Source organism: Bufo bufo, chromosome 2, assembly GCF_905171765.1.
Source record: "Bufo bufo chromosome 2, aBufBuf1.1, whole genome shotgun sequence".
Lineage (NCBI taxonomy): Eukaryota > Metazoa > Chordata > Amphibia > Anura > Bufonidae > Bufo > Bufo bufo.
In genome coordinates this window covers 248,053,669-248,197,847 of record NC_053390.1, presented here as the reverse complement: position 1 = coordinate 248,197,847, position 144,179 = coordinate 248,053,669, and the positions used below count along the sequence as shown (strand labels likewise).

The 144,179-nt window shown below is 44.6% G+C and overlaps 1 protein-coding gene across 5 annotated transcripts; it reads left to right on the top strand.

Annotated features, from left to right (window-relative positions):
- The first annotated feature begins 26,444 nt into the window (after positions 1-26,444).
- LOC120988694 (septin-2A) lies at positions 26,445-139,313 on the top strand. 5 transcript variants are annotated; one of them, XM_040416340.1, is made up of 14 exons: positions 26,445-26,561; positions 48,516-48,562; positions 48,751-48,850; positions 49,870-49,956; positions 56,295-56,418; positions 61,962-62,096; positions 83,643-83,760; positions 92,318-92,419; positions 95,038-95,183; positions 101,280-101,363; positions 101,814-101,871; positions 111,249-111,334; positions 136,004-136,011; positions 138,506-139,313. In XM_040416340.1, exons 2-12 carry the CDS (start codon positions 48,536-48,538, stop codon positions 111,318-111,320), a joined length of 1,053 nt encoding a protein of 350 aa, XP_040272274.1. In that variant the 5' UTR covers positions 26,445-26,561; positions 48,516-48,535; the 3' UTR covers positions 111,321-111,334; positions 136,004-136,011; positions 138,506-139,313. The 5 variants fall into 5 exon arrangements, with proteins under 5 accessions (XP_040272274.1, XP_040272275.1, XP_040272276.1 ...); XM_040416341.1 differs by lacking the exon at positions 136,004-136,011 and adding an exon at positions 41,677-41,742 and having other exon boundaries at positions 138,520-139,313; XM_040416342.1 differs by lacking the exon at positions 136,004-136,011 and adding an exon at positions 41,677-41,756 and having other exon boundaries at positions 138,520-139,313.
- Positions 139,314-144,179: the final 4,866 nt, after the last annotated feature.

Below are 144,179 nucleotides of genomic sequence, written 5' to 3'. Positions count from 1 at the left end.
CAAAGCAAAAGGTGGCTACTTTGAAGAACCTAGAATATGACATATTTTCTGTTGTTTCACACTTGTTTGTTATGTATATAATTCCACATGTGTTAATTCATAGTTTTGAAGCCTTCAGTGTGAATCTACAATTTTCATAGTCATGAAAATAAAGAAAACTCTTTGAATGAGAAGGTGTGTCCAAACTTTTGGTCTGTACTGTATATCTGGGTATGAATATAACACATAACAAACATAACTTTGTATCAAACAGAGAGGGACACAACATCAGATATACTTATAGTATAGAAGATACAGAAATATTATACATTAGCCATTTTTTAACTATTTTTTAATACTGCAATATAAGATCATGGCATTTATTGAGACCTGATGGCTGGCAGGATCCCAATTGAAAAATCCAAAAGGCCTCTCTGTTTAGGAGTTTCCTTCTATAATCCCCCCCTCTTGGTGGCAGGAAAACCCTCTCAATACTCTGCACTTTTAAACCTGATGTGTCTCCAGCATGTAAAACCGCAAAATGGAGACTGGCGGCTGAGACATTGCGGTTCTTATAATGTGGTATATCAGAGATGTGTTTCCGTATCCTATTCTTCAGGGGATTACCGTATTTTTCGCTTTATAAGACGCACTCCCCCCCCCCAAAAGTGCGTCTTATAAAGCGGATACTTCGCTGGCCGCTATGCTGCACAGCGCGGCCAGCGAAGTATCAGTGTGGAGGGAGGAGGCGGGGACACTAATGCCAAGAGTATGCAAAGCAGTAATCAAAGCAAAAGGTGGCTACTTTGAAGAACCTAGAATATGACATATTTCAGTTGTTTCACACTTGTTTGTTATGTATATAATTCCACATGTGTTAATTCATAGTTTTGATGCCTTCATAGTCATGAAAATAAAGAAAACTCTTTGAATGAGAAGGTGTGTCCAAACTTTTGGTCTGTACTGTACATTAAATGTTTTGCCATCTGCTGTGGACCTGAAGATCTTATCACTAACCATATGGTCGCAACAGATGCATTTGCGATGCCCGCATCTGAAGCTCCCTTTTGAGCTGAGCCATGTTGGTTGTCTGCGTTTTTCTTCAGCAAAAAAACTCAGACTAGTCAGGTTGCCTATCGTGGGAGCCTTTTTAGCCACGCACCTCATTCCATCCGATACCACATTTGCCCATTATAATTGAGAACATGAAAATATTTCTTCATAATTTTACAGATTTCTGGAAATTCATGACTATATTGGGTTACAAAGTAGGTGGTGTGGTTTTTTTTATTGGGGGGGGCTGATATAGGTTGGATTCGTATGAAGCCTTGGAAATACCAGATACTAATTTGTTAGCTTGTTCTATATTGCCGGGTGTATATGCCCTGCGCAACAGCCTAGTTCGTATTTCAGAGGCTTCCTTGTTGTAGATATCATGATCTGAACAATTACGTCGTGCCCGTATCAGCTCCCCTTTTGGAATATTCCGGATGGTATGGGGTGGATGGCATGAGCGCGCAAATAATATCGTGTTACCTGCTAGTTCTTTACGGTATGTAGATGTACTAACCCTACCAGCTGTGGAGTGTCCCCTCAGGCACAAGTCCAGAAATTGAATTTCTGTAGTGTTGTACTGAAAAATAAATTGAATTGGATCCAAATATGAATTAAAATAAGCAACCAGCTCCGGTATGGACGCCACACCCCCAGACCACACCATAAGTAGGTCATCAATGTACCGTCCATACCAGAGCAGGCGATCCACAAAAGGGGAGGTGTCGATGAGGAGAAATTTTGAATTTCAAAAGAAAACAAATACGTGGAATGGGCCGTTTCTACTGGTGGATGGGTCCACAAAACATAGTGATTTAACAAAAATGCACATAGTGGGCAGCAGGGCCGACTCCAGGTTTATGTGGGCTCTTGGGTAGGGATGAGCGAACCCGAACTGTATAGTTCGGGTTCGTACCGAATTTTGGGGTGTCCGTGACACGGACCCGAACATTTTCGTAAAAGTCCGGGTTCGGGTTTGGTGTTCGGCGCTTTCTTGGTGCTTTTTGAAAGGCTGCAAAGCAGCCAATCAACAAGCGTCATACTACTTGCCCCAAGAGGCCATCACAGCCATGCCTACTATTGGCATGGCTGTGATTGGCCAGTGCAGCATGTGACCCAGCCTCTATTTAAGCTGGAGTCACGTAGCGCCGCACGTCACTCTGCTATGATCAGTGTAGGGAGAGGTTGCAGCTGCTGTTAGGGCGAGATTAGGCAGTGATTAACTCTGCAAAAACACTTAATTCAGTGATCGATCTACAGCTGTGGATCATTGAACTGCTGCTATTTAATTGCTCACTGTTTTTAGGCTGCCCAGAGCGTTTTTATGTCACTTTTTTCTTGGGTGATCGGCGGCCATTTTGTGTCTTGTGGTGCGCCAGCACAAGCTGCCACCAAGTCCATTTAACCATCAATAGTGTGGTTATTTTTTTGCTATATCCTACATCAGGGGCTTGGCTGTGCTTGCTATTTTATTGAGGGGTAAAATACAATTGGCCAAAATAGCAGTACCCTAAATCTGGTGTTTCAGCTGTGGCTAGCCAATTGTAATACTGTCTGCTGTATGCCTGCCGAAGCACAGTTTTTGTTCTGGGTTGAATCCAATTCCCAACTTAGCAATCCCCTAAATATTTTTTTTCTGCTGTATCAGGCCAAGTTTAAATTGATCCATAAAAGGGTATATTAGATTTAAGGTGCGGATAGTGTCATCCTCAATAACTTCACACGCTACCGTGCATTTCCAAGTTTAAATAATTCTGTCCGTAAACGTATACCTTTCACCCAGCGCCTAAATAATGGGCTGGTCAATTTATTTAGTGTCCGCCAAAGCACAGTTTTTGTTCTGGTTTGAATACAATTCCCAACTTAGCAATCCCCTAAATATTTTTTTTCTGCTGTATCAGGCCAAGTTTAAATTGATCCATAAAAGGGTATATTAGATTGAAGGTGCGGATAGGGTCATCCTCAATAACTTCACACGCTACCGTGCATTTCCAAGTTTAATTCTGTCCGTAAAAGGGATACCTGTCATCCAGCGCCTAAATACTAGGCCTACAATTTATATTCAGCTAAATCTGTCATTACTGTTGTGCCTGTATTAGTGTAATACGGTACCTAAATAGATAGCCAGATAGTGTTAGGTCCCTGTAAAAACAGGCCTGAATTTGAATTCAATACATTGGGCCAAATAATTTTTTTCTTATTGTGGTGAACGGTAACAATGAGGAAAACATCTAGTAAGGGACGCGGACATGGTCGTGGTGGTGTTAGTGGACCCTCTGGTGCTGGGAGAGGACGTGGCCGTTCTGCCACAGCCACACATCCTAGTGAACCAACTACCTCAGGTCCCAGTAGCCAGCAGAATTTACAGCGATATTTGGTGGGGCCCAATGCCGTTCTAAGGATGGTAAGGCCTGAGCAGGTAAAGGCATTAGTCAATTGGGTGGCCGACAGTGGATCCAGCACGTTCACATTATCTCCCACCCAATCTTCTGCAGAAAGCGCACAGATGGCGCATGAAAACCAAGCCCATCAGTCTGTCACATCACCCCCATGCATATCAGGGAAACTGTCTGAGCCTCAAGTTATGCAGCAGTCTCTTATGCTGTTTGAAGACTCTGCTGGCAGGGTTTCCCAAGGGCATCCACCTAGCCCTTCCCCAGGGGTGGAAGAGATAGAATGCACTAACGCACAACCACTTATGTTTCCTAATGATGAGGACATGGGAATACCACCTCAGCACGTCTCTGATGATGACGAAACACAGGTGCCAACTGCTGCGTCTTTCTGCAGTGTGCAGACTGAACAGGAGGTCAGGGAGGAAGACTGGGTGGAAGACGATGCAGGGGACGATGAGGTCCTAGACCCCACATGGAATGAAGGTCGTGCCACTGACTTTCAGAATTCGGAGGAAGAGGCAGTGGTGAGACCGAGCCAACAGCGTAGCAAAAGAGGGAGCAGTGGGCAAAAGCAGAACACCCGCCGCCAAGAGAGTCCGTCTGCTATTGGCCACCGCCATCTGGGACCGAGCACCCCAAAGGCAGCTTCAAGGAGTTCCCTGGCGTGGCAGTTCTTCAAACAATGTGCTGACGACAAGACCCGAGTGGTTTGCACACTGTGCCATCAGAGCCTGAAGCGAGGCATTAACGTTCTGAACCTTAGCACAACCTGCATGACCAGGCACCTGCATGCAAAGCATGAACTGCAGTGGAGTAAACACCTTAAAAACAAGGAACTCACTCAGGCTCCCCCTGCTACCCCAGCAAACAGAGGATGTACCACCAACACCACCACCACCTCCGTCACCAAGCATCTCAACCATGTCACATGGCAGCGTTCAGCTCTCCATCTCACAAACATTTGAGAGAAAGCGTAAATTCCCACCTAGCCACCCTCGATCCCTGGCCCTGAATGCCAGCATTTCTAAACTACTGGCCTATGAAATGCTGTCATTCAGGCTGGTGGACACAGACAGCTTCAAACAGCTCATGTCGCTTGCTGTCCCACAGTATGTTGTTCCCAGCCGCCACTACTTCTCCAAGAGAGCCGTGCCTTCCCTGCACAACCAAGTATACGATAAAATCAAGTGTGCACTTGTCACGGCTGTATGTGAGCAACAAGAGCATACACAGTTAATAGAGCTACTGACCAGACCCAAACTAGGGAGGATAAAGGGTGACCCCTGTCAGACCCTCAAAGCTCTCCCTATGCTGCTAAAGCACATGCCCGGATCCAAATGGTGGAACGGGGCATGCCCACGTACCTAAGACTGATGACCACTGTAACCCCTACAATAGTGGAAGGGGCACGGCCACCGGTGCCCTGCTCAGTATATGGAGGGAACCGTGGCCGCCTCAGATCCAGTCAGAAAATAAACAGGTACACAACAATGTCTGCACACTTAGCTGAAGGTGCTGTAGCCGCAGAGAAGACGGATCCAAAGACAGCTGGCAATATCCGGAGTGCTTGCTGCAGCAGAACACAGGTCCAGTGAAATGATAGCTAACAAGTGAAGATACTCAAGCAAGAGCTACAACTCAAATGAGAACTATAATCCACAGCCTAGAAAGGAGGAGGGGTGATTTAAAGGTAGGGAAATCAAACGCAGGAGGAACAGCTGGGAGGACTCCTCCAAGCTCTAGTAGTGACATCATCACAGGGGTGGAGAAACAGAGCTGTGAGAACGTCTCAAAACTCTGGTAGTGACAGTACCCCCCCCTCTACGGGTGGACTCCGGACACCCAGGACCCACCTTCTCAGGATGAGCCCTATGAAATGCCCTGATGAGGCGAGTGGCTTTAAATGTCCGACACCGGAACCCACATCCTCTCCTCAGGACCATAACCCTTCCAATGAACGAGGTACTGAAGAGAACCGCGGACAATGCGAGAGTCCACAATTCTGGAAACCTCAAACTCCAGATTGCCATCAACCAAAATCGGAGGAGGAGGCAAAGAGGAGGGTACCGTGGGCTGGACATATGATTTTAAGAGAGATCTGTGAAATACATTATGTATCTTCCAAGCCCGTGGAAGATCAAGACGGAAGGCAACAGGATTGATGACTGACAAGATTTTATAAGGCCCAATAAACTTGGGACCCAATTTCCAGGAGGGAACCTTCAGTTTAATATTTCTTGTAGACAACCACACCAGATCACCCACATTCAGGTCCGGACCAGGCACACGTCTCTTATCAGCCACACGCTTATACTTCTCACTCATCTTTCTAAGATTACTCTGAATCTTTTGCCAAATGGTAGACAAAGACGAGGAAAATCTCTCCTCCTCAGGTAAACCAGAAAGAGCCCCTCCCGAGAATGTCCCAAACTGCGGATGGAACCCATATGCACCAAAGAATGGTGACTTATCAGAAGATTCCTGACGACGGTTGTTCAGAGCAAACTCAGCAAGAGGGAGAAATGAACACCAATCCTCCTGGTTCTCTGCCACAAAACAGCGCAAATATGTCTCCAGATTCTGATTGAGGCGCTCAGTCTGACCATTCGACTGCGGGTGAAAAGCAGAAGAGAAGGACAGCCGAACCCCCAGGCGAGAACAGAACGCCCTCCAGAACCTGGACACAAACTGCGTGCCTCTATCGGAAACAATATCAGAGGGAATGCCGTGCAATTTAACAATATGGTCGACAAAAGCTTGCGCCAACGTTTTAGCATTGGGTAAACCAGGGAAAGGTACGAAATGAGCCATCTTGCTAAAACGGTCCACCACCACCAGGATCACCGACTTCCCTGAGGAACGAGGAAGATCCGTGATAAAGTCCATGGACAGGTGTGTCCAAGGACGGGAAGGTATGGGTAACGGGAGAAGGGAACCTGAAGGCCGTGAACGAGGGACCTTAGCGCGAGCGCACGTCTCACAAGCAGCCACAAAACCCTCCACCGACTTACGAAGAGCCGGCCACCAAAATCTCCGAGCAATGAGATCTACCGTGGCTCTACTCCCGGGGTGACCAGCAAGAACAGTATCATGATGCTCCTTGAAGAGTTTGTGACGTAGCTCAGGAGGCACAAACAACTTCCCAGAAGGACAACGGGCAGGTGCCTCAGTCTGGGCAGCCTGGACCTCGGCCTCCAAATCGGAATATAGAGCAGAAACTACCCCCTCCGCCAAAATGGGACCCGGGTCCTCGGAGTTTCCTCCTCCCGGAAAACAGCGAGAGAGAGCATCAGCCTTCACATTTTTGATCCCAGGGCGGAATGTAACGACAAAATTGAATCTGGAGAAGAACAGAGACCATCTGGCCTGTCTCGGATTCATACGCCTGGCCGACTCCAAGTATGCCAGATTCTTATGGTCGGTAAAAACGGTGATAGGGTGCCTGGCCCCCTCCAACCAATGGCGCCATTCCTCGAAAGCCAACTTGATGGCCAACAACTCCCTATCTCCCACATCATAGTTTCTCTCTGCCGGGGAGAGTTTTTTAGAGAAAAAGGCACAGGGTCGCCATTTGGCAGGAGAAGGGCCCTGGGACAAAACCGCACCCACACCCACCTCGGAAGCATCCACCTCAACAATAAAAGGTAAGGAAACATCGGGATGCACCAAGACGGGAGCAGACGCAAAACTCTCTTTAATCTTAGAAAAAGCTGCAAGCGCCTCCTCCGACCAAGAGGAAAAATCTGCCCCCTTTTTTGTCATGTCAGTAAGGGGTTTGACAACAGAGGAATAATTCAAAATGAACTTTCTGTAATAGTTCGCAAAACCCAGAAAGCGCATCAATGCCTTCTGATTCTCAGGAAGCTCCCACTCAAGTACAGCACGGACCTTCTCCGGATCCATGCGAAAACCAGAAGCAGAGAGGAGAAAACCCAGAAATTGAATCTCCGATACCATAAAAAGACATTTCTCCAGCTTGGCGTACAATTTATTTTCCCGCAGAATCTGCAGAACCTGAAAAAGATGATCCTGATGGGTCTGAACATCAGGGGAAAAAAATCAAAATATCATCAAGATACACCAATACAAATTTCCCCATTAAATGGTAGAAAATACTATTAACAAAATGCTGAAAGACGGCCGGAGCATTCATCAGGCCGAAAGGCATAACGAGATTCTCGAAATGCCCGTTAGGAGTATTAAAGGCCGTTTTCCATTCATCCCCCTCTCTGACCCTGACCACGTTGTACGCGCCTCTCAAATCCAATTTGGAAAAAACCTTGGCCCCAACAATTTGGTTGAAGAGGTCCTGGATCAGAGGAAGGGGATAGGGATCGCGAATCGTGATACGGTTCAGCTCCCTAAAATCTAGGCAAGGTCTAAGAGAGCCATCTTTTTTTTTTAACAAAAAAAAACCCCGCGGCAACAGGTGATTTTGAGGGACGAATATGCCCCTTATCGAGACTCTCGGAGATATAGGTTCGCATTGCGATTCTTTCCGGTTGTGAGAGATTGTAGAGGCGTGCTTTTGGCAGCTTGGCGCCGGGAATGAGGTTAATGGGACAGTCAAACTCCTGGTGAGGAGGTAGCTCCTGAACACCGCTCTCGGAAAACACGTCCGAGAAATCAGAGATAAATGATGGCACAGTTTTAGTAGACACCTCTGCAAAAGTCGCTGTGAGACAATTTTCTCTACAAAAGTCACTCCACTCATTTATTTGCCTTCCTTGCCAATCAATAGTGGGGTTATGTCTAGTGAGCCAGGGTAACCCCAAAACTAGAGGAGAAGGCAATCCGTTAAGGACAAAACAAGATATATCCTCCACATGAGTGTCACCTACAGCTAGCCGGATATTGTGAACAATGCCCTTCAGGGATCTCTGTGAGAGTGGAGCAGAGTCAATAGCAAAAACAGGTATATCCTTTTCTAATGTGCAAACCTGAAAACCATGCATGGCTACAAATTGAGTGTCAATAAGATTGACGGCCGCTCCACTATCGACAAAAATCTCACAAGAAATGACTTTGCTCTCTAGCGCCACCCTGGCAGACAGGAGAAAGCGGGAACTGCAGGTCAGAGGAAAAGCATCAATTCCTACATCAACTTTGCCCAAAGTAGCAGATGAAGCAGAATTTGATGATTTACCTTTTGAGGTATTTCTCTTATTATTGCTCTTAGTACAGTTCAAGAATCTCCTAGACGGACAAACATTTGCCAAATGAGCTATGCCCCCACAACAAAAACACACCATACTCTGAGGACTAAATCCTCTTTTATCAGGGGCAAGTCGACCTAGCTGCATGGGCTCCTCCTCAGAGGGGAGCGAGACAGGATGAGGCCCCTGCACACTGAATGAGTCCGCACCACTGCCCCTAGACTGACAATGGCTGGACAGAGAGGTCTCGTTTCTTTCTCTTAGACGCCTGTCAAGGCGTACCGCCAATGACATGGCAGACTCTAAGGACGTTGGTCTCTCATGGAAAGCCAACGCATCTTTCAATCTCTCTGAGAGACCATGACAGAACTGACTCCGGAGTGCAGCATCATTCCAACCTGAATCAGCTGCCCATCTCCGAAATTCAGAACAATAAAGCTCCGCAGACAGTTTGTTCTGGCATAAAACACGTAAGTTAGATTAGGCCAGAGCAACATGATCCGGGTCATCATATATCTGCCCCAGGGCCACAAAAAATCTTTCCACGGATCGAAGGGAGGGATCCCCTGATGGCAGCGAAAAAGCCCAAGTCTGAGCATTACCCCTGAGCAGGGAGATGACAATCCTCACCCTCTGCTCCTCCTTACCAGAGGAGTGGGGACACAAGCAAAAATGGAGTTTGCATGCCTCTCTGAAGCGAACAAAATTCTCACTGCCCCCGGAGAACGTTTCCGGAAGTGAGACCTTTGGCTCGCAACAGACTCCATGAGCCGGAGCAGAGCCCAATGCTTGAAGCTGAGACATAGATTGACGGAGATCCGCTACTTCCAAAGAAAGACCCTGCATGCGGTCAACCAGGCCAGAAAGCGGATCCATGTCAAAAAGGACGGTTTTGGTGGATTACAATGTCACGGCTGTATGTGAGCAACAAGAGCATACACAGTTAATAGAGCTACTGACCGGACCCAAACTAGGGAGGATAAAGGGTGACCCCTGTCAGACCCTCAAAGCTCTCCCTATGCTGCTAAAGCACATGCCCGGAAGGTGCTGTAGCCGCAGAGAAGACGGATCCAAAGACAGCTGGCAATATCCGGAGTGCTTGCTGCAGCAGAACACAGGTCCAGTGAAATGATAGCTAACAAGTGAAGATACTCAAGCAAGAGCTACAACTCAAATGAGAACTATAATCCACAGCCTAGAAAGGAGGAGGGGTGATTTAAAGGCAGGGAAATCAAACGCAGGAGGAACAGCTGGGAGGACTCCTCCAAGCTCTAGTAGTGACATCATCACAGGGGTGGAGAAACAGAACTGTGAGAACGTCTCAAAACTCTGGTAGTGACAGCACTACGCAACGCCATCTGTGGCAAGGTCCACCTAACCACAGATACGTGGACCAGTAAGCACGGCCAGGGACGCTATATCTCCCTAACTGCACATTAGGTAAATGTAGTGGCGGCTGGGCCCCAGGCGAAGAGCTGTTTGGCGCACGTCCTTCCGCCGCCAAGGATCGCAGGGCAACATTCTTTGCCTCCTGTTGCCTCCTCCTCCTACTCGGCTTCCTCCTCCTCTTCTCCCACCTGCTCATCCAGTCAGCCACACACCTTCACCACCAACTTCAGCACAGCCCGGGGTAAACGTCAGCAGGCCATTCTGAAACTCATATGTTTGGGGGACAGGCTCCACACCACACAGGAGTTGTGGCGGGGTATAGAACAACAGACTGACGAGTGGTTGCTGCCGGTGAGCCTCAAGCCCGGCCTGGTGGTGTGCGATAATGGGCGAAATCTCGTTGCAGCTCTGGGACTAGCCGGTTTGACGCACATCCCTTGCCTGGCGCATGTGCTGAATTTGGTGGTGCAGAAGTTCATTCACAACTACCCCGACATGTCAGAGCTGCTGCATAAAGTGCGGGCCGTCTGTGCGCACTTCCGGCGTTCTCATCCTGCCGCTGCTCGCCTGTCTGTGCTACAGCGTAACTTCGGCCTTCCAGCTCACCGCCTTATATGCGACGTGCCCACCAGGTGGAACTCCACCTTGCACATGCTGGACAGACTGTGCGAGCAGCAGCAGGCCATAGTGGAGTTTCAGCTGCAGCACGCACGGGTCAGTCGCACTGCGGAACAGTACCACTTCACCAATGACTGGGCCTCCATGCGAGACCTGTGTGCCCTGTTGTGCTGTTTCGAGTACTCCACCAACATGGCCAGTGGCGATGACGCCGTTATCAGTGTTACAATACCACTTCTATGTCTCCTTGAGAAAACACTTAGGGCGATGATGGAAGAGGAGGTGGCCCAGGAGGAGGAGGAAGAGGGGTCATTTTTAGCACTTTCAGGCCAGTCTCTTCGAAGTAACTCAGAGGGAGGTTTTTTGCAACAGCAGAATCCAGGTACAAATGTGGCCAGACAGGGCCCACTACTGGAGGACGAGGAGGATGAAGCATGTTCACAGCGGGGTGGCACCCAACGCAGCTCGGGCCCATCACTGGTGCGTGGCTGGGGGGAAACGCAGGACTATGACGATACGCCTCCCACAGAGGACAGCTTGTCCTTACCTCTGGGCAGCCTGGCACACATGAGCGACTACATGCTGCAGTGCCTGCGCAACGACAGCAGAGTTGCCCACATTTTAACGTGTGCGGACTACTGGGTTGCCACCCTGCTGGATCCCCGGTACAAAGACAATGTGCCCACCTTACTTCCTGCCATGGAGCGTGATAGGAAGATGCGCGAGTACAAGCGCACGTTGGTAGACGCGCTACTGAGAGCATTCCTAAATGTCACAGGGGAACAAGTGGAAGCCCAAGGCGAAGGCAGAGGAGGAGCAAGAGGTCGCCAACGCAGCTGTGTCACGGCCAGCTCCTCTGAGGGCAGGGTTAGCATGGTAGAGATGTGGAAAAGTTTTGTCACCACGCCACAGCTAACTGCACCACCACCTGATACGGAACGTGTTAGCAGGAGGCAACATTTCACTAACATGGTGGAACAGTACGTGTGCACACCCCTCCACGTACTGACTGATGGTTCGGCCCCATTCAACTTCTGGGTCTCCAAATTGTCCACGTGGCCAGAGCTAGCCTTTTATGCCTTGGAGGTGCTGGCCTGCCCGGCGGCCAGCGTTTTGTCTGAACGTGTATTCAGCACGGCAGGGGACGTCATTACAGACAAACGCAGCCGCCTGTCTACAGCCAATGTGGACAAGCTGACGTTCATAAAAATGAACCAGGCATGGATCCCACAGGACCTGTCCATCTCTTGTGCAGATTAGACATTAACTACCTCCACTTAACCATATATTATTGTACTCCAGGGCACTTCCTCATTCAATCCTATTTTTATTTTCATTTTACCATTATATTGCGGGGCAACCCAAAGTGGAATGAACCTCTCCTCTGTCTGGGTGCCGGGGCCTAAAAATATCTGACAGTGGCCTGTTCCAGTGTTGGGTGACGTGAAGCCTGATTCTCTTCTATGGGACCTCTCTCCTCTTTCTGGATGCCGGGGCCTAAATATCTGACAATGGACTGTTCCAGTGGTGGGTGACGTGAAGCCTGATTCTCTGCTATGACATGAAGCCTGAATCTCTGTTATAGGACCTCTCTCCTCTCACTGGGTGCCGGGGCCTAAATATATGACAATGGACTGTTCCAGTTTTGGCTGACGTGAAGCCTGATTCTCTGCTATGACATGAAGCCAGATTCTCTGCTATGGGACCTCTCTCCAATTGATATTGGTTAATTTCAATTTATTTTATTTTTATTCATTTCCCTATCCACATTTGTTTGCAGGGGATTTAACTACATTTTGCTGCCTTTTGCAGCCCTCTAGCCCTTTCCTGGGCTGTTTTACAGCCTTTTTAGTGCCAAAAAGTTTGGGTCCCCATTGACTTCAATGGGGTTCGGGACAAAGTTCGGGTCGGGTTCGGATCCCGAACATTTTCGGGAAGTTCGGCCGAACTTCTCGAACATCCAGGTGTTCACTCAACTCTACTCTTGGGCGATAAATCTCAGTGGGCTCCTTGTGGCATTTTTTACATTTACATGTCCCCCTATGGCCCCCACACCGTATAATGACCCCCAGAAAGTAGAGTGACCCCCATACAATATAATAACCCCCCAGTGCCCCACCATACAGTATAATGATCCCCCAGTGGCCCGCCACACAGTTTAATGACCCCCCAGTGGCCCTCCACACAGTATAATGACCCCCAGTGGCCCCACACACTGTATAATGAGCCCCCAGTGGCCCTTCATTCAGTATTATGACCTCCCAGTGGCCCTGCATTTAGTATAATGACCCCCAGTGGCCCTCCACACAGTATAATGGCCTCCTGTGGCCCCGTCACTTAGTATAATGACCCCTAGTGGCCCCCTCACTGGGGGTCATACTGTATGGAGGGGGCACTGGGAGTCATTATACTGTATGGGGGTCACTGGGATTCATTATACTGAATGAGGGCTCTGGTGGTCATTATACTGTATGAGGGGTCATTGGGGATCATTATATTGAATAGGGGGGCACTGGGGGTCATTATACTGTGTAAGGGGTCCTCACACAGTATAATGAACCCCCCCACTGGCCCCCTTCCACAGTATTATAACTATGGCCCCCTCACAGTGGCCCCCTCCCTGCTCTCCTACTCTCTTTCGGCTCCAGGGCCTGGAGGAGAGAAGGAGTTCAGGGAGATGAGTTGCGGTTAGTGAATGAAAGGACCAGCAGCTCCCTTGCTCTCCAACAATAAGCACTTCCATCTGTATTGATGGAAGCGCTCATAGCAGCCACCCCGGCACTCCCCTGAGAGCTGGACCGCCCTCCCTTGGCACGCCACTGTGGCTACCATCAGGGCAATACAGTATATGAGTGCTTCACTCTCTTCAAGCAGCTGATCAGTGAGGGTGCTGGGAGTTGGACCCCCATCAATCCGATATTGTTGAAAACCAGACACCCCCTTTAAATTAGTTTTCATGCATGTGACTAAGGTGTATATAAATTTATGTCTTCAACTGTGTATAGCTAGTTCTGTTTATGATTTATCATTTTCTGGCATAAAAAGCTCTCAAACCTACCATTTGCAACTTTTTTTAACACCACTTGTGACAAAAGCAGGAGAAGCAAGGGCAGGAAGGGGGCAAGGCCCAACGCATTTATCTTCATTTGTGCCAGCACATAAAGACAAAAATCTACGTAAGCTTTGAACTTCCGCCCATTTCATACGGGTGCATGGACTGTTGGTGTGTCTCCTCATAAATTTGGTGCATCCTCTGGTAGTGTAGGGAATATGATAGATCAGCGTAAAACGCTAGTCTATGATGAATTTCCCCCTATGTCCTTTAGGATCCAGAGTGCAGTAATTGATGCCGGTCTGGTCTGGATGGTTCTTTTCTAGGAACTCTGACTATAAATAGCCAGCTCCAGCCAGCTACTTAATGCACTATGATTTAAGATGTTAAGACAGACATTAAGGATTAAAGTCCTACCTAGTGGAATGAAGTACTGCACATTGGAAATAGAGGAATTCACAAACACACACATGATTTACCTTAAGGCAACATTCAGCATAATTCCTACAAAGTTAAAGGGGTTGTTTGAGGTTAAAAAAAAAAAAAATGTTAAATTGAACAGAATGAGCACTTGTAATTACACTGCACCGCCGATGCAAGCAAGAGGATGCTAAGTGTAATCTTGAAGAGGAAGCAGTGCTCGTAGTAGTGCTGCCGCCTCTTCAAACAGCTGATCGGCAGGGATGCTGGAAGTCGGACACCCCACCGGTCAGATATTGTTGACTATACTGTGGATAGGTCATCAATATTACTGGCTGCACGACCCCTTTAATGGGATTGTATTTTATGCACTGTGTGTCCCATAGGCTGTGTCTGGGAAGGGAGGGAGTTCCCCAGCAACAGTCGTTAGGCTGAGCTGGCACCACCCCTTTTACTGACAAGAAGTGGCTCTGTCTATCTGTTGAGTGTAAGCCATGACTGAGTAAGTAGCAAATGGCAGCAAGGAGCAGAGCTCACCAGGGAATATGTCAGCCCTGAGGATTAAAGACAGCAAAGTGACAGCATATGTGCCATCCCTGGAGGAAAAGAGCTACTGATTCAGCAGAACGTCCAGCAGTCACATAAAGAAAAGTGCAGAACATCTGTCAGGGAAGGCAACGCCTACATTCGAGGCTACAGACTTCCCTGTATTGCAGTATGATTGATATACCTCAGGGTACCAATCATATTAAAAGTACAGACTGGCCGTCTGTTTAAAGAGACTGTATACTGCTGAGAATACTGTGGATATATACACTCACCTAAAGAATTATTAGGAACACCTGTTCTATTTCTCATTAATGCAATTTTCTAGTCAACCAATCACATGGCAGTTGCTTCAATGCATTTAGGGGTGTGGTCCTGGTCAAGACAATCTCCTGAACTCCAAACTGAATGTCAGAATGGGAAAGAAAGGTGATTTAAGCAATTTTGAGCGTGGCATGGTTGTTGGTGCCAGACGGGCCGGTCTCAGTATTTCACAATCTGCTCAGTTACTGGGATTTTCGTGCACAACCATTTCTAGGGTTTACAAAGAATGGTGTGAAAAGGGAAAAACATCCAGTATGCGGCAGTCCTGTGGGCAAAAATGCCTTGTGGATGCTAGAGGTCAGAGGAGAATGGGCTGACTGATTCAAGCTGATAGAAGAGCAACGTTGACTGAAATAACCACTCGTTACAACCGAGGTATGCAGCAAAGCATTTGTGAAGCCACAACACGCACAACCTTGAGGCGGATGGGCTACAACAGCAGAAGACCCCACCGGGTACCACTCATCTCCACTACAAATAGGAAAAAGAGGCTACAATTTGCACGAGCTCACCAAAATTGGACTGTTGAAGACTGGAAAAATGTTGCCTGGTCTGATGAGTCTCGATTTCTGTTGAGACATTCAAATTGTAGAGTCCGAATTTGGCGTAAACAGAATGAGAACATGTATCCATCCTCTGATGGCTACATCCAGCAGGATAATGCACCATGTCATAAAGCTCAAATCATTTTAAATTGGTTTCTTGAACATGACAATGAGTTCACTGTACTAAAATGGCCCCCACAGTCACCAGATATCAACCCAATAGAGCATCTTTGGGATGTGGTGGAACAGGAGCTTCGTGCCCTGGATGTGCATCCCTCAAATCTCCATCAACTGCAAGATGCTATCCTATCAATATGGGCCAACATTTCTAAAGAATGCTATCAGCACCTTGTTGAATCAATGCCACGTAGAATTAAGGCAGTTCTGAAGGCAAAAGGGGGTCCAACACCGTATTAGTATGGTGTTCCTAATAATTCTTTAGGTGAGTGTAGATCTGAAGAGAGATTGTACAGACTGATTGGAAGGAGAGAGAGACCAAAAGGGGACTAGTAAAGTACTTGTCTCCCATACACAGCCTTGGGAAATTGCATATGCCAACTGTAAAGACTGCCCTTAATGTGATTAGGGCCTGCGTGAACCACCTATTGAAGTCATATAGTTGTTTCTTGCCCTAGAACTTGGTACCTCACAGGTTTCTTGTAGAAACCTCAAGCAAGGGCAGTGTTGTTAATGGTAAAGCTGAATCAGAAAAAGCCCAAAAATTGAATGCCTGGACAACCCATAATGCTGCAGTAATATACTCTGGACGGGTAAAACAAAAATGAATATTTACCATCACCTAAGGGTAAATGCACATTGACAATCTTTAAAAACAGGAATAAATGAATGATAACAGAGCGACAAAAGACATTTTGAATGACCAAATTAGAGTTATGACCTATCGCCTTGAAATTCTGTGCTGTTATCTGAAGCAGACCATTAAAGGAAGTGATTAAAAGGAATAAACATAACACCGCAAGTTTTGTGTAGAAGAATGTGCTGAAACACTGCTGCACGAGTCTGATAAGCAGCTACAGAACATTTGTTGAGGTTATTGGTAATGCAGAATGTTCCATTTGTTACTAAATATAAAATCTCGCATAATGTTACCATCAATGACCTTGCTAACCACAGATGAACAGATAACACGGATGATGACTGTCCAGTGTCCTGACATCCTGTACATCCATTGTAAGGAAACTATTTCCAGATATAAAAGATGCTTTCTATAAACCTAAAAGGAAACTTCATAAGAGACAAAATCATACAGTCATGTGAAAAAATTAGGACACCCTTTGAAAGCATGTGGTTTTTTGTAACATTTTTAATAAATGGTTATTTCATCTCCGTTTCAACAATACAGAGAGATTAAAGTAATCCAACTAAACAAAGAAAACTGAAGAAAAGTCTTTTCAAGATCTTCTGTAAATGTCATTCTACAAAAATGCCTATTCTAACTGAGGAAAAAGATAGGACACCCTCACATGTATTCCCTCTTAAATTGGCTCAGATCTCACACAGGTATATCACACCAGGTGCACATAATTAGTAGATCGTTACTCTGCATGTTGAATGAGGCTTGCCCTATTTAAACCTCAGACATTTAGTTTGGTGTGCTCCTGACTGTTGAAGTGAGAGTGAGCACCATGGTGAGAGCAAAAGAGCTGTCAGAGGACTTCAGAAAAAAGATTGTAGCAGCCTATGAGTCTGGGAAGGGATTTAAAAAGATCTCAAAAGATTTTGAAATCAGCCATTCCACTGTCCGGAAGATAGTCTACAAGTGGAGGGCTTTCAAAACAACTGCCAACATGACCAGGACTGGTCGCCCCAGCAAGTTCACCCCAAGAGCAGACCGCAAGATGCTAAAAGAGGTCTCCAAAAACCCTAAAGTGTCATCTCGAGAACTACAGCAGGCTCTGGCTACTGTTGATGTAGAAGTACATGCCTCTACAATCAGAAAGAGACTGTACAAGTTTAACTTGCATGGGAGGTGTGCAAGGAGGAAACCTTTGCTTTCCAAGAGAAACATCGAGGCCAGACTGACATTTGCCAGAGATAAAGTTGACAAAGACCAGGACTTCTGGAATAATGTTCTTTGGACAGATGAGTCCAAAATTGAATTATTTGGACACAACAGCAGAGGACATGTTTGGCGTAAACCAAACACAGCATTCCAAGAAAAGAACCTCATACCAACTGTGAAGCATGGAGGTGGAAGTGTCATGGTTTGGGGCTGCTTTGCTGCAGCAGGACCTGGTCAGCTCACCATCATAGAATCCACGATGAATTCTACTGTGTATCAGAAGGTGCTTGAAGAACATGTGAGACCATCAGTTAGAAAATTAAAGCTGAAGCGGAACTGGACCATGCAACATGACAATGACCCAAAACATACTAGTAAATCAACCAAAGATTGGCTGAAAAAGAAGAAATGGAGAGTCCTGGAATGGCCAAGTCAAAGTCCAGATTTGAATCCCATTGAGATGCTGTGGGGTGACTTGAAAAGGGCTGTACGTGCAAGAAACCCCTCAAACATCTCACAGCTGAAAAAGTTCTGCATTGAGGAGTGGGGTAAAATTTCCTCAGACCTATGTCGAAGACTGGTAGATGGCTACAAGAACCGTCTCACTGCAGTTATTTCAGCCAAAGGAGGTAACACTCGCTATTAGGGGCAAGGGTGTCCTATCTTTTTCCTCAGTTAGAATAGGCATTTTTGTAGAATGACATTTACAGAAGATCTTGAAAAGACTTTTCTTCAGTTTTCTTTGTTTAGTCGGATTACTTTAATCTCTCTGTATTGTTGAAACGGAGATGAAATAACCATTTATTAAAAATGTTACAAAAAACCACATGCTTTCAAAGGGTGTCCTAATTTTTTCACATGACTGTACCTACAACCCCCTAAACTAGCCCATATTGTAACACTTTTTCTATTTTCACCCAAGCAATGTGTAATGTGCTGCTTTGAAAAGAATAAGGCTACTTTCACACTAGCGGCAGGGACCTCCGGCAGGCTGTTCCGTCGGGTTAACAGCCTGCCGGATCCGTCCTGCCGCTAGTGACCGTGTGCCCCCTGACTGCCGCTCCGTCCCCATTGACTATAATAGGGGCGGAGGCACGGCAGCGCACGGCGAGAGGCTGCCGGAATAAAACTACAACATGTCCGACATTTATTCCGGCAGCCTCTCGCCGTGCGCTGCCGTATCTCCGCCCCCGCCCCCATTATAGTCAATAGGGATGGAGAGGCAGTCCGGGGCACATGGTCACTAGCGGCAGGACGGATCCGACAGGCTGTTCACCCGACGGAACAGCCTGCCGGAGGTCCGTGCCGCTAGTGTGAAAGTAGCCTAATCCAGTCACAGTCAATAATCCTGATTGCACAAATGACCGCCTGGTAGTACCTCTGGTAACTTCACATCTCATCATGCCAGGCATTACAAAAGTAGAATGGTCAGATCACATCTTACAGAAGCTACAGTTGTACAAAACAGAAGTTGGAGATTCACAGTCACAGGTCTAAGGCACAAGAGAGGCTGAATACTGTTACTGCACAGCAGCATGCATTTCACAGGCAGTGTACAAACCTGACCGGAGAAGACTGCATGAAAGGGAAGAGAGTTGGCAATAGTTTTACTGTTCCAAATAGCAGATGTGGATCAGAACAGGTTTAACTTGGGGCTACGCCTAAGGCCTCTTGCACACAAACATGTGCTGGCCATGCCAGTGCTGCAGACCACAAATTGCGGTCCGCAATGCACGGGCACCGACCGTGGGCCAGCCGCATGTGGATCGCAGACCCATTCACTTGAATGGGGTCCGCGGTCCATCCGTTCCGCAAAAAGATAAAACAAGTTCTATCTTTTTGCGGAACGGAAGCACGGAATGGAACCCCACGGAAGCACTCCGTAGTGCTTCCGTTTCGTGGTTCCGTTCCGCATCTCCGGATTTGCGGACCCATTTAAGTGATGCGGAATGCACACGGCCGGTGCCCCGTGTATTGCGGACCCGCCGTATGCAGGTCCCAATACGGCACGGGGGACACGCGGCCGTGTGAAAGAGGCCTAAGGGCGTTATCTAAGTAGCCTTCCTGGTCTTCACTCATTAACCCCTATACAGGGATCTGGACTCCACTGCAGGGAAACCACCAAAGTGCTACCTCTTGGTGTAATCTCTGTTCAGTAAACTACTGAACCATGGGATTCAAGAGACACCGGTGCAAAACTTTGAGGGGTGGGCAAACTGTAGCCATGGACAAGCCAGGGTCAGGGTAGGAAGAGTTTGTTCAGACCAAAGTTAGTCAAAGGATCATAGAAGGCAGCTCAGGGTCCGTATGGAGATCAGACAGAGGTTAGGCAGTGAAGGCTGAAATCCAGAGACAGTTGGTACATGACAGAGCGAAACAAGACAAACAGTACACCTTTGCAGGAAACTAGACCACTAGAACCTATTGCTCAGGCACCATCCCACAGGGGAAGGTGCGTCACATACCTTCAAGCAGACAATTATAGGCTGTGGAAGATCAAGGGGTGCACATGCGAAGATCCAGAGGGAGCATGCATCCTTCAGACAGAGAGGCAGTGCATGCTTCAGCCTGCGTGGAGTAGATGGAACTGTACAGGAGGAGCTCCGCAGGAATGGACCACTCGGATATCAGCACTGGAGGAAGGTGACTGTGGTGCCCATGCCAGCCAAGGGAGAGGTGGTGGTTTCATTATTTAAAGGAAACACAAACCAGATTGTAGGAGATTCAGTGACAGAAGCATGGCCCACTCTAAAATTGAATAATCTATTTGTCATTCTGTTATTCAGAAACCTACAAGAGATAGCAGTGACATCACATATCATGATTAGAGGTGAGAATCCACATGAGAAACCGGAGTTTCCTTTTAATGTACAATAAGGCAAGGTTCACATTTGCGTTGTGAACTCCGACACTGTAATCCAATCACTGTATCCGGCGTACATGCCGGCTTTCAGCCAGACAAATAAGGCCCCTTGCAGACGAGCGTGTCCGGATTAGGTCCGGATGCGTTGTGTCTGCGATCAGGGAAAATTGTGCGAGTAGGTACGCAGTTGCAGTCAGTTTTGAATGCAATTACGTTCCGATGTTCAGTTTTTATTGCGCGGGTGCAATGCGTTTTGCACGCGTGTGATAAGAAACTGATTGTGGTACCCAGACCCGAACCAGGACTTCTTTACTGAAATTCGGGTTTGGGATCGGTGTTCTGTATATTTTATCATTTTCCATTATAACATGGATATAATGGAAAATAATAGCATTCTTTAATTCAGAATGCTAAGTAAAAGGTCCATTGTGGGGTTAAAAATAAAATAAAAATGTAACTGATATCAGCCGCTCCTCTTATAATGCTTTAGCGCTGATATAACCTCCAGACACATTATATCATAAGTGACTGATATCAGCCGCTCCTCTTATAATGCTTTAGCACTGATATAACCTCCAGAGACATTACATCATATGTGACTGATAACAGCCGCTCCTCTTATAACGCTCCAGCACTGATATAACCTCCAGAGACATTACATCATATGTGATGTGACTGATATCAGCCGCTCCTCTTATAACGCTCTAGCACTGATATAACCTCCAGAGACATTACATCCTATGTGACTGATATCAGCCGCTCCTCTTATAATGCTTTAGCACTGATATAACCTCCAGATACATTACATCCTATGTGACTGATATCAGCCGCTCCTCTTATAACGCTCCAGCACTGATATAACCTCCAGAGACATTTACATCATATGTGACTGATGTTAGCTGCTCCTCCTATAACGCTCCAGCTCTGATATAACGCTCCAGAGACATTACATCATACACTGCCCATCCGAAGAAAAAGTCGCCACCAAAAATATTTCGTTGGACCGCCTTTAGCTTTGATTACGGCACACATTCGCTGTGGCATTGTTTTGATAAGCTTCTGCAATGTCACAAGATTTATTTTCATCCAGTGTTGCATTAATTTGTCACCAAGATCTTGCATTGTTGATGGTAGAGTCTGACCACTGCACAAAGCTTTCTCCAGCACATCCCAAAGATTCTCAATGGGGTTAAGATCTGGACACTGTGGTGGCTAATCCATGTGTGAAAATGATGCCTCATGCTCCCTGAACCTCTCTTTCACAATTTGAGCCCGATGAATCCTGGCATTGTCATCTTGGAATATGCCCGTGCCATCAGGGAAGAAAAAATAACCTGGTCATTCGTTATGTTCAGGTAGTCAGCTGACCTTATTCTTGGAGCACATACTGTTGCTGAACCTAGACCTGACCAACTGCAGCAACCCCAGATCACAGCACTGCCCCCACAGGCTTGTACAGTAGGCACTAGGCATGATGGGTGCATCACTTCATCTGCCTCTCTTCTTACCCTGAGGCGCCCATCACTCTGGAACAGGGTAAATCTGGTCTCATCAGACCACATGACCTTCTTCCATTGCTCCAGAGTCCAATCTTTATGCTCCCTAGCAAATTGAAGCCTTTTTTCTGGTTTGCCTCACTGATTAGTGGTTTTATTATGGCTACACAGCTGTTCAGTCCCAATCCCTTGAGTTCCCTTCGCATTGTGCGTGTGGAAATGCTCTTACTTTCACTATTAAACATAGCCCTGAGTTCTACTGTTGTTTTTCTTCGATTTGATTTCACCAAACGTTTAAGTGATCGCCGATCACGATCATTCAGGATTTTTTTCCCGCCACATTTCTTCCTTGAATACGATGGGTCCCCACTATCCTTCCAGTTTTTAATAATTCGTTGGACAGTTCTTAACCCAATTCTGCAATCTCCTTAGATGTTTTCTCTGCTTGATGCATGCCAATGATTTGACCCTTCTCAAACAGACTAACATCTTTTCCACAACCACGAGATGTGTCTCGACATGGTTGTTTAGGAAATGAGAAGCAACTTATTGCACCAGTTGGGGTTAAATCAAATACAAAGAACAAAAAGTCAGTCCTGTGTCCCAACACCGACAAGTTACTTGCGCTGCTGCTGGTCCCGGAATAGTGTGGTAGGTCGTTCACACTGATATAGACAAGTCAAAGGGTTTTGGAACCGCGCTGCTAGAGACTATGTCTCCCGGTCATCAGTGAATGGCAAAAGGGTGTCAGCCCCTCTCCTCAATGCCCGCAGGATCCAGTCCTCCCCAGACCTCTTTCTCTGCAGGGTTGAAAGGGAATAGGCAGAATAGTGAAGCACCCTTAGCACTCTTTTTATAAAAGGTTTTATTCTACTCACAAGGGTTCGTGAACAAAAGGCATAAAATACAAATCAGTCGTCACGTTCCTGCCCGACCCGGGTTTCGCTACCTCGCTTCTTCAGGGGCGATAACTGCGCATGCTTGCAGTCAAGCCTCTTAAATAGCCCAGCTGATTTCATTACACAGGCCGGTATAGTTCCGGATCATAGCATAATTCCAAAACAACATTTACAAATCATACATAGTAAAATACCATCAATGGTCCTTTAGTACCATCACATCTAAGACATATAAATAAAAATAAAATACAATTACAAATAGAATTAAAACTGCGAGAGGATTTTCTCTCTCTCTTACCAGTTCATATGTATATGTATATATATATTTCCCTTTCGGGTTACCGCTATTGCTTATGTTCAGTACATATCTCCAACCTCCTTATAGAAATTCCTATCCCATATCATAATCATACCGCCTAGTATCCCCAATGGTATAGACTTCGACCACAGTCTCGATAATACCGTATCCTAGTCTCCGCCTATTCCTAGGACGTAATACCTGTATTCTCCACCCACTTCAGGGACGTTTGTTCCAGTGTGTTCCACCTACTCCTGTAGCGTCACTCAGGTGTTCCCGACCCCTCCTCCATCCTGACGTCCACATCACGCGGCACCACCGTTCAATCGAACAGTCAAGCCAGCATGACGTCACTCGAAGGTCCTTAAGAGGCCAGGTAGGGAACAGCCGACGGCGCCACCGGTGAAATCACTGTTTATTGTACATGGTTAAGACACAAGGTTCATCCCAATATTGATAATGCTGTTCCTTCGTTCCCCTCCCACTCCTGGGGTGCCACTCTGGTGTTCCTCCCCCACTATTGTAGCGTCACTCAGGTGTTCTCGACCCCGCCTCCACCCCGACGTCCACATCACGAGGCTCCACCGTCCAATAGAGCGGTCAAGCCAGCATGACGCCGCTCAAGGTCCTTAAGAGGCCAGGTACAGAACAGCCGATCACTCCACTGTTGGGAACAATTTATATTAAACATGGTTTGAGGTCAAATTCGATGTTCAGCCCACTGGGTTGTAGGGTCCCTAGCTTAAAAATCCACTCTACCTCTTTTCTGTTAATCTGTGCCAGTGAGTCCCCTCCGCGCCAGTGCGGCTTAACTGTTTCCACACCAGCAAATTTTAAACCTTGCGGATTTTTTCCATGCAACAGTTTAAAATGTGCTGATACGCTGCGGGAAGTGATGACTGTCTCCTAGTGTGGGAAGGAGGGAGAGAGGGACTTGAGTCCTTTATTTCCCAGTTGAATAATAACGACTGGAACCTACGATTTGTGGGAGAGATCAGTAACATCAGTGTCAATTTTTTGGATCTGTGTATTCGGATGGAAAGTGGTCGCTTTCTAACAAGTTCCTATTTCAAGGAAACAGATGTAAATTCTTACATTGATATGAAGAGCTGTCATTACGGTCCATGGCTCAAGAACATACCGAAAGGTCAGTTCAAGAGAATGGCCCGTAATTGTACAGAAGTGAGTGATTACAGAATACAATGTGGGGTACTCAAAAATAGGTTTGTGGAAAGAGGGTATGATGAGGCCAACCTAGATGTGTGTATACAAAATGTGGAAATAGAAAAAGAGGGAAGAAAGGAACACATGAAAGAAAAAGTGGAAAAGATGGATAGGGACTATAGGTTTTCATTTGTGACCAAGTTTTGCTCCATGTCTGATAACATCAAGAAAATGGTAAAAAAGAATTGGGGAGTATTAAAAAACGACCCAACAATAGGAAAAATAATACCGGCGAACCCCTCCTTTATTTTCAAAAAAGCGGCCAGCATCAAGGAAAAACTCGTACATAGTGCCATTCCCCCAGTAAATATAAAGGTGAAAAAGGAAGTAGGAAAATTCACCTGGTGCGGATTTTGTGCAGGTTGTAAAAACCGGAATTCAAAAGAACTCCAGCACTGATATAACATCCAGAGACATTGCATCATATATGACTGATATCAGCCGCTCCTCTTATAATGCTCCAGAACTGATAAAAGCTTCAGAGACATTACATCATATGTGACTGATATCAGCCGCTCCTCTTATAACGCTCCAGCACTGATATAACCTCCAGAGACATTACATCATATGTGACTGATAACAGCCGCTCCTCTTATAACGCTCCAGCACTAATACAACGATCCAGAGACATTGCATCATATATGACTGATATCAGCCGCTCCTCTTATAACACTCCAGAACTGATAAAAGCTTCAGAGACATTACATCATATGTAACTGATAACAGCTGATCCTCTTATAACGCTCCAGTACTGATATAACCTCCAGAGACATTACATCATAAGTGACTGATATCAGCCGCTCCTCTTATAACGCCCCAGCACTGATATAACCTCCAGAGACATTACATCCTATGTGACTGATATCAGCCGCTCCTCTTATAACGCTCCAGCACTGATATAACCTCCAGAGACATTACATCCTATGTGACTGATATCAGTCGCTCCTCTTATTACGCTCCAGCACTGATATAACCTCCAGAGACATTATGTCATATGTGACTGATATCAGCCGCTCCTCTTATAACGCTATAGTACTGATATAACCTCCAGAGACATTACGTCATATGTGACTGATATCAGCTGCTCCGCTTAGAACACTCCGGCGCTGATATAACCTCCAGAGACATTACGTCATATGTGACTGATAACAGCCGCTCCTTTTATAACGCTCCAGTACTGATATAACCTCCAGAGACATTATAACGTTCCGTTTTTTTTACGGACCCATTGACTTGAATGGAGCCACAGAACGTGATTTACGGGCAATAATAGGACATGTTCTATCTTTGAACGGAAAAACGGAATAAATACGGAATACATTCCTTTTTTTTGCGGAACCATTGAAATGAATGGTTCTGTATACGGAACGCAAAAAAACATCTCGTAAACGGAAAATAAAGACGGTTGTGTGAAAGAGGCCTAAGAAATATCAGAGGCCCCACAAAACAGATGTGTTTTTAGGACGCACCTAAAACTGCGGGTGTCAGGGATTAACCTGATTGTCTGGAGGGGTCACATTTCAGAGAACTGATGCAGCTCAAGTCTTGGTGGGAGGGAGAGGTTTGGATTATGGCTACGGTTGAGGCTCAGGGCACTGTGAATGGAGGGCGACTGTCCTCCCTAGCTCACAGGTGATGTCAACTCTCCAGTCACATGGTTGTCCGGACATGGCGCCTACAACCTCTATCGCCCGGAGCTGTGACCCTAAACATAAAAAGTAAGACTCACTTGCCCATCATTGCGTCACAGCTGTGAGGTACTGTTCAAGTTGACCTGACCACTGCGGCCTATGATTGGCTGCAGTGGTCACAGGATTGGAAGCAGCACTGGCCGAACTGTTGTGGCAGGTGATTCTGCTTTTTTTTTTATATATATTCAGGGGCACATGTCCAGATGATAGAAGTTCTGGCTGGACAATCCCTTTAAGTAGAAGACAGTACTGAATATAAGTGAAAATCCGCAGCTTTTTACTAGCAAACGATTCCTTATAAAACTGTAGCCAGAGCCCCCCGATACGTGACATGTCCACAGCAGCCCATCACAGGGCACATTCATCGTACAGCCTTCCATCCTCCCAGCTGGTGAGACGCTCTGGAACACGCTCGCTCATCTCTACCATTGCTCTTCCTTGTGACATACCATCGAGTAGGCTGCCGCCGCGGTGCATTGTGGGACTGTGGAGGTCTGCGGTTGGGAGGGGCCCGGATTCCAAAGTAGAGCGGCACCGTGATACGAGCGCCCGGTGTGTCCAAGCGGAAGCTTGAAGTGTCTTCGGTCAGGTATAATGCATGCATAGGCTGCCCACCTGTGTGGTACATACCTGTCCTGTCACCTAGCACTGCACTACTCCCCCAGGTGATAGGCTTCCTGATGGCCTCACACTGTGTACATGGCTCCTGGTATACAGTGTCATTGCCTTGATGGGTATATACTCTGCAAATGCCAAGCTGGCAGCTGAGTATACAGTCTCAAGGCTGGAGCAGGGTTGGCAGATGATTTTTTTTTTTCCTGTGCAGTTTACCCAATGATGTTAGACAGCCAAAATGATAAATGCAGAAATGTGTGTTTCTGTGTGTATCCTCTCTCTGGCCTGCTGTTAGGGAGGAGATGAAAGGCCAGGCCATAAAATCCTTGTCCTACAAGCTTTCCTCCTGTCCGTGTTTCCGGATGGATAAAGGGGTTGTCTGAGGGAACAAAAGGGCCAGAATAGGGTAAAAATAAAAAATAATACTCCGCAATCCCCCACCGCTGCTCTTCACTGCCTGGGCCCTGCTTGACCCAAATAAATGGCTGGAAATGCCCTCCCGGCTGAACGTTGGCGACCTGAGCAGTGTGGGAAAGGCAACAGAAGGGGATCAGTGATTAATGATTTTTTTTTTAATTATATATATATAGCACATCCTGGCTGTTTTGACAAAAAAATAAAGAGGAGCTGTCATTGCTAACATGTCTGTTTAAGTAACTACTTTTATTCCCCATGTGATAACAATTCCGGGGCTTCTATTCTTATAATTCTATGTTGTGCCGTTCTTCTTCTATTCCTGCCAGAGTTTTGCAATGAAGGTCCACATGGCTCTTACCAGTTGGGAGTATGTCCCTGCAGGATTGAATAGTGGCAGACTCTGCAGGGACACACCACAACGGGTTAAACCCATCTGGACTTTTATTATTATTATTTATTATTAAAGCGCCATTCATTCCATAGCGCTGTACATATGATAAGGGGTATACATACATAATACAGACAACTGCACTAAGCATAAACGAGACGAGTTACAAACTGGTACAGAAGGAGAGAGGGCCCTGCCCGTGAGGGCTTACAATCTACATGGTATGGGAGAAGGACACAGTAGGTGTGGGTGAAGTTGGTCATGGTGGTATAGACAGCAGGGTCACTGGTTGTAGGCTTGTCTGAAGAGGTGGGTTTTCAGGTTTCTTTTGAAGGATTCCACTGTAGGTGAGAGTCTGATATGTTGGGGTAGCGAGTTCCAGAGTATGGGGGATGCACGGGAGAAATCTTGGAGGCGATTGTGGAAAGAGGTGATAAGAGGAGAGAAGGAGGTCTTGTGAGGATCGGAGAGTGCGTGTGGGGTGTATCGGGAAAGTAGCTCAGAGATGTAGGGAGGGGACAGGTTATGGACGGCCTTGTATGTATTTGTTAGTACTTTGAAGTGAATTCGCTGGGCAATGGGGAGCCAGTGAAGGGATTGGCAGAGGAGTAATAGGGTGAGAGGTGGATTAGTCGGGCAGCAGAGTTGAGGATAGATTGGAGGGGTGCGAGATGGAAGGCCACAGAGGAGAATGTTGCAGTAGTCTAGGCGAGAGATAATGAGGGCATGTACAAGAATTTTCGCAGATTCAAAGTTAAGGAAAGCGCGGATGCGGGAGATGTTTTTTGAGTTGGAGGCGGCAGGTGGTGGAAAGGGCTTGGATTTGCGGTCGGAAGGAAAGTGCAGAATCCAAGGTCACTCCAAGGCAGCGGACTTTGTTGACCGGGGAGAGTGTGCAGCCATTGATCATGATAGATAGGTCTGTTGAGGGGGTTGAACAAGATGGGGGAAAGATTATAAATTCTGTCTTATCCATGTTAAGTTTTAGAAAGCGAGAGGCGAAGAAGGATGATATAGAAGATAGACATTGTGGGATTCGTGATAGTAAGGTGGTGATGTCTGGACCAGAGAGGTAGATTTGTGTGTCGTCAGCGTAGGAGTGATACTGAAAGCCATGGGACTCTATGAGCTGTCCCAGGCCAAAAGTGTAGATCGAGAAGAGCTGGGGTCCTAGGACAGAGCCTTGCGGGACACCAACAGAGAGGGAATGAGACGAGGAGGTGGTGCGAGAGTCGGAGACGCCAAACGTCCGGTCTGTGAGGTATGATGTGATCCAGAAGAGGGCCAGGTCGGTGATGCCAAGAGATGAGAGAGTTTTATTGCAGACTTCTGGCAATTTACTAATTGTCTTCTAGGAGGAATAATAAAGGAATGGCACACCATAGAGTGATAAGAATAGATGCCCCAGAATTGTTGTTACATGGGGAACGCAAGGAGTTAGTAAAACAGACATGTCAGGAGAGGTGATGGGTCCTCTTTAAAAGGGTTGGCCACTTTCTGGTTACTGTGTAAGATAACTAGATGACACTTAAAGGAAATGTGTCACCAAAAATGTATCTGCCAGTTAAAACCAGATAGAATAAATTGTGTGTGCGCTAATATGCTTTTATTTTCTGATTGCAGTTTTTTTTAATTCAATTTCTGAACATGGGGGCGGTCATCTTTCTGGAACTGTTCTTAAAGGGGTATTCCCATCACAGACAATGGGGGCATATGGCTAGGATATGCCCCCAATGTCTGATAGGACAAGAATGGAGCTGGGGAGAGATGTGGCTGGAGGACCCCGGGTTTCCCCGAATCGGGCCACCACCAAGCGCTGCTTTCTGCTGCTCCCATACAAGCGAATGGGAGCGCACCGCGCATGTGCGGCCCCCACTCCTATTCATTTCTATGGAGCTGACGGAAATAGCTGAGCTAGTGCTCTTTTCCCCACTCTGTTCTCCGTATAGGTGCGGGTCCCAGAGGTCGGACCTGCACTTATCAAACAATGGGGGCATAATCTAGCGATATGCCCCCATTGTATGTGATGGGAAAACCCCTTTAACATCATTTACTAAGCATTAAAAAAATTGCTTTAAGGCAGCCCCATGGGCCATAGACACAATGGTCAGGAGGGGACCTCATTGACTTCTATGGGAGAGTTTCCTAGGCATGCTCTGTGACCTGAGAGGTCATTGTCTTATCTATACACAGAGGTGATATCATTACAGCCAGGATTAGAATGGCATATAAGGAGATAACTGCTGTAAAGTGATCTGTACAGACCAAGACGTGGCGTTTATTACTATTATAGTGGTCAGTGTGAAAACTGCAGAATTTTATGGTTTTTGTTTAACTATAGATATTGACATGGAAAATTTAAAAATGGCATACCGTATTTTTCACCCCATAAGACAAACCTAGGTTTTAGAGGAGGACAATAAGAAAAATATATTTTTCATTAGATCTCAGATCAGACCCCCAATGTTAATAAGACTCCAATAAGACCTTAGCTCAGACCCCATGCCTCTTATCATCTTCTAGGGCACGTACACAGGAGCAGGCATGTGTGGCAGGAAAGCCTGCGCCGCCCCTCCATCTGCCTGCTCCTGCGCTCCCATCAACGTCTCCCCGCAAACCGGCCGGCCGGTCCCTGTCAACCAACACCAGACGGGTGTCGGCCGTTCTCTATCACCCCGCACCAGCCACACCACCTGACCCTACCAACCAGCGGTCGTCCCTATCAACAAGCAAGTGCTGCGGCCGCCAGGTAACACTGATGTCTGGTACATCGCAGGCTGCTGTTTCTATGCAGCGCAGCCTGCTATCTACCGTGCACAAGCAATGCGCCGCACATTTTATATTTTTTTGCCCGGTAGTCACCCCCTTAAGACGCACTAGCGGTTTCCCCCATTTTAGGGGAGGGGGGGGGGAGTGCGCCTTGTGGGGCGAAAAATACGGTAATCAAAAATTCTTTAAAAATGTTAAAATATCTTCAAACCGTGATTTAAACAATAGGTCTTCTTCTGACGACACATTCCCTTTAATAAAATGTGCTACCCTGCATAGGTATCTTGCCCTGGCTTTATTTTGCCATGCTGGCAGCTGAATTTCTCTATGCATTCCTGTAATATTAAAGGGGTTATAGATATGCGCTTGAATGGAAGCGGAGGTGCAGTAACCCGGGTCTGCCACTAGTGCAGTGCGAGTCGTAGAAAATCCAACACTGGTGGATATTTTGCGACTTGCGCTGCAATCCCATTCATCACCACTACTCTGCGAACCTAGTCGTGACCAGCCCTAGCCTTAGTTCTGGCCGCTGCTGTGAACAGCAGGTTCGGTGCGGTTGTCGGACCCATAAGAATTGGATCGGTCACAGGATGCTAGTGTGAACAGACCCTTATTCAGTCGTTTGTGCATGTGATGGGAGTGATTACTAGTAATGTGGTATAGACATCGCATTCACTCTGATGAGAAGAGCCTTCATCTCCTGCCGGAAATCTAATCAGAGCTTCTTCGTCAGCAGGGCTGTTTCCTCTTGCACCCGGTTTAATCAGCAGCACATCATAGATATTCCTGAGATGCCCAGTTCCCATAATTGTGCACAATCTGGCCCACAGGCGGCCTGTGAAGGGATAACATGCAGAAATGGCACTTTACCCCTTGTTTAGTTTTTGGAGGGAAGTAAAATGTGTTCCCAGGAAGTGGGGTCCCTCTCTCTGAGACATTCCATGAATGCTTGTAAAGAGCGCTCCTCTTGTGAGAACCATTGAACGGGGAGGGGCAGTGACACTTTTAGGGTCTCTTAAAAACAACCTAAAAATTCTTAAGGAACAATAGCATCCAAGTGCTGAAATGCAATATATATGTTCTTTCTCCACTGCTCAGTATGCGGAGACTTTAGGCACCCACACATGGGTGCAGGTTTCTGAACAGAAACTCTGTGTGGATTTCTCTGCTTTTCCACACCATATAGGCACCAAAATCTACATTTTTAACTTGCAGGTTTTGGTGCGGATTTCACCCTTTGTATAGCAAGTCTACCGCACAAATAGTTGACACACTGCCGGTTTAAAAATTCGCACCGCAGGTCAAATTCTGCATGGTAAATATATGGCAGGTGGACATGAAGTTTGTCAAATCTGATATTGTATTACTCGTGATCCGAAACGTGCGCAGGTAGCCTTTAGCTGTCGGCTGAACGAGCGTGTGTATCCGTATGGCTTGTGGCAATGTGGCGGCTCAGATAGGAGTGTTTCTCAAGCTTGAGAGGTTCATGATTGAAACCTCATTTAGTGTTTTTTTCCTCCCGCAATAACAAAGGTTTGATGATATGATGATGTCCTGCTACTGTAATGGGTGGATGTGGACTGATCACCAGAATGTGAGTGCCGAGGGGTTTGAACGAGGGGGTCCCCCGCCATTCACGAGAACAGGAGCCCTTCTTCCCCTGTTTGAATGGAGCGGTGGGCACACTGCGGCTGATGGAGATAGCCGAGCGCTACCTCCAACCGGAATGAAGTTACAGACATGCGTGCATATCTGCTACTCCATCCCAAACGTGGGAACACAGCCCCTGTGGTCGCACCCCGGGAGATCAGATGCTTAGCCCCTCTCTTGGATATAGGGCATTCATCTGATCTAACGGGGTCCGTAGCCTTTAGAACAGCACAAACTCGCATGGTGTTGATAGTAGTGAATACTTTCTGTTCATTCATAGCTAACATTTGGCTGGTGAATAAAACACTGCAAAACCTGACATCCCTGTGTGACTGCGCGGTAGTGTTGTGTGTGTACAGCTCAATTCCTGTGACATCCTGTGCAGGCGCGCTGGTCTGAACAGGATGAGGGGCTTGGCATTTTAACACAGAGTTGGGTAAATAGTTTTTCTTGGAATGTGATTAAATGATTTCTGTATCCTGTATTGGCGAGGGGGGAGCGGGTAAACGGCTTGGGCATCTGAAGAGACTACATGGCCCCTCAGCTTCTTATTTCTTGGCAGAACTTTCTGTTCACTTTCCTTTTTTCACGGTCAGGTGGGGAGTGGGTTGCCTGCCCTTCTATATTCTTTATTTTTATTGTCGGTGGACATTTTATTATTAGTGTTGCTTTTCTCAGGAATAAGTGATACTGAAATGCAGATAGAATATTTTACAGTCTCTTAGCATGATATCAATATGGTCACGTGGGTAGGAGCAGCGGGAGCATGAATACAGCTATTATCCAGACAGCAATCTATTATTAATAATATTATTATTATTTTTTGGTATAGTATCTCATTGGACCCCAGCAAAGGGAATCAGCGGCGCACGGCTCTGGAGGGTGGAGTTGTCCTCTCAGTGGCTTCATCCAGGTTCAAAATCCCACAAAGCGAACGATAGAAAAAAACGCAGCTCTGTGTCTAATATGCAGTTTAAAGAATATAGTAGCTTTATTCACTAAATAAGGATGGGTTCACATCACATTTTGCCATCTGTTTAATGTATGCAAAAAATGTATACATTATCGGATGCCTCTGCTGGATGCCATACAGTCTCATTGAGTTCCATTGTAAAAAAAAGTATACGTTTTATTAGGCAGATTAGACTCTATTGGATGGAAAAGCGTGGTGTGCTACACTTTTGTATCCCCTCTTCCTTCCTTTATAAAAAACTCATCAGTCCCCCTGCCATCAGTCCCAAACACCCTTCGCCCCCCCCCCCCCCCCCAGTGCCATCAGCTCCCCCTAACCCCAGTGCCATCAGCTCAGCAGGGATGGTGTGCCCGGTGATGTCACAGTGCAGGGATGGTGTGCCCGGTGATGTCACAGTGCAGGGATGGTGTGCCCGGTGATGTCACAGTGCAGGGATGGTGTGCCCGGTGATGTCACAGTGCAGGGATGGTGTGCCCGGTGATGTCACAGTGCAGGGATGGTGTGCCCGGTGATGTCACAGTGCAGGGATGGTGTGCCCGGTGATGTCACAGTGCAGGGATGGTGTGCCCGGTGATGTCACAGTGCAGGGAGGGTGTGCCCGGTGATGTCACAGTGCAGGGATGGTGTGCCCGGTGATGTCACAGTGCAGGGATGGTGTGCCCGGTGATGTCACAGTGCAGGGATGGTGTGCCCGGTGATGTCACAGTGCAGGGATGGTGTGCCCGGTGATGTCACAGTGCAGGGATGGACCCGCATCAGAGATGGGGTCAGGACTGTTGACACTTCCCTTCCCCCACAGGCTTCAGTAGGTTGACATGTAAGGTCACCAGCAACCAGGCAGCAGAGGAGACCCATGATGGAAACAAGAGAATAATATAACAGTTATAAGGACTAAAAGGAAACAAAACCCAAACCGCCCTGAACCAGCCACTAACGACAGGGGGCGCTCTAACACACTGTTCTGCCAGTCATTAGCCCCTCTGAACAAGGCCAGTGAGCACTACTACCCCTATCGTCCTCTGGCCATACCGGCACAGGTGACACAGCTCTAACTAGAAGTCCATCACAGGGGTTTTCCGTGCCGGGACACACGTAACGAGCACTAATCACCCAGTGCCCCTCCACACATGCAGCCACTTACCAGCCTTCCGCCGATAACCAGCAGCTGTACTGCCATTCACGCCCCGCCTCCTCTGCCAGCCGCTTTGCGCACAGCGTCAGGTCATAGTGCATGCTTATGTGCACTAGGACCTGACGATTTGTCAGGATCCAGTACAGTGCGTTGCGGGCCGGCAGGTGACCACGGAGCGGTGAGTAATAGCAAGAGCTTCACTCCCGCTCCATGGTCACATGACACAAACGAATCCTCGATGCAAAAAATTTGCATTGAGGATTTTTTTTGTGGCGAATTACTTGATTCAATTGAGTAATTGTTTCAGCCCTACCTCCAAGCAACATTTCAACCTCTGGGTGGGTCCTTCTCAAGCTTTGGACCTGACTGATGTGCTGCCTTTCCAAAGTACAGCACATTATCACCCCAGATCTGCTTTTAAAGGGCATCTGTCAGCAGATTTGTACCTATGAAACTGGCTGACCTGTTCCATGTGCTCTTGGCAGCTGAAGGCATCTGTGTTGGTCCCAGGTTCATATATGCCCGAATTGCTGGAAAAATGATGTTTTACTATATGCAAATGAGCCTCTAGGAGCAACGGGGGCGTTGCCATTACACCTAGAGGCTCAGCTCTCTCTGCAAAGGCTAGTTGATGTCTATGATACATAGTATGTTATTCGCTTGCTGCTGAGGCTGGCTATTAGATGGCCCTCTCCCATAAGCATGCTTTTTGGGGTACATGTCTATTTCAATGGGTAGAGGACGGTGTTTTTTGCTGCCTAACATTAACCATTAACACGAGAGAAATGACAACCAGAATTGTATCCTTTGTGTACCCCCCCTCAACAATGATATTTCCATCTGTCGTGTGGCCATATCTTGATGTTAGAGTTGGCTGGTCAGACTAGTAAATGTTTGTGTACTTCTGGACTACTTTAGTCCATGTTTGGTCCCCATTCACTTCCTGTTTGTGGCAGGGTGACATTTAGGTGAGTCTGTATGAAGCATTAGTCATGGTGTGACTCAGTCTCGCGGTTAGAACAGCGTCCATCTCCGAGGCCGTCTCATCACCATTCTCCAGCAAGCTCTGTCCTTTCCATCAAATAGTATCAGGATGGGGGGGGGAATAAACTTTGGGGGACATTTACACGCCGTTCTTCATCCTTCCTTCTCTGGAGGTTCGCCTAAGTTATCTAGAGGTGCCGGCCTGTACAAAACTTCGGCTGACTTTAGACCATTTTCTCCGCCTAAAACAGGTGTAGAAAATGATAAATGAGAGGGGCCTGCCCTTTCCCCCTCCCCCCTCCTTTTTTTTTTTTTTTTTTTTTTTTTTTTTTAGACCTAGCGTGAGCGGCGGAAAAGGGAAAAAAGTCGCAGATTGCGGCTCAAATAAGCCGGAAAGTTCCTTATATCTGTTCGTAAATAACCACCGTTGTCTTTGCTTCTCTGCAACAGACTGTGAAGCAGCCACAAAAGCTATCCCTTAAAGGGGTTTTGATATTGATAGCCTGTCCCCAGGAAAATCAGCAGTTTGAAGAGGCTGTGGCAAGTAAGCCTCTTTCCAGGCCAGTGATGTCATGTTCATCGGTCACGTGGCCTAGGTGCAGCTCAGTCCCATTCAGATGAATAGGGCTGAACTGCTATACAGTAGGGTTGTTTCGGGTATCGAATTTCCGATACCCAATCGATACTTTTGTCCGGTATCGACCTCGATACCGGGATTTGCCTTTTTTTCAATACTAGGCTTCACTATTGTGGATACATGGTCTTATCATCGCTGCTTAGGGCCTCATCAGGGCTTTCAGCGTAGGATCAGAGTTCCAGTCTGGGCCACCCCTTGCAGGGCTTTTTGGACCCTGTCCGTTGGATACATTAATAGGGTGGACTAGGACAAGTAGGGATTTATTAGGGGCAGTGTACACACTACAACAATACCCTATTCTATCCTTCACGTTTTTACTCTGGCCTAGCCCACCACTAGCACCAACGTTGATATCCCAGCCTTATATGGTGTCGGCTCTGATACCAGGCTGAGGGTGTATATGTATTACATGTTTGTCTGTCTGTAGGGGCTTTTTTATCTCCTGTGAAATTAAAAGTGATGTTTTATTCTAGTTCAGGGGTCTCCAAACCCCGGCCCGCGGGCCAGAACCGGCCCGCTTGTGCGTTCGATCCGGCCCGCCCGCAGCTGGCAGGTTGCAGGAACGAAAGCCGCACAACCGCCCATGCTGTCACGCTGTGCTTTTTGATTGGCTGCTGGGACCGCCGATGTCCCGGCAACCAGTGACGTCACAGGTGCGGCACCTCCCCTCTTCCCGCCCGCTGTTTGAAATAACAAATCCACGTGTGTAGCAGCGGGCGGGAGTCGGGACTCAGGAGTCCAAGAAGAAAAAAAAAAGAAGAGGAGCAGAAGCCGGCTACAGCGGAGGCAAGTGTTGCACAACGCTGATGGGGACACAATGGGGAACGCTGACATTGCTGTGCTGCGCTGATGGGGACACAAGCTGCTGAGGACACATACTGATGGGGATATTGCTGTGCTGCTGGGGACACTGCTGATGGGGACTTTGCTGTGCTGATGGGGACATTGCTGTTCTGATGGGGACACCGTTGATGAGGACACGGGTGTCCCCATCAATGGTGTCCCCATCAGCACAGCAATGTCCCCATCAGAGGTGTCCCCATCAGCGATGATGGGCACACTGCTGATGGGGACAATTCTGTTCTGATGGGGACATTGCTGGGGACACCGCTGTTTGGCACACTGCTGATGGGGACATGGGTGTCCACATCAATGGTGTCCCCATCAGGATAGCAATGTCCCCATCAGCGGTAACCCCATAATCGATGTCCCCATCAGCACAGCAATGTCCCCATCAGAGGTGTCCCCATCAGTGGTGATGGGGACACATGCTGCTGGGGACACCGCTGACAGGGACATTGCTGTGCTGATGGGGATGTTGCGGTGGACACTGCTGATGGGGACATTGCTGTTCTGATGGGACATTGCTGGGGACACCGCTGATGGGGACATGGGTATCCCCATCAGCGGTGACCCATCATCGGTTTCCACATCAGCACAGCGGCGTCCCCATCAGCAATGATGGGGACGCTGCTAATGTGGAAACTGCTGATGTGAACATTGCTGTGCTGATGGGGACATTGCTGAGGACACCGCTGATTGGCACACTGCTGATGGGGACAAAGGTGTCCCCATCAATGGTGTCCCCATCAGTACAGCAATGTCCCCATCAGCGTCCCCATTCTGATGGGGACATTGCTGTTCTGATGGGGACACCACTGATAGGGACACGGGTGTCCCCATCAACCGCGTCCCCAAAGGCAGTGTCCCCATCAGTGGTGTCCCCATCAGCTGCTAATGGGGACTCCGCTGATGGGGACATTGCTGTTCTGATGGGGACATCATTAATGGGGACATTGCTGTGCTGATGCTGACATTGCTGTTCTGATGGGGACATTGCTGTGCTGATGGGGACACCGCTGATGGGGACATTGCTGTGCTGATGGGGACATTGCTGTGCTGATGGGGACATTGCTGTGCTGATGGGGACATTGCTGTGCTGATGGGGACATTGCTGTGCTGATGGGGACATTGCTGTGCTGATGGGGACATTGCTGTGCTGATGGGGACATTGCTGTGCTGATGGGGACATTGCTGTGCTGATGGGGACATTGCTGTGCTGATGGGGACATTGCTGTGCTGATGGGGACATTGCTGTGCTGATGGGGACATTGCTGTGCTGATGGGGACATTGCTGTGCTGATGCTGACATTGCTGTTCTGATGGGGACATTGCTGTGCTGATGGGGACACCGCTGATGGGGACATTGCTGTGCTGATGGGGACATTGCTGTGCTGATGGGGACATTGCTGTGCTGATGGGGACATTGCTGTGCTGATGGGGACATTGCTGTGCTGATGGGGACATTGCTGTGCTGATGGGGACATTGCTGTGCTGATGGGGACATTGCTGTGCTGATGGGGACATTGCTGTGCTGATGGGGACACCGCTGATGGGGACATTGCTGTGCTGATGGGGACAACGCTGATAGGGACACGGGTGTCCCCATCAATGGTGTCCCCATCAGTGGTGTCCCCATCAGCACAGCAATGTCCCCAACAGCAGCGTCCCCAACAGCAGTGTCCCCATCAGTGGTGGCCCCTATCAGCTGCTAATGGGGACTCCGCTGATGGGGACATTGCTGTTCTGATGGGGACATCGTTGATGGGGACATTGCTGTGCTTAAGGGTGACACGGCTGATGGGGACATTGCTGTGCTGATGCTGACATTGCTGTGCTGATGCTGACATTGCTGTGCTGATGGGGACATTGCTGTGCTGATGGGGACATTGCTGTGCTGATGGGGACATTGCTGTGCTGATGGGGACATTGCTGTGCTGATGGGGACATTGCTGTGCTGATGGGGACATTGCTGTGCTGATGGGGACATTGCTGTGCTGATGGGGACATTGCTGTGCTGATGGGGACATTGCTGTGCTGATGGGGACATTGCTGTGCTGATGGGGACATTGCTGTGCTGATGGGGACATTGCTGTGCTGATGGGGACATTGCTGTGCTGATGGGGACACCGCTGATAGGGACACGGGTGTCTTTGCGTTGTTTTGCTAAAGTTTTTTCTCTTTTGTTCTCAGTCATATCATGCTGATTACAAAAACGATCCATGTAAAATATATACATTTAATTTAATACATAACTGATTTTTTTTTCCGGCCCCCGAATACTTGTAAAATCTTCAATGTGGCCCACCTGTTGAAAAGTTTGGAGACCCCTGTTCTAGTTTACTGCCCCCTCACAATTATTTTTTTTTTTTTTTTGCATCCCTTGGAGCAGTATTCAGGTGGGCTCGACTGCCTATCCTGTTGACCCTCTTCTTTTGTTTTTCACTATTGTGCAGTCTAGTATCACAGAGCATGGAGCACACTGCTGTCAGCGTGCTCCATGTTCTCCTCAGCAGCACAGGGGAGGGGGAGTCACACTCTCCCTCCCCCTGTGCGGCCGCTGCCATCAATGAGGAGAGAGAGGGGCGGGGCGCACTGCGCCACCAATGAAAGTTAACGTTTAATACAAATACAGGAGGCTGGGTGCAGAATCACATAGCCATCGCCCAGCCACTATGAAAGGAAGCTGCGATCATTGGTGGCGCAATGTGCCCTCCTCCCCAGTATTAAGATCATTAGTGGCGCAGTGCGCCCCCTCCCCTCCTCCTCCCCAGTATTAAATCATTGGTGGTGCAGTGCGCCCTCCCCCCAGTATTAAAATCATTTGGTGGCAGGGGCCACAGGGTCCCCTCTCCACTCCTCCTCATTGGTGGCAGTGGCAGCTTCTGATCGGAGCACCAGCAGTGTAATCCTGGGGCTCTGATCGGTTACCATGGCAGCCAGGATGCTACTGAAGCCCTGGCTGCCATAGTCAGCTCCCTGCTGCTGTGTGTACTATGCACAGGGCAGCAGGGAGAGTGTGAAGTCCTGTTCACCCTAAGGCTGGGTTCACACCTGAGCGTATTCGATAAGCGCTTTTTACAGGCGTTTTTATCGGGCATTTTTGAGGCGTATTTTGGGGCGGTTTCGTATTTTGGAAACGCGCGTTTGTGTTTAATAATCCAATGAAAAACTGCCACAATACTCGCGACCATATGCCCCAAAGAAGCTCCTGTACTTCTTGGGGCGTAGGGCGTTTTACAGTGAGTTTGTACGCACTGTAAAACGCTCAGGTGAGAACCATGCCCATAGGGAAACATTGGTTTTTGCCTGTTGAGCGTTTTACAGCTCATAGGAACGCGCTGTAAAACGCTAAGGTGTGAACCCAGCCTACTGCCTCTTTCACACGGGCGAGTTTTCCGTGCGGGTGCAATGCGTGAGGCGAACACATTGCACCCGCACTGAATCCGGACCCTTTCATTTCTATGGGGCTGTGCACATGAAGCGGTGATTTTCACGCATCACTGGTGATGGACCATGTGATGTGCGCAGTGACGTCACCAAAGGTCCTTTTCTCCCAGGTCATCAAAGAAGAAGAAAGAAGAGAAGCCGGGCAGCGCAACAAGTGGATAAGGTAAGTTTAATATTTATTTATTTTTTTAACCCCTTCATCCCAAAATTTTCTTTATTAAGAATGTTATTATTTTCCCTTGTAACCATGTTATAAGGGAAAATAATAAAATTTACACAACACCAATCCCAAACCCGAACTTCTGTGAAGAAGTAAATATATATTTTAGATGTAAAATTGGAAAAGGGGGTGATTTATACTTACCGTAATATTTTGGTGTTTTTTTTTACTTTTTCTTTTTTCTCTTTTTTACACTATTTTACACTATTTAATAACTATGTAAAAACACCAAAATATTACGGTAAGTATAAATCACCCCCTTTTCCAATTTTACATCTAAAATATATATTTAAAAAAATCTCCTATGCGCGGAATGCTGTAACATAAAAAAAAGCGGCATGATTGTGGTGAGTGCTGCAGCCTCCTATTGGCAGGAGTCAGACCCCCGCTGATCTCGTATTGATCACCTTTCCTAAGGATAGGCTATCCATATGAAAATCCCAGAGAACCCCTTTAATCTTATTTACCCTCAAGTTTCTACAGCAAGAACTGTTGTTCCTTAAAGGGGTTGTGTGCATGACCATTTTCTTTAAAGGCTATGTGGGCATTTTTTAATTTTTTTTTTTTTTTTTAATTATTGCATTCTGCTCATTTTGGGCTAAAAATAATTAGTCATGTTCCACTGCTGTTTCTTGGTTTGGGATGCAGCTGGATTGGTAGACAACCCATGTATTAGGTCATTTGTTGCATGAAATTCTGCGACTGCTCATCTGAACATGCACAACCCTATCGTGTGTATAAAATGGATTTTCAGCAAAAAAAAAATACCTGCCGGATAAGGTTATAGTCACACATGGCAGATATTTTTCATTAAGAAAAAAAGACAATGCAACAGCACTCTGCAAACCAAATAAAGTACAATAATGCCATAGTCATAGAAAATGTTCTGGTGCTAATGCTACGCTTATTTTGTACATTTGAGATTCTTGGCAAATACTTTTGGGCCCGTCTGCCAAACGTCAAGGCGATCTCTGTAAGACGGGAACCTAACACTAAATGCTACCTGTTATGTGCCTTAATGGCCACCATAAAGTTCAGGGAGTGCAGGTTCCACATGCATGCTGGGTCCACTCTGCTTTTTAAGATTTTTGGAGCCATAATGGCCTCCAATAAATCCAGAGAATGCAGGTACCAAGAAGCATGCTGAGCCCACTCTATACCTCTCCTGGTGCCAGACGGCTTCCAATGAATGCAATGAGAGCAGGCCACAGCTTTATACTTACACTAACTAAAATGCCCCTATGGGGCAGACGGGCTGGTCAGGAGTGCACGACTCCACCTCCAGCTCAGTACAACTGTAAGAAGAAGGGGCTCAGTCAGCACATCCCAGTTGTATATTTTTCATTGGCTTGGTGCTATTTGGGAGCACCTCTCTGTGCACTGCCCTTCTATCAGCAGCCCTTGATTTACGCCTTATACCTTATTTTCTGTAGGAGCAGGTCTGCTCTAATCTAACATTAACGAATCCTGAAATTTTCCACGTTGTTAACAGCTACCCAAACCAGGAAAATCGTCCTCGGGCATTGATGAGAAAGTTTATTTCTAGCTTCCTGGAACAAGTGCAGGAAATGAGACTAATTCCTTTCCTTTTTTTCCCCTCTGTCCTCGTGCTTTCCTGCATGTGCGTAGATGCATCTTGTGAAATGAGATCATTGTGGCTGATCCGTCACCGCTGCGGAGGAGCTGATTAGTACAGTATGTATCAGACAGTAAGTGTCCACGTAAGAAGGTGACACCCATCGTATGGCCATTATTGACTTCAATCTGGAACTTTTCCATCGTTATTCATTTTCATTAACCCTGCTTCTACCAGTAAACCAAAAACCCACAGATTTTAAAGAAGAAAAATTAGCATTCAGCTCAGTGTGCATATAGAAAATGCTGCTGTTGCAAACGCACAACAGCAAAAAAAGAACTGCAAAAAACTTTGGTCCCCGCTAATCTGTTCCGTCAAAACGCCAATCTCTAGGTTTTTCTTCCATCAGATGTGGTGGAATCTGTAAGGCTACTTTCACACTGGCGTTTTGGCTTTCCGTTTGTGAGATCCGTTCAGGGCTCTCACAAGCGGTCTAACACGGATCAGTTTTTCCCTAATGGATTCTGAATGGAATGGATAATGATCTGCTCAGAATGCATCAGTTTGCCTCCATTCAGTCACCATTCTGGAGGTGGGCACCAAAACGCTGCTTGCAGCGTTTTGGTGTCCGCCTAACGATGCGGAGGCAAACGGATCCGTCCTGACACACAAGGTAAGTCAATGGGGATCGATCCATTTTCTCTGACACAATCTGGCACAATAGAAAACTGATCCGTCCCCCATTGACTTTCAATGGTGTTCAAGACGGATCCGTTTGGGCAATGTTAAAGATAATACAAACTGATCCGTTCTAAACAGATGCATGCGGTTGTATTATCGGTGCGGATCCATCTGTGCAGATCCATGACGGATCCACACCAAACGCGAGTGTGAAAGTAGCCTAACACAGAGGTAAGAGCCTCCGATGAGGATGTGATCTAAGGGTACTTTCACACTTGCATTTTTCTTTTCCGGCATAGATTTCCATCCTAGGTGCTCAATACCGGAAAAGAACTGATCAGGCATATCCCCATGCATTCTGAATGGAGAGCAATCCGTTTAGGATGCATCAGGATGTCTTCAGTTCAGTCTTTTTGACTGATCAGTTAGAGTCTACAATAACCCAAAAACAGTACCTCACTCCCCAACCTACTTACAAGGTAAAAAATCTCATTTTATTCAATATAAATCACATGATCATTACAGGTAATGCTCAAAAGGGACAGGACATGGAGACTGAGCCACAAAGGGCTATACAATGTAGAGAATCACAATGGGGGATAATGTGACCACAAACAGCAGAGAACAACAATTTACCAGAGGCCGTGAACAAAAGTGTAGTTGGGGTGCAATTGCTAATCCCTAGTGTAAAACAACTACCTGACTATTGTTCACAACATCTGTCCAAGGATGCTGTGAGGTGTCAATGGACGGTGCAATACTACTAATGAAGATGGCATATAACAATGAACTGCAAGCCTCTCATCCCACCCTGATCCAGCTGCCAAGTTACCTACCCATGTTGCTGCTGTAGAATGGTAACACGATTCCCCCACTGCTTCAACCTCGACACGTGTTTCGCCACGTAGGCTTCGCCAGGAGGTATATACCTGCAGCATGCTACGGTTTTATCACTGGCCAAAAAAACTGAACACTTGCCTGAATGCCGGCATTTTTTTTCTATAGGAATGTTTTAGTGCCGACTCCCGCATTCAAAATACCAGAATGCCGGATCCGTCCGATCCGAAAAAAAGGTGAAAAAAATATGACTGTTTAGGCATTTTTCAGACTGATCAGGATCCTGATCAGTCTTAGAAATGCCATCAGTTGGCATACGTTTTGCCGGATCTGGCATGCAGTTCTGGCGACTGAACTTCTTTCTGGTTCACTCTGCTGCAAGTGTGAAAGTAGCCTTAGGCTACTTTCACACTAGCGTTATTTATTCCAGTATTGATATCTGACAGAGGATCTCTATACCGGAATTAAACTGATCTATTTTGATTTTGCACATGAGGATGCATCCGTTCTGTTAGGATGCGGTTGTGTGAAATCAAAACGGTTCCATCAATAAATACGCTGAAAGTCAATGGGTGGATGATGGATGCGTGTTTTTTTTTTTTTCTCTTTTCTTTTTTTAGGCTCTTAAATAAACGGAACCGTCACCATTGACTTACATTGTTTTCAGTGCTCGATCGTTTTTTCCGCCCCCCCCATTTTTACGACCGGACACAAAACCGAATGCTGCTGGAACGGAAGACATCCTGATGCATCTTGAACGTATCTCTTTTCATTCAGAATGCATAAGGGCTAAACGGAAATGTTTTTTTTTCCGGTATTGAGATCCTCTTCCGGCTCTCAATACCGGAAAACAACAACGCAAGTGTGAAAGTAGCCTGAGCCCTACATGTATGAGGGCAGCTTGGGTTCCTACCTAACTGTCTGCTTGTGGAGCACATTCCAGGGTGGTCTTACAGTTCTTTCCCTCATGTAGAGCGCCGCTCAGCAACGTGAAATCTTCCCCATTGTACCATTTCCTCGCAGAATTCTCCTCTGTGACAGGAAATGTTATCCCACAGAAAGGCTCCCGTGGAGATTGGAATGCATTTTGAGATCGTGTATGCAAAGCAGTGACCGGACACCAGTTATGTACTTAAAAATGCTGCAGCCCTTTCTACATGTTTTCATGTCACTTACGTCATTTGTTGTAAGTTTTTAAAGCGCCACTCTACCCAGCAGAATTCTTTGCACCCAGTGGCAGCCATTTACTAAAGAACCAGTGTTTTACTCGTAGGTCTTAGTAAAAATGGCGGCAGAAGATCAAGCCAATTAATTAAGAGGAGCGTGTCTCTTACTAAATTTTCTGCATCATCTACTGTCTGTGTGCCAAGGGCTGGAGTAGCTTTCTGGTGTAATGTACTCCAGTTTTCGGGTGTATGTGTTGCCGTTTCAAACCGCGGACCTGTTAATTTCAGTGGGGCCTCAAAAAACATAGTTCCATTCCGTGGCCCCGCAAGAAAGTTAGAGCAAGTCCTATTCTTGCACCGTGTGCAGGCATCCTAAGGGTACAGTCACGTGTGCGGTTTGTATAATTTCGGCTCGCAGATATCCATGTGCTTGGCACAGTAAAAATCCCATACAGATATGTGGAACTACTTTGATACAAATGCATGCAACAAATCTGCTGTATGTGAATATATCTTTACCGATCCCGCTGTTTTAGTGGGCTCAAGCAACGTTCTGGGGCCTCTCATGCCTGTTGTGCATGGAAGAAGATTTAGTGCATTACATGGACTGTAAAGCCATCTGTGTTGTAGCCCATATGCCACCGTGTGGTGCCTGAGCGCCACTCCTTTAGGCACTGTGTTCTCCGCCCAGGTCTGTAAAACATCAGGCAGTGGAGCATGCCTAAATCCATGAGAGATGACCTTCACACGCAGGTACAGTGGAGGCCATACAGTTCTCTTGTGCCTCATTCTGGGACTTGATTATAATTTGACCCTCACTTTACAAAGAACCATTTCTAGATGGTGGGGCCATTCAGTAGACTAACGGTGGCTTTATGTGGCCCAGTGTGGGGCGGTAATGAGCCTTGATCAATGATAAAATAAGTCAGTCGGTGCTTGTTTAAAGAACCTTAACATTAGCCGATGAAAACTGCATTGGGGGCGAACAATCGTTACTGTTCATCCGCCATGTAGTATACATCATGTTGTAGCACATCCTGTTTACACAGGGAGATGTGCTGCAGACAATAGGGCATTTTTACAGTTGCATAAAGGGTCAGCCGATAAGAGCTGATTAATGCCCTGTTTACACTGGTCAGTGATCAGGAACAATCGTCTGCCTGATCACTGGTCCATGTAGTACAAAACATATTGTTCAAGGCAATGTGACCTCTGATTCCTGTGATTGGCCGCAGTGATTATGGGACTAGGCCTCTTCCTGGTCCTGTGGGGACTGAAAGCAGACGGGAGTGGAGCAGCGGTGGAATCGCGGACAGGGGAGTGGTGTTTTTCATGTTAAAGGACACGGGTTAAGAACCCCAGGGCCAGACAACCCCTTTAAAATAAGCAAAAATAGATTCATATACTCATGTCTAAGTGAACTTGCCCACTGTCAGCCATATCCCGTGTAATTTACAGTGAATTGGGTTCTTGGTGTCTGAGAAACATCACCGAAGCGGGATTTTATTATAATTCAACGCTGAACTAGTATATCTTCACATTTCTTGGGGGGGAACGTATTGAGGCTCTAGAGCTCATTAGAGATTTATATGTCCAGACCTTAAGGCTAAATGCACACGATCAGGATTGCGTGCGGAAAATCCGCACCGTAGGTCATGTATATTGTATTCTGTTAGAATTAGAAGTTCTAATGCACACAATGCTGATTTTATTTTTTTCAGTGCGGAATTTAAAATCCGCGGCATGTCAATTTATTTTATTTTTCCTGACCGGATTTTCTCCATTCACTTCAATGGGGAGAGTAAAATCCGCACTAAATCCTCACCAATTGATGCAGATTCACCGCATAGATTTCCCATCGAATGCCTGCGGATTTCAGTGCGGGTTGTCCGCACATAAATCCTGAACGTGTCCTTTTACCCTAAAAGGAATAAATTATAAAAATGTCATGTTTATTTGGAAATGATGAAAAGTTTTACTGCTGTAGAGGTCGTGCCTACTTAATGGTTGTTTTTAAGATCCAGTTCACTATCATGTTACACGTTTTTTCACTGTTTTGGTCTAATAGTGGGAACAAAAAGTCATATGCGATACAAGATAGTGATTCAGTACAGGGTCAGACAGAGGCCAACAGGCAAACAGTAGGTCAGACGGACGTAGATGGGGCTAAGGTCAGAGCATGTACTGTATATATAGTAGTAGTCCATCTATTCTAGTAGCATAGGGCAGAAGACAAGACATGGAAGGACGGAATAAACAGCTGGACCTGGAGCAGGAGGTCAGATTGAAGAGATCCAGGCAATGAACTGGATTAAAAGCATTCTTACGAGGCCCATGAGATTATATGCTAAATGAGGTTCTTTCACGTTACTTTTCAGGTTCTTTTCTGCATATGGCTGTCTAGCTTTCCTTGAAGAGTTCCTACCCTTTTAATGATAATATTGTGACTTGAAGAACATCTTATCTTGAATTTATCACCATGAAAATTCAGTGTAAGCTACATGCAGCATTTTATAGAGCAGAAGGAGTTGAGCAGACTGATATATAGTTTTATGGGAAAATATTCAGTAAAACTTGTATTTTATACATTTATATCTCTGCCCATTCTGGGTTTTGAACCTTTCCTGTATTGCTGCGTATACAGAGAAAACTGTCAATCACTGGATTGCCTCCTTCAAAGCTCAGAATGAGCAGAGATATAAATTAATAAAATATAACTTGGGGTACTTTCACACTAGCGTTATTCTTTTCTGGCACTGAGTTCTGTCATAGGGGCTCAATACCGGAAAAGAACTGATCAGTTTTATCCCTATGCATTCTGAATGGAGAGAAATCCGTTCAGGATGTCTTCAGTTCAATCACTGAACGGCGTTTTGGACGGAGGAAATACTGCAGCATGCTGCCGTATTATCTCCGTCCAAAATTCCGGATCAGTTGCCGCAATGCCATATCCGGCATTAATTTACATTGAAATGTATTAGTGCCGTAAAAAATAGTGGAATGCCGGATCCGTCCTTCCTGTCTGCGCATGCGCATACCGTTAAAAATGTGAAAAAGATATATAATGGTTCCGTTTCTCCGGATGAAATCCGGAGAGATGGATCTGTTCTTGCAATGCATTTGTAAGACGGATCCGCATCCGGATCCATCTACAAATGCTGTCTGTTTGCATGCAGATTGCCAGATCTGACGGAACTGCTTGCCGGATCACTCTGCGTAAGTATGAAAGTAGCCTTAGGCTAGTTTCACATCTGCGACTCTTCTCTCTAGCAGGCTGTTCTGGCGTAGAACAGCCTACCAAAATTCTTCGGATACTGCCGCCTGCCTGCCGGACCCTATTTACTATAATGGGCAGAATTCTGCACGCGACAGGTTTCATCCTGCTGATTCCCAGTATTCTATGCCAGAACCGCCTGCTGCAGAGGACATACTAGTCTTATAATGAATCTTCTCGTATAAAACAGCTTGGACTCCATGATCAATGTGAAGATCCTGTGGAGAAAAGATAGTTTCAGCAGTACTTACTCGTCCGTCATGCCGCCATCTCCACTGCGCTCAGACTGGCTGCCGTCTCTACATTTCAGGTCCCGACCGGATATGTTCCTATAAGGCCCCATTCACACGTTCGCAATTTCATTCCACATTTTGCGGAACGGAATTGCGGACCCTTTCATTTCTATGGGGCAGCACAATGGGCTGCCCGGATACGGAATTGCGGACACGCACTTCCGGGTCCGCAATTACATTCCCGAAAAAAAAATAGAACATGTCCTATTCTTGTCCGCAATTGCGTATAAGAATAGGCTTATTCTATTAGTGCCGGCGATGTGCGGTCCGCAAAATGCGGAGCGCACATTGCCGCTGTCCGTATTTTGCAGATCCGCAAAACATGCTACGGACATGTGAATGGAGCCTAACTCTCTGTACAGTTGCATATATGCAGTTTAGGAAGACTCGGGAACACACCCGATTGGGACCTGAATGCAAGAGTGCGCAGCGTTGGTGGCAGCGTCGATGGCGAAATGGATTGGTCAGTACTGAGAAAACAATCTTTCTTCCATAGGTGAGAAGACTCCAGGATTTTCTTTAAAAAAATATGGAGAACCCTTTTAATGTTTTTCTGTCACTTTCTTAGACCTCCTACACTGTATATAGTAAAATGTCTTGCTCATACTCTGAAAACCTACATTGTGTTAATGTCTTTCTAGGTCCTTCAAAGTAACACAGTATGTCTCAGACTGGAGAGAAGGTCAAGGTAAGTGCTATATTATTAGACCAAGTTCTTCTCATTGCCAGTGTCTTCTTAAGACTAGTGGCTTGTATGTTCTCGTTTATCTTCTACCTACAGTTGAGCAAACTGTATAGGGAAGTGCTATATTGGTGGCAAGTGTGCACATACAGACCATCCACCTAACTGATGTTGTTATTGTATGTTTTTCCTAGTTTTCAGACTCTGCTGGCTATGTGGGATTTGCTAATTTGCCCAATCAGGTTCATAGGAAATCTGTAAAGAAAGGATTTGAATTCACGCTTATGGTGGTTGGTAAGTTGTGTGACCTTTTTCTTCATTACATTGTGAGTTTCTTCCCATGAGGAGGAGACGGATTTATGACTCCAGTAGCATAATGGTGTGTTTACACTGGCTGAGGAGCAGCTGATTATTGGGAATGAAGCCTTCCTTCCCGACAGTTGGCTGCTGGTTCAGTGGGGGTGAAGCGCTCACTTACATGCAGCGATCACCTCCACTGTATGAGAACAAGCAATGGCTATTGCGATTGCTCGTCCCCATACAGCCGCATTGTTTCTGGGCAGCAGATTGATAATTTGTGTCTGCACAAACGATAGTTTCGCCCGATGAACCAGCGTTTTGCTTTTTCATTGTGCGATCAGCTGCACCTTTACATGGGCAGATTGTCGGGAACGAGTGTCGCTGAAAAGTTCGTCCCTGACTATTGGGATATGTAAAACCTCCACCAGGCACCTCTGGTCGGAGGCTTATCTTCCCCCAGAACAAAAGAATAGGGCATGTTAAAATCCCTGAATGCCAAAAATGCCAAGCCTCGTCTCCCCCGACATCTGCCTTCAGGGGAGCTTTGGGATCCCCCATATACATTGGATGATCTACTGATCTCATCAAAATAAACTGGTTCTACTGACGTAGACCTATTCTATGGTCAACTTAAAGTGGGCATTGGAAGTAGGTCTAAGTTGGCCTAGCAGCCAAGATAAGCTTTACCCAGTGGCAACCATACTCTTAAATGGGGATTCTTATCTTGTAAAGTAATGCTATGCCACCACTTCATGACCAGTGGGGGTCCAGCTTCTGAGAATTAAGATGCTGCTGTGGAGTGCAAATCCGTGAAGCAGACGCGGTGCTACACCGGCACTGCAGCCCCTTTATTCTCAGGATTGATGGAGTCCCTTCAGTCATAAAGTGATAGCTTACCCTAGTGGTATTTCACTTTACAAGATGGGAATACCCCTTTAAGCATTTAGATTTCATGTTGTAGGATATATACTGTATTTGATAGCACCTGTTTCTAAAGATGCTTTTACTTGCAGGAGAGTCAGGACTGGGGAAATCTACCTTGATCAACAGTTTGTTCCTTACTGACCTGTATCCTGAACGGTACATACCTGGAGCTGCAGGTACTTGCTGACACTTGTCTGACTCATGACCCTTTCCTTCTCTGACCTGGCATCATTTACACATTCAGAGTTGTGTCATTTGCTAGTTTTACCCCTTTCTTTCTGTTCCAATGTTGTCCACACATAAAGAATGAACAGTGATACTCTCCGTACAGCGCTGCAGAGTATGTTTATGCTATATAAGCAACCGGATGTAAATCTATAAAGATTTTGCCCTAACGTTGCCTGTTTTAGTCGTGTAAAAACTTTATCATGTTTCTTCTGGTCAGTTGCAGAATATTGTTCACTACCTTTCCATATTTATGTTGGCATATGTTCTGACCAGCCCCAGATATATCACAGGGGCTCCGGCTGGATGATAAACCTGGTGCACGGATGGACTATTTTTCTGACTCTGTACAGACTATTGTTTGGCTTAGTTTCATATTTTTTACACCAGAATTGTGGCGCAATTATGGTGCATCTTAGACCTGCCCCTTCTGTAAGGCGCCTTCATCTTAAGCTCTGCCCCTTGTTGAGCATGTTGTAAAAAAGTGTAGAAATCCTAGATTGCCCAGATTTCAGCAATTTGCACCAGTTATTTACACAGATTTTTGCCACAGCCACATTAGTAAATCTGGGCCTATGTTGGATGAAATTCAGTTTGATACTGCAAGGTACCTAATTGCCGTTCTGGACTCTGCAGGCCCAAATGTGTTTCCTTAGAAGAGAGAATATTTGTAGCGTACTTTTTGGTCGAGGCATGCTGCTCGAGACCAATGAATGGCTGCAGCAGTCACGTGACAACGGGACGTCACTAGTCCACTGGAGACCAAAAACACGAGCCAAAATAATTTTGTGTTGCCACATCTCAAGAGTCATAATTATTTTTTTTTTTTACTTCAATGTACCTGTATATGAGGGCTTATTTTTGTGGGATAAGTTATAGTTTTATTGATACAATTTGGGGCTACAAGTATTTGGCTAATTTAGGCTACTTTCACATCTGCGATTGGATGGGATCTCAAAACCACAGCAACATGCTTCTGTTGTAATAATACAACCAGCTGCATCTGTTTAGAACGCATCCGGTTGTATTATATTAAAAATAAATAAAACCATTGTAAGTCAAGGGGGGTCAGATCCGTTTTTTCTTGTCTGAAAAAAAAACGGCTCTGGCACCATTGACTTACATGGTTTTTGGTGCCGGATCTGGCTTGTTCAATTTCCCATGCCGCACACAAAAATGCTGCTTGCAGCGATTTTGTGTTCAGCATGGGAATGCAGCAAACCGGAATGGTATGCATTCTGCTGTACTTTTTTCCGGTTTGTTCAGCTTTGTCCCTATTGACAACGAATGGGGACAATACTGAAGCGTTGTGCTGCGGTTTTGAGAGCCTGTGCCGGATCTCAGAATCGGACATCACAACGCAGATATAAGTAGCCTTAAAAAAAAAAAAAAGAAAAAAAAGTTACTATGCTATTTTTTTATTTTTTTTCCAAGCCATATTTCTATCTTTATATTTATGGGTTATTAGGCTTTTTTGTTTTTAGAGAAAGTGGTTTGTTCTAATTTTATTTTTATTTTTTCTTGTGAGACTTTATTAAATATCAGTTGACTGACAGCAGATGTGGGGGCCTTTGTCAGTCCTTCGGTTGCTGTGGTAACGCATCAGCACCCTGCTATCATTTCCCTGAGTCAGACACCTTACATGCTGCAGTTGCTATTGATCTTTGCATCTAGTTGGTTAAACAACCAGGATTAGAGTTATCTCTGATCTTGGCAGTTGTTGCAAGAGCAGGGCTGGGTAATAAAGCCCTGCCTCCACAACAATTTTATAAGTGCATCATGATGGATATATCTGTCTAGATGTGGAAACAAGTGTCGCCATGAAGGGATTAACAGAAGGGGCACAATGGTCCATTTGGAAAACCTAACCACAAAGCCTGTCAATATGTGACCTCAAAGAAAAGCATGACATTTAAATGGGTTGTGCACGTTTGCCCACCTCAACCCCTGCTTCCCAACTCCTGGGCGCTCCAGCCTACGATTGGGTTCTGAGATGAAAACTTCTGGTTTGATGCTGCTGCAGCCAGTTACTGGCCGCGGAGCGCAGAGGTGACCTTGAATCATGTCAAGTGATCACATGACACAAAGGGAGCAGGCGATTGGCTGCAGCAGCTTCAAACCGAGAGTTTATATCTAGGGACCCAAGCAGAGTAGTGGAGGCTGGAGAATGCAGGAGCCAGCGTCAGGAAACAAGTAAGTATCCTTTCCTTTGCACGTCGACCCAGGAAGGTAGGTTCCCCCCTAAACGTTCACAGCCACTTTAATGCATCCTATTCTTTTTATCGTAGTCTTTGGCTATGTCTTTTAGAAGCAGCTCTTGTACACATTTCAGGATCTATATAGTTGACTTTAGATGCTGTTGTTCAACCTAGAAATATATGAATAAATGGACAAGCTAATGTTATCAGTGGAGGGCATGTCTCGACACCGTCCAAGTCTGTGCGTGGACAAGGGGGTGACAAAAGTTTCATATGTGGAATGAAGGAGTGGTGCAGTGTGGAATTGTGTTATGGAACCGCGCTGCTGGAAACTATGTATTCCGGTCACAGGTGGATGGTACAAGGGTGTCAGCCCCTCTCCTCGACAACCAAAGGATACGGTCCTCCCAGACCTCCTCCTCTACAAGATTTAAGGAGATAGGCAAGATAGTGAAGCACCCTTGAGAATATTATTCTAAAAGGTTTTATTCTACTTACAACAGGTCAGTAGACAAAAGGCATAAAAATACAAAGTGATCGTCACGTTCCTGCCCGACCCGGGTTTCGCTACCTCGCTTCTTCAAGGGCGATGACTGAGCATGCTCACAATCGAGCCCTATAAATAGCCCAGCTGTCTCATTATTCAAGCGGGTGTGGTTCCGATCCGTATAGTATGTTTTCAAAATAACAGTTTTACAGCATATAACATAAAATTACATTCATTAGTTTTTTTAGTGCAATCACCTTTAAAATATAGACATAAAAATACACACGGGAGCAGATTGTTCCTCCCTATTGCCAGTTCATATAAAAGCCCTTTCGGGTTACCGCCAATATCCATACTCAATATATAAATTCAGCCTCTTTATAGGAATCTATCCCCCACATAGTCTTCTCGTGTCCTAAACATATTCCAACTCAATCTATTATAGTAGTCCTATCATCCTATACATTCCATCCACTCCTAGAATGTTATACCGATATTCTCCACCTACTCCCAGAGCGTCATTCAGCTGATCTCCGCCCCCTCCTGGAGCGTCACTCCACAAGACGCCGTCCCATCCTGGGGCGTCACTCAGGTGGTCTTCGCCCACTCCTGGAGCGTCACTCAGAAGGACGCCACCCACTTCGGTAGCGTCATTCAGGTATTCTCGACCCTGCCTCCACCTCTGACATTCCTATCACGAGGCGTCATGGTCCAATGGAGCAGCCAGGAAACCTGACGTCACCCAAAGGTCCTTAGGAGGCCAGGTAGAGAACAGCCGAACGGCGTCACCGGTAAGATCGTTTTACAATAAGCATGGTTTTAGGTCAAATTCGATGTTGAGCCCTCTGGGTTGTAGGGTTCCTAGCTGGTAAATCCACTCCACCTCTTTTCTATTGATTTGTGCCAGCGAGTCCCCTCCACGCCAGTGTGGCTTAACAATTTCAACTCCAGCAAATTTTAACCCTTGCGGATTTTTTCCATGCAATAATTTAAAGTGTGCTGATACACTATGGGTCATTAAACCTTTTTTGATGTTCCGTAGGTGTTCTTGTATCCTAACCTTCAGCTTCCTAATTGTCCGTCCCACGTACTGGAGCCCACAAGGGCATTCCAGTACGTAGATTATGCCCTCATTTTCGCACGATATTAGGCTGATAAGTGCGCTCTTGGTTTCTAGGTTCATAACCATGATTGCGCTGCGGTATATACTCATTGGCTTGTTGGTTATAATTATTCTTAAAAGCCTTTTGTTTCCCAACTCCATTTTCTGGTTTCCTAAAACCTCCAGTGTAGTTTCCTGGATTAGGATTACTATCACTGTATTCACCCACAGGTGCCGAATTTAACATAGTTTCCTCTACATTATTTTGTTTATTTTTCCATTTATATACCATATTCATTTTATAATCATTGCAGATTTTGGCATATTTCTTTTGTTTCTTACTCCTTATTTCTTTTTCAGATTTTAAAACTGATTCTTGACATTGTTTGCTACATTTTTCATATAACTCCTTATTTGCCCGTAACTGTACAGAATTGAGTGAATATAGAACACAATGTGGTGTGTTAAAAAATAGATTTATGGAGAGAGGATATGATGAGGCTAATCTAGATGTATGTATACAGAACGTAGAGATGGAAACAAGGGGAAGAAAGGAACATACAAAAGGAATAGTGGAAAAGGAAAATAGGGACTACAGATTTTCATTTGTGACCAAATTCTGCTCCATGTCAGATAACATCAAGAAAATGGTGAAAAAGAACTGGGGAGTTTTAAAAAATGATCCAACAATAGGAAAAATAATGCCCTCTTTTATTTTTAAAAAAGCGACTAACATTAGAGAGAAACTCGTACGTAGTGCCATACCCCCAGTTAATGTAAAGGTGAAAAAAGAAGGAAAATTTACCTGGTGTGGATTTTGTGCATGTTGTAGAAATCGGAACTCCAAAGATCGTCAAATAAATATTAAACATATAGTGTCTAAAATGAATGGGGTCGAATTTCGTGTAAAGAACAACTGTTCGTGCGAAAATGAGGGCATAATCTACGTACTGGAATGACCTTGTGGGCTCCAGTACGTGGGACGGACAATTAGGAAGCTGAAGGTTAGGATACAAGAACACCTACGGAACATCAAAAAAGGTTTAATGACCCATAGTGTATCAGCACACTTTAAATTATTGCATGGAAAAAATCCGCAAGGGTTAAAATTTGCTGGAGTTGAAATTGTTAAGCCACACTGGCGTGGAGGGGACTCGCTGGCACAAATCAATAGAAAAGAGGTGGAGTGGATTTACCAGCTAGGAACCCTACAACCCAGAGGGCTCAACATCGAATTTGACCTAAAACCATGCTTATTGTAAAACGATCTTACCGGTGACGCCGTTCGGCTGTTCTCTACCTGGCCTCCTAAGGACCTTTGGGTGACGTCAGGTTTCCTGGCTGCTCCATTGGACCATGACGCCCCGTGATAGGAATGTCAGAGGTGGAGACGGGGTCGAGAATACCTGAATGACGCTACCGAAGTGGGTGGCGTCCTTCTGAGTGACGCTCCAGGAGTGGGCGGAGACCACCTGAGTGACGCCCCAGGATGGGACGGCGTCTTGTGGAGTGACGCTCCAGGAGGGGGCGGAGATCAGCTGAATGACGCTCTGGGAGTAGGTGGAGAATATCTGTATAACATTCTAGGAGTGGATGGAATGTATAGGATGATAGGACTACTATAATAGATTGAGTTGGAATATGTTTAGGACACCAGAAGACTATGTGGGGGATAGATTCCTATAAAGAGGCTGAATTTATATATTGAGTATGGATATTGGCGGTAACCCGAAAGGGCTTTTATATGAACTGGCAATAGGGAGGAACAATCTGCTCCCGTGTGTATTTTTATGTCTATATTTTAAAGGTGATTGCACTAAAAAAACTAATGAATGTAATTTTATGTTATATGCTGTAAAACTGTTATTTTGAAAACATACTATACGGATCGGAACCACACCCGCTTGAATAATGAGACAGCTGGGCTATTTATAGGGCTCGATTGTGAGCATGCTCAGTCATCGCCCTTGAAGAAGCGAGGTAGCGAAACCCGGGTCGGGCAGGAACGTGACGATCACTTTGTATTTTTATGCCTTTTGTCTACTGACCTGTTGTAAGTAGAATAAAACCTTTTAGAATAATATTCTCAAGGGTGCTTCACTATCTTGCCTATCTCCTTAAATCTTGTAGAGGAGGAGGTCTGGGAGGACCGTATCCTTTGGTTGTCGAGGAGAGGGGCTGACACCCTTGTACCATCCACCTGTGACCGGAATACATAGTTTCCAGCAGCGCGGTTCCAAAACCTATTTACTTGACTTTGCCAGTGTGAAACCTACCACACTAACCCGGGACCAGCAGCAGCGCAAGTAACTGTCCGTGTTGGGACACAGGACTGACTTTCTGTTTTATCTGTATTTTACCTGGAATTGTGTTATGATGGGAAGACAAGCATTTCCTAAAACAGACATGTCAGGGGTGTTACCAGGGTCAACTTTAATGTAAAGCACTATATTTAGTTGCATGTATTCCAGAATATAATTTGACTCCCTATTTATTTTCTAGAGAAAATTGAACGAACGGTTCAAATTGAAGCATCAACCGTGGAGATTGAAGAACGCGGAGTAAAACTTCGCCTAACCGTTGTAGATACTCCAGGCTATGGGGATGCCATCAACAGCCAAGATTGGTAGGTTGAGAAGAACATTTCTGGGAAGAGTGAACAGTTCTTTTCTCTTAGGCGAATGCACACGGCCGTGTCCTGCGGCCGAGAGCGGTCCGTGGTACTCATGGCCGGGATTCCTGCTGACAGCAGGAGCACACGGCGTCATTGGTTGCTATGACGCCGTGTCCTTCATGCCGCCGCTGCTGTACAGTGATACACTCGTATGATCTATACCAGTGTATCACTGTACAGCAGCGGCGGCATGAAGCGCACAGCGTCATAGCAACCAATGACGCCGTGCGCTCCTGCTGTCAGCAGGAATCCCGGCCGGGTTACCACGGACCGCTCTCGGCCGCAGAACATGGCCGTGTGCATTCGGCCTTAGGGTGGGTTCACATCACGTTTTATGCCTCAGTTTGACATATATGTTGCAAAAAACAAAAAAGGTTACAAAAATGCAATACACCACGTTCTTGTGACCTGCACAGTCTGGTAAAAAAAAAATAAAAAAATTATTTTTAATTATTTTTTTTTACAATAGAACTCTATGTTGAACGGCTCCCATTGTATGGCATCAGTCTCTTAGGCATCCGTTTAATGCAGTGGTGCACAACCTGCGGCCCTTGATACCATTCTGTGCGGCCCCCAACCTTCTGGTCACAGACATGTATGTCTGTCTTGTGGCTGCTCACATGTATTTGTCATGTATTCTCCCATTAGATGGGAATTGTAACTAGACACTAGTGGTATATACTGTATGTACGATCTGCCATAAATACAGTATTTCAGTTGTTAATACCCCTGTAAATTTTATTTTCAGCCCTTAAAGAGGACCTTTCACCGATTATTACACTATGAACTAACTATACAGACATGTAGAGCGGTGCCCAGGTATCTCACTGCACTTACTATTATCCCCGGGCGCCGCTCCGTTCTCCTGCTATGCCCTTCGGTATCTCCGCTCACTAAGTTATAGTAGGCGAGATTCCAGTCACTAAGTTATGGTAGGCGCAGTCTGCCCTTGTTCTGCTTTAGTGCTGGCCAATTGCAGCGCAGAGCTCACAGCCTGGGAGGTTATTTTCTCCCCGGCTGTGAGCTCTGCAATGCGATTGGCCAGCGCTACAGAAGAACAAGGGCAGACTCCGCCTACCATAACTTAGGGAACGGAGATACCGGGGGTCATAGCGGGAGAACGGAGCGGCGCCCGGGGATAATAGTAAGTGCAGTGAGATCCCCGGGTGCCGCTCTACATGTCTGTATAGTTAGTTCATAGTGTAATAATCGGTGAAAGGTCCTCTTTAACGTTGCTTCAGTCTGACAATGTGGCCCCCACCCAGAAAATGTTGTGCACCCCTGGATTAAAGTATAAGTTTTTTTTATATACGTTAAGCGGATGGGAAAAACATGATGTGAACCCAGCCATAAATGTTATGCTTAAAGTGTAACTGTTTTGGTTTATTTTCAATCTAGTGTAGGGGCAGGGACATGAAACATTTTTTGATAGTTTTGTACTAGAAAACATGGTGTAAAGAGTTTTCCTATCAAAGTCCTAACTGAGCTTTGCTAAGAAGAATCAGTCTTCGACGTTCTGCCGATCGCTGCATGACCTTGTGGGGATAGTCCTGCCCACCTGCCAGTGATATATAGCTTACTCCCTATGCACAGTAGTTTTTTTTTACAAGTACGTAAATCACAGACGTGATCTTTAGTGTTTATTCGTACATTCTTGTTGTTTTACCTGACAGTGGGTCAGTGAAGAAACAATGGAGTATTCACTACTTTGGTCCATATTGCTTACCAAACACACCCATTGAAGTCTGTGGAGCCTTGAAAACCACTGATTGAACATGGATAGCATCTGTGTTCTGTCAGTAGTTTATACGGACCACTGGTAGGGGATTCTCTAGAAATGCCTTTTTCAGAGTAGCAGTGCACTTGGAATATGGACGGACCCTTTACAGACACCTTCACGGATGAAACGCTGCCAAATTATATATATATTTTTTTTTATGGGCGTAAAATGGACACGGATGTGTGAATAAGACCTAAGGGCCAACGGATCAGTCACAGTGGAAAAGCATGGAAACATGTCTACACGGTCCGAGTATTTGCTTTTGCAAAGCGGACACAGATACGTGAATGAGGCCTTACGGGGAGAAAGCTATCAGTCATCATTGATGTAGTCAGCACCTATAAAATCTTCAGTCTTTATTTCCTGTTTTGATATTTTAGCTTATTTCTTGGTACATTTTCACTTCAGTATTAAGAAAAAAATCTATTGCTACCTGGAAGTCATTGACAAGCTGACAAATCAGTGTTTTACCTTTCTGCATAGAATGAGACTGTTTGATTTTATTTTATTTATTTTTTCCCCTACATTTTCCACTGGAAATGGAAGAAACTAAAAAGTTAAAAATGCAAAAAAGTTAATTAATATATATTACAAAGATGATAAATATGACATTTGCCCACTCTATAACCTATGCTCAAAGGTGGGACCTGTACCTGAAGATGATGAGATGTGTGTTTGTAAAAGAATACTCCGTGGCATCTCTGGGGCCTTGCAGTTTGGTGGTCGTGAATTTCCTGTTGGTTCACCTTTCCCTCAATATGGCACTGGAAAAAAGCATGAGGCTGTGTGTGTCTCCATTGGTGTAAGGGTTAAATGTGATAGCTGTGGCTCGCAGTGGGTAGCTAGAGAGCGATGTGCAGGAGTCCCCCGTTTCCTTCCGTTGCCGTCTTGCCCCTGCGAGAGCTCCCAGCCAGATTATTGTGTTTTAAGCAGTTCTTCCTGTTGATTGTGTGCGAATTCTACTTGTTTATTCCATTGAAATCTTTCTGGCTGCCTTACTTGGATCCTCGTAACAATGCGCAGGTCACGGGCACCAGCTGTAATGTGAAATCTGGAGCCACTACGGTACATGGATTTCTTATCACTGGTTTTCTTCTGGAACACTTTTACACAAAGTTACATTTCATTAAATGTAATCTGATTTAAGGGCGTGGGATTTGGGCTTAGGTCTGCTGGTATTTATTGTAAAGTAGGAATACCAGTCGACCTGCAGCCAAAATGATAGATTATTTAGCCTAATTTATGGCCCTAGCGGCGACAGACGGCATAATATTAAAAGCACTTTCACTATGAGTGCGAGAAGAACTGGAGTTTGTTCTGTTTGGAGCTTGTTTTGTTTTCTTTTTATATTTCTTTTGATATGCTTTTCTGGCATAAATACATAAAAAAATACGGCTTTCAGGCTGACCTGGCGTTTTTTTTTTTTTGTTGTTTTTTTTAGCAGACCCCATATTCATCAACAGGTACGGCGTTCTCTGCCCGTGAAGAAAGAGTTTATCAGTTTAAGACCAAGCAATTTCGCCTCCTTCCTGATCAGACACATTTTTTGTCTTTTTAATACATGGAGCTTCAAAAGCCATAACCTTTTTTTTCTGTATGGTTAGGGTATTTAAATAATTTTTGCATCTTTTTCAGTGATACACAGGACTTTTACTTTGAAGCCTTTTTTATGTTACTATTTAATTACTTTAATTTTTTTATACCTGTAAAAAAAGAAAAAAAGTCTTTTTCATGTTTTTATTTTGTAAAAGCACAAAATGTAACAAAAATACTTTATGTCCCATTTCCTTTCCTGTTGTTTTGATATAGGTGGTATATAGTTTACAGCCACTGGGGCCCAGAGCTTTATTTAATTTTTTGCCTAAAGTCAAACAAGAGCTTTGGGAGGGATTATAACATCACTGCTTTCTGGGGTAGCTTTGGCTGACATATTAGCCCCAGTTACAGGAGGAATACAGCCTCCTGACATGAACTGCAGAGGTGATCTGGTAAGATCCAGCAGCTCCTGCAGTTACCTGGCCCCAGCGATTACATGATCACAGCAGGAAGTGGCATTGCTGCTTCCTGTTCTGTAGACACAGCACTCATTGTTCTGAGAAATGTATGACTACATTTAGTTAGGTGCTACCAGTTGGAGGTGTGTCCCTGCACAGTCTACTACAGTCCAACCAGTGCTGACTGTGTAGGGGCACACTTGTTTCACAAGGGAAATGGTAACACCCAGTTTATTCATACATTTCCAGTAGGAATAGCACAGGGGCATGAGAAAGGTTGCTCGAGAAATTATTTCATGGGGAATGCAAAAGGCTAATAAAACAGGCAAGTCAGGTGAGCTGATAGGTCCCATTTTATTATTCTTCCAGTCTGCCAAACACTTAAAATAATGACTAAAAAAGTACTTTCCAAGCCCCATCTGATCTGATCCAGTGTTCCTGCTCAGTCCTCCCTGGAACAGTGACATGTTGTTTTGGCTGCAGCAGTGATGTCCCTGATACCACTGCAGGCAGTCTACGGCATTAGAACACTGAGACCAGTGATTGGCTGCGGTGGTACAGTGGACGGCATCGCTGCCCCCTGGTGGAGATGACAAAATTTGTAAATGGTTAGTATTTGGCATCAGTATTAAAGCTGGAATGGCTCCAAAACACAGAAGAAGGGCAATTGTTTCCATCATGCTTTCTCGTAAGGTTCCACTCCTTGTTTTTGGCAGAATTGGGGGTAGCTTACATGCCAGAGAACTGCAGGGCGGCCACTTGGAAACAGACACCCATTTCCTTCAATGGCAAGTCCCGCTGCTGTGCACGCAGTCGTGGTTTATCGCTGCGCCAATAAAGGACATGTCCCTTCTTGCTGCGACAATAAACCGCGGCATCCCATTGAATACAGTGGAAGGCGGTTTCTGCGTGTGCTATCCGTGCCAACTTCTGCCTGTTAAAGACACTGTGTGAACGGCCCCTAAATAAGAGATTGATGTAAAGAAGCAATTATGAAAGAACAGCATTGGTGAAATGAAATTTCTAGTTCTCCTGTGATTTTACAGCCATATTGGTGCATGAAATAACAAGAAATTAGTGAAGTCATTTCTGGCCATATGAGGTCACTTCCTGCTGTGTGTTTTTTCGGTTTTATTTTTCACGAACACTGGCCATTGTATCATGCGATGGGAAGCACCTGGTCTCTGAGGGCATATCCTGTGATAACAGCTGAATGGCTTCCAAAGATGAAGGCGGCCGAACTACTACCAGTATTCAAGAAGGTCTACAAGTAACTGGACTGGAAATCGAGCCCCGGTTATTGACGTTATATTGTTTAGCACAGACTATTGGAATCCCAGCATTAGGACTGACGTACTTTCTGAGCTTCTCGTTTGCTCTATGTTTAGCTGGTGTGGTCCCTTTTCCTCCCTAGGGTCGCATAGTAATGTCACCTGTCTTAATTGCTCCAGAGCCCGGTCTCTGTGCTGACACAGTGCATGCGTATTCTGCAGGAAGCCCTGGTCATTTCGGGCGCTCTCATTTCCTAGGATTTGATGTTTGTGATCTTGGTGCAGGAGGAGGATGAGCCTCTGTTATAACAGCTGGCTCTACTCCTTCAGCTCGCAGTTTGATCGCTTACTGACCTTCACAGAAAATAATGAAAAGTTGTGAAATGTAAGAAGTTATCATGTAGTGTAGCCTTGCATCTAATGAACATATATTTTTCCTCCTCCTTTCAGTTTTAAAACCATCATTCAATACATAGATAACCAGTTTGAGCGCTACCTTCATGACGAGAGTGGTCTGAACAGACGCCATATAATTGATAACCGTGTGCACTGCTGCTTCTACTTTATTTCACCGTTTGGACACGGGTAATGTACAAGTCACCAACTTGTGATGGAGAAACTTATTTATTAGTAATAAATATGTATTGTGAGAGTAATCAACTTAGGTTACACAGATATATCTATACGTTTGTTGAATTCATTTACACTTCAATATGCTAGAAGAATGTTACCTTTATCATATATTCCACTATCTGAAAGTAAGTGAAGGGGGAGGGGGGAGTATAGTATCCAAATCCAAGGGAGTTTTAGGGAGTTTTTATGTTATAGTTTAAACTATTTAATGACAATTGTGAAATGTGTCTTGTGATCCTGGGTTCTTGAAATTCCAAGGAAGGTGGATATTGATGAGCCAGATGGTTGAGATGTGTCCAAGCCAATTGTGGGAATCTGACCTTTTAATTTTAGAGTCTTGTCAGTTTCATCTATTACCCAGTTATATAAGTGTTCTTATTGCCAATATGTATCACGTGGAATTATGTAACTTGTATTGTCCCTGTAAACATCCTGAATTATCTTGTAACTCCTATAATGAGAAGTGTATAAAATAAAGACCTTAGGGGCGGTCTAACCAGATCTCCTCAGACATATCAATTGCATCTGTCTGTGGTTTCTCGGCCGACTTAATTAATCAATCTCTGCCTAAAAGAACCACTCTGACAATTTAAACAATAACATAAAAACTCCCTTTTTCCTGTAGCCAATTTGGATACTATACTCCCCCTCCTCCTAACAGACTGATGTCTTCACTTATTTTCAGATGACCTTAAAGGGATTCTGTCATTACATTTTAGGCCTATAACCTAAACATATGGCCAGGTCCGTACTAATAACCTGAATCCGAAACTGTCCTTATTAAATGTGCCTGTGTCTCTATTAGCACATAAAACAGGTTTTTATAACCTGTCATTCACCTACCTAACTAAGGTGCTGTCCGGATCCGCACTTTCGTTCCGCAAAAAAAATAGAACATGTCCTATTCTTGTTCGCGGACAAGAAAGGGCATTTTCTATGAGATTGGCAGCAATGTGCGGTCCGCAAAATGTGGAACGCACATTGCCGATGTCCGTGTTTTGCAGATCCGCAAAACACATACGGACGTGTGAATGTTACCTGTAACAAAGACTAGGATTAAATGGATTCTGTCATGACATTTTAGGCCTATAACCTAAACATATGGCCAGGTCCGTACTAATACCCTGAATCCGAAACTGTACTTATTAAATGTGCCTGTGTCTCTATTAGCACATAAAACAGGTTTTTATAACAGGTTTTTATAAATCGTCCAGTCCCTCAGGTTATGCCTAGTGCGCACGTGCGGGATCTGGCAGAGGGACCGGACGATTGCGGAGGCAGGGCTGAGGTGAGGAAGGCGGCGATTTCAACTGGGAAGGCGGCGCTGGGCACCAGACGGAGATGGCTGCAGCCGGGCACCCTGTATGAAGCGACGTCCCCTTGGGCACCTTAGGTAGGTGAATGACAGGTTATAAAAACCTGTTTTATGTGCTAATAGAGACACAGGCACATTTAATAAGGACAGTTTCGGATTCAGGTTATTAGTACGGACCTGGCCATATGTTTAGGTTATAGGCCTAAAATGTCATGACAGAATCCATTTAATCCTAGTCTTTGTTACAGGTAACACATTCTTCTAGACTACTGAAGCTTGCATATTGAAGTGTAAATTAATTCAACAAACTTATACATATATCTGTGTAACCTAAGTTGATTACTCTCACAGTAAAAAAAAAAATATATATATATATAACTCGAAAAATTAGAATATCGTGCAAAAGTCCATTTATTTCAGTAATGCAAATTAAAAGGAATTGCATTAATGCAGCTTAAAATTAGAATATTGTGAAAAGGTTCAATATTCTAGGCTCAAAGTGTCCCACTCTAGTCAGGTAATTAGTCCATATCCCCTGAGCAAAGGGGACCTCAGAATTGTGACTTTGGGGTTTCATAAGCTGTAAGCCATAATCATCCAAATTATAACAAATAAAGGCTTGAAATATCTCACTTTGCATGTAATGAGTCTCTCATATGTTAGTTTCACCTTTTAAGTTGCATTACTGAAATAAATGAACTTTGCACGATATTCTAATTTTTCGAGTTTCACCTGTATATAGACAAAAGTATTGGGACACACCTCTTAATCACTGAATTCAGGTGTTTCATTCAATCCCATTGCCACAGGTGTATAAAAACCAGCACACATGAAGTTGCCTTTACAAACCTTTCTGAAGGAACGGCTCGTTCTAAAGAGCTCACTGAATTCCAGCATGGTCCTGGAATAGGATGTCACCACTATAACAAGTCAGTTCATGAAATTACCTTCCCTCCTCCTATATATTCCACAATCAACTGTGAGCGGTATTACAATAAAGTGGAAGTGTTTGGGAACCATGAAGTGGAGACCATATAAAGTTACAGAGCGGGGTCATGAGAGCTGGGGCACAGTGCAGAAAAATCACCAATGCTGTGTTAACTCAATAACTGCAGAGCTTAAAGCCTCCTCTGGTATTAACATCAGCACAAAACCTGTGAGCCAGGAGATTCATGGCATGAGTTTCCATGGCTGAGCAGCAAGCCTTACATCACCAAGCACAATGCCAAGTGTCAGATGGAGTGGTGGAAAGCACATCATCACTGGACTGGAGCAGTGGGAAAATGTTCTGTGTGGCTGTCTGATGGATGAGTGTGGATTTGTAGAAGGCCAGGAGAATGTTAGGCTAGTTTCACACTAGCACTAGGGTTCTGGCAGGGAACAATCTGCAGGATCTGCGTTCTGGCATTGTTGGAATGTCTCAATCTGACAAATATGCAGAGAATAGGCCGGAAGAAAGCCGCTGCCGGGATGCAGCTGGATCTACTTCTGTCCCAATTATAGTTGGTAGGGCTGGATGGAGATGTTCAAACTTCCGGCAATGATGGAATGCAGAGATCTGGCTGGCTGTTCCCTGCTAAAACAACCTTCTGGATCCCTAGGACTAGTGTGAAACTAGCCTAACCTGCCTTACTGCATTGTGCCAACTGTAAAGTTTGGTGGAAACGGAATAATGCTATGGGGTTGTTTTTCAGGAGTTGGCCTAGGCCAGTGGTGGCGAACCTATGGCACGGGTGCCAGAGGCAGCACTCAGAACCATCTCAGTGGGCACCCGCGTCCTGGAAAAGATCTATGGTATACCAATATGCCTTAGGGTCCATTCACACGTCCGCAAAATGGGTCCGCATCAGTTTCGCAATTTTGCGGAACAGGTGTAGACCCATTCATTTTCAATAGGGCCGGAATGTGCTGTCCGGATCCGCACTTTCGTTCCGCAAAAAAAATAGAACATGTCCTATTCTTGTCCGCGGACAAGAAAGGGCATTTTCTATGAGATTGCCAGCAATGTGCGGTCTGCAAAATGTGGAACGCACATTGCCGGTGTCCGTGTTTTGCAGATCCGCAAAACACATACGGACGTGTGAATGGACCCTTAGACTTTTCCTGCCAGTCATCAGCGCGGGGTGCACTATGAACAGCGCAGACAGCGCATTCAATGTAGGCAGGCTATTATAGCTAAATGATAAAATACATGGAAGATATACTGTATTAGACTGTAGTATTCAGGTTAAATTGCCGCGTTGGCACTTTGCGATAAATAAGTGCGTTGTAGGGTTGCAGTTTGGGCACTCGGTCTCTAAAAGGTTCATCATCATTGGCCTAGGCCCTTCAGTGAAGGGAAATCTTAATGCCTTAGCATATCAAGACATTTTGGACTGTTGTATGCCTCCAAGTTTGTGGGAACAGTTTGGGTAAGGCCCTTTTCTGTTCCAGCATGGTTGTGTTCCAGTACTCGAAGCAAAGGTCCATAAAGACAATGTTGGGTAAGTTTTGTGTGGAAGAAATTGGCTTGCCGGCACAGAATCCTGACCTCAACCACATGAATGTATTAGAGCAGAGATTGTAAGCCAGGCCCTCTCGTCCAACATCAGTGTCTCACCTCACAAATGTTCGTCTGGATGAGTAGGCAAAAATTTCCCTAGACATGCTCTAAAACTTGTAGAAAGCCTTCCCAAATGAGTGGAAGCTGATTTAGCTGCAAAGCGCCATAATAATGTCTATGGGTTTAGAACAGGATGTCATAAAAGCGCCTGAGGTGTAATGTGTAGGTGTCCCGATACTTTTGTCCATATAGTGTAAGTTATTAAGGGAGTTTTCTCCTAAACTTTCTTTTTATGAATTTCTATCCTATTTATTTATTTATTTTTGTATGAATAGATGTTTGTGCTATTAAGGCTGTGTTCACCCCTAATGTTCCTAGATCCATAAAAGTCCTGATACATCCCCTATGGTGCGTTTTGTTGGTTTCTTTTTACTGGATTGAGTAGTGTGAGCAAAGCCAGAATGGCTGACTCACTAAAATGTCGCAACAATAGAAATAATTCTCCATATTAAGGTCCCTTTACACATGACCATTTAGCAGGTGATTGTCGGGAAGTTGCTAATGTGAAAACTGCAGGATTTTATGTTTTTTGTTTGTTACTATAGAGAACATCATCAAAAATTATTTTAAAATATGGTTAAACGTAAAAATGTGATTTAAATAATAGGTAATTTTCTGATTACACATTCCCTTTAACCAGTACAGTACCAGTGCCGTAGAGCTATGGCGTGCTGATCAGGCGGGCGCAGGAGCTGCAACTGCAGGGGTCCGGCAGTCACTGTATGCGCCGGCATCGGTGAAACCGTTGCTGGCACATTAACCCTAGATGTGATGTCTGTGGAGGGAGGGAGTTCCCGTCGGGTCCCCGCGCTGCTGTGACGGGGACCTGATGGCTTGGACGGCCGCCCAATGCCTTCCTTAGGCATCGTGGCTGCCTTCCATGTGAGCCTGTGAGATCCAGCCCCCTGGATATTACAGTGTGTAATACTCTTACATCCAATGCATTACAATACAAATGTATTGTACAGGGGATCAGACCCCCAAAAGTTCAAGTCCCAGAGTGGGACAAAAAAAAAAGTTTTACACAATAAAAAATTAAAAAGTTTCAAGTAAAAAAAAAAGCGTCCTTTTCACAAAATTAATTAAAAAAAATGGGGAAAAAAAGAAAAGTAGACATATTAGGTATCGCTGCATTAGTATCAACCGGCTCTATAAAAATATCACATGATACACCCCGTCAGGTGAACGCCGTAAAAAAACGAACAGTGCCAAAACAGCCATTTTCTGATCACCTTGCCTCACAAAAAGTGTAATACCAAGCGATCAAAAAGACGTATGTACCTCAAAATGGTAGCAATCAAACCGTCAACTCATCCCGCAGTAAATGAGCACCTACCTAAGACATTAGCCCCAAAAAAATATGGCTCTCGGAAAATGGCAACACAAGATTTTATTGTGTTCAAAAATGCTTTTTCTGTGTAAAACTTACCCAATGTGTCCATCATTTTTATTTTTGTTAAGTTTTACACAGAAAAAGCATTTTTGAACACAATAAAATCTTGTGTTGCCATTTTCCAAGAGCCATATTTTTTTGGGGCTATTGTCTTAGGTAGGTGCTCATTTACTGCGAGATGAGTTGACGGTTTGATTGCTACCATTTTGAGGTACATACATCTTTTTGATCGCTTGGTATTACACTTTTTGTTAGGCGAGGTGACAAAAAAATGGCAGTTTCGGCATATTTTTTATTTACAGTACCCACCTGAGGGGGCATCTCATGTGATATTTTTATAGAGCAGGTTGTTATGGATGTGGCGATACCCAATGTGTCCATCATTTTTATTTTTGTTATCGCCACATCCGTAACAACCTGCTCTATAAAAATATCACATGAGATGCCCTCTCAGGTGGATACTGTAAATAAAAAATATGCCGGAACGGCCATTTTTTTTGTCACCTCGCCTAACAAAAAGTGTATTACCAATCGATCAAATAGTCTTATTATCCCCGAAATGGAACCAATGGAAACATCACCTCATCCCGCAAAAAATGAGCCCCCATATAAGATGATAGTTCAAAAAATAAAAACCAGTGGCGCCCATTAACCAATCCATCAAAATCTGTTCTGCAAAAGCTTCTTCTGTTCTGAATCCTGCCATGTGCCCCCACAGCAGTTTACCACCACATTATGGGGTGTTGCCTTATTCAGGAGAAAATGGGTAACAAATTATGGGGTGCTTTTTCTCCTGTTACCCCTTGTGAAAATGAAAAATTTGGGCCTAAAGCAACATTTTATTGGAAGAAATGAAACTTTTCATTTTCACAGCAAAGTGTTTCCAAATTCCGTAAAACGCTTAGGGGGTCAAAGTGCTCAGTACCCCCTTAGTATATTCTTTGAGGGGTGTAGTTTCCAAACTGGGGTCACTTTTTGAGGGTTTCCACTGTAGGGGTACGTCGGGGTCTCTTCAAATACAAAATGGTGCCTAAAAACCATTCCAGCAAAATCTGCCTCCAAAATCCATATGGCGATCCTTTACTTCTGACCACTGCCACATGCCCATAGGGCAGTTTAGAAAATTGTAAGGCAGCTCTCACCTGCAGTGTTGAATCACCTGTGGTGCACGGATGCCGCACCTGGGTGCGGTGAAAATCCAAAGAACAAAGAAGAGAAATCCGGCTCACTTCAGGTGAAGTATAATATCGCTGGAATAAAAAGCTATTATACTTCACCTGAAGTGAGCCGGATTTCTCTTCTTTGTTCATAGGGCAGTTTACCGCCACATATGGGGTATTTCTGTAAACTGTAGAATCAGAATAATGTATATTGAGGTTTATTTTGCTGTTAACCCTTGCTGTGTTGCAAGAATTGATTACCATAAAAAATCGACAAAAAATAAAAATGTTAAATTTCACCTCTATTTTCCTTTACTTTTTGTGGAACACCTTTCTAAAATAGGGCCATTTATGGGTGGTTTCTATTACGTAAGCCCCTCAAAATCACTTTATAACGGAATTGGTGCTTAAAAAAATGGTTTTGGAAATTTTGTTGAAAATTTGAAAAAATAGCTTCTGAAATTCTAAGCCTTCTAACGTCCTAAAAAAATAAAATGACATTTACAAAATGATGCTAACATAAAGCAGACATATGGGGAATGTTGATTGATAACTATTTTATGAGGTATTACTATCTGTCTTAGGCTACATGCACACGAACGTGGTTTGTTTCAGTGTCCGTTCCGTTGTTTTTTTGTGTTTTTTTGCGAATAGGATGCGGCCCTATTAATTTCAATGGGTCCGCAAAAAATGCGGACAGCACACGTGTGCTGTCCGCATCAGTATGTCCGTTCCGTAGCCCTGCAAAAAAAATAGAAAATGTCCTATTCTTGTCCGTTTTAGGCATTGTTACAATGGATCTGCAAAAAAACAAAAACGGATGGCATATAAATGTTATTTCCATAGCATCATCACGACGGCATACAAGGAGATTGACCCCTGACCTCTGTATGGGCAGGAACAGAGAAAGGTTAAATACCCTCCTCCCACCACCAACACCAGTGTTTCCTGTCCCTACAGAGGACAGGGCAGAGAAAGGTCTCCCTGTATGCAGGGAGATGAAGCTAAGGAAATGGAATCTGTTTATTTTTTCTTCTTTCCGTTACCTTTGGAAAAACGCCGGCATCCAGCATGGCGTCCCCCTGCCCTCCCGCGGTCCAAGTACTAACGCTGGGCAGGGCTCTATCTCGTCCTGGTTATTCCGGGGCCTGTTCCCTGGCGCAGACTCCCTCCTAGTCTACTCAGGCGACAGCTGGGTGCGCGCCAGCGCATGGAGCGCATGTTTATGACGTCACGGCCGGCGACCCGGAAGTGACGTCGCGGCGGCAGCGTGGAGCCCAGCTTAAAACCGGGGCATGAACGCTGATTGCCGCCCGTGTCTGAACGCTCCCAGGATCGGTCCCCACTGGTGCAGAACCCTTGCCTGCAGAAAGGACGATGTCGGCATCTGAGCGATCCCCTAGAGCTGAGCCACCGGCGCTGCTACCAACTGTGAGTTTCCTTCGGGGGTATTATATGTGCAGGTCAGGGAGTCTGTTGATCCCCCTCTCCTGCTGTAATAGGGGAAAGGGGAGAAAGAGAGAGAGGAAGTTATTTCCAGCTGGCAGCTAGCTCGCTTCTGCTGACCCCCTCTTGCTCTCTCTCTCTCCCTCTAGTGGTCATACCCTGATGCCTTGCCTTCTCCTCTCTTTTAGGCTAAAGAAGCCCCGAAAAAAATCAAAAAAACACTCAAATGTATCTCCTGCAATAGTAGACTTCCTGACTACTACCCCAAAAAGTTGTGCAAGCTTTGTATTTCCAATATTGTACGGGATGAAGCACCCTCTTTAAAAGAGGAATTAAAAACCATGATTCAGGAAGAGATCCGTTCATCCCTGGCCCACCTGTCCACTAATCCCCCCCGACTTGCCGCAACCTAAGAGGAAGCGGGCTAGGTCTCCATCCCCTTCGGACCTAGAAGTTATGGCGGATGAAAGTGCCCACTCCGTTAGGTCATGGGAAGAGGGGGAGAGAGTCTCTGATACAGACTCAGTGGATGACGGTCGTAGATATTACTTTTCTACAGAAGAAATGTCCGACCTATTAAAGGCAGTAAGGTCGACCATGGGCGTGGAGGAAGTGCAACATACCCATTCAGTACAAGAAGAAATGTTCGGGGGCCTAAGAGTCAAGAAAACTCGTGTGTTCCCCATTAACGAGAGTATTAGGGATATGGTCCTTGATGAGTGGGCAGATCCAGAAAGACGACTGGGAGTCCCGGCTGCGTTCAAAAGTAGGTTGCTATTTGATCCAGAGGAATCTAAAATTTTCAATGAAATTCCCAAGATCGATGTACAGGTGGCCAAAGTGAACAAGAAAACATCTCTCCCATTTGAAGATACCTCCCAACTTAAAGATTCAATGGATCGTAAAGCGGACAGTCTTCTCAGGAAATCCTGGGAGGCGTCCATGTTCAATATTAAGACCAATATTGCGGATACCTCAGTCGCCCGATCCATGTATCTTTGGTTGGGAGAATTAGAAACTCATATTAAAGATAGAACATCTAGGGAACAAATTCTTAGTTCTCTCCCTCTTTTAAAATCCGCCACGGCCTTCCTGGCGGATGCCTCTGCTGAATCAGTCCGATTCTCTGCCAGAGACACGGCACTTTCCAATGCAGCCAGGAGAGCCCTCTGGATGAAGTGCTGGTCAGGGGACAAGACGTCTAAATTAAAGCTTTGTTCCATACCCTTTTCTGGAGAATATGTGTTTGGCCCGGTGCTAGATAAAATTCTAGAGAAGGCCGCGGACAGAAAGAAGGGGTTTCCGGAAGATCGCCCCTCCAGACGCCGGTATCCTTTTCGCCCCTCCTCGGGTCAAGAAAAAAGCTACAGGGGGAAAGGGAAATCAGGACGTTGGAGCTATCCAAAAGGGGGAAGAGGAAGAGGCCAATCCTTCTCCCACCCAAAATCCTCCGATAAGCAATGACGTCGGGGTGGGGGGAAGACTCTCAAGATTCCTGGGGTCATGGGAATCCATCTCCCAGAACCCCTGGATTTCCAAGGTAGTCGGGGCAGGCTACCAAATAGAGTGGTCTTCAAGACCCCCAAACAAATTTTCACTGACACGGTTCCAAATGAACCTTTGGCAAGGAGTCCAGAAACTTCACCTAATGAATGTAATCTCACCGGTCCCGCCTCCAGAAAGAGGCAGGGGTTTCTATTCAACTCTATTTCTAATCAGGAAGAAAGAAGGCACTTTTCGGACTATCATAAACCTGAAACCACTAAACAGGTTCATCCGTTATCAGAAATTCAGGATGGAGACCCTAGCATCTACAATCCCTCTGCTAAGCAAAGACGTCTTCATGTGCACAATAGACCTACAAGACGCTTATTACCACATTCCCATTCACACCGACTCAGAGTTTTCTCCGGTTTGCAATCCAGGATATATCAGGGAACGTCCATCACTACCAGTTCAGGGCCCTTCCCTTCGGGATTTCATCTGCGCCAAGAATATTTACCAAAGTAGTGGTAGAGATGGTCGCCTTTGCCCGAAGACAGGGACTTATGATAATCCATTATTTGGACGATTTCCTTCTAGTCAGCGAAAGTCTCAAATCAATTCGAACCTGAGGTTTTTCTCGTGCTTTTTTCCATTGGGGGACACAGACCATGGGTATAGCTTGAGGTATTAGTAGGAGGGACACTATGCAAATGAAAGAGCTCCTCCTCCTCGGGCTATACCCCCCGACTCCACCAGGAGGAACTCAGTCTTTGCTTAGTGTCCGGTGAAGGAGGTTGACACGATCACTATCTCTACTCCTTTTTGTTATTTTCTTTCTAGATGGGGACACAGGTCGGCATGGCGCCTTCCTGGTCCCCCGTGGAGTGCCTGCCGCCGTCCTTGGACGCTGCCTGGCTGCCTCCATTGCCCCCAAAGAAGACAAGTGGATCCGGGCTCGACCTGCAGCTCCGGTTTCCCACCAGCCACTGGGTCACCTGCTGCCACCCTCCACCAGAGCACTGCACTCCTGGGCAAGGAGTCAGAAGCCTGAAGAGGTGCATCCCTGCTGGTTCTGGAGTCGAGGGAGAAGATCTGTAGGAGCAGATAAGTATTACCTGCATCCCTGCCTTACCCCTTCCCCCTCCACCATTCTCATTCCCCTGAAGCTGCCTGGGTGAAGCAGAGATAGGAATCCTTCTGGGGGCACGTTGGGCTCTTTATTAGGGGCACATATTGCCTGCCTTTAAGGCAGGCTCAAAGGCATCTGGCAGGCTATGCGCGGCACTTGCCGGCATCGCTCTTTTTTTCTCCTGAGCAGGGACGCACCACAGAGTTCGGCAGTGGTACTCACCGCGGCTGCGCTGGCTCTTCCCTTCTTAACCCAGGGACATTAGCCCCCGATACATGTAAAGGGGCCCTGGTAACGATGGGTCAATTTTTTCATACGGCGCGTGCGCGCGTTCTTTTCGCACCATTATGACGCGACCGGGGGGGCGGAGCCTCTGTTCTGCTCTGGCACTTCCTCTTGCTGTGTTCGGCCGTGCAGTTCCGAACTCTCGCGCGACTTCCCTGCTCTTCTCAAATCAGGAGAATGGCGTAAAAAGCCGCCGGTGGTCCTCTTCTGCTGCCCATTAATACAGCTTTCTGCTGTATGAGTAAATGCCATGCCTTTGATGTGACAGATACAAATGGGCGTTATCAGACCTGGCTGCTAAGCTAAAGCAGGTGTGGGGATAAGTCTTCCCCTTAGTTTGCCATAACTTTTTTCTCAGGCCCCACTGGGGTCCTGTCAGATGAGCCATTCAACCTTTTTTTCGTCGCCTGTCTCTTGTGCTCTTCCCCTGGACAGGATATCCTCCATCTCTTGCTCAGCCCAGTCCTCCCTCCGCATGACGCTATCCTGCCTCTCTGCGGAGACGGCGGTACTACAGCTCATAGCTGTGTGAGTTAAGGTCTTGACCTCTGATGTTTAAAAAGGCATGAGGGACAGACCTCATGCCTTAGACGCCTTCGCCATTCGTTGGCATTGGAATCTGTGCTAATCCTTCCCTCCACTTCCTCTAATTCTGAAGGTGGTACAAAAAATTCTCCATGACAAGGCCACGGTGATCGTGATCGCTCCCCTATGGCCAAAGAGAAGCTGGTTCTCATCTCTCCAAAAATTTTCCCTACAAGATCCATGGCTCCTTCCTGTGCGGGGGATCTACTCCAGCAGGGTCCAGTTCTACACCCAAACCCGCAGTTTCTGAAATTGGCGGCTTGGATCCCGAGTCCCAAACCCTGAAGCTTCAGGGCCTGTCAGACGAAGTTATTGCTACTTTGAAAGCCTCCAGAAAGAAGGTAACGTCAGCAATTTACCTTAAGATCTGGAAACGTTTTTGTTCCTGGAGTGGGGACGAATCGCCACATTTGCGTAAACCCAACATCCAAAGAATACTGGATTTCCTACAGCAAGGTCTGGACCTGGGACTTAGACTCTCTACCTTGAAGGTCCAAATCTCAGCCCTAGGTTGTTTCTTTGACCAAGATATAGCCGGCCATCGTTGGATCAAAAGATTCATTAAGGCAGCGACGAGGCTCCACCCAACGATCACCGCCCGTGTCCCTTCCTGGGATCTGAACATCGTTCTTACAGGCCTTACTTTACCACCCTTTGAACCCATGTCTGACTGTCCAATGAAATTTATGGTCCTTGAAAACGGCCTTCTTAATTGCGATAACTTCGGCCCGCAAAGTAGGGGAATTACAAGCCCTATCAATCAGGGAACCCTACCTCCGTATTCTAGATGATAGAATTATTCTCCGTCTGGATCCTGGTTTTCTCCCCAAAGTCGTATCCAATTTTCTAATGACAAAGAATCGGCGTTTCACTCTCTGGACGTTAGACGGGCAGTCCTAAACTATATCGCGGTGACGGGAAAGTTTAGGAAATCTGACAATCTACTAGTCCTTTTTGGAGGAAGATTTAAGGGCCAAAAAGCCTCCCGGTCCTCTATAGCTAGATGGCTGAAAGAAGCCATTAGTCTTTGTTACCAAATACAAAATCTTACATGTCCAGTCAACATTAGGGCCCATTCCACTCGGGCCATGTCTTCCTCTCAGGCAGAGAGAGCTGGGGCTTCTCTGGAGGAAATCTGTCGTGCTGCCACTTGGTCCAGCATTCATACATTTATAAAGCACTATCGCCTGGATCTTTCCAGATCTTCTGATCTGTCCTTCGGGCGGAAAGTCCTCCAGGCTGTAGCCCCCCCTTAACTGATATATTTTTTATATCTCCTTGTATGCCGTCGTGATGATGCTATGGAAAAACCGGAATTAGTCTTACCGGTAATTCTGTTTCCATGAGATCATCACGACGGCACGTTATTCCCTCCCTATGATTTAAATCGTTTTTGACCTAGTAGGTCTCTAGAAGGTAATACCTTTTTTTCACTGTTTTCCACCACCGGGTTGCTCTGTATGATTTTGGAAACACTGGTGTTGGTGGTGGGAGGAGGGTATTTAACCTTTCTCTGTTCCTGCCCCTACAGAGGTCAGGGGTCAATCTCCTTGTATGCCGTCGTGATGATCTCATGGAAACAGAATTACCGGTAAGACTAATTCAGTTTTTTTTTGCGGATCTGCAATATGCAGACCGCAAAACACATACGGTCGTGTGCATGTAGCCTTAAAAGTAGAGAAATTCAAATTTAGAAAATTAAGAATTTTTAATTTTTTTTTGTAAATTTTGGAATATTTTATAAATAAAGGTGAAATATATCGATCCAAATTTACCACTGTCATGAAGTACAATGTGTCACGAGTAAACAATCTCAGAATGGTTTGGATAAGTAAAAGCGTTCCAAAGTTATTAGCACATAAAGTGACATATGTCAGATTTGCAAAAATCGGCCTGGGATTTAGGCTTCTTGCACACAAACATATTTTCTTTCCGTGTCCGTTCCGTTTTTTGGCGGACCCATTCATAATAGTTCCGCATACGGTCCGCAAAAAAAATGGAAGTTACTCCGTGTGCATTCCGTTTCCGTATGTCCGTATTTCCATTCCGCAAAAAAAATAGGACATGTCCTATTATTGTCCGCATTACGGACAAGGAAAGTACTGTTCTATGAAGGACCAGCTGTTCCGTTCCGCAAAATACGGAATGCACACGGATGTCATCCGTATTTTTTGCGGATCCGTTTTTTTTTCGGACTGCAAAATACATATGGTCGTGTGCAAGAAACCTTAAGGTGAAAAGTGGCTTGGTGGTGAAGGGGTTAAGTAGCCCATCTACAGTTCCTCGTTGTTGCTGTGGATCTAAAGAACATATCTATCAGGGTGAAACTTGCCCAAGGAAACTCATTATTCCTTGAAAGAGCCATGTACTAGGTAGCCATGCATTCAGTGAAATGTTGGTACAAGTGAACATTACCAGTCTTACCATCAATAATGAGCATTTTTACAACAGCATGCTACAATTATAAGTTAATAGTTCTATTTGCCATTGTAACCGTGGCCTTAACCCCTCTACGACCTCTGTCGTATATGTACGGCGAAAGTCGCGTCTTTAAACATGGCACCTGCTCGCGGGTGCCATAGCCACTGGGTTTCTGTTGTTTCAAACAAGGCCATAAGGCTGATCGCATGCATTTCACCTCTCAACTGCCATGGTCAAATGTGACCACGCCATCGGAGCAGTCCAGAACAGTTCAAATCATCTCCCTTTCCCCAAAATTAAAATACTTAACCAATAAAAAAAAATCAACATCATGGGCATTGCCGCGTGCAAAAACGCCCCTACTATTTAAATATAACAATTAATCCCATACAGCAAATGGCGTAGCGGAAAAAAATTAAAACAGTCACTTCACCTCCTAAAAATTTATCAAAAAGTCACACACACTTCAATATGGTATCACTGAAAAGTATCTCTCTGCAAATAATGAGCCCTCACACAGCTCCGTACGCATAACTGCAAAACGTTATTGGGGTCAGAATATGTTTTTTTTTTTTTTTTTTTCAAGGATATATATATATATATATATTACAGACCAAAAGTTTGGACACACCTTCTCATTCAAAGAGTTTTCTTTATTTTCATGACTATGAAAATTGTAGATTCACACTGAAGGCATCAAAACTATGAATTAACACATGTGGAATTATACAGTGGGATGCGAAAGTTTGGGCAACCTTGTTAATCGTCATGATTTTCCTGTATAAATCGTTGGTTGTTACGATAAAAAATGTCAGTTAAATATATCATATAGGAGACACACACAGTGATATTTGAGAAGTGAAATGAAGTTTATTGGATTTACAGAAAGTGTGCTATAATTGTTTAAACAAAATTAGGCAGGTGCATAAATTTGGGCACTGTTGTCATTTTATTGATTCCAAAACCTTTAGAAGTAATTATTGGAACTCAAATTGGCTTGGTAAGCTCAGTGACCCCTGACCTACATACACAGGTGAATCCAATTATGAGAAAGAGTATTTAAGGGGGTCAATTGTAAGTTTCCCTCCTCTTAATTTTCTCTGAAGAGTAGCAACATGGGGGTCTTAAAACAACTCTCAAATGACCTGAAGACAAAGATTGTTCACCATCATGGTTTAGGGGAAGGATACAGAAAGCTGTCTCAGAGATTTCAGCTGTCTGTTTCCACAGATAGGAACATATTGAGGAAATGGAAGACCACAGGCTCAGTTCAAGTTAAGGCTCGAAGTGGCAGACCAAGAAAAATCTCGGATAGACAGAAGCGACAAATGGTGAGAACAGTCAGAGTCAACCCACAGACCAGCACCAAAGACCTACAACATCATCTTGCTGCAGATGGAGTCACTGTGCATCGTTCAACCATTCTGAGCACTTTACACAATGAGATACTATATGCGAGAGTGATGCAGAGGAAGCCTTTTCTCCGCCCACAGCACAAAAAGTGCCGCTTGAGGTGGGCTAAGGCACATTTGGACAAGCCAGCTTCATTTTGGAATAAGGTGCTGTGGACTGATAAAACTAAAATTGAGTTATTTGGCCATAACAAGGGGCGTTATGCATGGAGGAAAAAGAACACAGCATTCCAAGAAAAACACCTGCTACCTACAGTAAAATATGGTGGTGGTTCCATCATGCTGGGGACTGTGTGGCCAGTGCAGGGACTGGGAATCTTGTCAAAGTTGAGGGACGCATGGATTCCACTCAGTATCAGCAGATTCTGGAGACCAATGTCCAGGAATCAGTGACAAAGCTGAAGCTGCGCCGGGGCTGGATCTTTCAACAAGACAACGATCCTAAACACTGCTCAAAATCCACTAAGGCATTTATGCAGAGGAACAAGTACAACGTTCTGGAATGGCCATCTCAGTCCCTAGACCTGAATATAATTGAAAATCTGTGGTGTGACTTAAAGAGAGCTGTCCATGCTCGGAAGCCATCAAACCTGAATGAACTAAAGATGTTTTGTAAAGAGGAATGGTCCAAAATACCTTCAACCAGAATCCAGACTCTCATTGGAACCTACAGGAAGCGTTTAGAGGCTGTAATTTCTGCAAAAGGAGGATCTACTAAATATTGATTTAAATATTGATTTCATTTCTTTTTTGTGGTGCCCAAATTTATGCACCTGCCTAATTTTGTTTAAACAATTATAGCACACTTTCTGTAAATCCAATAAACTTCATTTCACTTCTCAAATATCACTGTGTGTGACTCCTATATGATATATTTAACTGACATTTTTTATCGTAACAACCAACGATTTATACAGGAAAATCATGACGATTAACAAGGTTGCCCAAACTTTTGCATCCCACTGTATATATATATAACAAACAAGTGTGAAACAACTGAAAATATGTCATATTCTAGGTTCTTCAAAGTAGCCACCTTTTGCTTTGTTTACTGCTTTGCACACTCTTGGCATTCTCTTGATGAGCTTCAAGAGGTAGTCCCCTGAAATGGTTTTCACTTCACAGGTGTGCCCTGTCAGGTTTAATAAGTGGGATTTCTTGCCTTATAAATGGGGTTAGGACCATCAGTTGTGTTGAGGAGAAGTCAGGTGGATACACAGCTGATAGTCCTACTGAATAGACTGTTAGCTGCTTTTTTCTTGCCATAATACAAATTCAAAGTAAAGAAAAACGAGTGGCCATCATTACTTTAAGAAATGAAGGTCAGTCAGTCAGCCGAAAAATTGGGAAAACTTTGAAAGTAAGGGCTATTTGACCATGAAGGAGAGTGATTGGGTTCTGCGCCAGATGACCTGACCTCCACAGTCACCGGACCTGAACCCAATCGAGATGGTTTGGGGTGAGCTGGACCGCAGAGTGAAGGCAAAAGGGCCAACAAGTGCTAAGCATCTCTGGGAACTCCTTCAAGACTGTTGGAAGACCATTTCAGGGGACTACCTCTTGAAGCTCATCAAGAGAATGCCAAGAGTGTGCAAAGCAGTAATCAAAGCAAAAGGTGGCTACTTTGAAGAACTAGAATATGACATATTTTCAGTTGTTTCACACTTGTTTGTTATGTATATAATTCCACATGTGTTAATTCATAGTTTTGATGCCTTCATAGTCATGAAAATAAAGAAAACTCTTTGAATGAGAAGGTGTGTCCAAACTTTTGGTCTGTATATATATATATATATATATATATATACTGCTCAAAAAAAATAAAGGGAACACTTAAACAACACAATGTAACTCCAAGTCAATCACACTTCTGTGAAATCAAACTGTCCACATAGGAAGCAACACTGAGTGACAATCAATTTCACATGCTGTTGTGCAAATGGGATAGACAACAGGTGGAAATTATAGGCAATTAGCAAGACAACCCCAATAAAGGAGTGGTTCTGCAGGTGGTGACCACAGACCACTTCTCAGTTCCTATGCTTCCTGGCTGATGTTTTGGTCACTTTTGAATGCTGGCAGTGCTTTCACTCTAGTGGTAGCATGAGACGGAGTCTCCAACCCACACAAGTGGCTCAGGTAGTGCAGCTTATCCAGGGTGGCACATCAATGCGAGCTGTGGCAAGAAGGTTTGCTGTGTCTGTCAGCGTAGTGTCCAGAGCATGGACGCGCTACCAGGAGACAGGCCAGTACATCAGGAGACGTGGAGGAGGCCAACAACCCAGCAGCAGGACTGCTACCTCCGCCTTTGTGCAAGGAGGAACAGGAGGAGCACTGCCAGAGCCCTGCAAAATGATCTCCAGCAGGCCACAAATGTGCATGTGTCTGCTCAAACGGTCAGAAACAGACTCCATGAGGGTGATAAGAGGGCCCGACGTCCACAGGTGGGGGTTGTGCTTACAGCCCAACACCGTGCAGGACGTTTGTCATTTGCCAGAGAACACCAAGATTGGCAAATTCGCCACTGGCGCCCTGTGCTCTTCACAGATGAAAGCAGGTTCACACTGAGCACATGTGACAGACGTGACAGAGTGTGGAGAACGTTCTGCTGCCTGCAACATCCTCCAGCATGACCGGTTTGGCATTGGGTCAGTAATGGTGTGGGGTGGCATTTCTTTGGAGGGCCGCACAGCCCTCCATGTGCTCGCCAGAGGTAGCCTGACTGCCATTAGGTACCGAGATGAGATCCTCGGACCCCTTGTGAGACCATATGCTGGTGTGGTTGGCCCTGGGTTCCTCCTAATGCAAGACAATGCTAGACCTCATGTGGCTGGAGTGTGTCAGCAGTTCCTGCAAGACGAAGGCATTGATGCTATGGACTGGCCCGCCCGTTCCCCAGAATCCAATTGAGCACATCTGGGACATCATGTCTCGCTCTATCCACCAACGTCACGTTGCACCACAGACTGTCCAGGAGTTGGCAGATGCTTTAGTCCAGGTCTGGGAGGATATCCCTCAGGAGACCGTCCGCCACCTCATCAGGAGCATGCACAGGCGTTGTAGGGAGGTCATACAGGCACGTGGAGGCCACACACACACTACTGAGCCTCATTTTGACTTGTTTTAAGGACATTACATAAAAGTTGGATCAGCCTGTAGTGTGTTTTTCCACTTTAATTTTGAGTGTGACTCCAAATCCAGACCTCCATGGGTTAAAAAATTTGATTTCCATTTTTTTATTTTTGTGTGATTTTGTTGTCAGCACATTCAACTATGTAAAGAACAAAGTATTTCAGAGGAATATTTAATTAACTCAGATCTAGGATGTTATTTTTGTGTTCCCTTTTATTTTTTTGAGCAGTGTATATTATTATTTATTTTATTTTATTTTTTTGTATTAAAACACAAGAAAAACTATACAAGTGTGGTATCATTGTCGTCATACTGACCTGGAGAATAAAGGTTAACAGGTCAATTTTACCACATAGTGAATGCCGTATAAAAAAGGGTGAATTGCTTTATTTTTTATTTTATTTTTTATTTTTTGTAATTCCACCCCATTTGGATTTATTTTTTTCTTGCTTCCCACTACATTGTATGCAACCGTAAAAGGGTGCCATTAGAAAGTACAACTTGTCCCGCAAAAAATAAGCCTTCATAAGACTATGTGAACGGAAAAATAAAAAAGTTATGACTCTGGGGCTGCAGGGAGTGAAACACAAACGCAAAAATTGAAAATCCCCTGGTCCTCTAAGGGTTAAGTGTAGTCATCTAGAGCCTAGAACCAAACCCGTGATGCATTTCTCCTTTCTCTGACACAGCTCCAGCAGTGCCCCTAACAATACATAGCTCCTCCCACCCAGCAAGTTACATACACACTCCCCTATCACTGCCCCTGTTTCTGCTTTGACACGCCCATGGACATGACATCACAGGATGCAAGTACACGGTCATGTGATCACAGCCCAGAACAGACGATAGGAGCAATATAATAGGTAAAAGAAATACATTACAACATTACAAGTTACCTTCATAAATGAGTATTGTGAAGGATGTTGATGCAGACGCAAGAACCCCTTTAATTCTGGAAAATCTATCTACAGTATCTCACAAAAGTGAGTACACCCCTCACATTTTTGTAAATATTTGATATCTTTCCCTGGGACAACACTGAAGATATGACACTTTGACACAATGTGAAGTAGTCAGTGTACAGCTTGTATAACAGTGTAAATTTGTTGTGACCTCAAAATAACTCCACACAGCCATTAATGGCCATTAATAAACCACTGACAACAAAAGTGAGTACACCCCTAAGTGAAAATGGCCAAATTGTGCCCAATTAGCCATTTTCCCTCCCCGATGTCATGTGACTCGTCAGTGTTACAAGGGAGCAGATGTGTTAAATTTGGTGTTATTGCTCTCACGCTCTCTCATACTGGTCACTGGAAGTTCAACATGGCACCTCATGACAATGAACTCTCTGAGGATCTGAAAAAAAGATGGCCGAGGCCATAAGAAGATTGTCAACACCCTGAACCTTAGCTGCAGCACGGTGGCCAAGACCATACAGCGGTTTAACAAGACAGATTTCACTGAGAACAGGCCTCGCTATGGCCGCACAAAGAAGTTGAGTGCACGTGCTCCGCGTCATATCCAGATGTTCTTTTCAAAATAGACGTATAAGTGCTGTCAGCATGGCTGCAGAGGTTTAATGGGTGGGTCAGTGCTCAGACCATACGCTGCACACTGCATCAAACTGGTCTGCATAGCTGCCGTCCCAGAATGAAGCCTCTTCTAAAGATAAAAGCCCACAGTTTGCTGAAGACAAGCAGACTAAAGACATGGATTATTGGAACCAGGTCTGTGGTCTGATGAGACCAAGATAAGCTTATTTGGTTCAGATGGTGTCAAACGTGTTTGGGGCAACCAGGTGAGGACTACAAAGACAAGTATGTCTTGCCTACAGTCAAGCGTGGTGGGAGTGTCATGGTTTGGGGATGCATTAGAGCTGCCAGTTGTGGGGAGCTACAGTTCATTGAGGGAACCATGAATGCCAACATGTACTGTGACATACTGAAGCAGAGCATGATCCCACCCTTCCCTTCGGAAACTGGGCTGCAGGGCAGTATTCCAACATGATGACCCCAAATCACACCACTCAGACCACCACTGCCTTGCTAAAGAAACTGAGGGTAAAGATGCTGGACTGGCCAGGCATGTCTCCAGACCTAAACCCTTTTGAGCATCTGTGGGGCCTCCTCAAATGGAAGGTGGAGGAGTGCAAGGTCTCTAATATGCACCAGCTCCGTGATGTCATCATGGAGGAGTGGAAGAGGATTCCAATGGCAACCTGTGAAGCTCTCGTGAACTCCATGCCCAAGAGAGTTAAGGCAGTGCTGGAAAGTAATGGTGGCCACATAAAATATTCACATTAGGCACAATTTGGTCATTTTCAATTAGGGGTGTACTCACTTTTGATGCCAGAGGTATAGACATGAATTGCCGTGTGTGGAGTTATTTTGAGTGCACACCAAATATACACTGTTATACAAGCTGTACAATCTTCAGTGTTGTCCCATGAAAAGATATACGGTAATAAAATATTTACAAAAATGTGAGGGGTGTACTGTCAAGGCCAGTGATATTAAATCTGGTAGTTTTTTTTAAATGTGGGTTGGCCGTTGTGATATGGCCGTCTGCTGTATCTTCTTTCTAACAAGCAGCTTAGCAGCAAGGTAATCTTTCTATACTGTGTATTAGAGGGTATGTAGATAATGCTTGGAGCCGCCACTGACCTGTCTGCAGGTTAACCCCTTATTATAGAAAGTGGATTTAATCTAAATTGTGTTAAACAAAGACCATTGATACGTTGCCTACACCAGTTTACGCTTCCGAAATGACTTGAACAAGCTGGGAAATTATTTTAATGTACACAGAGCAGCCATAACATCAAAATCACTAAATGGTGGGGTGAATAACACTAGAGGTATGATGTGTTGGAAGCAGGGGCAATGGACAGGCATAGAGATCTGAGCGACTATGACTAGGGACAATTTGTAATGGTAATACGACTGGGCTAAAGCATTTCCAGGACAGCAGGGCTAATACCTACTAAAAATGGTCAGAGGTAGGACAACCAGTGAAGTGGTGATGGGATCAGGCTTGCTAGGGCAAAAAAGCTAATATTCTGGTGAAACCCCGTACATTTCCAGTTATATTTGACAGAACATGTTACTCACACCTGCCCTGTTCTCTTTTTCAGATTGAAGCCATTGGATGTGGAATTCATGAAAGCACTTCATGGGAAGGTCAACATAGTCCCAGTCATCGCTAAAGCAGACACCTTGACTTTGAAGGAAAGAGAGAGGCTGAAGAGAAGAGTGAGTACTCGTCCATTCGTAAAATGGAAGAGTTAAAGGGGTTATCCAATCCCTATAATGACCCCCAGAATGCACGGGTCCCTCCTCTAGAGCATAATTACATGCTCCCCGGCACCCGCGTCCCTCCAGATCCCTGCACAGCCACAGCTGCATCTCCCCGTCTCGCGACCGGGGAAGCAGGCATTAGCAGGCTGTGACGATGACCAGCCTGACTAGCGTCACCTGCGATGCTAGGGAGGCTGGTCACCGTAGCAGCCTGCTGCTCCCCCTGTCGCTGGATGTTTTCATCCGCGCGACGGGGAGAGGCAGTGGCAGCCGTTCAGGGACCCGGAGGGACGCGGGTGCCAGGGAGCATGTAAGTATGCTCTAGAGGAGGGCTATTCTGGGGGTCATTATAGGGATTGGATAACAGGTTTTATCAAAATTTATCAATATCCTTAAGTGCACCTTGACGTAACTAGATACCAAGGTAGTTTGCTTGTCTTGATATGCGGTCACACCACTGGGATTGCGCAGGTTCAGAAGCGGTGTCTGCAAAATCACCTGTCATAGATGGGATTAGCGCTAAAATTGAACCCAGCCGCTTAACCCCTTAGGTGCCATGGTAAATAGTGATTGCAGCATTTTAGGGGTTTGTCTGACAAACCCACTGGTCCCTCTGTGAAGTGATTGTGGTGTTCTTATGGCAGTGGGAGGCCTAGTAATGGCCTCCCTGCCTACGGAAGCCTATTTTTTCTCTGCCAGAGGCATGCTCTAACATGCTGGGTATTAGTGTAACAACAGCACATAGCAGTCCAAAGGTTGGTATATGCTGGATGCATGGGGGCCTATGGATATATTCAGTGTGTGCATTGGGAGTGTTGATGATGCATATGCTGAATATGAAGAAGAGACTGTGTGAACACAGCCTTAGGGCTCATGCACAGGACCGTATGGCTTTTTCAGTGTTTTGTGGTCCGTTTTTTACGGATCCGTTGTTCCGTTTTTTGTTTCCTTTCCGTTATGCCGTATACAGTAATTACATAGAAAAAATTGGGTTGGGCATAACATTTTCAATAGATAATTCGGCAAAAACGAAACGGATATGGAAGACATACGGATGCATTTCCGTAGGTGTTCCGTTTTTTTTGCGGACCCATTGAGTTGAATGGAGCCAAGCACCGTGATTTGCGGACAAGAATAGGACATGTTCTATCTTTTCACGGTACGGAAATACTGAAACGGAATGCACACGGAGACACTTCAGTATTTTTTGCTGAACCATTGAAATGAATGGTTCAGTATATGTACCGCATACTGAACTAAAAAAAATGGCCAGTATACTGAACGCAAAATACTGTCGTGTGCATGAGCCCTTAGAAGAGTTGTCAACTTCAAAGAATCCCTGATTGTTAAAAAGGTTCTCTAACCATAAGATGGTCACAACTGCTGGGACTCCAGTGATTTACTGTAATGTGTTATAGATAGCGGCCCCATTGGGCAAATTCTACATTACACATTCCGCATTTAAATGAATGAAATGATGGAATCTATGTAACCTACCTCCAACAAGACAATGTTTGTATTTCGGCTGACAGCTGGAATTTGTGCCGGATGAGGCAACTACATTCTATTAATTCAGAACTTCCTTGTTAGGGTACATGAAAATGGGTTCCTTAAGCTGGACAATCCCTTTAAGACAGAATGTTTTCTTCCAGAATTGGAACACCCATCCAGCAGGTCAGAACTGATGGAAAGCTTTGTGCCAGTGTGAAAAGCATTGATTATTTTACAGACATTTGTTTTTACTGCTCCAGCATTTTTAAGCACATACCTCATGCTGCACCCACAGCCAGAACCCATCCCATCGGCACTGTTGAAAAATCCCCTCCTTTTTCCCAATTTGTACTCCTTTCTCATAATATGACACTTTAGTAGTTCATGTATTGGGATTTTCTGATCCCACTTTCCACAAGAACAACCTGTTGCTATACACTACCTAGGTGTACCTGGTGTTTTGGGTTTTCCTTCTTTCTCCATTCAGGAACTCCCTTAAACCTTGCTTCCGTTACCCTTTTCTTTCCAGATCTGAAAGGAAACCATAAAATCTTTCTCACAATGCTGTGTATGCCAGACACCGGGCTGCATGTGATTTGTGCTTGGCAGGCGCACTCTGAGCACAAAACAAAGGCAATTCTTTCTCCCAACTCCTTGGGAATTCAGAGAGGTGGACCTGGTCATTGCTCCATCATGTACAGTAAAAGTCCTTTAATCCAGCCTTGCATGTGACTTGGCAAGCATGCTGGTGTACGGAGCAGTCCGTATTCTCAAATCAACATATAGGCTCATGCACAAGACTGTAGCCTGTTTTGCGATCTGCAAAACCCAGATACCGGCCATGTCTGTTCCGCATTTTGCTGAATGGAACATCCTGCCCTCTACAGAACATCTTTGTCCATAAAACGGACAAGCATAGGACATGTGCTCTTCTTCTTTTTTTTTTTTTCTTTTTTTTGTGGGTGTAAGGGAACGGACATACAGATGCAGACAGCACACGTTGTGCTCTCTGCATCCTTTGTTGCTCCATTGAAGAGAATGGGTCTGCACCGGACCCGCACAAAATGCGGATCTGACGGAGAAAAAAAAAAATATGTTCGTGTGCATAAGCCCTAAGCGTAAAGATGCATTCACACAAGCGTATGTATTTTGCGGTGGGAAAAGCACATATCTGCAAAAAATACGGATGACCTCCATGTGCATCCGTTTATTTTTGCGGCCCCATTGTAACAAATCCTATTCTTGTCCACAAAATGGACAAGAATAGGAAATGTTCAATCTTCAATGCGGGACTGCAGAATGGACATACAGATGCACACGGTGTGCTGTTAAATGGGTCCACATCCAAAACGCAAAGAATGCGGATTCGACGTGGACCAAAAATGCAGATGTGTGTAGAATGGAGAATAGGTGTGTAGTCCTGGCGTGGAGGTGGATAGGTAACAGTCTTGATGCGGTTGGATATGAAGCCCATACTTAGTGTGTCAACAAGAGTTTGTCTGTTGGTGTTCCAATACAATATACCTTTATTGGGGGTGGGTGGAATGGTTTAAAGCAGGCATGCTCAACCTGCGGCCCTCCAGCTGTTGCAAAACTACAACTCCCAGCATGCCTGAACAGCCTACAGCAGGGCATTGTGGGAGTTGTAGTTTTACAACAGCTGGAGGGCCGCAGGTTGAGCATGCCTGGTTTAAAGGGACACTGACAGACCGTTAGAGCATATAAAGTGACATATATTATTCTCAGGGCTGTGGAGTCGGAGTCGAGGAGTCGGAGGCAATTTTGGGTACCTGGAGTCGGCAAATGAACCAACTCCGACTCCTACTAGATTTCAATTGGAAAAATCCAGTGCATGCCCAGTACTATCTTCCTGGCATCAGCTTCATCTGGTCTGGTCCCCGACACCCTCCAGCTCCAGTAGAAGATAGTACTGGGCATGTGCGGGATTTCGCCGCGTCGGGAGAAAAAAAAGCCGCCCAGTGCAGTGAATACTAATAAGCTGGGCGGCACTTGGAGACGGCAGTTGGGGCGCGGCTGGGCACAGAACTGAATGAGGGACAGCCCCTTGGGCACAAAGTAAGGTAATTTGTATATTGATAAAAACACTTTTTATAAGTAAAGGCAGCGAGGGGTGATAATGGTATAGTTTAATTAAGCATATTAAGACCAATAGAAGAATATATGTCACTTTATATGCTCTAACGGCCTGTCAGTGTCCCTTTAAGGGTGGGGTAGTTACTGTTACTATTAAAATATGGATGAATGGGCCCTGACATGTAACGTGTACTATTACTTCTAGAAAATGTCGAGATAAATTTCAACAGGTCCAAATAGATTACTTGTACCCATTATTGTATCCGCTGCTGATATTCCATGTTTATTTTTGTATAAATGGAAAATCGTTAATAAAAATGATCTGATTAAAAAAAAAACACAGATGTGTGAATGGGGCCTAAGTCTCGCATTATTTTTCATGGACTTCTATACCAGAAGTTAAAGGGATTTTTCAACAGTTTTTTTTTCTGATGACCTATCCTCTTGATAGGTCATCAGTATATGATCTGTGCATTGCACCGTACATTGAATAGTGGCTGCGCTTCGTATCGTAGCTCTGCCCCATTCACTTCAGTGGGGCTGAGCTGCGCCTAGGCCGTGTGAACAATGAACGTGACATCACATGGCCTAAGGTAAGGCTACTTTCACACCGGTGTTTTTGCTGAATCACTCATAGATTAGCAAAGACGTTTCCGTACTGATAATACAACCGCCTGCATCCGTTATGGACAGATCCGGTTGTATTATCTTTAAAATAGCCATGACTGATCCGTCATGAACTCCACTGAAAGTCGTTTTCTATCGTGTCTGAGAAAACTGATCCGTCCCCATTGACTTGCACGTGCATCAGGATCCGTCTTGCTCAGCACTACATCGCGGACAGAAAAATGTTGCTTGCAGCGTTATTCTGTCCGCTATTGGGATGCAACCAAACGGAACGGAATGCATTCTGGAATCCAAAGAATAGCTCATCAGTAAAAACTTTCGGAAAACCTCTTTTTATATTTTTTTCTAAAAGTAAAACTCGCAGTATACAGATCTATATGCAAGTAGATATTTTTCTAAGCGACTTGTTAGTTATACTACTGAACACAAGAGAATGGGGAGAACTCTGGACCCATGCACGGTACAGGGCTGGTTCTAGATTTGTTAGCTGGGCAGCTTGGGGGGAGTGTCCTTTCTGCTGCAGCTCTCTCCCTGTACCTGCCCCAGCTTCTAACAGAATGTATGGCTGGTGGCAATTGATTTAAACTGAGCGCATTCGACCAGCTCAATGAGATGGACAAAAAAATAAGGAAAAGAGCAAACAGCAGGTGGCGCTATACAGATACATTTCAACGGGTGATTGAACACTCATTCGGCCAACATCTCTCTCTTGTCTCTCCCCCATACATATGCCCACTTGGCTCATTCTGAAGCTGCTGACACCTCTGGTAATGGCTTATCTTCCAGAGAACACGTACAAATCAGATGTCCAGCGGGCAGTGTGGCAGACATTTATCTAATATGTATGAAGCATGTCCGTCTTTTGGTGGGATTTACCAACAATGTAATATCCGTGGAGGCCTCTCCCGCATTAATTTCAGCTGAGCATGTCTGTGTATGGGGGGGATCGGGCAGATAGCCGTCAACCAGACACTGGTCCTGCTGTCAGTTATCTCAGGTGTATGGCTGGCTTGTCATGTATACCTGCCATTCATTTCCAAGTGGCTTTTATCTTCTTTTTATGTTTCTGAAAGACTTTTTTAATCTCGGAATCGCCTTTTTACCATATGAAAGAGCAGTATGGGTTTGCACCCATCCGCCTACTCTTCCGATGTTCCTTAGGATGTTGTTTTTGGGTGCTGTGTTCCCTGGCAGCTGTTTATTCACGTGCAGCTGGTCCTTGCTGTAAAGTCATTTTTCCCGCCATTGTTTGAGCACAGGCATCTTATCTAGGAAATCTCCCAGCTGACAGATTCCTCTTGTTCCCGTTTCTTGTTTTGGCTTCTGTACCGGCCGCTTGACGTTGTAGTAAGTACATACACACTTGGGTATATAGGCGCAGCTAGGGTCGACCAAGCAGAGTTCTCTCATGAATGGGTTAAGCTGCAGCTTTTTCATTGTCCATGGCATTGCTATCTGGAAATGAAGCCGTTATCATAGGGTCTTTCTCCTCCGGCCGCCCATTAAACGTTCCCAGATACGCTTTGTAGGAATATGTTAGTCAAGGCTGACGTTTTGATATTTTTACAGTAAGCGGGGGAGTCTGGAAAATAAGACATTTGCCACTTAATGAAAGGGCATTCTCCCAGGATGATTTTGGTACATTGCGTTCAACTGTGAAAATTTGCGACTGTTCCCATGCTAGCCGTCTTTCAAGTGATGTGTTATAGCAATTTACCCTCAAAGTACCTGGGACAGAATGTACTCTGCAAGGAGTCCATGGCGTAGTTCTGACAAGTACAAGTACTTACCCGTTCTTCATTGCAGCTTGATCTGGAGGGGGTCTGGGTTCATCATTCACCCTTTAAATATCCTTTAGCAGTATAATCACTGTAAGCAATTTCTACCTTTCCTAACGTAGCATCTTGTACAGGTGAAACTCGAAAAATTAGAATATCGTGCAAAGTTCATTTATTTCAGTAATGCAACTTAAAAGGTGAAACTAACATATGAGAGACTCGTTACATGCAAAGTGAGATATTTCAAGCCTTTATTGGTTATAATTTGGATGATTATGGCTTATTATTATGATTATTGCTCAGGGGATATGGATTAATTAGCTGACTAGAGTGTGACACTTTGAGCCGAGAATATTGAACCTTTTCACAAAATTCTAATTTTGAGCTGCATCAATGCAATTCCTTTTAAGTTGCATTACTGAAATAAATGGACTTTTGCACGATATTCTCATTTTTCGAGTTTCGCCTGTACATTCTTCAATCCAAAGGACATACTGAACAAGAAAAGAAACCCTTTTTCATGTTTTTTTTTTTTAATAATGTTTTTGGATTGGATCTAGTGCAGTATTTCTTCAGGGCAAAGAAAAGCCAGATATTGCTTTGCAGGCGATAACAGGTGATTAACTGTGGTTAACAGAAGCCTGTGGCGATCAGCTGATTATTAGCTGGGCGTTTAGTCTCTGTTCAGGAGACAACCTCTTTAAGGGTTGCCCTGCTTTTATCCTCGTTTTAGGCCATCACTAGCTGATCGGTAGGGGTCTGACACTGCTGTTCGCATTATAGCTCTGGCATCAGAAGTTGGCAGTGGGCACCGTAACTATACAGCTCCATCAACTGGATAGTGGACAGAGTTCACCAATGCTGCACTGTTCCTATTGACTTCAGTAAGCTCCCTCCGCTGCAGCTGATCAGACCCCTGCATATCTTATACTGAGGACAGGCCATCACCTAGTGTCGGACAGTCCCTTTTAGTAAACAAGAATTATAATGCAGGACTTCCAGTCTCATGTCCTCATCTGATCTATACTGGCACTCAGCAAGTCTGATCCTCACGTTGCGACACATTTTATTACAGTTTTGGATAAAGTTACAGTAACTACAACACTGTGTGTGTAACTGTGTGTGATACAGTCTAAACAGCAGGAGAAACAATAGTAAGCCAGCAGGACGTCCAGCTGGCCCTCAGGCCTGGCCACGGCCTCACCTCTGATCATGCCAAGAATGCCGGGACCATACAGCATGCTGCTCAGCCAGAACCTGCAGGTGCCATTTCCCAGCTTCCAACATTATATAGCGTAAGATGGTTACAAATATAATGTTAATAAAATAATTAATATTTCTTAATTCAGAATACCCTAAAGCATGCTGCAAATATTTTGGCTCTGTCACTGTTAATTTGGTACGATCCTTTTTGATTTGTGCACAGATTTGACACTATATGAATAGCCAAGTCCTTTTTAGCATCTAAACTGGGGACACTTGTTTAGAGACTTCATTGCATAACTGCAGAGCATTCCTGAATAATCCCCTTTGAGATTTTTCCATTGCATGCCAATGTCCTAAAACCTGACCTTGAAAAATAAGAATACATGAGTCGACGCTTGATGTACAGCAGCCATTTGGCATGATCCTGTAGAAATAACCCGAGGCAGGATTAACTCTGCTCTCCACTTCCAGAGATTCTTCTGGTCTTTAGTTCCTTGGTTCAGCTTTGGCCCACTCTAGGGAAATGAGCGTGCTTCTAATACAATACTTGGAGAGATGACATCGTTTCAGATCTTTAATATACTTGCCAAATCATTTCATACTTTTCAGAGCAGACATTTGCTTGGTAGAGGGACTCGGCCTTCATCTGTTACATTTATACATTGGTGTCATTTGTGGGCCAGTCCCCATTGTAAGAACATTCAAAGTGCAGATCTTAGAAAAATAATCACAAGGCATTCCTCCCCAGAGAGGAAAAGACATCATTTCTGGAGACGGAGTTCATTATAACACACACTTACGCCCAACTTGCTTTGATGTTTTGGCAAAATTTTAAACTCTTGGTTCACGCTATGGCTTATTATTTTTGCAGAACTCTGGGGAAAGTTAGTGGTGGAACATCCGTTCACACTGAGAGCCCCATTAAACATTTGTTCCCAGTCTAAAGTCTCCCTCCTATGAGAAACTTTCCATTTTGTGAGCCTTGGTAGAACTGGCGCCAGCACTGCTATGCCCTCCAAAGATGACTCACATTGGCGTTAAAGTTGGAATCATGACAGCAGCGGCAAATTAGTCACATGACGTGCATCACCGGATCCTGACAGACCCCATTTACTTATAATGAGCTCAGTCGTGGTGTCCGTTAGTTTACCCTGCTTCAATGTTCTTCCCGATCAGCAGAGGCTGTGAACTTCTTGATGGCTGTGTAAATAAAATGCCCATTATTCTGCTTTCGCTGATTGGTTATCTTCTTAGGTGACATTTTCTGTTGCTTGGTGGAATAAACACAGTCATGTAATGTTTCCTGTCATTTACAGGTCCTAGATGAGATTGCCGAACACGGTATTCGTATCTACCAGCTCCCCGATGCTGACTCCGATGAAGATGAGGAGTTTAAAGAGCAGACTCGAGTATTAAAGGTGAGGTGTTAGTAAACCCATGCTCGCTATTGTTATGGAAATTACGACTTGCTAGTGATATTTGTTTTCTATAAAAGGAAAGTCTATAAGCTCCAACAGCCTAATCTTCGATTCTGTTTTCTAAAAATGAAACGTCTGTGCATTCCATGAAGTAGAAGAATTTATATCCATAGGGTAGGCTGTAATACTCTAGCCACAGGTCGTGGACTATACAAAGCAGAAAGAAATTCCTAATAACGCCACTTAATAAGCCCTAACCAGCAGGATCACCTCTTGAGTGATGGGGGTAGGGGGGGATTATGCTGCCTTTGCTTTCACTGGTGTGTGGCATTTGATGGTCTCAAGGCTAAGCTGTACATCCAGCGTAAACATGGAATAAATCTCTCAGCAGAGATTTGGGAGCAATCGCTCGTATAAAGCATTATTGTGCCTTGACGCCATGTGCAGCGTTACGTGTACTTACTCCTGACCCATGCAGTGAACTCTACAGGAGTAAGAGGTCATTATATTCATAGATGTTTTTTAGTGTGTTGCACAAGGTTGTTACTGCTTTGTAGGTTTTCTTGTACAGCTCCCTGTATTCAGGATGCTTCATTCATCATTTTACTTGAGTGCTCCTATAGCTGTGTTGAAAATGGTGGCAAAGTGAAAATAAGTTGACTGTAAGGCTAGTGTTATAGTCCCGGCAGAGAGAAGCCTGCCAAAGCTCTTTACATCCAGCATTGCCGGATGTTACTGCAATGCCCGCCGGCGGCATTATAATGGGATCCATCAGAGATCTGGCCGATACCCGGAAAATATGCCAGGATTTGGCTAGACAAAAAAAGCTGCATGCAATGGTTTTTGTCTGCCTGAATACCAGCGTATTTGCCAGGTAGCAACCGGATCTCCACCGGACCTCATTGTTGTCAGTGGGGCCGGCAGGCATTGCGGTAACATCTGGTAATGCCGGATCCAGAAAGCTCCCGACGGCTATTCTCTGCCGGAACTATACCACGAGTGTGAAAGAAGCCTAATAATATAACTGTAATCAGGGGCGGATTGGGAACTTAAAGTGGCCCTGGAAAAAAAAAATCTAAAAGTGGCCCCATTTTGTAGTTGGGTCTAAATTGATGGAAGGCAGGGCCATCAATACCATATTCTGGCACATTAAACCAAACCAACTGAGCCAAATACCACAGTCAATCACAAAATACTGCCAGCAGCACAAAATACATCCCCAAAAACTTCCACTCAGGCGGACCTCGGCATCAGCACACCGGGAAATTTCCCTGTAAGGTCTACGGCCAATCCACCCCTGACTGTAATACTGACTCACAGGATTAGGCTACCTTCACACTCGCGTTTTGTGCGGATCCGTCATGGACCGATCCGTTCAGATAATACAACAGTCTGCATCCGTTCAGAACGTATACATTTGTATTATCTTTAACATAGCCAAGACGGATCCGTCTTGAACCCCATTGATCGTCAATGGAGGACGGATCTGTTTTCGATTGTGTCAGTGAAAACGGATCCGTCCCCATTGATTTACAATGTGTGTGCCAGGATGGATCTGTTTGGCTCAGTTTCGTCAAGTGGACAGCAAAACGCTGCAATCAGCGTTTTGGTGTCCGCCTTCAGAGCGGAATGGAGACTGAACGGAGGCAAACTGCTGCATTCTGAGCGGATCCTTTTCCATTCAGAATGCATTAGAATGCAAACTCATCCGTTTTGGACCGCTTGTGAGAGCCCTGAATGGATCTCACAAATGGAAAGCCATAACATGAGTGTGAAAGTAGACTAACATAATTTCAAGTTTTTTCATAAATCAATAGTACAAGCAAAGATAAACCTTGTTATCTATCTTGTTAGAGATAAACTGCCTCCTTGTCCACTTATAAGGATGTCTCTGCCTCCTGCATTGGTCATTCACTCGCGATTTTACTGATAAAAGCCATCTTTAGTGAAGAGGGATTAACCGCTTTCAAACTACACCAGTCCAATGCTTCTAGCTGCTACCATTCATGAGATATCCGCAGCTAAAGCAGCCCTCCCCCCTCCACTTCTGCCCGAGCTCAGCTAGGGCAGAACAGTTAAGTACTTTTCCCACAGCAAAAGCTTGTTTTTAAGGAACTATTAGTGTCTGGATTGAGCTTTTATCTTCCGTTTTGTTTACATGGTACGGTACTACATAGATTTGCTTTATAACATTTTCCTTGTACAGATAACGTTCTAAAATGATTCCCCTGCCATTTTTTGTTTCCCGGCCTCCATTGGGGACGTGTCTACTCATATAACCACTGCAGCCTGTGCTTGGCTGTAGCAGTCACTTGTTGACACAGCTTGCATCAGTATAGGCCAGAGAACAGAAACTGGCCGGGGACCCACGGTATCGCAAGGCAATTTGTAAGTGGGTGTATTGCAGATCCACAGATAATCTGCATTAAAATCAAACATACTCTTTCCACATTTTTCCATCCTGAAAAATTCCTCTGCATGTATATGATGTTTATTGAAATCTCATCCATATGGCTGGTACTGTAATCTGCTGCAAATCCACAGTATATTGGTGTCTACGGACGTACCTTTAAAGTAGTCAGTGATGTAATCAGAGTCATGTTATTGTTTCTCCTTAGGCCAGCATCCCGTTTGCTGTCATTGGCTCTAATCAACTAATTGAGGTAAAGGGGAAAAAAATTCGTGGACGGCTGTACCCATGGGGTGTTGTGGAGGTGGAGAACCCTGAACACAATGACTTCTTGAAGCTCCGTACAATGTTGGTGTAAGTATGAAATGGCCAGTGGATGTTCTACAAAAACAGCTATTCTGTCTGGCTCACTTTCTGCAATTTGTAAGATTTCAGATTTTTTTTGGATAAAGGTTTTCATATGCCCGTGTGTTTGTTCTTCACATAAGATAAAAAGAGCAATAGAACACAAGCCACCATTTGTTTTTTTACTTGAGTTTTAGAAAGGACCTGTCAAAACAAAATGCAGTGCAATCTGCAAATTAATATTTAGTTTTGTGGGAAAAGATTCAGTAAAACTTGTAATTTATATCTCTGCTTTTTCTGACTTCAGTTGCACATAGGGAGGTGTTATCAGTGATTGATCACATTCTCTGTGTAAGTGTGTATACACAGATAGCTGTCAGTCACTGATGGCTGTACATGGGGGAGGTATTATCAGTGATAGCATTCTCTGTGTAAGTGTGTATACACAGATAGCTGTCAGTCACTGATAGCTGTACATGGGGGAAGCGTTATCAGTGATAGCATTCTCTGTGTAAGTGTGTATACATATAGCTGTCAGTCACTGATAGCTGTACATATGGGAGGTACTATCAGTGATTGATCACATTCTCTGTGTAAGTGTGTATACACAGATAGCTGTCAGTCACTGATGGCTGTACATGGGGAGGTATTATCAGTGATAGCATTCTCTGTGTAAGTGTGTATACACAGATAGCTGTCAGTCACTGATAGCTGTACATGGGGGAAGCGTTATCAGTGATAGCATTCTCTGTGTAAGTGTGTATACATATAGCTGTCAGTCACTGATAGCTGTACATATGGGAGGTACTATCAGTGATTGATCACATTCTCTGTGTAAGTGTGTATACACAGATAGCTGTCAGTCACTGATGGCTGTACATGGGGAGGTATTATCAGTGATAGCATTCTCTGTGTAAGTGTGTATACACAGATAGCTGTCAGTCACTGATAGCTGTACATGGGGGAAGCGTTATCAGTGATAGCATTCTCTGTGTAAGTGTGTATACATATAGCTATCAGTCACTGATAGCTGTACATATGGGAGGTGTTATCAGTGATAGCATTCTCTGTGTAAGTGTGTATACACAGATAGCTATCAGTGACTGACAGCTGTACATGGGTGAAGTGTTATCAGTGATTAATAGTATTCTCTGTGTAATTGTGTATACATAGCTGTCAGTCACTAATAACACCTCTCCTGTGAACACTGAAATAGCAGAGATTTCAATGCAAAAATCACAACTTTTACTGAATCTTTTCCAACAAAAATATATCATAGCTACCTTTCCATCTCATCTTTTTCACACCAAAAAATCCACAAAAATCATATTTGACTGGCGGGTGCATAACTTAGCTAATCCTGGGTATGGTCCCAAATAGAAATGCCTATAAAGAATAACAATAGTTAGTTCTGGGAATTGCACATTGGGGGCTGAATGCTAACACTGGAATTCTGCTGAAGAGCATTTATTTGTTCTCTTGTTGTATCTCTTGCTATGTATAATGTTAGTGGTAATAATGTTAGTCAAAGCAAGGAAATGGACCATATAAAGATGAATACATTTGAGAAATATACTGTATACATTTTATTAACCCCTTATGAATCATAAGTTTTTACATTTGTATCTGCCGTCCTCATGGCCATTACTGTATCAAATCATTTTTATTGATCACGTATACTAAGCATTTTCTGCAAGAACATTGTCATTTCCACCATAGTGCAGAACACAAGAAAGTATAGTAACATAGGACATCATCAGATGACACATGCATTTCAGCATGAGACAATGTACACAATCAAGAGTAAATGTAATAGTATACAATGTACACCTTCAAATTTAAATATGGCAAATTTTAAGGCACAAAACGTAACATAAGCCTAGCCCCCCCCCCAATGGATAGGAGCAAGAAAATCTCTGTCGTATTTTATAACACAATATGGGTATGAGACAACCACTCATTCCACAATCTCTCAAACTTCTGAGGACAGTCTCTCTTAACAAACACACTTTTTTCCATAATCAACATGTCATTCACCCTCCGCACGAATTCATCCATCGTTGGCGGACTCCCCTGGATCCACAGCTGCGCCACCAGTTTCCTGGCCACATATAACAGCCTTCCCCCGCCACCTTGACCGACTCACTTCCTCCAATCTCCGACATATATCCCAACACACAAACCTTAGGATCCTTTTGCAATCTCAGCGCCAATTTATTATTAATCATGGTCAGCACCTCATCCCAGTATCGACCTCATGGCCATTACTAACCGGTGAAAAAAGTAAGTACAGACTTATGCAGCCCATTGGAACAAAAATAATTAGTAAAATATTTAATTTTTAAATTTTACAACCAGTTTGCCAACATACTATTTAAATGTTAATAAAAATGCCCATCCTTAAAAAAGAAATATGACACGCCTGTAAAGCACAGAAGCTATGAGTTATCTCAAACGTTCTCAGAACAGCAAAATATGTTCTGGTAATAAAATAATTAAAAGGGTTTTCCAAGGCTTTAGAGCTAATGACCTATTCTCTGGATAGGTAATCGGTATTTGATCATGGGGTCCAACACCCAGGACCCCTGCCAATCAGTTGTCTGAGAAGGCACCAGTGGCCCTATAAGCACTGCAGTCTTCTCCTTGCTCACCAAGCACATTGTATATTGGCCGTGCTTGGTATCGTGCTCTGCCCTATGCACTTCTATTGGGGTGAACTGCTCCTGGGCCACGTGACGTCACTGTTTTAGGGAAAGCTGAGAGAAGGTCACGGCACTCACAGGAGAGCTGGTGCCTTCTCCAACAGCTGATTGGCGGTGGTCCCAGGTGTCGGACCCCCACCTGTCAGATGCTGATGACCAATGCTGAGGATAGGTCATCAGTAACAAGATACCAGAAAAAAAAAAAACTTTAATGGGTTAAACTTGTCAAAATAATAGTGGCTGCATCCAAAGATACAGTATGTCATTATTTTCTGATTGATTGTGGGTCCGAAAGCTTCCAGATGTTGTACAGCTTGGCCATTTCACGTGAATGAAGCTGACTTCAAGTACCTGTACTGAATGAGAGTGGCACTGTGCATGGAAAATTTTAATTCATTCTTTTGTTCTAAGAATCATTTGGCTTCCCAGCAGTTGGCCCCCCTACAATAGGCAAGTGATGAGATGGCAATAGGGTCTCTCTTGCTTGGGTAGGAAGCTCCTTTAATAAGTTGCGTCTCTAATTCTATAGATAATTCTAGATGACTTTTTATGAACTACTTGAACCACAGCGACCCCTGCTGGTGACAGTAAATACTCTCCTAAATAACCAGTGAACCGTTTATAGAGCGTGTTTATTTGATATGATTTTTTTTTTTTTGCTGTTCTCCTTTGAAACAGTATTTATTGATTTGGGTACATAAATGTGTTACTATGTGCTTCTCATACTTTAATTACCTTTTTTTGTACTTGGATTATTTAATCTTAGATTAATGAAATTTAAGCTAAAGTGTAATTGAAGTTTAATTGTTCATTGCATAAATTCAGCCGTGTAGTGAAGTTCTCCTAATGGCTCCGCTTTCACAGTTGGGGGACTGATCTATATACAGCTGAAAGTAACAGATTAGAAAACGAGTCATATTCCCATTACTGATGTGTCTATGCCGGGGATAATGAAACAGTCGGAACAATTTAATGTGAGTGTGTAAATGAAAGTAATCACTCACACTGTTACAGTGCAGGACTATATTGTCCTATATTCATAAAACCTCGAATGAGAGACTGTTAATTAGGTTGTTGGCTTCTTGGTTGGTTTCCTGATGATAAGATCAAAGTAGTCGCCTGCTGGGAACTCCCGTGATCAGCTATTATGTATGGGGAAACCTGACAGTAAGTATTTAATTTCCCTGCAGCACCACCACAGGAGAAATGAAGTATTACAGAGTGCCTATTCAAATCAATGGGCTATCTATGGACAGAGGGAGATACTCTTTGTAAGCACTCTCCACTCTGGCCACCATCTGAGGATCAGCTATTAAAGAGGACCCATCACCTCTCCTGACGTGTCTGTTTTAGAAACTACTTTTATTCCTCATGTATTAACAATTACCATTAACAAGTACCATTCCTTTATTACTCCTGCTAGAAGTTATGAATGAATTACTGTCAGTTTGCAATGAATGTCCAGATGGGTGTTACTGTTTGGGGCTGTGTCCCTGCACAGTCTGACCCTGGCAGCACGTATTGAGGAATAGCGGACTGTGCATGGACACACAACCAACTGGTTCTTCACAAACTGTTAAGGCTCCATTCACCAGTCCGCAAATGGGTCCGCATCCGTTCCGCAATTTTGCGGAATGGGTGCGGACCCATTCATTCTCTATGGGGACGGAATGGATGCGGACAGCACACAGTGTGCTGTCAGCATCCGCATTTGCGGAGCGCGGCCACGATCTTCAGGTCTGCAACTCCGCAAAAGATAGAACATGTCCTATTCTTGTCCGCAGCTTGCGGACAAGAATAGGCATTTCTATAGGGGTGCCGGGCGGGTGTGTTGCGGATCCGCAATACACCACGGACGTGTGAATGGAGCCTAACAGGAATAATAAAATAATGACACAGCATAGTCGGTAAGTAAAGAAGCTTCAGGATTGGGATTACATGGGGAATGCAAGCAGTTACTAAGACAGACATGTCGGGAGAGGTGATGGGTCCTATTCAACTCAGAATTCCCTAAACGGGGTGTATGAAAATAGGGTTTTTCTTAATTGGCCAGCTGTACTAATCCAAAGTCATGGGTGAAGTAGTTGACCTATATGAGGGCAGACTGGATAGGGATTCAGGTATCTCTGCAAAGGCATTGGTGAAGATTAATAAGCCACGTAGAGGAATGATGCCCAAGGTGGCAGCAGCTTCATCTGTATAGAAATGAGCGTGTACATTCAGTAGATTCAGATCTATATTATAGTTGCAGATATTTGGGGTGACCGCTTGGAGCCATATAACCTTTGGATGGTTATTATCTTATATCTGTCCAAATTTTACAGTGGACTCCACCTTTTTACAAAATGTACTGTCTGAGCTGCTAATGACACATTATACAGTTGAAAAGTGGTACCAGTGATGTAAAGCAAACTGTTTAAAAGTGCAAGCACGTTTTATCCAAGGCCAGGAAAGTGTTTAACATAGAAAAATATGCAGTCACCTTTTCAACGCCGTTCTGACCCAGTGAGTGAGGATGCTATGGACAGGGAGTGTCAAGCCCTGTCTGGTCACATGCACTGCCGCAGCTATTCACTGGCCTCAGCTGTGATATGTCCCCAAGAGGCAGTGACAGCTGAAGGCTATGTTACCACTGACGGGACTCACTCTGGCAGTCCACAGGAGTCCTCAGCGCTGGATCAGAGCAGTATGGAATAGGTGAGTATTTTCTTTATGTGAAACACTAACCCCACTTGCATAAATTAGTTTTCAGGTTGGTTAACCTCCAGCAAGCCTTACTAAGTATAGTGATACATATATAGAATGTCTGCGCCGAGTCCAGATCAGTTATGTGTCCATACACAAAATCACTACCCGCTGTGTGCCCACAACCCAGCCCTGGAATGAGAGGTCTCCTGAGCATGTGCACATAATGGAGAGGAATCCAGGAGATCTCCTCTCCAGGGTGGTGGGGTTGAGTATTGACATGCACATCACTGATCTGGAGTCAGCGGCAGATGATCTGTACACGTATTACTGCACCTAACAGGGCTTGTCAGAGGTGAGTTACCTTTAAATTTTGGCATACTGTAATTCATAAGCAGAGTTTTCCTTGACATATTTTTTATTTTATTTTACAAAGGTTTGTCTTTCTTACATTTTTAACAGTTGAACTGACCAAATGTCAGTTATATTACTTATATAGGGAATATGTCCACACAATATAAAGCGTATTGTTCTGAAAAAGGAACTCTTAAGGCCTGAGATCTCCAGCCCAACTCCTATTGTCTAATTGTTCTCCTCAGTGGGAAGAGGTTTTTTCATTTTATGTGGAGTGTGGTCAAGCACGTTACAATGATGATCTATGAATGTTTTCATAGGCTGGCTTTCATGGTTTGAAGGCTTTGGTGTTTTATCTTCACAGGACGCACATGCAGGACCTACAAGAGGTCACTCAGGATCTGCACTATGAAAACTTCCGCTCTGAGAGATTAAAACGCACTGGAAAGTGAGTGATCATTGATTTTGTTCAACATATCAGTCTATGAAGCTATTGGCAACGTCAAACTAAAGGGCTCTTTACACGGGGCAAGAATGGCCCAGATAATCATTAACGAGCGTTCATAGTAACGCTTGTTAGCGATGATCGGGAAGTGTAAATGTACCAATGATTACCCGATGAACTAGCGAAATGCTCGTTCATCGGGTAATCCGATCGTTTGTGTTCACGCAAAAGTAATCGTTTACTGACAGCAGATCTTGCCATGTAAACATGATCTCTTGCCAGCAAACAACGAGTACTTATGGGGAAGAGCGATGGCATTAGCGATCGTTCCTTCCCATACTCTACCACTAGCGAACAGCAGAATGTCGGGAAGGAACGCTGTCCTCCCAACAATCTGCTGTGATATTGTCCTGTAAAGGGACCTTTAAACTCAACATTGTTGTCTTGTTGTAGGCCAGTGGAGGAGGAAGTGATGGACAAGGACATGATCCTGCAGCAGAAGGAGGCTGAGGTGAGTGAGCCCTGGTCATTGCTGGCTTCAGGTTCTCTAACGTGCACTCTATGCACCATACATACATACATCCTCTTGTGCTCATATTGCTTGACCGTTGCTTTAAAGATTATCTTTCACTTTTTAGGGTACCTCTGGGATTCCTGGCACAGGGCACATGAATCCTCTCTAAGCTTCAGCTTAGAGAGGATTGTGAAGCCCGATAGATGTGAAGCCCGATAGCTCAGCTGAATGTAATGATACCTTTCACTTAGAGATCTGTTGCTTCCTCCTGGAGAAAAATAATTTTATTTTTTTAAATAAAGAGCAGTAAAGTGCACTGAGGGCTGGCCTAAACCACCCAGTGCACCCTAGCTCCTCCTGCTTCCTCCTTGCTCCTCCGCCTTCTTGAATGATAGGGCCAGGCTCCTGCTTAGTCATCTCATCTTGCTTGGCCTTGTCAATCAGGAAGTAGAGGGTGGGACTGGCAGAGGAATCAAGGTTGCACAGAGTGGCTTGGGCCTGCCTTCATTGCACTTAACTGCGTATTTGCATATGGATTAGAAGTACTCTTTCTCCAGAATGAAGCAACGGATCACTACTTGAAAGGTATCATTAGATTCGGCTGAGCTAGCCCTACAAGGCATTGTGCCTTGTATGAAGTTCCTGCTGACTGACTCCCAGACTCCACCCAGATGCTTCCTTTAAAGTGTTCCAGGCATCCCAAAACCTTTTCCCTCTTTACACACAGCAAGTACCTGATAACTTTCTGTGTTGAGTAGAATGTGGTTTGTTACTGTTCTGTTCTTGACATATCGGAAACCTGTCCCACTTTCTGCTGAGCTCGTATTGGGCTTGAGCTCGTATACACAGCTGCCAGTCTCAATAGGAAGTGTTGCTTTGTGTTGGGCATATCAGCAGCATGAGTCTGTAATAGGACGGGAGGTGGACTGTAGACTACCTAAGACTTTTCTTTGACTGTGCAGCCACGCTGCTGCAATAGATGGTAGCTCTGCCCTAAATTTGCTCTCAAAATCCCCATTTAATTTATAGGGACACCTACATCACAAAATACCATATATTAACTTAGGCAAAGTTTCGCACTGGCGTTTATCTTTTCCGGCAGGTTAGTCCATACTACAGTGTGCACACGTGAGCTGCCAGAAGTCCGCCCGGCCCAATTCACTATAATGGGGAGCGGAGTAGATCCGGCCGCAGTACGGCAAATATGCAGAGAGACTGCCGGACAAATACCGCTGCACGATCTCTGCCACTCCCCATTATAGGGAATGGGGTCGGACGGACTTCCTGCACACTGTAGTACGGATCCGGCAGGCTGTTCCTTTGCCGGAAAAGATAAATGCCAGTGTGAAACAGGCCTTATGTGAAATATATATATATTTTTTTTAACAAACATAATGGGTGAATACTTTTCTGGATGTGATATTTTGAAGTCACCCCATGTATTCTACTTCCTGTCCTGGCTCTTTAACTTCCTCTATGTTTGGACTTTCAGGGTACATGCACACGGTCATGATTCATGTGCGGAGAATCCGCACTGAAATCCGCAGGTGTTCGCAGGCAAATCTGTGTGGTCAATAAGCATCAATTGGTGCGGATTTGCGTGCGGATTCGGTGCAGATTTTCCGCTTGACAACCAGATTGAAAATGTGTGCCATGCAGGGCGCATAGCGCAGCCTTCCTTGACGCAGCGCTGACAGCATGTTCATCCCGTTGTCGGTCAGCATGGTTCAGATTTTCAGTTGTCGTGGAGAAAGCCAGGATTTGATTTCTTGATGCATCACACGGAGCAGTTCCTCCCCTGTGTGACTCCGTTCGCCAAGGCAAACCAGGTGCAGAACAGCATGACACCGCCGTGCCCTGCATATGTGGTATGCTGGAGGGGCACTGTGACTTCTCCCTGCAGTGGAGGATGAGGATGCAGAGGCGGACATTGTCGCAGGACCAACGGCGTGAAAATGTAGAGGCGGAAGCGGCGTGACCTGGCCAAGTTGCTGGTGTGGAACCACATTCACTCAGTGAGACGTAAAGGACATATATTGTCCCTGATCGTAGTTACAACTCCACTCGTCGGCACTGCCATGCACTTTGGCAGACACCGACTGGCTCAAGAACTGGCCCACCTTCTATTCTACATATGTGTGCAGGCTGGTACTGCCTTTTTCGCAAATAAATGACGGCTTGTGACTCTCCACCTCGGCTCGGCACAAGCCATCAGTTCTCTGAAAGGTGCAAAGTCCACCACTTGGAAAGGGAGGGACTGCAGCACCAGCAACTTGGACAGGAGCACGTTCAGCTTCTGTGCCGTTGGATGCGTGCATGCATGCTGCTGTCTCTTGGCAATCGCTTCGGTGATTGATTGCTGACTGAATGACTGACGAGGAGTTGGAGCAGGAGCATCTGGATCAGCAGAAGATGGGATTGACAGACAGCTCCCTTCGGCTGAGATGGTGGAGCCTTGACTGGCTTAAACTGGGTGCGTGCCAGTGGGTGATGTAGCGGTAGCTGCGACAGGCTGGACCACCACATCAGAGCCACGGTTCTCCCAGGCCACTTTTATGGTGACGCTGCATTTGTTGACGCAGGGCTGTGGTGCCAACATTGGCACCCTGCCCATGCTTTACCTTCTGCCCACATATTTTACATATGGCCATGTTGACCTCCTCTGGCGGCTTCACAAAAAACTGCCACACCACCGAGTACCTGATTTTCCCCCCAACACTACTCACTGGCTGACTGCTCCCGTCGCTGCTTCCGTGAACCCGTGCACCACTCCTTTCCGGGCAGGTAGGCTTCTGCAAAGCTGGTGGTCTACCCTGTGCCCGTTTGGCTCCCGACCTCCCACTGCTGCCACCCTGCTGACTCCCGGCCACGCTAGCGACTCGCTGGCTCATGGGCTAGCTGCCACCCTCTTCTCCTGATGATGACGAAGCCCCTTCTTCACCTGGCTCCCAAGTGCGATCGGCTTCATCATCATCGAGTAGTGTCTGCACGTCACTGATGTCCTCCTCAACAGTCTCTGGGTCAGGAGCCTGACCGCTACCAACACAAGCTCCCGCGCCACTCTCCTTATCACTACTTGCCCGCCTAGCGGAGGAAGCGGCGGATGTCTCCTCCTCCAGATCTTGGCTGGGCAGTAGCTGCTGACTGTCCTCTAGTAGCTCTTCCTCGGTGGAGCTGAGCCCACAGCGTGTAGTACTTCTCGCGGTAAAGGAACAGAAAAGGCCAGAGGCAGGTTGAGGACAGGTGAGGGTACAGGGCCTGCTCCCGGGCCATGCCAACTAAGGGTTGTGTCTGACGAACCCACCGACTGTTGGCTGGGGGTGTCTGATGTCACTTGGGATGACGTGGATGACTGAGTTAACCAATCGAGAACCGCTGGGTTGCTGGTCAAGCCACGACCGCTAGATCACACCGGGAGCTCAGGCCTCTCGCTGCGACCTTTGCTTGCGCCAAAAACATTCAGACCTCTGCTACTCCTCTGTGCATGGCCTTGCACTTCTCTGCCTGACATACTTGTAGCTGAACTAAACAAATTAAACGGAAATTAAAACACCCCTAAAATATATTTTTATTTTTGTACTGAAATAGTCCACTAAACGCTTTCACCACAATTAACTGCGGAACTGCACTGAGAATATATTTTTCTTGTTGTACTGAAATACGACCCTATACGCTTTGACGAGAAAAAACTGCAGCAGTGAACTAAGAAAATATTTCTTGTTGGATTGAAATAGGCCACTATACGCTTTGACCAGAAAAAAATTTATGAATCTGATTGAAGTGTGTATATATATTTCTTGAAGTACTGAAATACACAACTATACGCTTTCAGCAGAAATCACTGCAGCAGTGCACTGAGAATATATATTTCTTGTTGCCCTGAAATTGGCCACTATACGCTTTGATCAGAAAAAAAATTAAGAATCTAATTGAAGTGCGTATATATATTTCTTGAAGTACTGAAATACGCAACTATACGCTTTCACCAGAAATAACTGCAACAGTGCAGTGCGTATATATTTTTCTTTTTTTACTGTAATACGCCCCTATACGCTGTCAACAGAAATAACTGCAACAGTGCAGTGCGTATATATTTTTCTTTTTTTACTGTAATACGCCCCTATACGCTTTCACCAGAAATAACTGCAACAGTGCAGTGCATATATATTTATCTTTTTTTACTGTAATACGCCCCTATACGCTGTCAACAGAAATAACTGCAACAGTGCAGTGCGTATATATTTTTCTTTGTTACTGAAATACGCCCCTATATGCTTTCACAACAAATAACTGCAGAAGTGAAATGCGTATATATTTTTCTTGTAGTACTGAATAAGATACTAAGATATAAGCCACTAAAGGCTTTTCAGCATAACACTTGCACCCCAATAACAAAAAGCTGGAATGACATGCTGTCTAATGACTATTTGGATCCTCAAATAATCGTTCCCTGCACTTGTAAATTACTTTCCTATCAATGTCACTTGCACCTTCTGACGTCTCTCCCTGCACTAAGATACTGTGAAATGATTCCTCCTTATCCTTTCCCTCCACTTATAAATAGTTTTTTCTGTCTATTTTTTTTCTTTCCACAATGAGGTTTTTCCAATTGCTGTCCCTAGCGCCTTCACACGTCTGTCCCTGCACTCAGAACACTGGAAAATTGCAGAATCTAAAATTGCTGCCGTATTTAAAGGGCTCTGACATCACAGGACTGGCTGGCTGCTAATTGGCTGCATGCAGGCACGTCAATCTGGGTGATCCTGCCTTCCCAGAATTCCTTGCCCCATGTCCTCAGTCCTCACACATGTAGTCCCCATTTTAGGAAAAAAAGGGGATTTGTTACCACGAAGCACGAGCAAATTCGCATTCGTTGCCAATTGAATTTTTCCTGAAGTTCTAAACGAATTCCACTTCGTCAGCTTTGATTCGCTCATCTCTAATTATAATTATTCTATACCTGCTGTAATGTAACATCGGTACTCCGTGCATTGACTTTCTGATGTAGTTGTGTTCATTGTCAGCAGTCAGTCAGCATAAGCTTCAAAATAAGTATCCGAAACTTCATAAGCTTCATTGAAGTGGAGGGGGCAGAGTGATACTTTGGCATTGATAGAAACCACAGACTCTTAGAATAACTGTTCTCTTGTTTTTGTTATACTGTGATCAAATGTTATTCTGGTTCTTGTCCACAAGGTGGAGCTGTGGTACCTTCGGTAATGGAGAATGCTGTCCGTATTCATTTAGCAGCATTGCCATAAACTAATTATTGGCTGAGCCCCACCTTGCTGTTTGGAACATAAAATACACAGAAGGGTACATGTAATGCAGAGTCCATATTTAAATAGCCCACAGTGTTTCACAAATATATAAAAGCAGCTCATATAAAGCATCTTGTGTATGGTCATTTACTAGATCAGTTATAGGAGATCTTTCTTACCAGAGATTACCTCTTGAAAATTCAGACAAGCACATCACCCCTGGACCTGCTCCCAGAACAGGGACAGCCAGGTATTTCCTCAGAAGCAGCCAACACGGGATGGCCCAAATCCACCGGAATGAGAGCCACTCTCCTAGTACAGCCCTCTGTTTTGGGTTTTAGTAGGGACCCCTCTGTGATGCCCATATGCCGTAATAGAATATACGGACATGGGTTGTCTTTGTGAGAAAACCACTTTGTGTCCATGAGCCAAGGAATCTGAGCACTGTTGAATACGTATGCTTAAAGGAAACCTGTCACCTCCTAAATGCATGTAAACCCGCCAGCAGTACCTCAGGGTACCCTGCAGTGTGATACTAATCATACTTTTCATCCTGCAGTCCGATGCTGTATAAGGTCAGAAAACGATCTTTTATCCTCCGTCCGCGCAATTCGACTTCGCTTTCCCAAGTCTCGCGCATGTGCGGTGCCCTCTGTTTTACTGCGCGATGCCATGTCAGGGCATGGGATCGCGCAATAAAATAGAGGGCACCGCACATGCGCGAGACTTCAGGAAGCAAAGCCGAATTGCGGGCTGTCACTCAAAGGCAAGAGGGGGTGTGGTTACCTTGACTTGAAGCAAGGAGGCCGCTGCCCCCTTGACTTCAAGCTGACATGCAAATTAGCGCGGACGGAGGATAAAAGATCGTTTTCTGACCTTATACAGCATCGGACTGCAGGATGAAAAGTATGATTAGTATCACACTGCAGGCTACCCTGAGGTACTGCTGGCGGGTTTACATGCATTTAGGAGGTGACAGGTTTCCTTTAAGAACTAGTCTGGTCAATACAAAATCCTCAGTTTGTGCTATTTTGGTCTTTATGAAGCAAAGTAACAAATCGCCAAAATGATGATTTAGTTGGACTTAAACTTTTAGATGCAGTCATCCCATGCGCTGTGTGCAGCAGGAGGTGGTGGGAAAGACAGAGGTACGATCATGTGGACGCCTTTATCTGCCACCATTCTGCAGCTTGCTCTGTTGTGTTCACTTGGCCATATATACTTTTTATATACTAACAAACTCCCTATGCACATGCACTCTCTCAGTATGGCCAAGTGTGCATGTTTCTCCTCCACCTCTAGTCTTATCTCCTTTGACAGCGGAAGATTGGGCATTTTGAAATTCGATATGTCCCATCCTTTTGTCTCTTGACATAAGCTGAACGAACATCTGCCAAACACTTACTACATACTAGATGGGTATGACCACTACAGTGTGTACGACCACGGGACTGCTGTAACTAAGAATCTGTTTGTCCCCTTACTTGCTGTTACAGAAAACACCTTTAGGTGCCATGACCTTATTTGTGCCATCTATAATGAGCTTTGTGCTGCCGATAGATGGCAGTAATCCTTCGTCCCTTGCTAGCAGATTCTTTCTGTACTGAGCTGGGATTTAAATGCAAACAGTGGGCGCAGTTACTTTGCACTGGCATGCTCGGGAGTTGTTGTTGAGCTCACAAGCAGTCACGTCAGTCCCTGGTTCACGCTCTGATCTCAGACTGGAATCCACTACATGTTATTCTTGGCCAAGGGATTTGCCCCATCCTTCTCCCCATGTCTTTGTCCAGGCGTAAGGTATTTTTATACCAGCGCAGCAGCAAACATCGTGGGAACATCCTGTCAGACGGGGCTCCTCCTTATTCCTCAGATTCATCCTTTACACTCCTTTCTATCCTGGTCCAGACAGACATATGGGAGTGACTGCAGTGGGTTTAACGTCCAGCATGGATTCTGTGTGCACATAATCGGATAGGGAAATGTTCCTGCTTATAAATACAGGTAAAGGAGAGTAGATCTGCAGTGAATATTAATACTGTATGTGAGCAGAATGTGGTCTTAGTGCTGGGAAATGCCTTTTTAGACATGGCCCTTTGGAGGTAGAATGTCGTGCCCCCATGTGCTGCTCTCCTGTAGTCCTCTGGACGGTGCTGGATAGTCACAGTTGTAAGCGCGTCTTCTCTTGATTGATTTCACACTCCGCTCCTAGCAGTGACGTCATATCATGTTAGTCAGGGAAGAGTGGGCATGCTCACAGGTGAGATGACTGTTATGACTAGTCACCAATACAGACTGCTCTCCAGTAGTCATCTGGACGGTGCTGGATAGTCACAGCTGTAAGCACGTCTTCTCTTCCTTCCTTTCCACAGGGGCATGTCTATAAGAGTATGTACAAGCAGTGTAACATCACAAAAACACTGCTGACGGGTTCCATTTAATATCCTTTGCAAGTCATACCTAAAAGTTACTTTTAGTCCTGCACGCACCCGCTCCCACTTAGGCATCTTTCACACGGGCGAGATTTCCGCGCTGGTGCAATGCGTAAGGTGGACGCATTGCACCCGCACTGAATCCGGACCCATTCATTTCTATGGGGCTGTGCACATGAGCGGTGATTTTCACTCATCACTTGTGCGTTCCGTGAAAATCGCAGCAAGCTCTATTTTGTGCGTTTTACACCCAATGCAGGCCCCATAGAAGTGAATGGGGCTGCATGAAAATCGCGAGCATCCGCAAGCAAGTGCGGATGCGGTGCGATTTTCACACATGGTTGCTAGGAGATGATCGGGATGGGGACCCAATCATTATTTTCCTTTATAACATGGTTATAAGGGAAAATAATAGCATTCTTAATACAGAATGCTTAGTAAAATAGGGATGGAGGGGTTAAAAAAATAATAATAATAATTTAACTCACCTCATCCACTTGTTCGCGCAGCCCGGCTTCTCTTCTGTCTTCTTTGATGATCTGTGAGGAAAAGGACCTGTGGTGACGTCACTGCGCTCATCACATGGTCCATCACATGATCCATTACGCAGGACATCACCACAGGTCCTTTTCCTCAAAGAAGAAGAAAGAAGAGAAGCCAAGCTGCGCGAACAAGTGGATGAGGGGAGTTAAATTATTATATTTTTATTTTTTTAACCCCTCCATCACTATTTTACTTAGCATTCTGTATTAAGAATGCTATTATTTTCCCTTATAACCATGTTATAAGGGAAAATAATAAAATCTACTCAACACCTAACACAAACCCGAACTTCTGTGAAGAAGTTTGGGTTTGGGTACCAAACATGCCGATTTTTCTCACGCGCGTGCAAAACGCATTAAAATGTTTTGCACTCGCGTGGAAAAATTGCACATTTTCCCGCGACGTACCCGCATCTTATCCAGCCCAAATCCGTGACGCCCGTTTGAAAGAGGCCTTAGACTTCTGATACTGGGAAAGTTCTGCTGCTGTTTATTGTTGCATTGGCTCTCTTGAGACTATTTTTAGAAATTCTGGATGTTGAAATGATCTTTGGGTAAAGTCTTATGAGTGTTTTTCTCAGCTATGGGATGTTCAGGACTGGTAGACTGCCAGGTGCTGGGTTTTATTGTGGTGCACTGTTAGATCTTTGCACTCTTCTGCCAAGCAGTGACTTGTACACGGCAGGCCTCCTCCCTCCGTTATAACTTTACATCTTAGCACACTGGTCCTAGCTTTGCTGGCGTTTGTCCATTGCAAGCAGAAGTCCAAGGAGGAGGGTGGGCACATTTCCTGAGTGTACCCAGCTAATGGAAATTCACTTATTAACTAGGACAAGGGAACTGGCAGCCAGACTGTGATAAAAATAAATGTCAAGTGCAGGAATATTTAGACTGTTCATGTTTTCTTTAAAAGTGTGGCCCCTTAGTAGCTAAACCACTTTGAATATATCTTTTTTTTTGCACAATGTCCCATTGTAAAGCTTATTTTATTATGTCTAATAATTCCATTACCCATAACAGTGAATACATTCATTGCTACTGTTGGATTAATGAATGCACATTTCATGAATACATGAGTCCTCAAGGTTTTTTTTTTTCAATATTGCTCACTAGCTCCCCCTTCTGTTTTGATTATTTTCCAGTTACGGAGAATGCAACAGATGATTGCACAGATGCAGGCTCAGATGAGGATGAAACCTCCCGGAGATGAGTGAGCTGCTCCTTTAAGGTAAGACGCTCTTCATGTTCTTGTTAAGGTCTGGGAAAACAGACGGTTGTGTATGCACAGTATTCGGCCAGCTCATTGGATCTGGGGCAGCCTTAACATTCCCAGCCTCTCCTCTCGGGACAGACCTCCTAGTCCGGTTGAGATGTCTGGTTTTCATTCCCCAGTCATATCAGGTCTGGTCAGCCCATTGGTGGTAAAGCTTTTCTAGGAGAGAGAGAGTAAAACTCCCTGTTTCACAGACTGGATTTTACATTTTCATTGTTTAGATTATATTCTCCTCAGTAACCTTGTTTCTAGAGCCCACATTCCTTGACCAAAATAACCAGCTACCCCCCTTCCATATGTAGCTCACAAGACAACATCTGTCGCTCCACCCCTTGTAATTCTAGTCCAGTCAGCCCTCATATTGATGAATCATACCTTCAGATTAAAAGATCCGCTGTATCTTTGCACATCACCACTGGTCTTTGCTAGTCTTTAATGCATATTTATATTGTATTTTTAGTATTGAGTAATTTAACTGTCCCTCCAAAACTAGTATATTGAGAATTCATTCATAGGACTGACTCCCACTGAGCTTAGGGAGCTGTCACTACCGAATGCAGTGCTCCCTGCAGACAGCAAGTGAGCAGGTGATGCTGAGCAGATTGATATATAGTTATATGGAAAAAAAATTAGTAAAACTCTCTTAATTTATACATTTATATCTCTGCTTTATCCGAACTTAAAGGGAACCTGTCACCGGGATTTTAGGTATTGAGCTGAAGACATGGGCTGCTAGATGGCCGCTAGGACACCCGCAATACCCAGTCCCCATAGCTCTGTGTGCTTTTATTGTGTAAAAAAACCGATTTGATACATATGCAAATGAACCTTAGATGAGTCCAGCGTTCTCTGACTCTGAGCCTAGCACTGCCCCGCAACCTCCGAATCTCCTCCTTGCTCCCCGACGTCACGAAGCTAGAGCGCCTTAATCTCACGATGCGCGAGCTAGTGCATGCGCAGTTCGTTCCCTGAGGCTGATGCCAGCACAGGAAAGGAACACTATGCCGACACTGCGCATGTAGTAGCTCTCGCATTGCGAGATTACGGGGAGCAAGGAGGAGATTCGGAGTATGTGGGGCGGTGCTGGGCTCCTTCACAGTAGGCATGGCTGGGCTCCGGAGACGTTAGTAGCCTCATTTACATATATATATATATATGTATATATGGGTTTTTTTACACAATAAAAGCACAGAGAGCTATGGGGAATGGATATTGCAGATGTGCTAGCGGCAATCTAGCAGCCCATGTCCTCAGCTCTATACCCAAAATCCAGGTGACAGGTTCCCTTTAAGACCAACCTGTATACAGTTATCAGTGACTGACAGCTATCTCTGTATAAACTCTTAAGGACCCTTTACACTAGCCAATTTTGCAGGCGATTGTCGGGAAGGAAGCATTCCTTTTCAGCAAACGAACCGCTCATCCGTGAAGGAGACCACTGCATTTAGATGAAGCGATCTCTAACACAGTATAGAGAGGAGCGGTCGCTAATGCAATCACTTGTCCCCATACAGACATTTTTGCTGGCAGCAGAGCGTGTTTACACAGCACGATCTGCTGGCGGCAAACACAGATTTCAGTAACCTAGTATATATCATAGTAACATAGTATATAAGGCTGAAAAAATACATTTGTCCATCCAGTTCAGCCTGATATCCTGCAAGTTGATCCAGAGGAAGGCAAAAAAAAATAAAAAATGTGCGGTAGTAGCCAATTTTCCTTACTTTAGGGGGAAAATAATTCCTTTCCGACTCCAATCAGGCAATCAGAATAACTCCCCGGATCAACGACCCCTCTCTAGCCGCTATAGCTTGTAATATTATTATACTCCAGAAATACATCCAAGCCTGTCTTGAATTCTTTTAGTGAATTCACCATCACCACCTCCTCAGGCAGAGAGTTTCATAGTCTCACTGCTCTTACCGTAAAGAATCCTCTTCTATGTTTGTGTACAAACCTTCTTTCCTCCAGACGCAGAGGATGTCCCCTCGTCATAGTCACAGTCCTGGGGATAAATAGATGATGGGATAGATCTCTGTACTGACCCCTGATATATTTATACATACAGGGAGTGCAGAATTATTAGGCAAGTTGTATTTTTGAGGATTAATTTTATTATTGAACAATAACCATGTTCTCAATGAACCCAAAAAACTCATTAATATCAAAGCTGAATATTTTTGGAAGTAGTTTTTAGTTTGTTTTTAGTTTTAGCTATTTTAGGGGGATATCTGTGTGTGCAGGTGACTATTACTGTGCATAATTATTAGGCAACTTAACAAAAAACATATTTATACCCATTTCAATTATTTATTTTTACCAGTGAAACCAATATAACATCTCAACATTCACAAATATACATTTCTGACATTCAAAAACAAAACAAAAACAAATCAGTGACCAATATAGCCACCTTTCTTTGCAAGGACACTCAAAAGCCTGCCATCCATGGATTCTGTCAGTGTTTTGATCTGTTCACCATCAACATTGCGTGCAGCAGCAACCACAGCCTCCCAGACACTGTTCAGAGAGGTGTACTGTTTTCCCTCCTTGTAAATCTCACATTTGATGATGGACCACAGGTTCTCAATGGGGTTCAGATCAGGTGAACAAGGAGGCCATGTCATTAGATTTTCTTCTTTTATACCCTTTCTTGCCAGCCACGCTGTGGAGTACTTGGACGAGGGTGATGGAGCATTGTCCTGCATGAAAATCATGTTTTTCTTGAAGGATGCAGACTTCTTCCTGTACCACTGCTTGAAGAAGGTGTCTTCCAGAAACTGGCAGTAGGACTGGGAGTTGAGCTTGACTCCATCCTCAACCCGAAAAAGGCCCCACAAGCTCATCTTTGATGATACCAGCCCAAACCAGTACTCCACCTCCACCTTGCTGGCGTCTGAGTCGGACTGGAGCTCTCTGCCCTTTACCAATCCAGCCACGGGCCCATCCATCTGGCCCATCAAGACTCACTCTCATTTCATCAGTCCATAAAACCTTAGAAAAATCAGTCTTGAGATATTTCTTGGCCCAGTCTTGACGTTTCAGCTTGTGTGTCTTGTTCAGTGGTGGTCGTCTTTCAGCCCTTCTTACCTTGGCCATGTCTCTGAGTATTGCACACCTTGTGCTTTTGGGCACTCCAGTGATGTTGCAGCTCTGAAATATGGCCAAACTGGTGGCAAGTGGCATCTTGGCAGCTGCACGCTTGACTTTTCTCAGTTCATGGGCAGTTATTTTGCGCCTTGGTTTTTCCACACGCTTCTTGCGACCCTGTTGACTATTTTGAATGAAACGCTTGATTGTTCGATGATCACGCTTCAGAAGCTTTGCAATTTTAAGAGTGCTGCATCCCTCTGACATATATCTCACTATTTTTGACTTTTCTGAGCCTGTCAAGTCCTTCTTTTGACCCATTTTGCCAAAGGAAAGGAAGTTGCCTAATAATTATGCACACCTGATATAGGGTGTTGATGTCATTAGACCACACCCGTTCTCATTACAGAGATGCACATCACCTAATATGCTTAATTGGTAGTAGGCTTTCGAGCCTATACAGCTTGGAGTAAGACAACATGCATAAAGAGGATGATGCGGTCAAAATACTATTTGCCTAATAATTCTGCACGCAGTGTACACTGAGCAAAAATATAAACGCAACACTTTCGGTTTTGTTCCCATTTTGCATGAGCTGAACTCAAAGATCTGAAACATTTTCTACATACACAAAAGACCCATTACTCTCAAATATTGTTCACAAATCTGTCTAAATCTGTGTTAGTGAGCACTTCTCCTTTGCTGAGATAATCCATCCCACCTCACAGTTGTGGCATATCAAGGTGCTGATTAGACAGCATGAATATTGCACAGGTGTGCCTTAGACTGCCCACAATAAAAGGCCACTCTGAAATGTGCACAGTTTTGCCTTACTGGTGGGACTCAGTATCTGGTGTGGCCACCATTTGCCTCACGCAGTGCAACACATCTCCGTCGCATAGAGTTGATCAGGTTGTTGATTTTGGCCTGTGGAATGTTGGTCCACTCCTCTTCAATAGCCGTGCGAAGTTGCAGAATATTGTCAGGAACTGAAACACGCTGTCGTATACGCCGATCCAGAGCATCCCAAACATGCTCAATGGGTGACATGTCCGGTGAGTATGCTGGCCATGCAAGAACTGGGATGTTTTCAGCTTCCAGGAATTGTGTACAGATCCTTGCAATATGGGGCCGTGCATTATCATGCTGCAACATGAGGTGATGGTCGTGGATCTCGTCACGGTATGTCTGTGCATTCAAAATGCCATCAATAAAATGCACCTGTGTTCGTTGTCCATAACATACGCCTGGCCATACCGTAACCCCACCGCCACCATGGGCCACTCCATCCGCAACATTGACGTCGGCAAACCGCTCACCCACATGACGCCACACACGCGGTCTGCCATCTACCCTGAACAGTGAAAATCGGTACTCATCCGTGAACAGAACGCCTCTCCAACGTGCCAGACGCCATCAAATGTGAGCATTTACCCACTCAAGTCTGTTACGACGATGAACTGCAGTCAGGTCCAGACTCCGATGAGGACGACTAGCATGCAGATGAGCTTCCCTGAGACGGTTTCTGACTGTGTGTGCAGAAATTCTTTGGTTATGCAAGCCGATTGTTGCTGCAGCTGTTCGCGTGGCTGGTATTAGACGATCATGGAGGTGAACATGCTGGATGTGGAGGTCCTGGGCTGGTGTGGTTACACGTGGTCTGCGGTTGTGAGGCCGGTTGGATGTACTGCCAAATTCTCTGAAACGCCTTTGGACACGGCTTATGGTAGAGAAATGAACATTCATTGCATGGGCAACAGCTCTGGTAGACATTCCTGCAGTCAGCATGCCAATTGCACGCTCTCTCAAACGTTGCGACATCTGTGGCATTGGGCTGTGTGATCAAACTGCACATTTCTGAGTGGACTTTTATTGTGGGCAGTCTAAAGCACACCTGTGCAATATTCTCGGCAAAGAAGTGCTCACTAACACAGATTTAGACAGATTTGTGAACAATATTTGAGAGTAATGGGTCTTTTGTGTATGTAGAAAATGTTTCAGATCTTTGAGTTCAGCTCATGCAAAATGGGAGCAACACCGAAAGTGTTGCGTTTATATTTTTGCTCAGTGTAGTTATTAGATCTCCCCTCAGTCATCTTTTTTCTAAAGTGAATAACCCTAATTTTGATAATCTTTCAGGTACAGTAGTCCCCCCCCCCCCATTCCAGTTATTACTTTAGTTGCCCTCTCCAGCTCCGCTATGTCTGCCTTGTTCACAGGAGGCCAGAACTCTGCACAGTACTCCATGTGTGGTCTGACTAGTGATTTGTAAAGTGGTAGGACTATCTTCTCATCACAGGCATCTACAGTTGCAAGAAAAAGTATGTGAACCCTTTGGAATGATATGGATTTCTGCACAAATTGGTCATAAAATGTGATCTGATCTTCATCACAACAATAGACAATCACAGTCTGCTTAAACTAATAACAGACAAATAATTAAATGTTACCATGTTTTAATTGAACACACCATGTAAACATTCACAGTGCAGGTGGAAAAAGTAAGTGAACCCCCTGGATTTAATAACTGGTTGAACCTCCTTTGGCAGGAATAACTTCAACCGAACGTTTCCTGTAGTTGCAGGTCAGACGTGCACAACGGTCAGGAGTAATTCTTGACCGAACTCTTTACAGAACTGTTTCAGTTCAGCAATATTTTTGGGATGTCTGGTGTGAATCGCTTTCTTGAGGTCATGCCACAGCATCTTAATCGGGTTGAGGTCAGGACTCAGACTAGGCCACTCCAAAAGGCGTATTTTCTTCTGTGTAAGCCATTCTGTTGTTGATTTATTTCTATGCTTTGGGTTGTTATCCTGTTGCAACACCCATCTTCTGTTGAGCTTCAGCTGGTGGACAGATGGCCTTAAGTTCTCCTGCAAAATGTCTTGATAAACTTGGGAATTCATTTTTCCTTCGATGATAGCAATCCGCAGCAAAGCAGCCCCAAACCATGATGCCCCCACCACCATACTTCACAGTTGGGATGAGGTTTTGATGTTGGTGTGCTGTGCCTCTTTTTCTCCACACAGTGTTGTGTGTTTCTTCCAAACAACTCAACTTTGGTTTCATCTGTCCACAGAATATTTTGCCAGTACTGCTGTGGAACATCCAGGTGCTCTTGTGCAAACTGTAAACGTGCAGCAGTTCTTTTTTTGGACAACAGTGGCTTCCTCTGTGGTATCCTCCCATGAAATCCATTCTTGTTTAGTGTTTTACGTATTGTAGATTCGCTAACAGGGATGTTAGCATATGCCAGAGACTTTTGTAAGTCTTTAGCTGACACTCTAGGGTTCTTCTTCACCTCATTCAGCAGTCTGCGCTGTGCTCTTGCAGTCATCTTTACAGGACGGCCATTCCTAGGGAGAGTAGCAGCAGTGCTGAACTTTCTCCATTTATAGACAATTTGTCTTACCGTGGACTGATGAACAGCAAGGCTTTTAGAGATACTTTTATAACCCTTTCCAGCTTTATGCAAGTCGACAATTCTTAATCGTAGGTCTTCTGAGAGCTCTTTTGTGTGGGGCATCATTCACATCAGGCAATGCTTCTTGTGAAAAGCAAACCCAGAACTGGTGTGTGTTTTTTTTTTTTTTTATAGGGCAGGGCAGATGTAACCAACCATTGATTGGACTCCAGTTGGCTGACACCTCACTCCAATTAGCTCTTGGAGATGTTATTAGGGGTTCACATACTTTTTCCACCTGCACTGTGAATGTTTACATGGTGTGTTCAATAAAAACATTGTAACATTTAATTCTTTGTGTGTTATTAGTTTAAGCAGACTGTGATTGTCTTTTGTTGTGACTTAGATGAAGATCAGATCACATTTTATGACCAATTTGTGCAGAAATCCATATCATTCCAAAGGGTTCACATACTTTTTCTTGCAACTGTATGCCCCCTTTGATGCAACCCCTTATCTTATTGGCCTTGGCAGCAGCTGCCTGACATTGTTTTTTTACTGCTTAGTTTGCTGTTCACTAAAATCCTAGGTCCTTTTCCATGTCAATGTTACCCATTGTTTTACTATTTAGTATGTACGGGTGATTTGCATTATTCCTTCCTATGTGCATAACCTTACATTTGTCAGTGTTAAACCTCATCTGCCACTTCTCTGCCCAAGCCTCTAATCTATCCATATCCATCTGTAGCAGTATATTGTCGTCTTCCGTGTCAATTACTTTACACAGTTTAGTGTCATCTGCAAAAATGTATATTTTACTGTGCAAGCCTTCTACAAGATCATTAATAAATATATTGGAGAATAGGGTCCAATACTGACCCCTGTGGTGCCCCACTAGTGACAGTGACCCAATCTGAGTGTGTACCATTAACCCCTTCAAGACCAAGCTAGTTTTTACTTTCAGGACCAGGCCATTTTTAGCAAATCTGACATGTCAGTTTATGTGGTAATAACTTTAAAACGCTTTTACTTATCCAGGCCATTCTGAGATTGTTTTCTCGTCACATATTGTACTTCATGACAGTGGTAAAATTGAGTAAAAAAATGTCATTTTTATTTATTAAAAAAAATACCAAATTTACCAAAAATTTAGAAACATTTGCATATTTCAATTTCTCTACTTTTATAATAGACCGTAATACCTCAAAAATAGTTATTACTTTACATTTCCCATATGTCTACTTCATGTTTGGATCATTTTGTAATTTACATTTTCTTTTTGGGGGACGTTAGAAGGCTAAGAAGTTTAGAAGCAAATCTTGAAATTTTTCGGAAAATTTCCAAAACCCACTTTTTCAGGACCAGTTCAGGTCTGAAGTCACTTTGTGAGGCTTACATTATAGAAAACACCCTAAAATGACCCCATTTTTGAAACTACACCCCTCAAGGTATTCAAAACTGATTTTACAAACCTTGTTAACCCTTTAGGTGTTCTACAAGAATTAAAGGAAAATGGAGATGAAATTTCAGAATTTCACTTTTTTGGCAGATTTTCTATTTTAATCCATTTTTTCCAGTAACAAAGCAAGGGTTAACAGCCAAACAAAACTCAATATTTATTTCCCTGATTCTGTAGTTTACAGAAACACACCATTTGTGATCGTAAACTGCTGTACGGGCACATGGCAGGGCGCAGAAGGAAAGAAATGCCATACGGTTTTTGGAGTAGAAACTCCAAAAAATTACCCCATTTTGGACACTACGGGATAAGGTGGCAATTTTGTTGGTACTATTTTAGGGTACATATGATTTTTGGTTACTCTATATTACACTTTTTGTGAGGTAAGGTAACAAAAAATAGTTGCCTTGGCACCATTTATATTTTTTGTTATTTACAATGTTCATCTACATAGTAACATAGTATATAAGGCCGAAAAAATACATTTGTCCATCCAGTTCGGTCTGTTATCCTGCAAGTTGATATCTGACAGGTTAGATCATGTGGTATTTTTATAGAGCAGGTTGTTACGGACACGACAATACCAAATATGCCAACTTTTTTGGGTTGTTTCAGTTTAAGGGTACATTCACACTAGCGGCAGGACGGATCTGACAGGCTGTTCACCCTGTCGGATCCATCCTGCCACTTTCACCATGCCGCCGGACTGCCGCTCCGTCCCCATTGACTATAATGGGGATTGGGGGGGGGGGGGCTCCGGCGCAGCACGGCAGTGCGCGGTGAGAGGTCACCGGACTAAAAAGTCGGACATGCAGTACTTTTAGTCTGGTGGCCTCTCTCCGTGCTGCGCCGGAGCTCCGCCCCCGTCCCCATTATAGTCAATAGGGACGGAGCGGTGAAATAGCGGCAGGACGGATCCGACAGGGTGAACAGCCTGTCGAATCTGTCCTGCCGCTAGTGTGAAAGTAGCCTTACATAATAATGCATTTTTGAAAATTATTTTTAGTGTCTCCATATTCTGAAAGCCGTATTTTCTTTTTCTTTTTTTAGGCGACAGGATGAGATGACTGTTTGATTGGTACAATTTTGGAGTGTGTATGACGTTTTAATTGCTTGGTATTACACTTTTTGTGATGTAAGGTGACAAAAAAAGGCTTTTGACACCGTTTTTATTATTATGACTTTTTTTTTACACAGTTTGTATTTTTTATTTTTTTACGGTGTTTACCTGAGGGTTTAAATCATGTGATATTTTTATAGAGGAGGTCGTTTCGGACGTGGTAATGCCTAATATGTCTACTTTTTATTTATTAAAGTTTTATACACTAATATTTTTGAAACAAAAAAAAAATCATGTTTTAGTGTCTCCATAGTCTGAGAGTCATAGCTTTTTTTTGTTTTTTGGGCGATTGTTTTAGGTAGGGGCTCATTTTTTGCGGGATGAGGTGACTGTTCGATTGGTACTATTTTGGGGGGTATACGCCTTTTTGATCGCTTGGTGTTGCACTTTTAATGATGTAAGGTGACATAAAATGTTTTTTTAGCACAGTTTTTATTTTACTTTTTTGACAGTGTTCACCTGAGGGGTTAGGTCATGTGATATTTTTATAGAGCCGTTCTATACGGACGCGGCGATGTGTAATATGTCTACTTTTCTTTTTTTCCCTATTTTAAAAAAATAATAATTTTTACTTTATTTTGGAAAAGGATGCTTTTTTTTTTCTTGAAACTTTTATTTATTTATTTTTTATTTTCACTTTATTTTACTTTTTATATTTATCCCACTGTGGGACTTCATCTTTTCAGGGTTTGATCCCTGTTTCAATTCAGTACAATACATTCTGTATTGTACTTAATTGAACGGTCAGTGTCTCACACAGTTGCCTAGAAGACCCAGCGCTCAGGCTGAATCTCCTGGGCTTCCATAGGCTGGCAGCTCCGATGCCTGTGTAAGGCATCGGGGATGCCATGGCAACCATCGACCCCCTGCCAGCACAGCGCGGGGGGGAGGGGGGGCGATGGAGTCAGAGGGAGCCCCCTCCCTCTGTATACCCTGCACGTGCCGCGGTCAGCGCTGACATCCGCACGTAAAAGGATTATTCTGCCTGCATCACCGCAAACACCGATGCCGGCGAACGCAGCAGGGGCCCGGCTATCAATAACAGCCGGGCCCGTGCTGGTACATGCACGTGAGGATGTGGCAAGGGGTTAATTACCACCCTCTGTTTTCTATCACTGAGCCAGTTACTTACCCACATACAGACATTTTCTCACAGTCCAAGCATTCTCATTTTATATACTAACCTTTTATGCGGTACAGTGTCAAATGTTTTTGAGAAGTCCAGAAATACGACATCCATTGATTCGCCGCTGTCAAGTCTAGAACTTACCTCCTCATAGAAACTGATTAAATTAGTTTGACATGACCGATCCCTCATAAAGCCATGCTGATATGATGTTATTTGCTTGTTTTCATTGAGATCCTCCAAGATAGCATCTCTTAGAAAACCTTCAAACAGTTTACCCACGACAGATGTTAAACTTACCAGCCTATAGTTTCCGGGTTCTGTTTTTGGACCCTTTTTGAATATTGGCACCACATTTGCTATGCGCCAATCCTGTGGAACACTCCCTATCAGTATAGAGAAAAAGTAGAGGGCCACAGCAGCATATCCAAAATCCTTCTTTATTTCAGTCGATCACCGCATAACACAGCATAAAAATAGCAGCAACGTTTCGGCTAGAAATAGCCTTTGTCAAGCATATTTTACAATTAAAACACCAAGTATATATCCAGCATGTCAATGCCGCCCACAATGATAACAATCCAATCAACAGTTGTTTCTCTATGCTACACCCAACTAGTTAATATTCACCAGGCTGTTGTATAACATTCATTAGCTGTTTCTAACAAACATGGGCAGAATTCACACATTCACATATTCACCTGCGTGGGATGATGGTATGTACGTATCCTCATGGTGGCTGGCGTCTCAGGATGGAAGGTGCGCATGTCCACGGGCGTCATCAGAGGGCGACACACACAGAGCAGCGCCGCAACTACTAGTGACGAACATCACAACGTGGTGGTTAGCGTCCCAATGTTCACACTGCGCATGTCCGCAAACGTCATCAGAGGGCGGCCGGCTAGCGTCACGATGCCGCATCTTTTACTGACGTGGCAGGCAGTGTGACAGGGGAGGCAACATTATTGTGTGACAGGAGAGGCAACAAAGCTGCAAAATAGAGAATGTCCGCGTTGCCTAGGCACAAAACAACGCACCACAATATTGAATAGTGACACATGGTAAAAATACAATGTGTCACGTATCACAATTAGAGCGGAGATCGCCTTGTGAATGGATAGATACATTACCCACACAGGTGTGTACATATAATAATATGTACCAATACAGAAGTATAAAGCATGTATACCCAACATATAATATTATAATGAAAAAAGATCATCCTACTTGGTGACCTATCTGTTGAAACCGGTGATCAGATAGTTATCAATCGATAATCATAGGGCTTAGCAATGTCATGTATTAAATTGGTTTTCAAATACATAAAATATAAAGTAAAAAATACATATAACAGAGAAGAGTCTAGCTGATTCCAGCCACATTGAACTCAAGATTGAGTCCAAATGGCTGCAGGGACTTCAGCGTATAGATCCATTTGAGTTCCTTTTTTCTCAATATCGCATCCTTGTCACCACCTCTCCGTAGAAAACCCACACTGTCTATAACTCTGAAGCGAAGTTGGTTGACTGAGTGCCCCGCCTCAACAAAATATTTAGCAACGGGTTTATCCATGTTCTTATTGCGTATAGTGCTTTTGTGCTTATTAATGCGTTCCCTAACTTCCATGGTAGTCTCTCCCACATAAGTGAGGCTACACGGACATTGGATCGCATATACCACGTCCCGTGACCTGCAGGTGTAATAGCCATTGATTTTATATTTTTTGCCACTATATGGATGGAAGAAGTGATCACCTTTAAGCACATTACCACAATTACAGCAAGATAAACACAGGTAAGTACCATTTTTGCGCGGAGCAAGTAGTTTTTGTGTAGTCATTGTCTGGTCGCTAACATCAGTTTTAACCAGCCTATCACGTAGGCTAGGGTTCCTCCTGTATGCCATCATCGGCGGGGACTTGAATTCTTCTATCTCTGGCAATCCCCTTTGGAGTATATGCCATTCCTTCCTGAGGACATGCGCAATGTCACCACTGTCCCGGCCGAAGATGGAGACAAAGGGAACCCTAGCCTTAGGTCTGGTCTTTGTAGATTGCTGAAGTGTGGAACCTCTGTCAACCAACTTCACCTTATGTCTGGTCCTGTCAAGAAGATGTTTGGGGTAGCCACGTTCAACAAATCGTGTGCACATGGCATCCACCCTTTGTGTGCAAACATCTTCCTCGGAAACTATGCGTCTAACCCTTAAAAGTTGACTCCAGGGTATGGAATCAAGCATTTTACGCGGGTGATAGCTATCGTGCATAAGGAGGGTATTTCTATCAGTGGGCTTCTGATAGAGGTCCGTAGCTAAAAGACCCTCCATCACATACACCCGTACATCAAGGAACTGCAATTCACTAGCTGATGAAGTGGCTGTGAATTGCAGTCCTGGGACACCCGCATTCAAATGTGAGTGGAAACTGTCCAACTCATCAGTCGTCCCTGTCCACATCATGAAGATGTCGTCGATGTAGCGCCACCAACATAGGACCCTCCCAAAAAAGGGGGAACGGTAAACCAGTTTGTCCTCAACCTCGGCCATAAAGATGTTAGCATAAGTTGGGGCCATGTTAGACCCCATGGCCACACCCCGTTGTTGCTGGTAAAAGGTGTCCCTGAAGAGGAAATAACTCCTCCTCAGGACCACCTCCAAGAGGTGGAGGACAAACTGGCGCACCCCCGGGGAGAGTCCCATGTCGGTCAGGGCCACATCGACGACACCTAAACCATAAGTATGGTCAATAGATGTGTACAAAGACACTACATCAAAGCTTACCAATAAAAATTGGGTGGGTAACTGTAACCCGTGTAGCTTGGATAGAAAGTGTCCTGTGTCCTTGATATAGGATGGGGCGGAGGTCGCCCGGACCTGCAGCAACCTGTCAAGAAAGACAGACAATGGGTTAAATACAGAACCCCTACCGGAGACAATCGGTCGACCCGGAGGGTTGTTCAGTCGCTTATGTATTTTGGGGAGTATGTATAACATCGGGGTGATAGGGTGAGGCACCGTGAGATATTGATACAAACCATCATCGATGATTGAGTTAAGTCGTGCCTCACCTAATATCACCCCGATGTCCCGCATAATATAACACTTGGGATCCCCAGGCAACCGTTTATATACTTCAAAGTCACCCAATTGTCTGTCAATCTCACAGATGTACATTGCAGTGTCCATGACGACCACCGCCCCACCCTTATCGGCAGGTTTGATAGTAATGCGGGTGTCACGTTCTAGTGACATGATAGCCTCTCGCTCTGGTTTAGAGAGGTTGTTCCTATCCGGAAAAGTGGTTTTAAGAGCATTGATCTGTCTATGCACTATGTGTATATAGGATATAGTGCATAGACAGATCAATGCTCTTAAAACCACTTTTCCGGATAGGAACAACCTCTCTAAACCAGAGCGAGAGGCTATCATGTCACTAGAACGTGACACCCGCATTACTATCAAACCTGCCGATAAGGGTGGGGCGGTGGTCATCATGGACACTGCAATGTACATCTGTGAGATTGACAGACAATTGGGTGACTTTGAAGTATATAAACGGTTGCCTGGGGATCCCAAGTGGGATATTATGCGGGACATCGGGGTGATATTAGGTGAGGCACGACTTAACTCAATCATCGATGATGGTTTGTATCAATATCTCACGGTGCCTCACCCTATCACCCCGATGTTATACATACTCCCCAAAATACATAAGCGACTGAACAACCCTCCGGGTCGACCGATTGTCTCCGGTAGGGGTTCTGTATTTAACCCATTGTCTGTCTTTCTTGACAGGTTGCTGCAGGTCCGGGCGACCTCCGCCCCATCCTATATCAAGGACACAGGACACTTTCTATCCAAGCTACACGGGTTACAGTTACCCACCCAATTTTTATTGGTAAGCTTTGATGTAGTGTCTTTGTACACATCTATTGACCATACTTATGGTTTAGGTGTCGTCGATGTGGTCCTGACCGACATGGGACTCTCCCCGGGGGTGCGCCAGTTTGTCCTCCACCTCTTGGAGGTGGTCCTGAGGAGGAGTTATTTCCTCTTCAGGGACACCTTTTACCAGCAACAACGGGGTGTGGCCATGGGGTCTAACATGGCCCCAACTTATGCTAACATCTTTATGGCCGAGGTTGAGGACAAACTGGTTTACCGTTCCCCCTTTTTTGGGAGGGTCCTATGTTGGTGGCGCTACATCGACGACATCTTCATGATCTGGACAGGGACGACTGATGAGTTGGACAGTTTCCACTCACATTTGAATGCGGGTGTCCCAGGACTGCAATTCACAGCCACTTCATCAGCTAGTGAATTGCAGTTCCTTGATGTACGGGTGTATGTGATGGAGGGTCTTTTAGCTACCGACCTCTATCAGAAGCCCACTGATAGAAATACCCTCCTTATGCATGATAGCTATCACCCACGTAAAATGCTTGATTCCATACCCTGGAGTCAACTTTTAAGGGTTAGACGCATAGTTTCCGAGGAAGATGTTTGCACACAAAGGGTGGATGCCATGTGCACACGATTTGTTGAACGTGGCTACCCCAAACATCATCTTGACAGGACCAGACATAAGGTGAAGTTGGTTGACAGAGGTTCCACACTTCAGCAATCTACAAAGACCAGACCTAAGGCTAGGGTTCCCTTTGTCTCCATCTTCGGCCGGGACAGTGGTGACATTGCGCATGTCCTCAGGAAGGAATGGCATATACTCCAAAGGGGATTGCCAGAGATAGAAGAATTCAAGTCCCCGCCGATGATGGCATACAGGAGGAACCCTAGCCTACGTGATAGGCTGGTTAAAACTGATGTTAGCGACCAGACAATGACTACACAAAAACTACTTGCTCCGCGCAAAAATGGTACTTACCCGTGTTTATCTTGCTGTAATTGTGGTAATGTGCTTAAAGGTGATCACTTCTTCCATCCATATAGTGGCAAAAAATATAAAATCAATGGCTATTACACCTGCAGGTCACGGGACGTGGTATATGCGATCCAATGTCCGTGTAGCCTCACTTATGTGGGAGAGACTACCATGGAAGTTAGGGAACGCATTAATAAGCACAAAAGCACTATACGCAATAAGAACATGGATAAACCCGTTGCTAAACATTTTGTTGAGGCGGGGCACTCAGTCAACCAACTTCGCTTCAGAGTTATAGACAGTGTGGGTTTTCTACGGAGAGGTGGTGACAAGGATGCGATATTGAGAAAAAAGGAACTCAAATGGATCTATACGCTGAAGTCCCTGCAGCCATTTGGACTCAATCTTGAGTTCAATGTGGCTGGAATCAGCTAGACTCTTCTCTGTTATATGTATTTTTTACTTTATATTTTATGTATTTGAAAACCAATTTAATACATGACATTGCTAAGCCCTATGATTATCGATTGATAACTATCTGATCACCGGTTTCAACAGATAGGTCACCAAGTAGGATGATCTTTTTTCATTATAATATTATATGTTGGGTATACATGCTTTATACTTCTGTATTGGTACATATTATTATATGTACACACCTGTGTGGGTAATGTATCTATCCATTCACAAGGCGATCTCCGCTCTAATTGTGATACGTGACACATTGTATTTTTACCATGTGTCACTATTCAATATTGTGGTGCGTTGTTTTGTGCCTAGGCAACGCGGACATTCTCTATTTTGCAGCTTTGTTGCCTCTCCTGTCACACAATAATGTTGCCTCCCCTGTCACACTGCCTGCCACGTCAGTAAAAGATGCGGCATCGTGACGCTAGCCGGCCGCCCTCTGATGACGTTTGCGGACATGCGCAGTGTGAACATTGGGACGCTAACCACCACGTTGTGATGTTCGTCACTAGTAGTTGCGGCGCTGCTCTGTGTGTGTCGCCCTCTGATGACGCCCGTGGACATGCGCACCTTCCATCCTGAGACGCCAGCCACCATGAGGATACGTACATACCATCATCCCACGCAGGTGAATATGTGAATGTGTGAATTCTGCCCATGTTTGTTAGAAACAGCTAATGAATGTTATACAACAGCCTGGTGAATATTAACTAGTTGGGTGTAGCATAGAGAAACAACTGTTGATTGGATTGTTATCATTGTGGGCGGCATTGACATGCTGGATATATACTTGGTGTTTTAATTGTAAAATATGCTTGACAAAGGCTATTTCTAGCCGAAACGTTGCTGCTATTTTTATGCTGTGTTATGCGGTGATCGACTGAAATAAAGAAGGATTTTGGATATGCTGCTGTGGCCCTCTACTTTTTCTACATGCCTTTGGATCGCTTTGGATCTGTAATCCCCTGCCCAGCTGCTGCATGATCTCCATTATCGCTCTACGCTAGCCGTTTGCTGTGCTGCTCCTGAACACCTTTTTTTTCCCCCTATCAGTATAGAGTCCTTAAATATCAGAAATAAGGGTCTGGCTATGACATTACTTAATTATTTTAGGATACGGGGGTGTATGCCATCTGGTCCTGGCGATTTTGTCTATTTTAATCTTTTTAAGACACTGCTGTACTTCTTCCTGAGTCAGACAGGGCACTTTTAATGGGGAATTTACTTTTACATTGTGCATTTCATCTGTCAGTTTATTTTCTTCAGTAAATACAGTGGAGAAAAATATATTTAATAGCTTTGCTTTCTCCTCATTGCTCTCTGCAACTCCTCTCTCTTTACTCTGTAGAGGGCCGACAGCTTCAGATTTATACTTTTTACCATTTATATAATTGAAGAACATTTTAGGGTTAGTTTTGCTCTCTTTGGCAATTAATCTCTTGGTCTCTAGTTTGGCTGCTTTTATTTGTTTTTTACATATTCTATTTGTTTCCTTATAGTTTTTCAGTGCTTCCTCGATACCCTCCTGTTTTAGTGATTTTAAATGCTTTCTTTTTGTCATTTATTGCTTTCTTTACAGTTCTATTTATCCACATAGTTTTTTTTCTTGTTCCTTAACCTTTTATTCCCATAAGGTATGTACCTCTCGCAATTAGATTTTAGGATGCTTTTAAAAATATCCCATTTTGTGGCTGTATTTTAATTTTTGAGGACTTTGGATCTTTTGTGTAAGCACTAGGCCTAACTAACTGGGACAATTACCCAATAATTGAGCGTTTCACTTGTTCTTCGGTTAATTGGCGACACCTTTACACCTCCAGATAATCGCCAACGATTTTTACTATGAACGCACATTTGCAATTATCTGGCGGATTCTTGGTCCATGTAAAGGGCCGTTAACACAGAATACTATCAATCACTGATAACACTTCCCCTGTGTACAGCTGTCAGTGACTGACAGCTATCTATGTATACACAGTTACAAAGAGAATGTTATCAATCACTGATGTCACCTCCCCCATGTACAGCTATCAGTGACTGACAGCTATATATGTATGCACGCTTACTCAGAGAATGCCATCAATCACTGAAAGCACCTCCCCGTGTACAACAATTAGTGACTGACAGCTATATATGTATACACACTTAGGCCTCATGCACACGACTGTTGCGTGTTTTGCGGTCCACAAATTGCGGATCTGCAAAACTCGGATGGCGTCCGTGTGCGTTCCGCAATTTGCGTAATGGCATGGACAGCCATTGATATAACTGCCTATTCTTGTCTGCAAAACGGACAACAATAGGACAGGTTATATTTTTTTTTGCGGACTACGGAACGGAGCAACGGATGCAGACAGCACACGGAGTGCTGTACGCATCTTTTGCAGCCCCATTGAAGTGAATGGGTCCGCATCCAAGCCGCTCGGATGCGGACCAAAACAACGGTCGTGTGCATGAGACCTTACACAGAGAATGCTATCAATCACCGATAACACCTCCCCTGTGTACAGCCATCAGTGACTGACAGCTATCTATGTATAAACACTTACACAGAGAATGTGATCAGTCACTGATAACACCTCCTCCGAGTAGAGTTATCAGTGACTGACAGCTATCTATGTATAAACACTTACACAGAGAATGTGATCAGTCACTGATAACACCTCCTCCGAGTAGAGTTATCAGTGACTGACAGCTATCTATGCATACACAACTACATGGAGAATGCTATCACTGGTAACACCTTTCTCGTGTACAACTGCAGTCAGAAAAAGCAGATATTTAAAGGGAGTCTGTTAATGACTTTTCACTTATAAAACGACCAGCTGTGGCCATCAGTACATGGTAAAAGAATTCCAAACATACCCGTATGTCATTTGGGTGTTCATTGATTGTCCAGGAAAATAACTTTTATTCAAGGCTTTGCTTTTCGAATTGCTCAAGCCCGCCTCTCTTCCCCAATGTCTGCTCCTCACCTAATCTCCCAAGGCTTCCTCCCCTCACGTCAGAGTGATGCATCTCAAAATCTCACGTAGGCGCCTGCGCAGAACATATCTCTGAGGCAATAGCCCACAAAAAGGAATGTGGTGTGCAGACACCGGAAGTGCAGCATAGGGCGCCTCCACGATATTTGGAGATGCATCACAGTGATGGTTTACAGGTTTTCCTATGCACAAGGAGAGCAGGGGAAGCCCACATATCTCTGGATTCCTTGCTGGCTGTGTACTGCAAAGCTTAACATGTAAATCAGGGATCTGCAACGTTCGGCACTTTATCTGTGAAACTACAGCTCCCAGTATGCACACTTGTTCAGCTGTTCTTGTAACTCCTATAGAAGTGAAAGGAGGATTGTGGGAGTTGTAGTTTCAGAACTGCTGCGGATTGCTGAACCCTGATGTAAGTACCCAAAAACAACTTCATATTTATTTAGAACTGACACACCACTGAAATAATTTTGCCTTTCACTACAGAGAGGACAACATAAGGAACATAACAGGTTCCGCTAAAATGAAGCTTAGCAGAAGGAGCCGGAGGTTCAAAGTTCAGCATCAAAGAGCTCTGATCCCTAGAACAGCGTATGAAGGAAACTGTTGAGCAGCATTTTACGAATTTCAACAGTACCATACCCTTGTATGGTTTAGCATGTGAATGGCATCTGTGTGACATCGGATGTTTCGTTCTATGATTTGGCACCACGGTTTTCATTTTCAACGTGTGTGATGCTTGGGTCAGACACCACTCACAAACACACAAGACACTGACAAATCACCTACAGATTGTCTGGAGGATTGGCCATTAAACAGTCATATTTTCTATGTGCATTGTGATGTGTGTAATGAGAATTAGTTGGATGTTTTGAAGAGCAACTCGGTTCTTTGTACAAATGCCATTACATTAACGCATTCCAAAAAACATGAACATCTGGACACCTTTTGTGGATGAACAGCCAATAATACGTCTTTGAGTTCTGGAAAGATCTTGTATGGAAGGGTCCACTCCTTGAGGCTTACAGCATGTAAGTTCCTATGACCTAGATTTGTGAACGTGAACATTACGTACAAATAACTGATGCCATCCCACTCTACATCTCCAGAATTGTACCACCCCTAATTATGCATTGATCTCCAAGATCTGTGGCAGCGAAGAATGCTACTCATTGAGAAGGCAAGCATCTGCTAACAGTGACTCTGACCTGGGGTCGTGTGAGGTTTATCTCATCTGAAGATTGCACATATGGTAGACATCTGTCTATCCAAAGGACTTCAGTAGTTACCAAAGCACACAGCCCTTTCAGCTCCCAAGTGTGCATGATGTCACCTATGATTCTCCAAATTAGCAATTGGCCGCATTGTTCACTACCCTTTAGATTCTGTGTACATTCCGATCAAGCCCTACACTTGGTTTATACGCTGGCTATACACAGTTGAGTCCCATTATTATGACCTCTTCCTACTTTCAATGTCAGCAGCACGTGGCTCATGAAGGAAGTCATGTGTTGTGAGCTGGCATGATGGGTATATAATGTGTGTAATAGGCTGTCTGCACACATATCCATCATTGCGGTCATGGGTAAAAAGGGTTACAAAAATGGATGATTATTAGCTTTCGAGCCAAGGGTGGCGGTATTTCTGAAAGTGCATTTTCTGAACAATTTGCGTGCTGCTGTGGTGAAAGTGTATAGTGAGTGGACTAATGGTACCATTGTGACTAAGCAACGTGGAAACTGCAAAGTTGCATCTGCAGAAAAGACTTCAATTTTTTGATGCAGTATTGGAATTGGACCTCTGCAAATGATTGCCTTCTCCAATGAGTCACATTTTCTGATTTATTTAACGAATGGACGTTGGTGTGTCAGACGAGAAACAGAGAACAAACACACTGCCACCCTTACTGGTAAAACACAAGCTTGTGGTGGCAACGTTATGATCGGGGGAATGTTTTGCCTGCATTCTCTTCTGGGCTCGCTCATCTATTTGGAAGGCACTCTCAACCAATTTGGGTATGAATCCATCATTGCAGATTATGTACACCCATACATGCTGATTGTCTTCCCTGGGGTGGATTGGATCTTCTAGCAAGACAATGTGACATATCACACCGCTAGAAATGTCCGATATTACTTGCGAGTGCATGACCAAAACTTCCAAGTACTACCCTTGCCCCTAAATCTCCAGATTGAAACCCAATTAAGCATCTGTGGGACCACCTCGATCTTAGTCTTCTCTCTATGAATCCTCTCGCACGCACCCTCCAGCAGCTGTGAGAAGCAATGCAGGCAGCATGGCTCCAGATACCTGTGACCACCTACCTTAATGAGTCACTCCCAGCAAAAATGTGTGGTGTTTTTTGTTTTCTTTTAACCTTTTGTGGACAATCTTCCAAACATATATCTCTGACAAAATGCTCAGATCCAGTCTGCACAGAGACCTAGTTGATCTGGCTTTTGTCTCCAAATTGTACAGCACAAAACCATGCAGGTGCAAGTTTTTCCTGGTTTAGCAGTTTATGGTTTTCCTGATTTTATTATATTTTTTCCTTCTTCTCCAGTGTGAAAATAACATTACCCAGATGTCAGGGATCGAGCATGATGTGGTTATTGTGCTGCAACATATGATCAGAATTGTCAAAAAATCAGGCTACTGCTGTAAAATATTCTGAAAAACTGAACGTTGCCTTGGAAATAATGTGATTGGGAAATTTGACCTTTTTTTTACCGTTTCACTAGATTTGAACGGATAAAATGCATGCTAGATATTGCTTTATCCTTGCAGATTTCTCCATGTTTTTATGCGCTGTAGATTTTTTCCTTCTGTACTTGGAAAATCCTGTAGTTTTTCTAGTTTTGTAAATCCTGTCTGCAGCCCATCACTTGACAGTTCCCGTGGCCCTAAATTTAGTATATGAAAACAGAGTTATAAATAGGATTTATATGGAAGTAGAACCTTGGCTTGGAAAAATGGACGTACAAGTCCCGGATTGTCCTCCAGCAGCCTTCACTTTCCCTCCCTGTTTTTTTCCCCCCGCCATTAAGAGATCTCTTCCTGTAGACATCTGCAGCCAAATACAAGCCCTTCTGAGTCCTTTGCCATTAAAGAGCTATTACCATCATATAAAGTGATGCTACAGTTCCCTGCCTAGTGATTGCCAGGGGCTGCTGTACGGGTAAAAACAGTGCAGCGCTACAGCAGCACTGCGCCCTATTCATTCTTAGGATTCTGGGGGTCTGATCATAAAGTGGTAGCATCACTTTTTAAGATGGGAATACCCATTTAAGCAGTAATAGGGGCCAGATCCTCCTGTTACTAGCCTTCAGCACTATTATTAGTCACACGGATATGTTATGTGACGGTTCAGCTGGTGGTTTTTTTATTTGTTTCCGTGGAATAACGACATATTTTGATATGATGGAGATCACCATGGGTCTCATGTATGAAAGCTAAGAGAAAAATTAGTCTTGTTGCCTAGCCCCCAAGTCAAAGTTGAGCGTTTATGTTGTATTAAGTACTGGGAAAATGAAACATGATCCCTTCGGCACCTGAGCTAAACCACATGATTTTTTTTTACCACATGAATTTGCATTTAGTTTTGCCGTGTTGCAGCAATTGTGCGGCTGTCTGCTGCACTGTGCTATGGTCCTATGAGGGTGGAGCACCACAATGCCACCAGGGGGAGCTCTATGCTGACTACTGGGAGGGCAGAACCTCAAGAGACATGCATACCAGATTCCTACATCCTTGACTGTAATTAAAAGATGTCTCTTTGTTTCAGTGGAGGCTGAGATCTCATTGAATGTGGGATGACACGGGCAATTTACATTAGTCTTGTAAAACAGACTACACACAACTGTAAAACAGCAAAGCTAATATAACTGCTAAGCCGTGATATTTATGGTGCTGAGGATATGACCGTACACACCCACCGCAGTTGTGTTTCATGTAATATGCAGTCATTTCTTCTGGTAGTTTTTACCATTTTCTCACTAAAAGTAAAAGCTTTGCATTCAGTGGAAGATTTCTATAATGGTTCTGCATCAGCTAAGCAGAATTGCAGGATCAATGACCCAGGTAGATTTCCACCTATGTTTCCAAAGCGTATGTGTGGATTAGTCTCACTTAAAGGGGGTTGTCCACCTTTTATTATGTGAATGCCCATCCTCCGGAATTGCTCCAGTACCGGAAGCAGACAGCTTAGTTTACATTGCAGTGGACTTAGCTTGCTGCCCACTACAAAGTAGACAGAGTTGTGCAATACCGGCACTTGTGCTACTGCTGACCGGCGGGATGTCCGACTCCAGATGATCAGCTAATGATGGCCTATCCGTGATTAAGGGGGCGTGACCAGGCTCGGACTGGCCCACAGGGGTACAGGGGAATCCCCCGGTGGGCCCCTGAGCAAGGTGGGCCCCTAGTGTCCCACCCCCTGCACAAGTGGCACATAACACATTAGATTTAGTACACTACATACATATATTCAATGTACAGCACATCAACCAGCTTATGTTCATATAAAAAAAATGTTAGATTATTTATTATATTTGAATGTATCCGTACGGTGGGCCCCCAAAATAAATTTTACTGGTGGTCCCTAGGTACCCCCGTCCGACACTGGGCGTGACCCCCGAGATGTCGCGCAGCATGGGGTAGCAATCAGTTCAGCGCTCTCAGGATTACTATGCACTATAGTGATTTTATTTATATGAAAAATACAAGCAAAGCTTCAAAAGAGTGAGTATTATTTATACCTCACGAATAACCTTTTAAACCAGACTAATACGACTGAGTGGATTATGTGGATATCCTGAGGATAGGCCATCACTTAGTAAAAGTAGTAAAAAGTTGGACAATCCCTTTAATGTCCCATAATATCTGGCAGAAAAGAGCACAGCATGCAGCCCTGTTTTCGCAGGTAAAATTACAGAGACTATGATGGAAGGCCGGTGCTTAGCACTGATTCCTTTCAACGCTGTGGTCCTAGGTTAAAATGCAACCAAGTAGAACATCTGCATGGAGTTTGTATGTTCTTCCCGTGTTTGCGTGGGTTTCCTGCATGTACTCCGGTTTCCTCCCACACTCCACAGATTGTGAGCTCCATTGGGGACATTGAGCGATGATCATGTCTACAAAGTGCTGTGGAATATGTTGGTACATACAGAACTCCAGTATTAGTCAGTGGGGTCCATCTTCTGTTGCCCATTATAAGACAGATCCAGCACTTTTAGTTTTGTTTCTCTGCTTCTAGAACAGAACACAAAAACTGAAATGTTGATGAAATTACAGCGCATCAGAATAGAGGAATAGGACCCCTGTTTTTGTGATTGGTGGGAGTCCCAGCGGTTGCCCTCCCCCTCTAGCCATCAGGGGATAATTTGTAAACTTGGCACAACCCCTTTAAGCTGATGAAGATTGGTTGTCTTATAAAGGACAGGCTCCCCCAGCCATGCACACACTGATTTTCTGTTACAAATTTAACCCAAATCTTGACTTAACCATTCTAAAGACCTGGATCAGTCTTCTCATGTAGTCTCAGAGGCTTGCAAGGATTAAGCAGAGTATCTGAAGTATGTGCATTCCTTGAGCCGTGGTGTAATGATTAGTAATCCACACAGACCTGAAGCCACAGCGCTGACTGTGTACCCAGCTGTACATCCTACTGCTCTCTGAAGCCAAATAAGTGGTTTGCTCTGAAATCCTGGTAGGTGAATATAGACATAACAGGTCTGTTTATCTGCCCCTTACCCCGGCTGCAGATTTTAAACCTGAAATGCCCTGCAGACAGCTGTTTATGCTGCGGAAGTTTGCTTAGTCTGGTAAGAGCACACAGCTGTCCTGGATGAGTCAGGAATCTGATTCCAGACGGTGAGACTTTTCCTCTAAAGCAGTGTTCCTCATTGACAGTCCTCAGGGCCCACCTGCCGGTCATGTTTTCAGGGTTTCCTTAGTATTGAGCAGGTGATATAATTAGTGTCAGTGCATCAGGACTTACCACAGGTATTTGTTCTGTGGGATGTTCTCAAATCATGGGCAGGTTGAGGCTGTACACAGAGTAGGGCAACAACGTCAACTGCTTCAAAACTTTAATGCAGTTTTTTCATTGTTACTTTCATATCTGTCATATTGATACTTGACATCCACATACAAATTGCACGTGACCTTTACCATCATGGGTATTGTGCTACAAAGTCTCTGCATCTTCAAATTCTAATGCATTTGACCCAAAATTATGGTTCCATGCAGCTGTTTATTAACCACCTCCCGTCCGCTCATAGACTAAAAACGTCCGGGAGTTGGTTCTATATTTCTGAATGGACGTTCCTGAACGTCCATTCAGAAACTGCAGCTGCACACTAATCGTGCAGCTGCTGATCGGGTTGCCCGCTGTCAGTGACAGCAGGGCAACCCTTAGAGAAGGCAAGGACAGTGCCCAGGTGTCCGGCCCGGCAGTCATGTGATCGCCGGGACCGGAGAGTGCAGGAGCTGTGTGAGGTCTTTCAGAGACCTCGATCAGCCCTGCTCTGAGGCTGTACAGCGCTGTATTGCGCTGTACAGCCTCTCTGGGGGGTGCATTTCTCCTGTAACTGGGGCTATGTCAGCCCCAGTTACAGGAGAAATCAATAGTAGAAAAAAAAAGTGAAGTAAATGTCCCCTCTATAGCTCTCAGAACATGGAGACACTAAAACATAATTTTTTTGGTTTCAAAAATGCTATTATTGTGTACAACTTAAATAAATAAAAAAAAAGTATACATATTAGGTATCGCCACGTCCGTAACAATCTGCTCTATAAAAATGTCACTTGACCGAACCCCTCAGGTGAACGCTGTAAAAATAAATAAATAAATAAATAAAAACTGTGCTAAAACAACTAATTTTTTGGTCACCTTGCCCCATAAAGTGTTATAATAAATGATCAAAAAATCATATGTACCCCAAAATAGTACCAATAAAACTGGCACCTTATCCCCTACTTTCCAAAATGGGGTCACTTACTGGGAGTTTCTACTGTAAGAGTGCATTAGGGGGGCTTCAAATGGGACATGGCATCTAAAAACCATGTGGAGTTCCTTTTCTTCTGCGCCCTGCCGTGTGCCCATACAGCAGTTTATGACCACATGTGGGATGTTTCTGTAAACCGCAGTATCTGGGTAATAAATATTGAGTTTTGTTTGGCTATTAACCATCGATGTGTTAAAGAAAAAATTGGATTAAAATGGAAAATCTGCCAAAAAAGTGAAATTGAAAAATTTGATCTCCATTTTCCTTTAATTTTTGTGGAACGCCTAAAGGGTTAACAAAGTTTGTAAAATCAGTTTTAAGAAACTTGAGGGGTGTAGTTCCTACAGTGGGGTCATTTATGGGGGTATCCACTATGTAGGCCCCACAAAGTGACTTCAGACCTGAACTGGTCCTCAAAAAGTAGGTTTTGGCAATTTTCTTAAAAATTTGAAGAATTGCTTCTAAACTTCTAGTCCTTCTAACTTCCTAAAAAAAAAATATAAAAAAAATGACATTTCCAAAATGATGCCAACATAAAGTAGACATATGGGGAATGTTAAGTAATAAATATTTTATGAGGTATCACTTTCGGTTTTCAAAGCAAAGAAATTGAAATTTAGAAAATTGTGAATTTTTCAAAATTTTTGGTAAATTTGGGATTTTTTCATAAATAAAGGTGAAATATATTGACTCAAATTTATGACTATCATGAAGTACAATGTGTCACGAGAAAACTATCTCTGAATGACTTGGATAAGTAAAGGCACTCCAAAGTTATTGCCACATTAAGTGAGATATGTCAGATTTGCAAAATTAAGCCTGGTCAGGAAGGGGGTAAATGGCCCAGATGTGAAGTGGTTAAGGGAAAAAACTGCACCACTGAAGTTCTTCGATATCATAATTTGTAGGTTTTCCAAATGTACAGTTAGAATGGGTTCATGTGGGTACCATGTGAACACCTACAGAGGACAGTTTCAAGCTGTTTTTCCTATTGATGCACCTATTGTTTATGGATGAGAAATGGAACACCTATATCTTCAGTCTCCTTTGTTATTTATAGAGGAACAGGAGCTTGCCAAATGGTCTGATGGTAGATTTCAGCAATACAGGCTATATCACACAGCCCGATTCTGCAGACTACTGTCAGGAGGGAAGCGATCTCCTCCACAGATTGGGGAGGAGCGATCGTTACGGCATCGCTCGTCCCCATGCTGTTTGCTGGCAGCACGTAGTGACTGGACAGCATGATCTGCTGCCAGTTAACAAAGATTTTTAAGCATGCTGAAAGATTCCGATCGCCCGATGAACGGGTAATCGGCAGCAGCATTAGACTGCCAGATCATCACTAACGAGTGTTTCTGCGAACGCCCGTTAATGATAAACTGGTCGACAATTGGCCAGTCTAATACAGGCTTTACCTTAGCAGCAAACAGATGAGCAGTTAAAGACGATTTACTCACTATTTCAAGGGCCCCTGGTTAAGTATTTGTACTACCTTTTACAGTGTTATCTGTGGTAGCTTTCTCTTGGGTCTGAAACTGAGATTTTACATGTTCTTGCTGTAATTTCATTAATTTTTATTTTTTTTCCCCCTTGTCTCTAAACAGGGTCCTGGACCAACTTCAGGCTGATCCCACCCGGATGAAATTTCGACAACTGGGTTTCAGCTGAAAAGGGACAAGCCTTAGTCCCCTTTTTCTATCTTTGCTTACTTGTAGCTATGTAACTTGTTTTTTTTATATTCACATATTTGATATTAGCATTCAGCATATAACAGACGTACAAGAGGCCCGGCTCTTGGCTCAAGTTTTTAATTTTTAACCCTCTGATACAGACAGGAAGTCACAGGGTTCTCTCTGCTGTTTGTACTTGCACTGTCTAGATCATTATTGCTAACTTCTTCAGTGTCAAGTTCCCAGCATTATTCTTATCATGTAGACTGGGATGCGCACATAAATCTGGGCCATTTATCACAGAGGGGGGGTTCCAGATCATGAAAATAAAATTGTACCAGCAGCTTTGATGTATGTAAGGTACGATACTGGATTTATTACCAGGCAGACTGAACCAGAGGTGCAAGGATTAATGGTACGTGCTCTCCTCCCTAGTGCCTTCAGAAAACGGTTCTTTTCATAACTCCCCACAGGCATGTATGCCATAGACAAATAATTGCTGTTAAACCAACCAGTGCCTTAAGTTTGAATGTCTCAGTTTAACGCCATTAAACAATGTGGGGTTTGTAGCCTTACTCTTCTCCTTTTGTGCAATGGTAGTTAATGTTATTCACGGAGGATTATCTATAGGTTGGAAGCTTTTAGCCACAGGCACTTAAACAATGCGCCGAGGAAAGTCTGTACTCCTGTGAGAGAGCTCCTGACATACCTGCCTCATGCAGCATACAGTACATAAAAAAAGTGAGGATCAGGCCCACCACAGTCAGAGCACGCCCGGAGCTTCTCCTACCGTTATATGCTGAAACGTTTTCTGTCTGTTGCATTTCTTCAAGCTGGACCTGGAAAGAACAGGGAATAGTGTTCGGCTCTGTGGCTGTGTTTACCAGATACGAATGAGATAATCGGGTCATCACTTCTGCACTCGATTGGTAACATCCTGAAGGTTCTAGCCATACAGGGCACGAATTGCGACTTTTCAGACCTGGCGAATACGTTATTTAATTCCTCTTAAAAGGTTGCACTCTCTTTCTGCCGATTTTCTTAGCAGAAGTGAGGGGTTAAACCTGGCAAGATTTGACTTGTTATGTATTAACTTATGTAGTAACACATTCCTCCTACTTTTGGTATTTTTTAGCAGGTGCAGGACCAGAACGCATGACCTCTTTTCTTTCTTATTTTAAACCCTGACTGAAGTAATATCTAATAAACTGTACAGATGATCCCATCTCTGTGTGGTGCGTTTTTGATACTAACTCCTGAAGTGTAAAGGAATGTGGATACCAGACTGTTTCAGTATTTGACCTATTCCTGACTATGTCTATGAACAGTGAACCCCAAGCTTTTTTTTCTTTTCTTTGAGCTACATGGTGATAATTTGTATTCTTTTTATTCTATCCACTTTCATGTGCCTAAGGCCGAATGCATGCGGCCGTGTTCCGCGGCCGAGAGCGGTCCGTGGTATACCGGGCTGGATTTCTGTTCAGAGCAGGAGCGCACGGCGTCATTGGTTGCTATGGCGCTGTGCGCTTCATGTCGCCGCTGCACTACAGTAATACACTATGCTCTGAACAGGAATCCAGCCCGGCATACCGCGGACCGCTCTCGGCCGCGGAACACGGCCGTGTGCATTCGGCCTAAGGCTGGGATTATGTACACAGCAACTTATGAATGTCTGATATTTTCCCCATCTATTGCAAAGTCAGAGCACATGTAATTAGGAAGAAATGAAGGGGAAAGTTGGCCACAAGGGTGCGGCCACAAGTAGTGTAGATGCTGTGGATTCCCCAAAGTAGAGATGTGTGGAAAATCCACAGCGTTTACCCTAGCAGCACAGAAGGTAAGATTTTCACAAGTCTCATCCACACCAGAATCCATATATAACTTGATATGCAGTGCAGATTTTAACACCGCAGCATGTCAATTTATGTTGTGGACATCTGACGTGGATAGGGTGAAATTTGCAGTATTTATGCATTGTTAGGCTACATGCACACGACCAAATTGCGGAAATTGCAAAAAAAAAAAAAATGGATGACATCCATATGCCATCCGTTTTTTTTTTTTGCGGATCCATTGTCACAATGCCTAAAACGGACAAGAATAGGACATGTTCTATTTTTTTTGCGGGGCTACGGAACGGACATACTGATGCGGACAGCACGCTGTGTGCTGTCTGTATTTTTTGCGGACCCATTGAAATGAAAGGGTCCGCATCCTATCCGCAAAAAAAAAAAACGGAACGGACACGGAAACAATTAACGTTTGTGTGCATGTAGCCTTATCCATAGCAAAATTCAATTCCACAGCAAACTCTCCATGTGTGGCAATAACTAAGACATGGCTGGATGATAGCTATGACTGGGCAGTTAACGTACAGGGTTACAGTCTGTTTAGAAAGGATCGTCAAAACCGGAGAGGGGGAGGGGTCTGCCGTTATGTAAAGTCCTGTCTATAGCCCAACTCCGGGAAGATATAAGTGTGGGTAGAAATACTATGAAGTCCATAGCAAAATTCAATTCCACACAGTGAACTCTCCATGTGTGGCCATACCCTTGAAGTCTCTACACACAAAGAACCACATCTCCAGTTTGTTGTCATCTGGATATGTTCACTTCAGATGGCTTAAAAGGGTTGTCCAGTTTCCTCTATTTAAGATAGGTTCATCAAGATCCGATTGGCGGGGGTCCAACTCCCGGCTCCTCGTCTGATCAAAAGTTTGAAGAGACCACAGCACTCGTATGAGTGCGGTGTTCTCACTGTTTACCTGTTCGCTGTTGGCATTGCAGCGGCAAGCAGGTGTAATTACAGGTCATCAATATAGGAATCCAGACAACCCCTTTAAGGGGGGTTGAGGACCCCACTTACCAGATAGTTATGGAAAATGATTAGCATTGTAGCACGCTTTCAGATTTTATGTTAAATGGGTTGTCCAGCAGGGACTCCTTTTTAGGAAAGGGCTCAGATTGGAATAAAAAATGAAAAGAACGGATACTCCTCTCACCAATACCCCGCTGCACCCATACCTATGGTAACTGCACAGCCATGGTGGATCAAATACCAAATCTCATACAGCAGGACACATAATAACATGGAACCACAGCAGACTCTTTGTGCTGCCGCACAGCTTTAGGCGCATTGTTGTGCTGTGTACATGAGTCTTGTTTGCCAACCAGAGATTTTCTATCTTTGGGGGTCTTTCATGTAAAACCCTGACATAGCTGGACCTGCAGAGGGAAGCATATTTACTTGTTCCACTGCTGCAGCACTGCAGTTCCCTTGTTTCAACAACCGGTTTGACTGGCGCTTCAGCCGATCACTGACTGCAGCAGTGACCTGTTGACAGGAAGTGTCACCGCTGAGGTTAGTGACTGGCTGCAGCAGACATCATGCTAACATGCAGGGACTTGAGTATGGCAGTGGGGAGCAGGTAAGTATGCTTCCCTACACAGGTATAGCCACATGGGGGGGGATCTGCCTGAAAAGCCCATGAAGATGGAAACCACTTTAAGGTCCCCTCTACATATTTGGCTCATTATTGGTGTATTTTCGATAACTGCTTAAACAGAGTTCAGTGAATTATTTAGTTTTGTTTTGGCAAATAACTTAATCATTAATTGAGCAAGACTGGGGAAAAAGTGAAAGTACATATCTAAAGTGCACTTTAGTGTGACATCTGTTCATTTTGTGGTTAGTAACCACTTTAAAGAGGACCTTTCGCCACTCCTGACATGTCTTCTTTAATTACTTCATGTATTCCCCATGTAATAACAATTCTGGAACATCTATTCTTATGGCTCTGTGTTGTGCCATTCCTTTATTATTTCTACTAGAAGTTATGAATGAATTTCTATTAGCCTTCAGTAAGGGTACAGAGGGGTGTTAACCAGTGGGGGGGTGTACCTGCATACACAAACATGGCAGCACTGATTGGAAAGAATGCGTCTGTGCAGGTACACACCCCAAACTTGTTACCACCCCTCTGTACCCTTATTGAAGGCTAATAGCAATTCAATTATTACTTTTAGCAGGAATAATAAAGGAACAACACAACATAGTGATAAGAATAGTTTCTCCATAATTCCCACATTTTTACGTGGGGAATGCATGAAACTATTAAAACAGGCATGTCAGGAGTGGTGAAAGGTCCTCTTTAAAAAAAAAAAAGAGAGAGGTAATGGTATGTAGTTTGCATTTGTATGCTTAGTGTGTGTTAATTATAAACCATGCATGAATAAAGATTAATTTGTGCATTGCCCTTTGAAGTTGATGGACTGGAACTGCATTTGTGCCTTTCAGCCTTTAACATATCGGAGTAGTTTTATTCATTTGAGGGTCCTCTGTAGATACTGTATTCTACATTTCTATGCAGTACACACAAAGTCTCAGTACCACCCTGCGGGAGCTAAAAAGTGCATTAGCATGTAATATTTTTATTATTTTAAATTGCATTACTGCTTTATTCACTGCATATAAACTTAATGTTCCTAATGTAAATTTTGACAACCTTGTGTGAGCCCGTCTGGCACTACAAGGCAACATCACGATGCCTCCCTAAACCACACTGTGTACCTGAACAACAGGTTTGTTTGGTTCTGCATTGCAGTCACAGTAGATTTGCACCAGCCCTTTTTTTCCGTGCTACTTTGTCTTTTGCGTTACACACATTGGGTGTCGTATACTAAAGACATGCGTTTCACTGGTCTGGTGTATGTAGTACACAAGTACAAAATCAGGAATATCTCAATTGTATAGCTCTGTAGATGTTATTTAAAGGGAATCTGTCACTAGCATATTAGCAAAATTTTTTTTTTTATGAATCCATGTGTAATAAAGTACCTTATATCCATATGTCTTGTTCTTTTTATTGTGAGTCTTGTCATTTCTTCAAAAAAACGCTTCTTATGATATGCAAATTAAGCTGTAAGGAGCCCAGAGGGGCGTTATTCTTTCTCCACGGTGCCCAGGAACGCCCTCTGAAGTGCCGTGGCCGCCTAAATTTGATATCGAATAACTCCTCCAAGTTCAGCTAATCGCCTCCCAGAGGCGAGGCTAAGTGCGCCCCCCCCTCCCCCCAGCGCCGCGCTCAGCGGCAAACACCCCCGATCCTCCTCTCGCCTGCAACCGAAATCCCGCGCAGGCGCAGTGCCGGCGATTTAGCTGGCTGAGGAAACAGCGAACACGTCACTGGGATCGGCGCATGCCCAGTGGCGCTGTTGAAGCTGTTGCCCTCAGTAGTCTTATCATAGCGCAGGCCCAGGAAATCGCCGGCACTGCGCCTGCGCGGGATTTCGGTTGCAGGCGAGAGGAGGATCGGGGGTGTTTGCCGCTGAGCGCGGCGCGGGGGGAAGGAGCACTTAGCCTCGCCTCTGGGAGGCGATTTAGCTGAACTTGGAGGAGTTATTAGTTTTCAAATTTAGGCGGGCATGGCACTTCAGAGGGGCGTTCCTGGGCACCGTGGAGAAAGAATAACGCCCCTCTGGGCTCCTTACAGCTTAATTTGCATATCATAAGAAGCGTTTTTTTTTGAAGAAATGACAAGACTCACAATAAAAAGAACAAGACATATGGATATAAGGTACTTTATTACACATGGA

Excerpts from the sequence above, each read along its gene's own strand:
- LOC120988694 (XM_040416339.1), top strand. The coding sequence starts at position 48,536 with ATGTCTCAGACTGGAGAGAAGGTCAAG. Across the intron at positions 56,419-61,961 it reads GCCATCAACAGCCAAGATTG|TTTTAAAACCATCATTCAAT; the intron begins GTAGGTTGAGAA and ends TCCTCCTTTCAG. Across the intron at positions 101,872-111,248 it reads TGCAGCAGAAGGAGGCTGAG|TTACGGAGAATGCAACAGAT; the intron begins GTGAGTGAGCCC and ends ATTATTTTCCAG.